Here is a 144179-nt window from a genome sequence, read left to right as displayed (position 1 = left end):
TAAAATAAAACCAAAATTAAATATACTAAAATATATTTTGTGAGAATCCTTGCGATTAAAGAAAATTTTGCAGGCCATAGCAAATTGATGCAATCTTTACTGGTGACATTTATTTTGGACTCGTTTATCCTGAGGATTCATATTAATCATCTCAACAGGATTGCAGCTACATGCTGGGCTGTGTATTTGGAGTGTGCCAAACCATGGATCTTCATTTATGTACTTGTAAGAATAAATAATACCGTTAAACAAAAATCCTTAAAAAAATTACTCACAGATTAAAGGACAATGAATAGAGTATGTTACAAAAGTAGGTGAGAGATGAAGAACTATGAGTCTGGTTAACTGAAACACACCTTAATGTAGTCAGGAAAAAAAAAGACATTATATGATTTTTCTATATTTATTATTTTCTACCTTTTGCTTTATATTGTTGGCTTGCCTTTTTCTGTACACAAAGCTAAAATAAATTGAGCATAGGACCCTGCATGTTAGTTTAATATAATCAAGTGTAATCTTACTTTTATGCCAGTGGCTCCAGAGGGCATCTGTGCCAGGTCGTACACCAAGTTAGACTTTTCTGATTGAACATAAGTGTCTGAGAAAGCCCTGCCATGGAAGCGCTTGAAGCCCTGCACTGTGTTTTTACAGTTAGTCACCACCTGGAAACAAGAGCAAGAGAGGACAAAATCAGACATGACATTTCAAGATGTGCATTACACATAATACAAATCTGAGCTTTCATATCTAGTCATTATCTTTTCAGAAATAAATTCAAAATAAATAAATCAGATGTGGATAACACAGTGACTGTATTGACTTGCCTGGCTCTTTGCAGCAGCTCCAGTTGAACGATTTCGTGGTCCAAATGAAACAAAAGACCTGGAAAGAACATTGGTACAATGTTAGGGAAGAAAAAGCTAAAAGCTGAATCTAATGTGATCTAAATTAAGACAGACTTAGACATGTGACTACATGATGTCATCATATCAATACATTTCTGGCAATTCAGCCATTCCCATTTCAAACTACACAGAGAATTTTAAGGGTCTGCTGTCTACAAATGCACTGATCACAATGCTAGTGTCGGGTATTGGTGAGATACTCCATGGGTGTACTTGTTGTGACAGTACAGAGCATGATACCAAATCAAATTTGACATTATCTCAGGGGGAGAAGCTGGTTTTGGCCATACTGGTGCGTTGTCACAGATGTGTACCATAACAACCAGAGAGAAATACTTTATCCTACTTATTTATGGGAATTCTGATATCTTTAAGGTTTATATTTAAAATTTCTGGTATCAATTGCACAGAAACAAAGTTCTTACTGATGCTGTTCTAAAAATCTGAATCTGACACAGTAAAAGAAGCTAACTTGGGTGTAGGTGCAATGTCACCATGGTGAACTGAATTCGCCTAAGACGACTTAATACGCCTCATTTATGAAAATTCCCAAAATTTTCTAGACTAATATTTAAAGGACGGTCGCAGGATGACCCATTTAATATAACACAATGAACCACTCTGTCCCAAAAAAAATACTCCAAAAATCAGTACACTATGATTACGCCTTTTACAATAAATACAATTCAAACTTAAATGATTTGATTGTTTCTGAATAATATAGTAAAAGTACCAAAAATTCATTAATTTCATCTGCACTATGATTCTAAAAACCTAATATTAGGGATCCTCAACCCTGGTCTTTAAGGGCCGATGTCCTGTCAGGTATAAAAGTTTCCCTGCTGCAGCACACCTGACTCAAATCAGTGGGTAACAAGCAGACTTTTGCAGACCTTCAGGCAGTGGGCTAAGTCTCATTCAGGCGTGTTTCAGCAGGGAAACCTCTAAATCCTGCTGGACACGAGCTCTCAAGGACCAGGATTGGGATCCCCCTCCTTAAATGTTTAACTCATTTTAAGCATCTTCCAATCTATAGCACAAAGTGCACTAAACAAAGCACAAATGGGACTAAATTACACTGAATAGGCAGGAATACAATATAAAACTTTAATAATAGTTACATACATCAAATGTTGATTAATTTGTTAGATTTTTAAAGTTCTTAAATGATAATTTAAAATAAAGTCTGAAATTCTTCATACAAACCACATGCAATGCCTCATGTATTGCAGAGCTAAGTATACGTTTTGTAATATGTTGTGCGTTTTTCAGTGGCGATACTTCCCTACTACACTGAGAAACCACGTTTGTAATATGCACTTGGAAAAAAACTAATAAAGAATGAACTTCACACTACAGTACAATTTAATTTAAATAATGCATTTATAATATTTAATAAAACAAGACTTCAAGAAAAGTTAAAATGTGTGACAGAATCAGACACCTCCCCAAATGTTACAATGCACTTATTACTTGTAATATATCCAGTTTACCACAGATTACTCTTACAACCCTATGTATGTATGTATGTATGTATAACCATGTCGAAAGAATAATTAACACTTTAAATGAAGAATTGATTTAAAGGGAAAAAAAACACTGTAGCAGCTCAACTTAAACAACATTAATTGAAATTATACGATGCCGAATATGTAAAAAAAAAAAAAGATAGATTTAATAACAAATTAAAGTAGTTTTTGCCCCTGAAAGTAACGTGAAAGTCTTGAAGGTTTGCTAGAATATTCCAACGACAGCTCACGCGTTGTCGTCATCCTATAGAACATAACGCAAGACGCTTATTTTGTCACACGGGGCACACCGGTTGGTCGGAGTTTAAGTCTTCTCCAGATGTACAGTACAAATGTAGCACGAAAAATGAAACACACCCCGCCCAGCCATCTAGTCCGGGTGACCAAAGTATACTTTCAAACCGAGAAGAAAGAGAAGAAAAAAAAAAGGAAGGAAGGAAGAAAAGAAAAAAAAAAGCTTAGCCGGCTGGCTAACCTACCGGCGCTCAGTGACTGAAAGAGATCTGTAAATTAAAGATGAATTCTAGATAATTCCATCTTTGCCGCCAATGTAAAAATAAACGTTTCGCCGGCCCATACGTACCAAAAACAGTTTGGTTTGCCACATAATAAAATAAGCACAAGAGTGTGAGTTCTGCTAGCAGCTGCTAGTCATTGAAACTGCATTGAAACGTGCAGTATCGTGACTACAGTGAGGCAACAATTACAAAGTGATATGTCTCGCCTAAACAGGCATTATTCCACAAGATCAAAAGCTGCAACATGTAGTTTTGTCTACTTACGGTGTACATCTGTCGCTGTACTCGTTGGCGATTGTCTCAATTCCTCCTGCTCGAGCTACAGCTACATAGCAGCTTTGAAAGCCCAAGTCAAATCCCACAACTGACATCTTCTGCGCTACGTCTGCCTTTAATCTTTAAGAATATCTACAATGTAACTTCAGAAAGTAATGTAAAAAATATATAGTAACAAATAAATTAAGTGAAATTCGTGTAAAGTTGTGGTACGCTACGTTAAGTAGAGACTCTTGTTATCATAATCCACAGCGCTTACTGAGACCGGTGTCTGTGATCTGTGCTGGCAGGTTGGCTGCAGCAAAGTGGTCTTACTGAGTTCTCGCAGGATCCCCAGAACTATCGCGAGATTTAAATTGTTCCAGATATCTCTGGACTTTTCTATGACGGTTCTCGATTTCTTGAGCTTTTTGGAGAAAAAGCCTGAATCTTCTGCAGACGTTCTCATACTTTATAGCTAAGAATTTGCTATATATGCCACGAAAGGAAATAAACAATTTATACACTTGAAGAACACTTGAGGAAAACAGCAAGCGGATCACACACACACATACATATGTGTGTATATATATATATATATATATATATATATATATATATATATATATATATATATATACACACACACACACATATGTATGTGTGTGTGTGTGTAAATATATCTATCTATATATATATAGATAGATATATTTACACACACACACACACACACATATGTGTGTGTATATATATATATATATATATATATATATATATATATATATATATATATATATATATGTATGTATATATATATATATATGTATATATATATATATATTGTTAATACTATAGTATTTTCATTTTATTATTTTAATAAATGCACACTTAACCGACACTAGCAACCCGCAACATTGAAACCATACGGTCTATTGTTGAAACCATAGACATCATGAATGCATGTACATATGATGTCTACGGTTGAAATCTAAACTGTTTATAGAAGTATGGGTCTATGGTTGAAACCTAAAACTTCTTCACTGATAAACATTGAACTACTATCTTCTTAAAAAACTCTAACCAAATCTTGCCCGCTCTTCATACAATAGATTTTTTTTTCACAAGCTTCTGTTTTAAAACTAAATTTAGATAAATGTGAATTGATGAGTCTGCATGAGTGTGATTTCTCCTCTCTGTATAGTTTTACTGTTAAAAAAGAAACTTGCTACCTTGGAATCTGGATCTCAAAGAACTCAAACACCTCAGAAGAAAGTAATACGACAAAAAACACTGTGAAATGTAAAAGATCACTTAACATGTGGCTAACTAGAAATTTAACTATATTTGATATAACACTTCTCGCCAAAACTGAGACCCTTGCTAAACTAATTTATTCCACATCCCCATAACCAGTATCCACCAAAACAATTTAAGAAATCAATAAAATAAACTTTAACTTCATTTGGAAGAATAAACATCACTACTTAAAAAAAGCTGATCTGGTTAAAACTTATGAAGAAGGAGGAATTAAAAGCCATAGATTTTGAAATTATAAATGGTGTTTTAAAACTAAAATGGCTGCAATCCTTTATAAAGAATGGGAACCAGATCTTGTTTGTGATTCCCTCACTTGTGTTTAACCAGGTGGGGGGGCATTGACTTTATTTTAAAATGTGACTTTGACATACCTAAGCTTCCAAATAAACTCTCTGCCATCCGCTAACAGACCCTGCTGTTCTGGAAATTTTAAGCATAATATCAGTCTGCATAACATCCCATTTTGGAACAAAAGTTATTTTAAGCCAAAGGAAATCTATGTTTTTGGCAGATTGGATGGAAAAAGACATATGGTTTATAAGACATTGAATAGATGGAAATGCTAACATAATGGATCTAAATGACTTTAATGGAAAATATAACATAAGCTGTGACACAAATACCTTCAACCAAGTAATATGTAGGATTCCTTTACAGCTTTTACACATGTGTCAATACAGTGTGGGGACTCTCATAGATCCTTCACTGAGAAACCTAATTATAAAAGAAGTCAGCTTCTTGGATGATAAATGCACAAACTATTTTTTGAGGAATTATTTGAGCAGTTATCTGTACCCAGGGAAAACCAAATCATCCTTCACCCTGAAAGAACATAGGAGAAACATTTGTTCCATTCGAACCAAATTTCAATTTCCTCCCAAATATAAAAAGATACACTTCAAATGCATTTATGGAATTTACCCCTCAAATGATTTAACAAACACCAGGTTTAAGATAGAAGTTGACAACTATCATTTATGTAATACTCAGAAGGAAACAACAGAACATCTGTTTTTCAGTTGCCCCCATGTTAACCCCATCTGGCAGTCACTGGCTGACCGTCTGAAATCCAAATCCATAAGCATAGAAAAAGATAAATTTTCATACATTAATGTACAGCTAGGTTTGCTCACAAAGAAAAAGAAATTAGAGTTTTTAATTAACAACTTAATTATCATTACAAAGTACTACATTCAAAAGTGTCGTTCTAGTAAAACCCCTACAGTATTTAATGCTTTAATAAGGGAAGTGACTTTGTTTAAGAAATGTATTACAAAAATGTCAAACTGTCCTCAGGCACAAAGATTGAAGGAACTGATAAACAAATATGATTTATTTTAGTCCTCAGTGGACTTTATTCGATTTAAGCGCTTTGCATTGTTTTGTCCCCTATAAGCTGCACTTACTGATTATTATTTTATTTATTTATTTGTTTATTTATTTATTTATTAACTTTTATTCTTGTTCTTTTCTGCATGATTTTATTTCATGTGTTTGTTCATTTTCATTTCCATTTTTATTTTTTACATCTTCTTTTATGTATGTGTAGTTATATTTTGTTACATTCAGTGCATTGGAAATTTTGTTAATTTGTTCATCAGAACGGTGATTATTCAATGTTTGACTCTCAGGCAAGGAAAAGTTAAACTTAAGTTCTTCTTCCAACCTCCTGTAGTGCTGGCAGTGAGGTCTCATCATCACACAGAGTATGCACAGCCTCTTTTAGACAATCTTTGCCACCATAGCCTTTCCTTCTTCTGGAAGGAAGCATTGACGCTTTGGACTCTTGGGGTCCAAATCATAAACGATACCGGAACCTGATTCAGACTACATATTGTTAATTGCAAGAAGATAAGGGTTACTTAGTTCAACCTCCTAACAACTACTCTTTAGCACATGACAGTTCTGTGTAAAGGCCCTGAATAATGCATTTTCTTTTTTTTCTGTCTCTTTCACATGCACTTTTTCAGAAAATGCTACTTTCTTTAAAAACAAAAAAAACAAACAAAAAAACAACAACAAAAAAACAACAAAAAAACAAACAAACAAACAAACAAACAAACAAAAAAACATCGACCGTGTATTAAAGCTGATAACACGAAGGCAACAGCCAGGGGGTGGTAGATGCGCTTTCAAGCTGTCCTGCAAACCTCCAAAAACAGCCGAGGAAGAAGAACATGGCGACTCCAATGCACAGACTTATAGCCAGGAGACAAGCGTGAGTATTACACAGCAAATTTCATTTATAAAAAGGTAGCATTCGATTTAATAAGTTGATCAACATTGTAAAGCTTGAAATGTGGAAGTGTGCTGTAACTCCAAGACGTCTGAACGTGATTGTAAACGCAGTCAAGTCGCGTCAGGAGCCCGATGCTCATATAGTCTGAGTTGACAAAGCAAGACGTCGTGAACACGTATGTTTGGATTTCATTAAATAAATCAAGAAAATTGGTCTGGGAGATTTAAAAGTGAAATTCAAACTACAAATAAATATAAATTCTCCGGATAAGAAGACATTACGGTTAATGGTTGTTTTGCGGAGGAGAGTTAGATGACGCCTACTTGGTTGTCCTGCTTTTAAACATGCACGATACGGAGCTTTCATGGGCTTTTTCATTAAATTTCATGGACAAGTGTGTATGGGCTTTGACTGGTAGCCTGCAATTATATGGTTATCTGTGTTCATTTGCATCTTTAAATAATAATTTCAACTTTTTGTTTTTTATTTGTGAATTTGTTCAACATTTAATTGTATGAAACGTGCTATAGAAAATAAGTTTGATGTTATTTATTAATTTACAAATTATGGACTACTGCAGTTCACTTCCAGAGACGAAGAAGGTGAATCTTTGCAAAAAACTTCTAGTACAAAGCATTACAAAAGAAGCTGGGAACCTTTCATGACATTCACACGTTTCAAACATAAAACCTTAAAAAGCTAAATACATCAAGTTATGCAAAATGCAATAAAATACAAAAACAAACAAACAAACATAAGGGGCCAATTTAGTAGAAGGATCATTGGGAGTAGCAGTGTTAACAAAGATAAGGTGTGAGTTTGGATCTGAAGACTAGAAGTGAATCAAATTTGTGGAGTTTAGGGGGAAGTGAGTATCATAATTGGGGAGCAAAGCTACTGAAAGCTTTCCCTCCCATGGAGGTGAGATGTGAATATGGTACAGTGAGACAAGGGGAGGCAAAAGGATCTCAGGGCAAAAAAGAGATCTCGTCACAATAAAAGCAACAGTTGCAACAGCCAAGGGAAAAACAGAGAATAATCACTAAATACATATCTGTATTGAATGTTAAAGGTGTTGTAGTTTCTAAAATGTTGGTATTTATTCAGCTTTGTAGCACTGTTTATGTGTGCTGCCTTACATCCCATCTGAAAATGACTCTTTTAATGCTAGACATAGTTGCTTAAACAATATTCCTGAGTGCATTGCAGTCACATTAGCTATGTAAGGTCCTGCATGTTTGCAACTTTATTTTCTAAAACTAAGTTCTGATGAAAAATGCAGCATTTTGGAACCGCGCGAGACTGTACCTGCAGCAGTTTAGATTTATCATCTTCATATCATTGTTTATTATTTGAAAGTCTCATGCTAATTTTTTCTTGTGCATACAGGGAGGCAAACAAACAAAATGTACGTTGCCAGAAGTGTTTAGAGATGGGCCACTGGACCTACGAGTGCACAGGGAAACGGAAGTATGTGCACAGACCATCAAGAACAGTTGAGATGAAAAAGAAACTAAAGGAGGTTGAAAACAAACCTCTCAGTATTACAGGGTAAGATTTCTTCAGCTGATTCACTTTTGACACAGATGTTTTATTTTTTCTTTCTTAAAATACCTCCGTTGTCACCTTTCTTAAAGATTTTAGCTCTTTTCTTACGATAAGAACTTCAGAGGTGCTCTCCTCCCAATACGAAGCAAAGCTGCTGTTCAAACTTTTTCCACCTTGCTGTAAACTTCAGCAGATTTCCTCTTCAGCGTCTTTGTGTGCTCATAAGAAAGGCATTTTCTTACTCTAATACGCACCAGCCACTTGTGTTTGATTCATAAAAAGTAGCAGGATGTTATTATCATTTTTTCAAAAAAGATATGTATTAGTTGTGCAAAAAGAAGGAATCCTGTTTGTCTTGCTGCACTAAGCTCTTCAACTTTCAGTTAAATGCGTTGGAAGGATTTTCTCATGGTTCCGTAATAATGAAAAATCTAATTCTCAGAACAAATGAAAGTGACCTAAACTACATTGACTGAATATTTATGAAAAATCATCTAATCTTAACAGACTGAATCTGGATCGACAGAATGACACAAAGTTGGTTGGGTAAAATAAATGTGTTTATTTGTATGTTTCAGTAGCAAAATTTGTGGTAATGTGGCAGAAGAAACTGCAGTTTATTTTACTTTTGATTGCAAATCTTTTGGCTGCATAATGTACAGTTAAACAAGTTTCATATATACCCTGTTTGCACATTTCCTGAGTTTTGGTCTTTTTTTCGTTTGTTAGTTGTTTTTGTTTTTTTTTAATGTTAATGTTACAAACTAGTAGATAAAATTCTGAAAATCTGTCATGTTTAAATTTGTCATTTGACATTAAAGCATTACATTTCTTTCTTTTTTTTCCTCATTTTTTTAAAATAAAAATATCTTTCTTTACAGATCAGAAGATGAAGTTTCCAGTGAGAAGAAATTGAAAAAGAAGTAAGTAGTAAATCAATAATAGAATGAATGAAAGACACTTTATTCATCCTCGAGGAGAAATTCCAGATTGATTTGTTGGCATAAACAGAATTAAATAAGCTTTTAAGTTTGAGATTGTTTCTTGACCACAGCTGCTTCATTTCTAACAAGTAAAAAAAAAAAAACCTAATAAGAATTTAGCACTTATCTCATTGGCTGAGAAAGACGCCAAAAGACGCTTTGTAAACGGACTCTGAGTGGGCACCCAGAATCGTCCCTCCATATCTGTATTCTCAGAAATAATACTCTGTGTATCCTATAAAATGAACCAAAATACTCCAAAGGGCTGGCAGTATGGGGTTCTCTGCTGTAACAATGGCTGGCAGCTAATGAGTTAAATGTATCATGTTAATGTGTTACATATCAGCTTGCTGACTGCTGTATTAGACTGTACTGTGAACTAGACAGTCTCCCACATGTTGGCTTTTGTCATATCCGTTAAAGGAACACGTTTTATATGTAGTTTGTTTTAAAAGTTTTTTATTTTTAAAAAATTTTTTTTTTTATTCTTTTGATCAAAATGGTTGCAACATCCAGGCTTGATTGGAGCGTTTTAGATGAGAAAAAGGTCATCCATTGTGTTTTAGTATCACAAAACCTCTGTGTGTGTTTATTAGTATCTAAAGGAAATGCACTCATTTTTTTCATGTCTGAATCCATAAAACCAACAGTCAAATTAGGTTTGTAGATATAAAGTATGACAGCACCACATGAGGAATTACATTTGAAGTTTCTAAAACAAATGAGACAAAAAGCAAAAGCATTGGCTTGTGGCAAATGTTTTTTTCTCTAGTTTTTTTTTTTCCCCAGTTTATTAATCATTCCTGAGCCACTTTATTAGGTACACCTTGCTTGTGCTGGGTTGGACCCTCTTTTGCTTTTAGAGCCATCATAATTCTTGATGCCATAGATTCTACAAGATGTGTTGCTCCACATTGACCTGAAGCATCACACAGATTTGTTCGCTACACCATCCATGACGAGAATCTCCTGTTCCATCCCAAAGGTGGTCTGTTGGATTGAGATCTGGTGACTGTGGAGGCTGTTGGAGTACAGTGATCTTATTAACATACTGGGAATTATCTGCGCTTTGAGATATGCTGGTAGTAGCCATCAGAAGATATCATTAAGGGATAGACATGGTCAGCAACATTGCTTGGGTAGACTGGCATTTAACTGTTGCTGAATAGGTACTGAGGGGCTCAGGATGTGACAGGAGGCCTCTGGCATCTGATGTGTTCTCGTGCTACTGTAGCCCGTCTCCTTCAAGGTTTGGCATTCTATATGCCTAAATGCAACGGGGTGCTGTCATGTGATGAGCTGATTAACTGTTTGTATGAAAAAGCAATTGAATGGGTGTACTTACTAACGTAACCATTGTGTGCATATGATCACTTTTGCTGCATAGCTTTTGTTTTTAAGCTGTTGTGAAATAAAACTAATGTAAACATTGTGGATGTGAGATTCAACAGTGCCCTCTAGTGGAGAATTTTGACAGCTGCATGCTTGCACATGTGTGGTTAGAATATTACTGCGCTGGTAATAATTTCAGTACTTCCTTCATAAGGTCACAGTTTAACTTCACAGATGTACTTTTTTATTATTATTCTTACTTCTTTTTAAAATATTTATGCATTCTGTTATTGGTCAGATCTCTAATTTGTCTTTTTTTTAAAAAATTATACTTCTTAATGTATTTCTCTTTGCTCTTTTAAGGTAAGATAACAATATTGAATATCTGTTTTTAAGATTTAAATGTTTTCAGAGTAGATCATTTTTAACAGATTAATTTGACTTAAACAAGTTTCACAAATCTTTTTTTTATGCTCTTCAAGCACTTTCAGTAAAAGAAACCTGAAACGGAAACAGCTAAATAAAACATTCATCAAATGAGATGTTTTTTCATCTACAAAGATGCCTTCTGGTTGGAAATGTTATGTGACATTTGCAGAGAGTCATTGCGTCACTTGATGTAAAACCTTGCCGCTGCTGTAGCCCAAACCGATCAGACAAAGCAGTTTTTCACCTCCAGCTTGTACCCGATTGGCTGAAGATTTCACAGCCACCCCTGACATGTGACACACTTATATTCTCAGAACTTCAGATGTATTATCTCTTGGGATTATCTGTCCCAAATGGACTATAATTTGTTTCATCCTCCCCTTCTAGCTGCTCTTTTTTTTCTGTTTTCAGCAACGCAGCTGGAGAAATGATTTAGTTTAAGAATTAGCAAGCTGTTCTTGGAAAACCAATAATACCTGTGAGGATCACATCTTTGTATTATTATTATTATTATTATTATTATTGTTTTATTTTCAGCCTGGTGAAGATTAGTCAGTAATCAAAAAGCTAATGTACTCAATAAACAGAAAATGTGACCTGTAAATGTTTTCCTGAGCTCTGCAACGCATGTATAGTCTGACTTGCAGTGTGTCCTTTGCAGTTCAGCAGGCTCACTGAAATCCATCATAAATGCACTTTGTGGCGGTCTTCTGAGCAAAAAAACATCCCAACTCCTTTCACCTTTTACTTTTTTCTGTCTGTCTGTTCAAAACGTGTCATTAAACTGATGTTCTTTGGCATTTGGAACAGTTGCCATCAGACAGATGAATCACAGGCTGGTGACTGTGGAGAAATGTGAAATGTGATATTTCTACCTATATTTTGCTCCTTGCTTGTAATAGACACAAATCCCTGTTAGGTAAAACTAATTTGACAGCAAAAGTCTGTTCAACATCTAAATACTGATAAGAAGAGCGCATGTGCATGACGTGTTCCCAATTCTTTTATTTTGAGTGAAGCTGCCTTTTGAAGCATCACAGATGTTGTCACTTATGATGTTGTTAAACAGACCATGACAAACTAAAGAAAGTATTAAACAGTTTCTAGTCGCTGCACATCTTATCATCATCTTTCCTTTTGTTGGGCACCACCACAGTAGCTGTTACAGCCCATGTCACATGCCTGTAAGCCCAACAGGTACAACATGAGACCTTCACGTTCCCCCTCTGTCTCTTGCTCCCAGGGTGAAAGACTCCAGCGACAGCAGCAGCGACTCTTCCAGTGACTCATCAGACAGCAGCGAGTCCTCCAGCTCTTCTTCAGATGACAGCGACAGCAGCGGTGACAGCGACGACGACAACAGCTCTTCCTCATCTTCCTCTTCCTCCTCCTCCTCTTCATCCTCAGACAGCTCAGACTCAGGAAGCAGCAGTGATTCCGATCAAGGACCACCAAGGAAGAAAAAGAAGAAATAAACATGCTGGCTTGAGTGTTTTCTGTTTTGTTTTTTTCTGAATAAAACATTTGGAACCCAACAGGACAGAGGAGCAGGTTGGTTGATCATGGACTAGAAGAGGAAATGTGATATTTTGTTTTGTTTTAACCCTTTTCTCTGTTGCTCTTATTACTGTGACATCTGCTCAAGTTTGTATTTTTACTGAGAGAATAAACTTTAAGTATATGAAAAAATTAAGGAAATGGTTTCAGTTGAATCTTGTAAATTTCTACTTTTTCTATTTTAGTTCATCTGTTCAGTCCACAGCCTTTAAAACATCAAAAATGTAAAACTTCTAGCAGAAAATGTAACGTTTTAAAAGAATGACAAATAGTTTTGTTATAACGACACTTGCTTAACAAACTTGGCTTGTTTTTGTTTATTTCCTTTATAAAGGTTTGGATTTGTAAAAACTGGATAATCTATTTGAATTTGACAAAATAACTAATGGTGATTTTTTTTTTTTTTTTTCTCGAGAGGGGGGGCTGTTTATCTTACAGTGTCAGTCAGTGTTGGTGGGCATTCTTACATCTTATGGGATAATATATTTAGCTTATGCTGAGCAGTTTTTTTTTAGTCATTTAAAGTTGGGTTAGAGGAGCAGTTTGAGCCTGAAAGGTTACTGGCTGGTTTCCATAACCATCAGGGTGAAATGGGGTCCTGTAACCAGCACTGTCCCAGTCTACTCTAAACTGAAAAGCTCATCAGCGAGGGGCCTAATCTCAGTTACTTCCACAGCTGCCTGCCATGAGTGCTTGGGTACAACTGATGGTTCATAATTAAAGGTCAAATGATGCATATTTTGCATAATAAAGACTTGTTTTACACAAAATAAAGACATTTTAATTATGACAGTGTGTTGATTTTTCTAGGGGAAAATTTTATTCGCTTTCCACAGAAAACCCAAAGAATTCACGTCAATCATGTATCAAGAAGTTAGAAATTTGTGTTTGGCCTTTTAACCCACTGCCTGAAATGTGTATGGATAATTTCTGGTTACAACTCTTAAAAAACTTTTAAACTGAAACGTATAATTTGGTTCACTTGAATGCGCAGATAATTACACCAATTTTCTACCGATAAATGATTGTAACAGACTAGGAGAAAATATTTTGTGTGTAACTAAATACATGTGTAACATTCTCTTCACTCCACAAAGTTGTTGAAAACATAACTCCGCAGTCTACGTTGGAAAAGACACATTAGCATTGAACAGCAGGGAACAATGACACACACTGATCTCCCATGATTTTCTCTTGAACGTCAAGAATGAGCTAGCTTTGCGTCACCGAAGTGCTGCATTCTGATTCAGTGGGAATTATTTATTTATTTATATTTTTTAACTAGCCAGGACTTTAATGTTAGCAGACCGTAAATATATTTATAATATTGGGTGCGTTTAATGTTTTTCTTCTTGTTATTTTTTTTCATTACATACTATTTAGAAATCGAATCTGTCTGCTATTATATTTTATTTTCAACCATATTGTATGAAAAAAAACAACAACCTTAAAATCAATCAGTAATGTATTAGAAAAAAGTTCATGGCCTGCATGGATAATAAAAAAGGATCAAAATAGTATGAAAACAAATGTTAAAGTGTTTTTTATTGCCATGTTTTCAAAATGTTCTTTATCCACCCGTCAAAACTGGTTATGTACCATGTTTGACATATTTCCGACGGACTGTGAAGGCATCTCCGCTTGCTACCATCCATGCATCCAGTCCTGTCTGTGGTACCTGCTTAACTTAGCTAGCAGTCATACCTATCAGTCACTTATGTTCAGGAGTAATAAAATGAACGTGAGGGGAAATGATTGCATTTTATTTTCCACTCGATGTACAGCTGTGTTTTAAGGAAATTATGAAGAACGGCCATTTGTTTTTTGTATTTTAGCTGTTAAAGCGTTTTGCTGAGTCCATTTTGCGTGAAACTGGAAGTGGAAAAGACAAAGAGAAAAGAGCTTTCCAATAGCTAGAATGGTTTGGGCCTAAAAAGAAGACAAGAGGTGAGGAAGCTGAATATTACGAAATACATTATGTAAATAGTAACTGTAATTGGAAATTGTCTGACATTTTTGGTGAATGTTAATTACTGTTTCCGCAAAAGAGAAAAGGCTCCGTAGCTAGCTAGCCTAGCCTAGCCTCTGAACGCTGCTAGCAGGTTTGCTTAAAGATGCAGGTACTCCGGTAGATAGCACGTTAGCCTTCTGCTAAAGACAGGATTAGACAGTGTAGTTTACTTTGAGTGTTGGGAAAGTCTGAATATTTAAAGCCTGATCATGCTCAATGTCACTTTTATTCACGTACAGTCTTTTCGTTGTGGGAATGTGAAGGGACATCGCAGTATCGGTGATCTAGTTTTTGTTCCTGTAATGTTCACGAACAGGTCATGACGTACGATGTTTGTGTTTTTGTTGACCATAGTTGACATATATTTACTGTTTATAAATTAGTACCGTGTCGTAAAATCAGAAGCCAAACTGTAATGTTATGTGCATGTTTTAAGTATTCTTTTCTTTGTGATTTTATGTGTTTATATAACTGTACAAGTTCCGGAAAATACACTTTAGTTTAGCTTAAAACTGGATAATTCGAGCAATTATCTATGTTGTTTGTTGTTTGCAACACATTGTAACTAATCCTAAACCCCTGCTAGCCTTCGCACGGTGACGAGGGGCAACTTTGGGTTTGTTTTTCTGTACCGTCACAATGTATCCTGTACATATTACATTACATTGGTCTCAGTGCCACGACTTTAAGTACTTATTGTTTGCTTCATAATTGAGAATGTATGGGAACGCAGGGCAAAAGTGTTCTTTACCAAAGGGACAGCTGATATCCTTTTCTAGGAAGCCATTTTACATGCCATAGTTGGGGGAAGGGCCAGAAAATGCATCATAATTCTACTGTCCCTTTTAATAGCTGGTAAATCATACATTCAGATGTATATCAGTGAAGACAAATGAACTTCGACAGAGCTACTTAGGGGTTTATCTTGGTTGACACTTCATCCTGGGGTAGCACTGAGGTCATGAACTCCTTTATGGCAGGTAGCTGTGAACTTGCACAGCGAATGTAATCTGCTGGTGGATGCAGTTAGACTGTGCTTGTTTATGAGGTGTACTGTTAATGGAAGTGAGTGTTGAGGCAAGACATTTTTATTTTGATGCTGAAATGTTTAAGTCAGAAAATACCTCCCAACTCTTGGATGAGGGATTAAAGCCAGAGGCTCAATGCACTGTCAGCGACACTAAGACATTACTTTGGAAAGGAAGTTGGCAAGTAAAAATGCTGTACTTTATACGCTATGTACGCTCAGCCTGAGTAAGTAACAGGAATAACAGATGTAAGAGAAATTGAATCGTCTCAGATTTAATTGAATCATACATAGATTTGTAGAAGTGAGCCATAATATGTGTCTTATGTGGATATTTGACCTTTTGTGGCCCAGAGGACAAATTAACCACATAGTTGATTGTCACATATTTTTAATATACTTGAATAATCAGTGGCAAAGCAGCTTAAAGCAAATTGACCTTTCCAAATGTTGTGCAAAGGTGAACTGTATTGCAGAAGCTCCTTTAAACTATAGAGATACTTTGGTGGCTAACAAAGCATAAGTATTTAAAATTAACTAGCATTTACCTTTACATTATATAATATCTAAAAATGCATGTTGCTTTCAATGAAGATGTCAAGGAGTGAGACAGAGCAGAGGCATGTGACTGCATAATAGCTAGGTGTTGTAGTTTGTATGAGGCTAACCACAGACAAATGAGTCAAGATGGATTTGTCCAAAATGATAGTTTTATTTGTATATTTTAATATCAATAAAACACAGTTAAAATGAATTGGTAATATCTACTGTGCTCCCTGTGAGACAACTTTCTGTGAAATCCGCTCGACTTCCTGTTGAAGTTTGCCCTGAGGCTATAGTTTAACTGTTTCCTCTTTTGCCAAGGCAAAGGGCACATGCGCTGCAAGATGTTTTTGTGACTTGTTTGTCCGTTCTACACAGACCAGAGGGTATATGTTTTCTTTGGCTTTGTCATATTACATGTCACAGCGGGTTTACTTTGCAGTTGTACTACAGTGTGGTTTTATCGACTGGATATTTTGGAAATGAGCAATGCCAAGCATCAGGCAGTTTAACAACTAATTACTCAAGAATGTACGTCAGTATGACTAAGATTGAGAAGTTTAGTCTGAATCAACAAAAGGCACAAGATTACATTTTTATCTTTGCTTCTTAAATTAGTCTCTTTTTGATGAGTGAACTGAATTTAATGATTAAAATCAAAGTGACTGCAGTATCCAGTATTGTTAAGATGCTACTGCTTTTCACCATTATCTTTGAAAATGCTCACTGTGTCCACAGCTACAGAGTGGGGCTTTATAATCAAATATTATTCACTTTACAGAGAATAGCTTGTCTGGAAGTTGCTTTAGTGTTTTTTCCAAAGTCTGCCTGTTTGATTCGTCAGAATCTAATCAGACATCTGCAGCTCTTTTTTTTTTTTTTTTGTTTTTTTTTTTGTCTCCCAGTACTGTTGCTCACACAGCAGAAAAATATGCCTCTCACTATGTCCTTACCTCATGCTTCTGTTCTGTTCTGTTCTTCTGCTCTTGTTCTGTAGGAGGAGAGTTAAGCTCTCATGTGGTTATAAAGTCCTGTGAAGGTGAAACTCATTAGGGCCATTTAATTTCACAGAGCTGGCACATGTCTGCACTGTGTGGTACTTTGTGCTTGTTTAGAAACAGCACAATAACAGCCTCTGACATACTCTTTTGCAGCAGTAAGATGTCTCACAAACAGTAATGGGATTCATTGGGCGCATTATCGTTCCTGATCTGGTTAAACACTTTGCAGGATGTTAGTACCAGTAAAAAGCCAACAGAGTGAGATGGATGTAGCTTTGTTGGCAATATGAATTTATGTTGTTCATGGTCACCACCTTTGTGATTCATGAACATATTTTGCAGTCTGTATTGTGCAAAGGTTTGAATCATCATCAGAAGAAGTTTGAATATGCTCAAGTAAAGAGTTAAAATCCAATATGTGGCAAGCTAACATGGGGTTTCTTTAATCAATTTTTTGTGTTATCTTTATTTAATTTTACAATTAAAGTTTCCAAATGTATGTACATGAATTAGTTGGGGTATATTGCAAAGTCAATATATCACCCTCACATCCGATGCTTACCGTATTTACCAATCACGTTCATTTGCAACACAAAATACTTTATAGTATTTTAAATCAACAAGCTTAAGAATGGATTGTAAATAAACTTCGCTTTGTGTGCACAGTGAGGGGTTTGATGATGCAGGTTCTTTGGCAAAATAATTAAACAGTGTGTTACCCAAATCAAAGCCACAAGCGAGAGTATTATAAGCTCACTTTGTTCACATAGCAGACCTACCGAGAAAAATTTAGTTCTCAAGGATTTGGTTTACAGACATGATCCAGTTTTAAGAGAATATCATTCTTAATTTAGTGGCAGTCTAAAAACCTAAGAAAACAGGTCCTATAAATCTTTTTGTAGTCATCTTGTTGACATGGCGATGCTCTCTCTTTGATATTTTCAGCATAATGTTCTGTACAGAGGTGGCAACTCCTGGTCCAGAAAGTAAAAGTCCTGCCATGGTTTTGGATCTACCTGTAGATTTAGAACAGGTGTTTTCACTAACAGGCTCGTTTACCCGGAAAATAAACTCTGCTCATTAAATTCAGCTCGTTTGGTGACTGGTCGGAACAGCTGCCGGACAGGACTTTTACTTTCTGGGCTAGGTATTGCCACCTCTGGTACTGTGGAACATTTTCTTTTTTATTTTAGCCAAAGACTTTTGTATTCAAACAAATTTGCTGGATTTCATATGGCGGAACCTCCTCAAATAAATGTGATTAAATAAGATTGAATTCACATCAGGATAGTTTGCTAGACTCGGTCTGATTGGGGACTTGGCTCAATTGTAAGGGGGTGTATCCATGCAGACTGAGATCCCATTCACGCTGCGCTTTGGTCAAACGGACCAAAGCTGTATCCCCTTTCCCACCAAAGGTAGAGCTGCACTGGTGTTTGTCAAAAGAGAGGACAAGACCCATGTGAAGAAGAAAACTGTTGCGAGTTGAGCATAGAGCACAAAACTATCGTTGTTCTGGGTTTTTTATTTTGTCTTGTGCTGCAGAAATACACTGCAACAATGGACGCAGTATGAGCAACAGATGAGGCAAGGGGCTCTGATTGCGATTGCTATGTATTTACCCACAATGCAATGCTACGTCAAAAGCAGGAAGCAACTTTTTTTTTTTTTTTTTGTCCACTTCCTGTATTTGACCTGCTTGAAATGGACAGAGACCTGCGTTTGTAGGTGGACCGAGTGTGCTTCTTTGGTCTAAATCAGAACTTGTTAGGCACGTTCACAGCTCCCTGAACAAAGTGGACTTTCCAAGCAAACGTACTTGGATTTGAATCAAAAAGGCTGATGTGTATGTGCCCTTATTGCACAACAATCTTGGTCCTGATTGCTACATGTTAGAAACTCCTGGTTCAGATGTTCAGCTTCTGCTGAGCTGAGGCATTGCAGGCAGTCAGTTCAAATTATTAAAACCTGCCTGCATAAAAGATGTCAGCAGTTGTTTAGAGTACATGCCAATCATTACTTCAGTTCTCTTGTTTTGATATGGTAATGTGAGCTCTGTTGAAGGCACAGAGAAATATTAAAGGTTTGATCGCTGAAGCAAGAGCTAAAGAAAGTTAATTTTCACTTGGCCTCTCCTAAGACTGATAAATGAAAGACAAAAGAAAACACAAGATCATTCAGGTTTTGCCTGTTGTTTGAGGGTATGAGCCTTTTATTTTGAACCAGAAATAGGTTTTATAGATGCAAATTAGTTTTTAAAGAGATTTTCAGATATTGTTATGGAGAAAAGTCACTGCATTACAAAACCAACAACAACATACCCCACATTATCTGCAGACAGTTTCTCCAATATTATATTTTTTTTAACTTGGCTTCATGTAGTCATGGCAGCAGTCCTCTCCAAACAGCTGCTTATATAGGAAGGTTTACAGCATTTGAATGGATGCTCCCTCTGGAATTCCTGCAGTCAGCAGGTTTGCTTCAAAAGCACGATGGGTGGTGGCACTGTCTGCCCGTTTGTAACCTCTTACGCTTTTTAACCCATTTTGCATGAGATGTGAGAAACCAACAGTGATGGACTATTGTTTTGTTCAATTTATATAATAAACCCACATTATCCTTTCTGTGGGGATATCTAAAGTGTTTTTATAAGTGTGGTCTGCATAAGATTAACATCATTTAGTCCATCAGTCACTGGACACATTAAGTTTCTTGTGGCTTCATTCAGAGGACCATCCTCTGAACAAATCAACAAGACTGCACTATGCATCAACGGAGGTTTAACACTAAAGTCCTTATAGAACCTGTCTAAAGATAATGTGGGGTATGTTGCAAATTTAAAAAGAAACAAACAAAAAAAAGAAACAAACAACAAAGTCCTTACAAAACCTGACTACTATTAAAAAAAAAAAAACATTGAAAAAAACTTAATGTCTTATGGAAAAAAAATCTTCATGTAAAGTTCAATTCTTCAATGCCACAACAATTCCAAGCTATCACATTTAGTTGCCATTTTAATAGTTCACTAGATTATTTAGATATTTAAGATAAAACCCACAAACATTTATCACCTACCCTTTGAAATGGAAGTTAGGGTATGGAGACATTCGGTTGTTTTTAAAATGCAAACGTTATCGCTAGATGTTAAAGATTTGTAAACACTATTTGTAAACCGTAATAGAGATGTCTAAATTAAAAGCAAAAATTTCCAGCTTTAAAATTTCTTAAACATACTGAAACATGTGAAACCTGCTGAATTTAAGGTTTAGTTTGGATGAGAAAATACAGCAAAAACAAAACCTTTTTAAATTTGGTTTGGTTTAGAGTGGACAGATTTGCAATTTTAGATGCAGATTTAGTCATCTTTTTTATACAGACTCTGCTGGCAGTTTCAAACATATAAATAAGTTAATCAAATCTTAAACTCAAGCTTTGATATCACAGTAAACCTGTAGATGTGAAAGTATGAAGTGACCTGACATTGTCGGTTTTCGCACCAGTTGTGTGTCCTTGCGACATGTGGTGAAGCCACATTTTCAGCATGTGTCATTGTCATATGTAGCTGATGAAAATGTGCCATTTTTGTTCAAACCAGCAGGCCAGAATCCTGTGCACTGTTTCTTTAACAGGCTTCACGAGTGCTTTGCCTTGTGCTTGGGGCAGAATGGGGGAGGGAGGGACATTGTTGATGGAACTACGAGCTCTGATTGGCTGGTTCTAGCTGAGGGCAGTGACATCACATGGAGGAGAAGTCCTGTGGTGTAAGATAACATCTCCTTTTATGGGAGGAGGTGGACAGTGCCATTTTCAGAGAGAGGTGAGATTTATTTCTCTGTCACAGATCTCTTTTCCTCTTATTCTGCTTGTAGATGTTGGCCTGTAAGGCAGTTTTATTTGATTAATGTTATAAATGTAATTTAAAGCTTATGTGTGATCACTCTTTGAAGGTGTATTTTTAACTCATCTTCAGTCTTCGTAATTGAAGGTGTAATTAGACAAATACAGTTTAAAGATACAAAGATGTATTAGAGCTGATAATTGTTCATAAGTAATACTACTCTGTGATCATTTCTAAACCTAATTAACTTAGATAAAAATATTTCTAAATTGCAGCTTTTTTAATTGGACCACATTACATTTAGTTACTATTCTGTCCCAATTAAGGACAAAATACTTGACATTCATGGACACCTTTTTTCTTTATTTTAACACAAAACATATGCATATACCCAGCCTCTTTTCAGTTTGCTTGTTCTGCATTCAGGTATTAACATGAGAACAGGAAAACACAAACAAAACTCTGCCTCTAGACCTCACCTAGCATTGTGATCTCCCCCGCTGTTAGCTGACATGGTATCTCCCAAGAACAAGCAGTTACCTCCCCTCCCTAAGTCAGATTTGTCTCCACTCCAAGGAAATGCACAGTACCTTCGAGTTGAGTAAAGAAACTGCAGATACACTCTTTCGGCTGGATGCCCACGGTTTAGTTTTTTTGTTTGTTTTCAAAAAGAGAGGTAAAAGGGATCAGGTTGAATCCCGTGGAGGAGACTGGTGCATAAGTTTAAGGCTGACAAGTCATGATGAGAATACTTCAGAATCCTTGGGAGATCCTCTGAACCCTCCTCCCCTCCTCCTTCCAATGTTTCAGTGGTTGGGGCCATGGCCTCTCAGTCAGGGTAAGAAATGCACAACTAGTCGGCTGCTTTACTTAAACTCTTGACATCTATTGGGAGTAAACTTATTAAATAAATGTATCCAAGTCTGAGCAGCTTTTTGGAAGAACTTGTGTAATAGTTGTGTCAGTGTCACAGAGGCCCAGTCGTGTTTTCATGGTGCTGAGATAACTATCAGCTCTTTTTTTCTCTCTCTCTCTCTCTCTTTTTAGCTTGTGTTTAAGACATGGCCTTGCTGTAATGTTTGTTTTTTTTGTTTTGTTTTTTTTTTTTTGTTAGAAAGAGATGAGCGAGCTGATTGGTTTAGGTTCAAAGTAATCAGCCTTCTAAACTCTGGAGACTTTGACCTTTTCAGCGTGTGTTGAATAACTACAGTAAAAGTGGCTGCCCATTACACAGTGATAGTAATACTGTTATAACTTTATATGTGAGGTAATTTCCATTGACATGTTTTTACAAACTTTAAAGCAGTTTAGAAAGTCCAACTTTGTATTTTAATGTTAGATAAGTCCACAAAGTCTGAGGCCTTGGATGGAAGGCTTGGTGAAATAAGCAGTCAAAACTCTTGATCTTACTCTGTAACTAAATGTTGAGATTGTGGGAATCATTTATTACTTGGCTTTTAAAATGGAAATTTAGATATAAGTAATATTTGCTTGTTCTGTGGAGTCATGAGAAAGATTGGACAAACCAGTCACAACCATTAATTTGGCATGATAGACAGATTATTTTTCTGTTATTACTTATGGCTGTAGCCCTGCTTTTTTTTTTTTTTTTTTTAAGTTTTTTAATTTTTTTTTTTAACACAGTAGCTTTTATCTCCAATTTTGTAAACTGGATGCATGTTTATGCCTGGAAAACTGCATCATATACTTAAATGCAGATAGTTTGGATTGATAATTGACATGGTAAAGAAATTAACACAGGTTCATCTCAATCTTTTTGTTCTGTCTTCAATTTGGATACGTGGAATACTTTGCTTATCCAAACCAAAAGTATAATTATTTTTTTTGTTGATGCAGAGAACTTGAGTCTCCATTGGATTCCCCCCGTTTCCACTTTTCAGAGCACTTTTTCTTTTGACAGACTGCTGGCTCATATATGAGGATTTATTGTGCAACACATTTCTGCTACAACTGGTGAAAAGCCTTTAGATCTGTTTTACACATCTGTATTACATTGTAACAATCACACCCCTCCACCCAACCTTTAAAAGCGTATATGTTAGGTCAGTTTAATGGGCAGAATAGATTTGAATTGTGTTTACAAAGGATCTTCGGCTGCGGCATTTGATTAACATTGTGCTAACGGTGGATCATTGACACATGCAGCCCACTCCCAACAAGCATTAACAAGCTCGTTTACCATTACATGTGTTACTACAGCTTTCTAAGGCACCACTGCTACATCATGAATTTTCATTACTTGTCTGACCAGTAGAGCATTTTCTGAGCTTTTTCTCCAGCCACATACAACATTTATAGCATGAAAGACCCTCAAATGATAGCTGGTTGTCAGCTATGTGGTAAAGCCAACAAAATAACTATCATTAAACAGAATTTACTGGAATGCAGCTTTAATAAATCATCTTCGCTGTTAGCCGTAGCAGGAACTTTATGGCTGTACAAGGCAATCAGTCCTCAGTTCAGTAGTGGTAGGCTTGTCATTATGGAAAGTGTTATTAAGATTTAGGCTTGTGTTGTCTACGTTTGGTTCTTAGCAGTGCTCCGAGTTAGTCCAGAGGTAATAAAAGAGGGGTTTTGTAATACGTTGAGTCTAGAAAACAGGAATTTCTTCTATTCTTTACTCCTCCACTGATAAAGCTATACATAATTGCACATTTATTTACATTTTTTGTCACTTTTTAAGCTTTGTTTTAAACATGTCTTATCTGTGTATGGATTCCATTTTTATTATAAATAACAATAACTAATGATTGGTTAGCAATGGTGATCATTAAAGATTTAGTTAAAAGATTGTTGAAAAAGTGAAATATTGACTCACTTGTAAATTTTACAATCAATAAAACCTCACGAGGTTGTTGTGTAATGTTTGTAAAGATTAGTTCACAAAACATGAATTGCTTCTTAGTTTTTCTTGCAAGATTTTTTTTCTGGTACTGCAATAAAGTTTCATGTCAGACTTATTTGAATACAGAAACTCAGTTTCAGATGTATACTTTTTGTTTGCCTGTCACATCTCTAGTTTGACTTCCTGGACTCAGTCTTTTAGTTGTAGAGTAATTTTTCCATCTGTTTGTTGTCTCTTTTTAAGTTAGAAAACACCCATGTAAGATCTGTTTATAATCTAGGAGGGGGTCTGGGTGGTTGCAGCCTAATCACACTCTGTCAACAGCCTTGAAATCATTGTTGTCACTGGCTGAGTTAGAAGCTGTCGACTTGTACTTAAACTGGGAGGCGACATACCTGAGTGACAGTTTGTATGTTTCTATTTTCAAAGCTCTGTAGCTGTTTTCTCTTAAAAAATGTAGAAAGTAGGGTCAGGGATTCTTTACCCTGGCGATACCTAGTGATGCTAGCTTTCTGCCCAAATGCTCTTCAATGTTTTGAATGTTTAAAATGTTGCAATAAATGAAGCTTTACATTTTTATATTAACACCCTTTACTTGTTTCCAAAAACAGGAACAAACAGTTTTATTACATGTTATGGTGGTATTTTCCTGTTCTATATTGGTACAGTGGTTCACTAGCAGTGAGATTTCTCATTGAATCTCCTTTTACTTTTATGTTTATCTGTGTTACAAAGTGTGTTTCTAAAATGTAGCATGTCGTTCACCCGTAGTTGATAAATATGATGACACTGTACAGTTTTCAGTCTGTTTTCTAAATATTGTGGTCTACAAAAACCCCTAGACTTTGGTTTATTTAAATATGGCCGTCAGTACTTTCAGCTCTAGTGCAAAATTACATGGGCCATCTGTACAAGTGGATTATTTGCAGTATAAGTAGGCTACTGCTTTCTGTCTAGACTCACCTAAGCTTATTAGAGGCTACTTTCTCTGCAGGTCATCTCACTTATTCCCCTGTTTATGATGTGGGTTTCACCTTTGATTGTCCCTTTCTTAGTTTACCAAAATAACAGAAGTTACTTCATTCAAATCAAATACTATATAATGATACTTTGATTGAATTTTTTTTTCTGAATGAGTGTTTATACAACTTTCACCTTCAAGCCAATGTTTTGTTTTCAGAGACTAAACTTAAGTTGAATTCTTTCAGTCTCTCTTTCAAAGTCCTGCCTCTTAAAAATTCTCTCTGTTGTTCAGTAGTGACATAAGAAGCCTGTTTATTGTTTTGTTTTTTCTGCTTATATTTGTGTTGACAGCAACATGAACCGTGAGGACCGGAATGTGCTCCGAATGAAAGAAAGAGAAAGGAGAAATCAAGAAATCCAGCAGGGAGGAGGAGAGGCCTTTCCAGCTAATTCCCCCCTCTTCCCTGAACCCTACAAAGTTGTAAGTTTGTTTATAATGCATTCATGGTTAGCATGCAGTTGATCACTCAGTTTGGAGGAATTTGCAGCAGTGGCAGGTAATGAGGACTTCTGCTGCTGCCGGAGGCCTTCGTATCTATGCAATGGATTTGTCAAGTCAGGATCTTGCATCATTGTTTTGTTTACAGATTGTTTGATAAAACACTAAAGGAATTATGTTTTTTTTTCCTGCCCCCCAATATAAGTCTGAAAAGATGTCATGTATGTAAAGGGATAATTAATTGGCTGCAATGTGTGCAGCACAGAGCTTGTACTGGCGTTAATTGTTATCAGATAAGGCAGTAATAAGACCTTATTTGTAGTTTGAATTAAAGTCAGCTGTCAGATAATCAGTAATTGCCTAACTGCGCAGAAATAAAACACAGCTTACAACTCCAGCCCTTTATCAGCCGTTTCATCACACAGCTGTTGCAGGTAAATGGCACACTGTGTTTATGCTGCACTTCCTCCTGTGTATTTTCTATATGCTCACAGATGTAGATGTAGGCCAGCGTGCTCCTGCCAACCAGCGTAATTGTAAAGAGGATTTGAATTCTCCGTACTGGTCTAATCTTTGCCACTAACCAGATTTGAGCTGTGGCATCTCTCCTTAGCTAGAGCTAGCCATCAAAAAGACAATAAGGAATGTGTCCTGACAGGTTGGGAATAGAAAAGCCAACAGAGGTGAGTGATGAGTGTTAATGCGTGTGTGTTTTGAGCCATAACAAAGTGGGAAATAGAAGTTGACATGAAAGACAAAAACGTCCTTGACCTTTACTGGTTAAAGAGGCGTTTTCTCAAAATACTTTACTCCTCATGTTTGCTGTTCTGTTCTTGGAAACTTTAATATGCTGCATTCTGTGTAGCAAAAGTGAAAAAAGGGTCATTTTTATTGCCCCTTTGGCTTTCTGCACTTTTAATCTCTTTTCTATGGCTTGTGTGATTCTTATGTAAGCTTTAGTTTGATATCTCCCCCCTCTGCCATGCTTCACTAAGTAAAAGTTTACAGTTTTCTGCATTAAAGCTATGTGTGCATACAGCTGCAGCTGTGGCCTCCCAAATGTAGACCAGCACAGCAGTAACATTTTTATGGTGCAGCGTTTATATGTTTGCTCATCCAAACAGAATGATGATGGTTCATCTATGAAGTTGTACATTGTGTCTTGATGCTCATAAGTTTTGTGTTTTATTTATTCAAATCAGAGATCTCTTCGTGTTATTTTGCAAGTTCTTCCAATGATGTTGTACGAAGATCCCATATGATCCCAGACAAAATATGGACTGATATATTAACAATGACATTCCAGTTTGAATTTGAACTGCATCTTAATAACAACAAGGATTAGGAAAATGAGCATTTATTGTTAGGGAATTATGGGGGAAATGTGTTTTATTCTCTATATTTTCCTGTTGTGGAGTTGTGATGATTGAATGTTGGAAAATTGAGTTCATGGCTGGCAGAGAATTGCTGCTGCAGGACTGGGAATTTTTTAGAAACCAAAATGTGAGCAGTGTTGCTTCCTGCCAGTCGTGGAGGTAAAGTTTTTGGACTTCCACACTGAGGCAGGCACTTGGCATTTCTGCCGTTTGAAAACTGAAAGCTTTAATTAAACTATTATCTGAAAGGGTGTGGTTTGTACTTCAGTATGATTAATGTAGTACAATGTAATCCCTATATGTTATATGTGAATAGTAGTTATGGTATTGTGCAACTCTGAATTTGCTAAATAGTGCAGTGTGGTGCTGTCGTGTCTCAAACATCTAAAACTGTTTTAGATATTTCCAGTTAAGATCAGTCACTTTTTTTTTTTAAATTCTGCATTGTTTTTCTCTTTATCCACTGACTTAGTAGTACATGCCATATGTCAGTTTATCCCTTTGAAAAATAGTTTAATAAGCTGTACATGTAGTGTTTCTGATGCACAAAACAAAACATGTTACTTGTGTTCACAAGACAAAGTGAAACCAACAACCTAGAGAGAAAATGAGTGACATTATTCTCCTCCAGCTGCACACATGGGAACTGGCCTGTGCTAGCAGGAGGTAGTAGACTGCACGTTATGACCAAGCTGGTTACATTTCCTGCTGCAGATAACGGCTCGTGTTTCCTCACCCTCAGTGTGAATATGTCAAACAAAACAAAGTTGCAAGTCTGCATGTGAAACTGGAGACTGCGTACAGACCTTTTTCACACAAGTTGGCTGGAACTCATGGCCAAAAAGTGATTGATTAACCTTTGTAGGGGGACTGAGAGGTCTTATCTTAGTTCGCTGATGAGTTTGGACTCATCTGGACTCGGCTTGTACAAACTAACTTTGGCTGATGGGGCCTCTTGCTATATTTTTGTCAGTTTTCTTTTGGTTTAATTCGTCTGAATCGTAAACTGGTGACACATCAGATTATGAATATCATCATTCACTTTTGTTAAATGAAAATAGTAATTTACGTTGTCTCATAAGTAGTGATTCTCTGTATAAATCAGGGGTGTCAAAATCCGGTCCTCGAGGGCCGGTATCCGGCAGGTTTTAGTTGTTTCCCTCTTTCAACACAGCTGATTCAAATCAAATGGACCCAGCAGCTTCTTGTCAACCTAATTATGAACTTGTGAGTTGTGTTGGAGCATGGAGACAACAAAAACCTGCAGGATACCGGCCCTCGAGGACTGGAGTTTGACACCTGTGGTATAAATGTTCCCATTTTTCCCGATTTCCTTGGATCTGATGGGAATTCAAATGTTTATCCTCTCCTTTTCTCTGCTTCCCACCCTATTTGTTGCTTGATATTATATTTCCTTTATTTTTCCTCCTCTGACTCTTTGTTCTGTATTTTACTCCTCTTCTCACTTTAGGTCAGCAAGGAAGATAAACTGTCCAGCCGTATTCAGAGCATGCTGGGCAATTACGACGAGATGAAAGAGCCTATTGGTGACACACTTCCGAAGCTTGGGGGTAAACCTTCTAACAGCTCGTCTTCTTCTGAGGATAAATCAGGCCCACCTTTGTTTGGTGGGGAACAGCGTGGTGTTGGTAATGGTGGTGGCAGCCAGAGCAGCAAGTGGACTCCTGTTGGCCCCGCAGCAGGGGGATCTTCATCCCAGTCACAGAAACGCTCAGGGCTCCAGGGGGGACACAGCAGCCAGAGGAGCAACGGTGGTAGTAGCAGCAGCAGCAGTAACAGCGGCCAAAGAGGTGAGGTGCGGGAAAAGAAATCAAGTAAACACAGTGGAGGATCAGAACACTCAAAGTCACACACGTCAAGTCCAGCAAAGAGCTCTCTGAGTTCCTCAAGCAGCCACTCCCGAAGCTCCTTGTCCGCTGAGCAGCATCACAGCAAGGAGCGCTACCGCTCTAAGTCTCCCCGCGACAGGGAAGCCAACTGGGACTCGCCCTCACGGGTACACACTTCCTTTCCTAGCGGACAGCACTCAAGTCAGACCTTTCCTCCATCTCTGATGAGTAAGCCGGGATCCATGCAGCAAAAGCCCACAGCTTATGTGCGGCCTATGGATGGCCAGGAAACTGCAGAACCCAAGAACTCGCAAGCGGACAATTACAGTGGACAGTCACACAGCAGCACCGTGGGAGAGGTGAAGTCTAACGGCAAAGCTTCACTTTCCAAACTCAAGATCCCCTCTCAGCCTGTAGAGGTAAGCCTCAATCTGCTGGACTCCAGTCTCTTTCTGTCTTTAGTTTGAACTTTTGAATTTATTTTTCTATCTAAAGGCTTTAAGGTCTACCAACATCAGTTGGACCCATGTTATTGGCTCTGTCAAGGAAGCTAGGTTTTTGCCCATGTTGATGTTTTGTTTTTTTTGTCAGTTTATGCAACTTTATGCAAAAACTAGAGGGTGGATTTTTGTGATTTTTTTTTTTTTTTTTTTTTTGTTTTTTGTTTGCAATGGGTCTTAGTCTAATGAGCGATCTGGAAGAAATTGGGGACACAAATTATTTAAAGGATTCTTAACTGCAAGATACAGAAATTGTGTAATGTTACATTATTAATACGCAACATCATTCTACTCGTATATCCAAATGGTATTGGAAATGTATAAGAGGTAGGTTATACCTCTCACATGTTGGTTGTCATTTGGTTTGCAGACAATCCCCAAACTTTATGGTAGGGGTCACTCTGTAGCCACACCTACTACAACATAGAGAAACACTTCAAAAAGTGCATGTCAGAAATAGTTGAAACGTAGAATTTATAGACTTGCAGGGAAAGGACCACTTATGTTTCAAGCATTCATTATGTTCTTAGTGACGTCATAGCTATATTAAATAACTTCACACCATGTTACACATGTTCTGAATGAACTCCCAGTTCTCATCAAATGCCTATAAGATGACTCACTGTACTCAAAATGGAAGCCACCCCTCACCTGCTGTACTGAGATCATGTTGTTTATGAACACATCTGCTAAGCATAACATTTCTGTCTGCAGGGATCTGGTGATGCTAACTGTGTTGATGAAATTCTAAAGGTAGGTATATGTATGGATTTTTATAAATATGCCAGACCATCAGCTCATCATGAGTATTCAGGGAAAAGTTTTTTGGATGGAAACGTTTAAAGAGAGATTTCATATTACTCACACCCCTCAGCTAATCTGCACATTTTCCCCCTTTGTGTGATTTTTTTTTTTTCCTGTTTTTTTTTTCCATTTTTACATTCAGGAAATGACTCAGTCGTGGCCTCCTCCGCTGACAGCCATCCACACTCCCTGCAAAACAGAGCCCTCCAAGTTTCCATTCCCTACTAAGGTCAGCTTTGCACCAGTCTTGACTTTAAGGATTTTGTATTGCGATGAATTAATAAGACTTTATTATTCATTTATTGCCTTTACACGGTTTGAAAAAACAACCTTGTGTAACACACGTGCTTCTCAGAGAAATTTCATTTTTGGGGGAGAATTTTGACTATGATGATAAGGCGCCCAATACAGATTTTAGCTTTAATCATTTTGAAGTGAATTTGTTGTTTATTTTATCTTGCGTAGACATAAATGGGAAAAAAATCAATATTTGTTATCTGTTTTTATGTTTTGGCAGATAGTTTTTATGATTGCAGAAGAAAGAGTTGAACAGATTCATAAAAAATTAACTTTTTTTTTCTTTATTCACCTCAGGATAATCACGCTTTTCCAAGTGGACACAGTGAGTATTGCAATTGAAACCTGCAATTGATTGTAAATACTGTTTAATTATGCTTGCATGTGACTTTTTATGTCTGCGTGTTTTAGAGCGAGGCAGTTCATCAAAAAGTTCCAGTAGCCACCAACCTAAAGACTGCAATGACCCTGCGTAAGTAATGTTTATTTATGTCTTTTCTTTACATCTATTTACAACAGATAGTACCAAAACAAATGTATTTGGGTTTAGAAATCTGAATGAAGCCCTGTAGCTTCAGACATTAGCAGTAAATGAAATACAAAGATTTAATAATGTTTAATTCCTGTATTTCAGTATGCTGAAGGAAGATTTAATGATCAGCAGCAGTGAAGACAGCGATGGTGAACAAGAATCAAAGAATGTCTCCAGGAACACATCAGCAAGGTAAAACCCAGAACATGGAAAGTTAATTAGAGGGATATTTTTTTTAATGACGTTTTTTGCCACATATGGCAGACAAGTTTGACTCTTATTTATGTTTTAAACTGACAGTGGATTTTTAGTGCCATTTATTAAAGGAAGTGTTTCTGTAAAGTTTCTTATCTTCAAAGATAAGGTAGTAGTGCAGGTAGTGCAGACCAGCAATGTCACACACAATAACAATGATACCAGAATCATAAATTAAGTTGAACTATTTTATTTTATTTCATTTTTAATAAGACTTCATGTCAACTGATTGTTCATTTTATACATTCTTGGAAAATTGTGGTTTATAGAAAATCACTTGATGTAACTATTGAAAATACTTCATATCCTTTTGAAGGTTCAGAGATTTGCTCATCATTTTAAAGGTGAAAAGTGTGTAATTGTGAGCAACAGTTAATACAAAGACAGTCATGCAATTGATTTTATATATATATATATATATATATATATATATATATATATATATATATATATATATATATATATATATAATATAGCTATGAATGTTTCTGTAAATGTGATAGCTGCAGATGTCCTGTACGCATTGTGCACAGATTTAATAAATAAAAAAAAAAATTACTTTAATGTCTAACAACAGCAATAACAGTGAAGCAGCAGAGCAATCGAGGGAGGACTCGAGCAGCCACAGCGGTTCAGAGAGCAGCTCGGGCTCCGACAGCGAGAGCGAAAGCAGCACAACGGACAGCGAAGCCAATGAGCAACCGCGACCCACCTCTCCTGAAGTAATCCTTTAACAATACTCTGAGGACTTTATCAGCTAGTTATCACAGTGAGCAAAATTGCTGCTCGCTGTTTTGATCTTTATCGAGTTAAAGATATCTACCTTTTCTGATAAACATTTTTTTTTTTTAAAGCAACTTTTAACTCTTGATTCTTTCCCCCTTCAGCCTGAACAACCTATGGCCAACAAGTGGCAGCTGGACAACTGGTTCAAGAAGACCAAGCAGTTTTCCCCTGCATCCCCAGTGGATAACAACAACGCTCCACCCAAGTGCAAGAAAGAAGGGCGAGATAACAGCTCAGGGCGTGGCTATAGTAGCCAGGGAGGGGGCTCAAAAGACTCAGCTGCACCACCTCCAAGTAGGGACCTACGAGCACCCCAAAAGGGTGCAGAGAGTGGGCGTGGTAGGCAAAAATCTCCAGCACAGAGTGACGGCGGGACAACTACTCGAATCCGGGAGGGTAAAAAGCAGCCTAAAAAATCAGAAAAGCCTCCAGTGGTGGAGGAACCAAAGGGAGGTCTAAAAGTGGAGAGTGAGCCCGCTCCAGAGATACCTCCACACCGACCCAAAGCCGCCACTAAGGGTTCACGTAAACCAAGCATAAAAAAAGAAACCAAATCATCTCCAAGGCCCACTGCACCCACTATCACCACCACTACAGATAAACGCAAGACCAAGGCCCCCACAAAGACACCCCAGTCTCGTGAATTTGTTGATACAGACTCTTCATCATCAGACTCTGAGGGAAATGACAGCATCCCGTCCTCATCCCAGACACCCAAGTACTCAGATAGCATCAGGACCCCCGTGTGCGTCTTCTCTCCAATGGAAGAGAAGGAGTTGTTGTCCCCACTTAGTGACCCTGAAGAGCGATACCCTTCAAGGCAGCCTCAGCAGCAAGTTCTACTTGTCAAAATAGGTTAGTTCAAGCTAGCTCACAAGTCTCACCGTTTTCTGTTTCACACTTGTGTGTTTCTTTAGTTTGGACTAAATCAAACCATACCCTTCCACTGTTCCTCTGGTTTCTTGTAGATCTTAGCTTGTTGTCTAGGATCCCTGGACGATCGTACAAGGATCCTGCTGACATAAAAGTGGAGAGGGAAGACTCTCTAGACAGAGACAGCAAAGAGTTCAGCAAGCAGAACAAGGCCAAGAGGAAACACAAGGTTAACACAGTTTTAATTTTTTTCTTTTTTCTGTTGATGCCATTTCTTCTGAGTTTAGTTTTTCTTCTAAATAGAGAAAATGAGTGTTTTACTCTGTTGGTCGGCCTTTATTCCCAGAAAACAAACTGTTGGAATAACCGACAACTAGATTTCCATTAAAGCAAGAAAGTAGATTTAAGCCAAGGAACATCTGATTACATTTTAGAGATTCACATCTGAATTCATGCCATTAGCTAATTCTCCACCCCTTTGATCAAATAGAGAGAGAGAATTAATACCAAAATGGCAGGATATCACAGACTATAACCAAAATATCACTATTGTACTCAGCAGGGGTTAAATAGTCTTTAGAGAATTAAAAAGCACACAACAAATTATTCTGTGTTCCCTCTGTTTCTATTCTTGCTAATTTTCTTTTTCTTTTTAAATCTTCAGAACGATGAAGAAGGCACAAAGCCGGAGAGTAAGCGTTTCAAGCCAGAGAATAAGTCTCATCATAAAAGCAGCAGTAAAGAGTAAGTTTTCCACCTTTTTTTTCTTTTCTGAGTAATGATTAGCACATCGTTGGCTTTTTAGGCACAAAAGCAGTTTTTCATTTCACTGAGGGAAAACAAAGCTTTCCCAGATGTCTTAACAACTCACAACATAAACCCAGTGGCCTCTGTGGAAAATTGTAAAGCCAAAGCACAAGAGGTTGTTAATTACACCACAGCCTCTTCAAGCTGCACCTGTTAACCTTCATTCTAAGGCTCTGCTATGTTCTTTGTTGTGGATTATTCAGATTGTTAATATTTAATCTTTCAGTGATAATATTTTTATCTTAAGAGAAAAGATCAATTTAAATGATGAAGTATGTGTTTAATGCCCTTGTGATCGATATCCCACAGGTCTAAGAGGTCTTTGGAGAAGAAAGAGGAGTCTGTCCCATCTCCCTCCATGTCTGGGCTTCAGCGGACACCAAAGGCAGAGCATCTGAGTCGGAAGAGGACAGTCAGTCAGTCCTCCACGTCTCTGTCAAGCGGGACTGGAAGTGGGAAAGAGGGGAGCCGCAGCACAAAGGGCAGCTCCACCTCCAAGCGTGGGAAAGTAGATGACAAGGGATGCAGCACACGCGATGGCAAGGTGGGTGCAAGTAACCCTGATGGCAGACTGAATACCAAGCAAGCGCTGTGCATGCTGAGAAGTGACTGCACTCATTCATGTTTTCACGTTGGTTTCCTTAAAGAGCTAAAATGTTAAAGTGACTTGTTCTTGTAGTCTCTACAAGATCAGTGATTTGTGGGAGTTTACCTACTTTTCCATCATCGCTCTGTGGATCAGGGTGCGCTTTCAAGAAATAACCAAATCAAGTTTTCGTCCTGTTTTTGTAGCTGAATTTTATTGCTCTATTTTAGGTCTGTTTTTAGATTTAGAGAAACATTTACAGAACGTAGTAAATTTGCTCGCGATTTCAGTCTTCACTCTATTTTTTATTTATTTATTTATTTATTCTTCTTACTAAAATCTGTCTTTCTTGCCGTCTCCCCAGGAGAAATCCTCAAAGAGCTGTGATAACCAGCTGGCTGTGCCGCCTCTCTCGACTGACGGTTCCAAAAGATCCAAGCTTGTGTTTGAGGACAGGTAAGAGGAGCTCTTTCCACTGTGGATAACCCCACAGCGGGACACTAAAAAGAACTGCAGTGGGGATCTAGAGTTGCCTTTGATGCACGAAGCTGTAGGAGGTTGGGAAGGTCATGAATAGATGTGGCTGCATGCCAGAAAGATTATGTAAATTTCCATTTTAAAAGGCTCGCTGCTGGGACTCTGTGTCCTTTTCATGCTGATGTAAAGAAACATTGAACTGCTTCTTTTTCTTTGTCCTTTGTTTCAAGTTTTTGATTTGACTTGGAAGAAGACATGCTTAACAAGTTTAAAGAGTGATGATTGTGTTTAGAGGATATTTATGTAAATGTAAAAGCTGAGCCTTGTCGGTGGACTGTAATGTTTCTGGTAAAGTGGCTTTTATCTGTGGTTTAGAGAAGTAAGCAAATTGATTTGACCTGCAAATAATTTTGTTTCAGGGTTCATTCAGCCGACCACTACTTACAGGAAGCCAAGAAATTAAAGCACAATGCAGATGCACTGGTAAGAGCAACACGTAGCCGGTGTAAAAGATGTTTCTGTGTCAGTTTGCATTGAGTTGGTAAAAAGACTGGACTGTTTTATGTGAAACAACAAACTAGTTTTAATGCTGGTGCATTTGTTGCATTGATTTGGGATTTTTGCCAAAACTCTGTCATAAGAGCCTGTTTTCCCGCATCTTTGCTCTTAGTTTTTTATTTAACCTTATGCTTTTGTTAGTTGTCACTGTAAGATAAACACCTATTAACCTCTGGCTGTATTTAACTGCTTGCCTTGTATGCTTAAGTATTTAATGACTAAATGTGAAACCAATATCACAAACTATAACTGTCGGATTATAATGCTAGTTATACAAATAAACATTATAATCCAATACATTTCATCTTAAACAGAAAATTATCACTTATTATGAAACTTATATTTTAGCCTTGAGCCATGTGCCAAAGCCTAAGCTGCATTTAAGGTGTGATTGTAATCCTGTTTCACTTATCTTGAAACCAAAAACCTTGTCAATTTATTGCCATTTGAAGCATTTTAGCCTAGCAGCTATGTAAAAGTGAAGGAGAAATAGTCATGCTGTTTCTTTTTACAGGTGGATCGTTTTGACAAGGCAGTTTTCTACCTGGATGCTGTGGTGTCATTCATCGAATGTGGCAACGCTCTGGAGAAAAGTGCCCAGGAAGCCAAGTCACCCTTCCCAATGTATGCTGAAACGGTGGAGCTTATCAAGTAAGGACAAACATGAATGCACCCGATCACTGTCACAGAAATCAAATTTAACAAGAAATTAGCAGATTTTTTACACATTAAGCGTGTCAGTAGGACTAGAGTATTGTTAGCAGTTCCAGTGCATTCTGGATAATTAAGCAGTCATGTTGTGACATGGAAGAAGGTCGTTGTGTAATGCTGCTTTTACTAGATAAGCAGTTTGTGAAAATGTAATCATTACCTAACAAAATGAGTTGTTTTAATAACTTGGGTGAACTTTGGTTCTGCCTCTGTCTGCCTTCAGATACACTATGAAGTTAAAAAGCTACATGGCTCCAGATGCCACTTCAGCAGACAAAAGGCTTGCTGTGCTTTGGTAAGTACGCTGACTGACACCACGTGATTGTGCTCTGTTTGATGTGGTAGAGCTGTTTTGTCCTTAACCTCCTACAGCAGTCATACGTGGCTATTGCTAAACCAGACTGTTTGTTTTAAAGAGTTTTGTTTTGTTTTTGGTTTTTTTCCTGCCAAACATATCTGGTCTTTACTGTTTTCTTTTGCAATATCCTGATCAATATTATCGCTCTCTCTTTCTAGCCTCCGATGCCAGTCTCTCCTCTATCTGCGGTTGTTCAAGTTAAGGAAAGATAGCGCTCTAAAGTACTCAAAAACACTCACTGAACACTTAAAGGTACTTTTATTGAGTAAAATCTGAAATTAAAGTCTTCAAACTTAATGTGAAGTGAAGGGGGAAAAAGAAGATCAATGTGTGCAGTTGTCATCTGTGAATGTGCTGCTTGTTTCCTCTCAGTGTGCATAATGTGTGTTTCCCTGATGTTGTCTGACAGAATTCTCTGAGTAACACCCAGGCTCCCTCTCCTGGAATGGGAAAGTAAGTCTTCTTTTGTTGTTTGAAGAGTGAAAGCCAGTCTGTAGTTAAGGAATGTTTTATGTTGAGGAATAATATGACAAAGTAGTGTGATTAATACAAAGTTAAGAACCTCTTTAAGTACATTTCCCACCATATTAACACAAAATGTCTTCTTTTTTTTCTGTACCTTGTAACATTTTGCACACATTAAACCCATAACCGTGTCCGTTGATGTATTTCCACAAACAGCAAGGCAGCAGGAATGCCCTCTCCGGTGTCGCCCAAGCTGTCACCAGGCACAGGAGGTGGCTATTCATCGGTCAGCAGCACCACCAACGCCAGCTCGTCTGTGACTATACCTCAGCGTATCCACCAGATGGCTGCCAGCTACGTTCAGGTCACCTCCAACTTCCTGTATGCCACAGAGATCTGGGATCAGACGGAGCAACTGTCCAAGGAGCAGAAAGGTAAAATAACTGGCAGAGAGATGACTCCTCCAGATGTTTATGACTCATCACTTTATTTTTCCTTTCACCTAGAGTTAAAATCTGTGCTGAAATTCAGATTGGATGAATTAAACATTTTGCAACCATGTCTGTTGCAACTGCAGCATTTTCACTGAGTTTAAAACAGTTTCCACTCTGGTAAACTCTTTAGGCAGATATGTAAACTAGGGCTGGGCGATATATTGAATATACTCGATATATTGTTGCTAGTCCCCTGTGCGAATATAGAAAATGCCTATATTCGTCATATTCGAGTATCCTGTTGTCACGCAGTTGTTTTTAGCTGTGGGCGGGGTTTTCTCCCTCCTCCTCGACTCTGCACCGCTTTGCACAGAGAGTTAAAGCAAACGCACCTAGTTACATACATAACGTGAGCTACGTGCTACGTCATGAGAGGCAGCTTGTAGCCACTTTCTCGCTAAATTTGGCGACTTTTTGTGAAAAGCGACTAGCGACAAATCTAGCAACTTTTACAGGAGTTATTGGAGACTTTCCTGCTGTTTTGGCGACTGACTTTAAAGCGCATATTGTAAAGTTATTGTCAGAACGAGAGTCTCTCCCCGTCCTAAAGCACTCAGTCGCTCCGACTGCAGCTGCAGCCAGTCAGAGGAGCAGAGAGGACACCTGCACGACTCCACCTACAGTCACAATGAACAGCCAAATCCGCCACTGATCCCGCTCTGGATTACAGAGTGGGATGTAAATTGCAAAGTTTTTCACGTCACACAAAAATAATTCATTATATTTGATTACATTCACAACCTGTCACTTACACAATTAAAAACTGGCTGAAGCCATTTATTGGAGACGATACGAGGACATTTTGCCTGTATTATAAGACTGATTTCTACGCTAAACTCTGCGATTAAAAAAAAAAAAAAAAAAATACACGACAACTCAAAATCGTATCCATAAAGCAAAGCCTTATAATAGTTCATCATTTGAAAAGTCCCCCCCTAGAGCACATATTTTCATACGTTGCATTTATTACATCATGCAAAGTCACTTTATTTTGTTTTAAAATGACATGTTTCTACCACTGCTTTAACTGTTCAATAAATGCGGTTTTGATCAGTTTGCTTCCTTACAATTTCATCCTTTTGGCATGAATGTTTAAAATCGGCATATCTTAATGCAGTATGAACAATTATGTTTTAATGGAGACACAAAATAATCTTACTGATGTGATTGTAAGAACCAAAGCATTAATTCAAGGCTAAGGTAAATATCAAGATATATATCGTATATCGTGACATGGCATAAAAATATCGGGATATTATTAAAAGGTCATATTGCCCAGCCCTAATGTAAACAGAACAATGCTTGATTTTGAAATGAGCATGTGCAGCTTGTCTCTTTTTCTAGTTTCTAGAGATTTCTAGTTTCTTCTGGGAGAGAAACTAAAAAAAATCTCTACAACATGACACTCACTTTGCAACAAGTCTTTTTAAGGATCAATAATTCATCACATGTCTTGTATTTGAGAGTTTTGACCATGTTTCACCCTTGTATGCAATGCGCTTACTCAGGATGCACCAATACCAGTATCGGCTCAATATCAAGTGTGTGTACTTGTACTTGGTATAAATAAAAGTGTACTGATACCACAACCGATACCACACTGGTTAAGCTAGCGCAGTTGTGTTTGACATACTTTGGACATGTTTTAAAAGAAATAAATGCCTTGAATGTTAAAATGTGACATTTTTTGTTACACTCAAACAGTGATCCTCACTGTTAACTCAACAAGAGCCCCGCACTCAATATATTAAGACAAGACGAGAGCCGCCACCCCATAAAAGAAGCCTTCCCACGCTACGTGTCCTGCTACGTTGCCAAATCAGTGACATTCAGCTTTTTAGCAAGGAATAGTTATCCTATATATTACACGGAGTAATGACATTCTTATGCAACAGTATACGGTGAAAATACAATAATGCCTCTGGATTGTGGGTGTTTCTTTTTCAATATATATTCTGAGCTACCGACGGAGCAGCTCTTTGGAGGAGTTTGGTGCAGCTGAAATCAGCCAAAACTGGCAACTCTGACAGGGTCAGTTCGGGTCGTTACGACAGCAAAGTTTCTTCAAGGAGCCTGCAGCTCTTGTTTGTGGAGAGAACTGCACCGTTGAGGATCATTATGTCTTGTTTAGAAAGCATTTCAGAAAGCCAGTGGCTGCTTCACAAGCCGCAAGTCAAGAGTCAGTGATACGCATGCAATGAGGAACACTACACTAAAAGCTAGATCTTTGTTTCAAAACCCCACGTGTATTTAGATCAAATTTGCCAAATCAAAATAAAACTTGTTGAAATTTTTAGCTCTGTAATATTATATTTGTATTGGTGAGATAACTTCAGAAAGGATGGGTAATTTATTAAAACCTAATAAAATCTTACACAATTATAACAGCAATAATAACCATTTACATAATAATGTTCACATGAACAGATTTGGTATCGGCAGATATTCAAATTTAAGATATCGGTATCTGATCGGAACTGCCAATCCCTAGTGTTTATATCAACTTTATATGGAGTAAATGGTCTAATAAAAAAAACATAAACAAAAAAATCTCAGAGATGCACCAAGAACACTGAATAAGCCAGAAGTTGCCTCTTCTTAAATAATATTTTAACATCTAAAGCAGTTTATCATTTGACTGGAACTTTTTTCTTATTAACAGTATTCCAAGTGTGACTTTCTGATAATTGATAGTTCAGTAAATAACTAGTCGTCTTTGATTTTCCAGACTTCTTCTCAGAGTTGGACAAAGTGATGGGTCCTCTGATCTTCAACACCAGCAGCATGACAGAACTGGTGCGTTACACCCGACAGGGGCTCCACTGGCTGCGTCTGGATGCTAAACCTGTTCCCTAACGAGGACCAGCTGCCTGCATGCTGCTTCACCCCCCCACACCTGAGCCTTTCCTTCTTAGCAGCCTGTGCTCAAACACACACATGCACACACCCTCAAAGCAAACAAACACAGCAGTCACATACTTTACGCACACACACATACACAAACCTCTGGTCCTCCATGTATGCTTACATGTGATGAACTCCTCAGACATATCTCCAACACTGTGTCCATTTTCTGCACCAGCTTGCCAAAAACACTGAGCAACTAAGGACAATGTCCCACCTTCGCCTGCACCACACAGGGAGACGCATCCAAACTGCAATGGAAAGAGCTTCTAGCCTAGCTTCATGTATTGGCATTCTAAAAATCTTGAAAGGCCATGTTTTTAATCATTCTGGCATAAAAATGCTGGGTGAATTCTGATATGAATACACTAAAACTGGGGTTTGGTTTGTAGGCTACTTTGGCTTTGAACTTTTTATTTAACTTTGTTTCACCAAAGTACCTCCCAGTAACACCAAAGGTGCTTTAAAATGAAGGTTTCTCTTTATCATTTTCGTGCCTTGTATGTGAGCTACAGGAAAACGGTCACCAATAATATCTTGATAAATTATTTTTCTTTGCTTTTTTTTTTTTTTTTTTAATTTATTTTTTGCTTTTATATAGCAACAGTTATCATATATATTTAATCATTTAGCAGTTACTGGAAGCTGGCATTGCAGTTTCAAATCCCTCTCAACTTCTCTTAAAACAAAGATAGTGTTGATCATCCCTTAATAAAGCTACCATGTGGATTTACCTCTCTTCGAAGTCTCAGAGATCTCAGATGATGCCCGCACGAAGGGCTATTCTGCACAGCGGATTTATACTTCCGACACAAATTATTTATAAATTTTATTTTAGAAGTTATGTTGATCATTGCATTTGTTTTTAACATTAAAATTTGATTTAGAATTTTATTAGCCTTCTTTCAAAGGAAATCTAGATGAGTTTTTCTGGTTTTAAACATTGCTTTACCCCCTTTATTGTCCAGCAGGGGTGATGAGTCTCCTGGCCTTAATGTGAGATTTTCGCCTTTTTAAAGCTTTAGGACTCAGCCACTATTCAATGTTTTCACACTGTGTATACATTGTTCTAGAAATTTCCTCAAGCAAGTGTCTTCTCCACACAGTGTTATTCTTTTCTTGATCACTTTTGTCAATAGTATATTTTTCTAAGGAACAGCAGGGACTGTCATGAGTATTGAAGATTGTGTCCACATTTACTTTGCAGTTATTTACGTTGCAGTATCACAAAAAAGCTGGGCCAGAGTTTCCTCTAATTTGGCTTAATGAAGCAAATTTTATGTAATTATTGTTTAGAGAAATGAACTTGTCGGTGTTGGAGATTAGCAGTGTTGCATTTATATGACAGAGTTTTAAACCTATAAGAAATATATTGACCGATTATAGATTCTATTTATATAAGAAGCAGTTTCTGCTTTGTTTTTCTGTCTTCTAACCAAGCAAATGCAAAATTCAAGATTGCAACAGGGGTTAATAAAAAGAAATATTTGTAATGTAATTATTCCAATTTAACTTTAAAGCTGAAATCATGTTTGTCTTACCAGAAAGTAGATAGTAAATAAGATGGAGTTGCATCGAGTTAACAGCTGCTTTCCAGATACGGTGGTCAGAAGAACTGTCCTTGTTAAATATTACTAACCTATGTCTTACCAGAATATGCTGGACATAGATGCGAAGCCTGGACTGAATAGTTTTTGCATCAAGCGTTTTAACTGGACAATAAAGTAACAAAAAGTTTAGGACGTAACTTAAACTTTCTGGTTCTTTCTTGTGTACACACCATAAATACAAATCAATGTTCAGACTATTTTTTCCTGATTCTTGCATTTTTGTTTTTCTTTAACTGGCTCCCTGGCTTTTATTTCAAGAGGGGAGACTGTTATTTTTTTCTGACACTTGGAGAAGATGAAGTATTATTTTAATCTATGCAGTTTTTTTTATTGACAAAGTTATTTGTTTCCGTAAAGGGAAAAAAAAAAAACATTTTTAGGCTTGGGATGATCTCATTTCCTCCTCCATTTTATTTTCTGCCTCAGTGAGAAACCTGTTTAGCCTTCAGCTTTTGCTACTTTGTGTACTTGTTTTAGTATACAATTGTGTATATAGATCTTTTTTTCTCTTTATTAAATAATCAAAAAAGATGGCTTGAAGCCATTTTGTACTTTGAAGCTGGAGGCAGCTTTTCTCATACAAATTCCTCTGTGGGTTTTGCCAGCCCAGTCAATGTCTTCATACACTGGTACACTTTGTAAGTTGATGTCAGCACCTCGTGTTCCCTGTCAAGTATAAAAGGAAAAAAAAAATTAGCATTAGAAAAATTTTTAACGGTTTGCTACTCACAACTTATTTATTTTTCTGCCCCTTTGCTTTATTTTCCTTTTTTCTATTTAGCCTTTTTAAGAGCACCATTTTATGAAATAGGATTATGTAAATGTATTGGGAATTGTTCATGATGAGATTTCATTGTAAGTAGTAATTAATATTAATTCTAACTTGAACGAATCCAGGGTAAGATAAGTTTTTTGACATTCATTAGGACGATGTTAACACTTGCATGTTTCTATTTAAATACAATTGTATAAATTGTAAATATAACATTTCTTTAGGGGTGAATTTCTACTACAGGTTGACATTTTTATTAAATTTTAAAAACATGCTGTAAATATATTGTGAGATACTTTATGCACATTTTCTCCTCCATCTGGGCTTTTTTGTCCTCTTCCTCCCCTAAGTTGTTACAGACAACATCTCTCTCACTGTATATCAAGATGACTTCTCAGTCCTTTTCTTATGTGCTTGTATACTTTTGTCTTCTTCTGTCTCATAGTATCATGGTTGCCACATAATCATTAATGTCTCTTAATCCAAGTGCGAATATTTTGTCCTCTGTATTTGATATGGAGCTGTGTATTTCATTAAGTGTATATTGTTGAGATCATGAGATGGATGGATGGATGGCATGCACAGTCTGTTGTCTGTCTCTTCCTTGGAGACGTGTATTTACTATGTGTCCCTTTTTGAACAATTGGTCCAATTTGTCTTTTGAAACAGAGGTATTTCTCCACACTTCAGAACAGTTGTAGCAGTTTATACAGTATGTTGTATAACACCTTTTTCTAAACGTCATCTCCAAAGTGAGACCGGCAGCATACACTATGTACAATAATCTAAATTGGACTAGTTTTCAGAGATGATAGAGATACTATATATGATGGATGCAATATGATTCAAGGTACTCATCGAGTTTGATCTTCAAACTTAGGTTATGTAATTTAAAGGCATTCTTGTGAAGTGAGTATTAATTGTGACTAATGAGAGTCTGTCCTGAATATTCTTTGTATTTTGCCGTATTGAGAATAAAATATATATGAATATGTTTAAGGGAGTGTTGCTTATTTTTTGTTTTCATGACAATTTTACAAAACTGCTGCATATTACATTTCTGACAGAAGATGTAAATGTATAGGACTTAGTTTAAAAAAAAAAAAACAAAAAAAAACAACTCTATATGGAATATTTAATTGAAACACAGCAAAACCCAGACTGCAATTTTTTTTTAACCTTTTTTTTTTTTCCCTCAAACAGAATTTAAGTAACCATCTAATTATGATGTTCAAAAATGGACAAATCGCCAAAAAAAAAAAAAAAAAAGCTTGAATACTAAAGAATTAGTGAAAATTAAAACATCTATTAGATCTGTAAGCTGATATGTAAATATAAACCGCTTAATTTGCACTAGCTGCATAAACTTGATTATTTATACAATGTAAAAAATAGCATATTGTGAATATAAACCTGCAATCAAACTGGTACCATATTTAGCAGTTAGCATTTACAATAAATGGCTCCAGCAGGTATTAGGTACCATTATATGTACTTAAGTAATGCAATTGTAAGCATCATTGTTGCTAGTTCAGTGGACCAATCTAAAGGGAAAAAAAAGACACAATCCTGGATATAGAATCAGATGCATTGTGAGAGATAAATGTAGCTATTAAGGTAAATTAAACAGTTCAACTTCTGGAATGTGAATACTCCCTACTTAACTTTGCTGAGGTGCATTTTGTGCATAAACTTAAACCTTAGTCTGTGCGTTTCTCAGTGACAAAATTGCCACCAAGTGGTCATAAGTTGCTATTGTCATTCAGTTCATTTGTGCTTAGTTACCACTGAACTAGATTGTTTCATTTGCTGTGATTATGGCTGGCAGGGGAGCCATTTATTAAAATGAACAATGTAATAGTCACAACTTTGACAGGGCAGGAGCATGGATTGAAAAATAGGTGTGTGTTTCACAGTCTCAACAGGGATATTTTAAGGCTTCCCAAAGCTTAACAGTTAATCATAATTAAGTAAGGTTTAAAGATTGGACTGATGGTATAAAAATAGAGAAAAATGTAAGACAAAGGAAGAAATATTTATTACCTTTGACAAAAAAAAAAAATAGCAGTTTTCAAGGAAAACTGATCCTGTATTAAATATAGTTATGTCACATTTTATGTGCCTAAAAGCTCCATTTTAAAATGTGTTCAGATTGAGGTTTATTGTAACATCATGACAGGATAACATGATTAGCCCTGTTTACATTTAGTTCAGAACATTGTGAATTATTCAAATAATTTTGCCTCACTTATGTTTATTAAAGCGTTCTGTTAATCTTTTGTGCATGCAACCACAAAACTATTCAAAGTAGTTTATGTAGCTTTGCATTGCAGAGCTTCTTACAAACGATAAGCTCCTTTCAATCCACAATGTGCTGCCCTAAAACTTTAACTCCTCTGTAGACTAAAGTTTTTGCCATTCATTACCACATCTCAAACATCACTTTTCTTATTTTTCATGGCTGCTTTATTTTAAAAATCAGTTTTACTTTCCACTGTGGATGAGACAAAACATCCAGAAAGCACATACATGCAGCTTGTGGTCGTTTTGTGCCTCTGTTAGGCCCCTTTGCCAGAAATTACAAATCATTTTCTTTCTAGGATTCTCTTTTTTATGTCTAATCTACTATTAAAATTTAGAAATTATGTTTTTTTTTTCTTACTGATCTGATCATATAATTGTCTCTTTTTAACTCTTTTTGGCAATTTTTTCTGTACTTTTCAGCATTTCTTCGGGGTTGTTTTACAGCGTTCATTGGTATTCTGTCATCTCTCTGTAGGTGTTTGGATTTTCTATTTAAAAGTCAATTAAAAAAAACATTTTCATATAGCCTCTGTAGGATCTTTGTAATATTTTGGTACAGTAATCTGTCTTTTTTTTTTTTTTGGATATTCCGTAACAACTTGGTTCTTTATTGCCATTTAAATCTTTTCTGACAATTTGGTGGCTCTACTTAGAGCTTCGTTATCTGCCAATTTGTGTATTTTTCTTTTATATATTTCAAGTTTACAACCTGCCTTCCCCCTCCGACTCAATGGTCGTCTGTTATCACTATATGTAAACACTTTGGATATTTACTGCCTGAACTCGACTGATATTTCTCCTTTGTTGTTTTCAATAACACACAAAATCTCTCACTTATCACTTTTAGCTCCTCTACATCCTCTCGGTGAACTTACGATAATCAAAACAATATGGGGGGAAATTCTTGTTTTCACTGTTCCGCCATTAAAATGAATTGACCAATAAGATGTCGGGCTTATCAGACTGCCCGCCTCCCGCAGCATCTGATTGGTCTACTCGGTCCTCCGTTACCTTTTATCCGCTTCTGTCCCTTGGGAATAAGGTAAGCTACCAGCAGGGAGAGGAAAAGGAAAGCTCATTACCAAACGATGCCAGACGCACCAGTCAACTACAAAAAGTGACCTGTTCGTATAACAGTGCATGGTGTTTTTTTTTCTCCCTTCCACTGTTACTGACTCGGGAAAAGGAAACCATTCAGAAGGAAACGAGGAGTGGAAAATTGCGAATTGAACGGGAATGGCCAGGTACGTGAAGTATACTCAGACAGCAGCAGCAGGTGCGTTTAGTTTCACCCTGGCTGCTCAGTTTCGGTTGTCAACACTCAACCGTTTGGTTAATGTTTATTATGAGATCAGGCAATAAGAAGTTTTATTAAAACGAAGGATAACTCTTAAAATAAACTTTAAACATGTAGTTTTTAAATCTGTAGTTTGTGGAAAAATAGAATGTCCTTGAAAGAGCTACAAGTGATGTCAGTTCATTAATGTTGGGATTTGATTAAAAAAACACTCTTTGTTTGTGCTAGTATCCTTTCTCATTTAGTATTTATGTGTTATTTTATATTTTATAGTTCTAATTATTATTTTAGGTCTTTTAAATTAGTTTTTTTCGTATTTTTTATGATACTTATTGATTAAAATATCCGGTTACAGTAAAAATCATTCTTTGCCTCCATTTTTAATTATTCATGGTTTAGAACTGCAGGACAAAGAGCAAGATGTTAGATGTTACTTTAGATATAATGACGGGATGGATGAATGGCAGACCTAACTACTGTTATCACTACACATAATTGTTGTTGTCTTAGTGTGTGTTGCACACAACTTGACAGAACTATGAAACCTACAGAAAACTGTCCTTGACTAACCTCATTTCCATCCCCTAAACCGATACCTGGCTCTAAATTATGCACTGGAATGGCTTTTTACCAAATGAGTGGACTATATTTTATTTAAAGTGGGGACAAAAGACAGGGTTGCTCAGGGGGAAACCAGACACTGGTGTTTTGTGCTGTGACAGAATCTGATGCACTCATGCAGTGCGTTGGTCGGATGGTGGGTGCTGGGGGAGCACACTGGACTCTCTGTGTGCTGCTACTGCTGTTGCTGGATGCCATACTGGGGCCACTGACCCAGCCTTAGTTTGTTTCACCCACATGATGTGACCCAGAGGCTGCACAGAGACCCTTGCCCAAAAGTTAATGCAGGCAAGACGTTTATGTAGGTGTCATGCTTACATATAGACACAAACGCATAAGTAAGGCAAAAGATATCAAAAGGCCACACATAAACACTCAGTTGCTTTTAGTGCCATATAAAGTAACATTGACTTGACAGAAGCCAAACCATTAAAGCCAACGGCAACACACACATTTGGAAATATCATACAGGTGGTAGTGTACACAAAAGCCTGAGAAGGTGGTTCTTTTGTGTGTACGAGAAGATTAAAGAAGAAAGAAAGCCGGAAACAAAAGATGGAAGTAAATAGAAGGACAAGCCTATAAAATATAAAGGTCATAAGGGCCATACTGGGTGCTGAAACGTGACCTATTTCATCATCCTTATTTTGTTTTGCCATCCTTCTTTCTCTAAGAAAACAAAGAGACCAGAAAAGAAACAAAACAAAACAAAAAAAAACGTGTGTGATCCAGTCAGCAGATTTATCTTCAGACTTAAAAGAAAAAATGTTGTCGGACGCATCAGTGTTTTTAGTGTCTGGTTTTGACATTTATGTTTACATTCTTTGTGTGACCTTCCTACACAAACCACTTCAACCAGGATGAACCAACGAGTCTGCATGGGATCAGTCTTGACTGGTGAATTTTTTTCAGCACAGACAAATCTGCAGGCAGAAGCAAAACACACATTAAAACTTTTAAAATTTGAATAAATTAAACTACTGCTGTAATAAAATCATCATCACTCCGTAAGACATTACTTTGACTTTTACTGAAGGTGTCAGATAATGGAGTAGGATGTAGCAGGAAAGTGTCGAGGTTAACACCTCACTGGTTTCTGTTGTTTTCCCCTTATTGTTCCCACTTGCCAGTAATGGATTTGCGACCTTGTGTAATTTAGTCTCTTCTTTTGTACCTGCATGATGTGAGACTTTCGCCAGCATTATTTTCAGGAAGGAGTCTTCCTTCACTGAGGAAAGAACAGAAATAATGCATGACTCATGCTGAAAGATGAGGAATTAACTGACTTTGCTTTTACATGTGAAGTGATTGAATCAGATGAACTGTTTTCAGGTAAAGCATTAATCAGATTAAGTGTAAGATTGTGATGAACTACTGTTGGTCTGTGGTGCTTCTATTGAGATAAAAATTGGGGACAGTGATGTATTTATCTAAATTAAAATGATTGACATTGTGTGTTTTTGATCAGGTTAAAGGCCACTTTTACTGTGGTGCTTTTTTTTTTTTTTTTTTTTTACACCATGTTTAATATTAACTTGTTTGGTGGTAATGGCTCAGGAGGTGGAGCTGGTTGCCCACTGGAGGTTGGCAGTTTGAGTCCCCCATGATTCAGCCATGAGGGGTACAAACCAGTGCTCTCTGGTCCTTAGTCCATATTAATGTAGAGGTTGCATCAGGAAAAAGGTGCGAATTCGGATTCGCTGTGGTGACCCCTAGAGAAAGGGACAAAGCCGAAAGGGAAGGAGGAAGTGCGTCTGTTGGATAAAAAAATATCTCAACCTTTAAAAATAGGAACGACCGACCAACTTAGTCAAATGTGAGCAAGTGTGAAAATGGCGTTATCTTCTTAGCAAGGTCATGTTCAGCTTTCCTATGAGAAAACTGAGTTATGTATCTACTGACAATATGGCCTCACACAGACACAGTTACAATGTAATATTTAGAGTACAGTCTATTCACAGCGCAGCATATTACAAACAAAACAATTATCATTATGAAACCATGATCTTTATTTTTCTCTAGCAGTGTCCAAACCTGTAAGTAATTTTAGGGTGACTGAATGTTTTCCCAGTGCTAATCAGATATGCAAATGAAGCTGCTAATTGGGAATCTTAAAATGTGCAGACTAACTATGAGCAATGGTGAATCATTTCAAGTACGGTGACATGTCCTGCACTTTGACCAGCACGTTGTTTAATGCATGCGCTCACTACTTCCTCCTTGCATGACTGACATTCCACACATCGTGGGGGTCCGCAGTTTGCTGATTTTAAAAAAAGAAAAACAACAAAAAAAACCCCCCCAAAAAAACAGGTTTTCAAGAAACATAATCTCAACTCCATCCACTAAACTTGAGCCTCTCCAGTCTTTCTTTCCAAACTCTTTTGTCTTGTTTCCTGTCTACAGGCAACGGCTTATTTTCCCCTCTTTTTCCTCTACCTGGGCTTGACCACTCACTTGTCTGTAATTGTGATCTATTGTTGGATCCTCCCTCTTTTGTCCAAGGAGTGGAAAGGTCTATTAAAGTCCTGTACACCAGATAGACATAGAGGAGAAAAATGGCCACCACAACTTATCACCAGTTAATACAAGACCCCCTGAGGACAGGCTGGAGAGTATGTGTCTGTCCTCTGATTCTCTGCCACACCTACTCTATTGTATGGCCTTATAAGACCCTCATTGTCATATGGCCGGGTCATATGACATGCAGGTAGTGCATGTGTCTGGATAATCTGCTTGTATAAGACTTCCTGCCTCTCTTTCCTACTTTTCTGTTTGCATTGTTGCGATACCTAAACCCTCCCAAATGTTGGACATAATGCTTATTATTTCTCAAAAGATGTTCAGTTAAACTTTCTTCTAAATTAAACCTGCAAAAATACTTAATGGTATATAATGGTCATACTTTTTTTTTTTTTTTTTTCAATCCTATGTGATTGTTTTTTCTTTGCATCCCAGACTGAAAGTTATTTTTCAGGCATTATTTAGTTTGAATAAGTTGCTCTAAAACCCCATCGTTTTCTTTTTCCAATGAACAAGGAAAAAATGTGTTGTAATATTTGTCAGAAATTCATTGAAGTGTTACGAAATACGCATTTGACAACAGCAACGCACAAAAATGGTTTGACAACTGTAAAAAAAAAAAATTTTTTCTCAAATTTAAAAATTAATTTCTTGTTTTTTTTCTAATAATTTCGCAAAGGCATAAAACTATTGACAGGAGCTGAAAAACTGTAATTCTATCCACATCAATCCTTGAGAAACAAATGGAGAAGTCTGTGGTGAAGTTTATTAAGTTTGGGTTTGTGTGCGCAGTGCACCACCGTCTCACATTGTGTCAGCAGGTCTTGGGTTTCATAGTCCCTAATGAAAAGGCGTGGGTGAGGGGTTGTCACTGAGACTTGAACTGGGCACGAACACATTAATATGGCTGTGATGTTAACTAATAAAATAGGCATTTACAGCTGTCTGACATGGCTGGAAGTTAAGCCTTCATGTCTCTTTATGTGTGTGTGTGTGTGTGTGTGCATCTAGTCTGAGCTGTAATGGCTTTAGCACCTGGAGTGTGAGTCAGTTCTGAGGATAACAAGAAAGTCTGATTAATTTAGGACTCAAATGTATAGCCTGATTGCTTGAATATAGGATTATTGATAATTATTAAGATGATTGAGATGATTATATCTCATTTTAATGATCTTCGTAAAACAAAAACAGTAAAAAGAGGAAAACTTTATTTAGAGTACAAAATGACAACAGGCGTTTCTTTTCTCTTACACACAGTCATAGTCTGAAGGTATTTGGGTTTTAAATTAAGCAATTATTCATCTTTCCTGCCAGACCAGTGTTTCCACACCTGACCACCACACACTAGTTTTTTTTTTTTTTCTGCATGGTTACAAAGTCCAAAGTGTGTTGCACTGTTTTCTGTTGAAGTTTAATCTTTTTCTTTTTCTAAACAGTCTTAACCCCCCTCTCCTCCTCCTCCAATCCCCCTCTCCGTGTGCCCAGAGGTAGAAAACCTGCACTCCCAGCAGTAAAAAGAAAAAAGAAAAGAGCCCATTGTGATCAGCTGGCCAAAATGAACCACAATGGCAGACGTGGTGCTGGAAATCACTTGACTCTAGAGGTTGATGATCAGTCCTATTGGGTTACTGTACAAGTTTCAAAAGTAGGACAATTAAAAGTTAACACCAAGTAATTCAGGCTTCAGGACAATGGGAGACGTACATACCACCGGAGGTGTATATAGGAGTGTGTAATTATCACACATTAGACATGCATTTGTTCTTTCAATAGAGATTAGACATGAGATCTGCTATTAAGTGGAAAGTAATTTGTTAAAAAAAAAAAAAAATAGCGCCAAAATTAGCTCCATTAGAAAAAGGAACACACCAAGTTGAACATAATGTCAAAGACCTTAGGTTTATCAGTGCTTAAAAAAAGCTCAATAATCATGGTTTACACATTTTAGTGGTACTGTGATCAGTGTGTCAGCATGGAAAAGTCCAGTAAAGCACGCAGAGATCTCAGCTTTTTAAAAGTTTAAAGCCTCTGGTGTTGTTATGCCACATTATTAAATCAAATTTACTCTGCGTTGAAGCATGACGTGCAGAAAGAGAGTGTGATGATCAGCAGTGAGACGGTAAATATTCATCAGATACTTGACTCAGACTTTCTCTTCTCCTTCAAACAGCCCAAACTTCAACTGGTTTATTGTTATGATGGGCAATAACAAAAGATCTGTCATAACATGCGTTCACTGATCAGGATTTATCATGTGTAAGGTGCTTTAAATTCTGACATTAAACTAGATTAGCCTCCTTTCCTCGTCACAGGGAAGACATTTCATCAGGTTTGCACATTAACTTAAAAGCTCATGCGTTCATAAACGGCTGGTTTTGCAAAACTGGATATCTTTAGATGCTATCGAGCCACGTGTTATTTTAAGTGCCCTGGGCTTTTTTTTTCCCGTATCAAATTATGCTTCAAAGGGTGGAAAGTCTTATTTGTGGTCCAAGTTTAAAAGTTTATCAGCTGCTTGCCCAGCTGATATATATTTCCCTGGTGTTTCAATATCCGTAGTTAGTTTAAGCAGAGTAAATTCTTAGGACAGATGATAACTAGAATAAGACATGAAGTGATGTGCAGTCGCCTTCTGTGATACTTTAAAGCCGGCACTCCTGGTGTGGTTTGCAGCGATGTTTCATCACTTTCACTCCAAGTTGCCATAAGGAAATGAGGAGCAGCCTCCTTTCACGTACCATAAATACTGAAACACGTCTCTCTCTTCAGGAAAGTATTCAGTACTCCCCTCACCAAGCCAGCATTGGTCTCTGTGGGAGGAATGAGTGGGAGACAGGAGTATAGATAAAGAGGGAAATTGATTTAATTCTTGGATTTGGAGGAATGATGATTGCAGGAAGGCAGCTGAGATCTTTTTTTTTTTTTTAAGATTTATCATCATTTTTAATCAGTCTTCACTAAAAAAAATGTAAAAAAACAAGGAAATAGTTTGCTTGAAACAGAATCACATAATCATAATATTAGGTGAAGTAACTACAAAGAAGTTGAATTTTATGTACATAAAGGATATATATTTATTTAGTTTTGTTCCACTCACACCTTCATGGCCTCAGGACACCTTCAATGCATTTTAAGAAGCACCAGATTTATCAGTTGATCAATTTAATCAGCGTACTTTTAACCTGGGGTCTTAAGCGGGTCTCATCAGCTTCAGCTAGCAGGCTAATGAACCCACTGTATTAAAATGTAGGATCATGCACCAAGATCTAGAATATAAACAGACTCTATTATAATATTTTAAGTGTGTGTGGAGAATATAATGGTATGGAGAGTGTTCTGACTGCGATCTGCTGCTGACTTCACTGTCAGCCATGTTTGGGGGCAGAGGGGGATGTGAATGTTAACTGTTGGCCCTCACACAGTCCCAGGTTGTTTTGCAATTCAAATTTCTGGTAAAACACCAAGCAAACATTTCCCTGTTGTCCTGAAGCTGCTGCTCTAAAAGTGCAGCGTGTCATGTATCTGCACTGTCCTTTTTTACGCTTATTAACGTAACCTGGCAGGTAAAATCATTTAGATTAGAGGCATGTCTGTGACTTTTAACATGTCAAATTAGATAAAGCACCTTTTAATTCCTTTATGCATCTTTGTTTTCTGATGTTTCTTGTTAGTTTTCTTTATATGGAAAGACATACTTATATGGACATTACATATAAATTGGAAATGTGGGGATGTTTGCCTCCTCATGAAAAGATCTCAGTTTTTGATTGACAGCCTGACAATCCTCCAGACTGCTGCAGCGTGCAGATTGTAGCCGTGAGGTAAAATTTTTACAGTTCAGTGTGTAGTGTAAGTATTCCAACAAAATCAGCTTGTATTACTTTTTTGTGTCCCACATATGTCCTTTCATTGCTTATAATTGCCTCATATTAGATATGTCCTGGGGAGTAGTAAGGCCAGGCAAGGAATGTGGTTGTCCTGGAGCTCCACAGCTCATTTAGCGCTGTAACCTGATTTCAGCCAATCCAGGAGGTCAGACAATTACGAGAAGGGAAAACACCCACTCCTAATAATGTCGTCTAAGTGTCTCAAAGGGAATCGGATAGTGTGTTGATGTGGAGATTTGGGATTTGTGTGGTTTAAGAGGGAGAGGGGAAAAAATGTTTTATTCTCCTGAAACTGTCTTATCTAAGTAACCCAAGGCTACGCTAAAAGTGCATCCACCTGTTCCCAGTAAATGGATGAAATGGTTATCTGAAGAGGTGCTTTAACCCACCGCTATTGGTAACACTAGCAATTCATGCGTTCATAATTGGTGCTTAGGCATCACTGCCACATAAGTAAGCTGGCACCTCTCCCCTTGCATATTCCTCCTACTACAGGATTAAATATTTGATATCATTATATAATAGGCATTGAACTAAATCTTTGTCCTCATGATATAACAAATCTCCACAACAGACTTTTCTTTTCTTCTTCCTGGATGTGCCAAGAAAACTTGGCAAAATGGCAAAAATAAAAAGCTGTGTTAAGTTGCATGGATGAGAAAAGGAGACATATCCTGAGAAATATTTCCTTTTACATCACCCATCAACAGGTTGCCACATTTCTCTGCTGAATGTGATCCTGTGGGTTTATCATTCCCAACGACTGTCCTGCTTGCAGGTTGTCTTTCTTCTACCAGGAAGTGTCCTGTAGATTTTTGTCTTATCGGGTATCCTTGCCAACTGCTGTGATCATTTCACAGGCAAAAGTCTCATTCTCTTTTACAAGTTAGATTTGAGTACGTCCATAGGTTTAAGAATACATACACTTTTATCTTGGAGAAACTGTGTGAGAAGAACTCAAAGGGGTTTGGTGTTTTGAGTCTGTGTGTGTATGTGTGTGTGAACAAGTCGTGGAATTTACTGGTGCCATTGCATAACTGCCTAACATATAACTAAATAGTTTCAGAGGCCCTGAGGTGTGGATGTGTTGGGTAAACCGTAAATAAGTAAGCAAATAGGGGAAGTTTTAATCTTTGAAAAGCATTTGAATATTTGGATTTAAGTAGTCAAATAGAAGGCCGTGTACTGATTATAAGAGCCTGTTTCCGTTTCCTGCTCTACCTGCCCCAACTGCTTATCAAACACATTCCACGTGTTTCGGCCAAACATCCAAACTACCAGAGATAGCACATGGGTGCCATGTCGCCATAAAGTGTCAGGTGTTTGGCCTGCTGATAGATCCTGTCACAGGGCAGAGAGTATATTGCTTTATTTTACGGTCTTTCCAGAGTTCGATGGTGAAATTTGACAGGTGTGTCGTAAAACAAGCCTCATATTGCTGCTTTCTGGAGATAAAGAAATGTGAGGTATGCAGATGAAAAGTGTCTGGTAATGTGTTATATAATAAGAAGAACTTCTTAGGGGTTTAAATTGAAAAGTTTATGAGAAATGAGTTTGTCATTGTGAAGTTGCTGTCAATTGTTTCTTCCAAACATCTCCAAATGAAGAAAAACAAACTTAAAATGTAATCATGCTAGAAGGTTGAGATGGACTGAAATGCTTCTGTTGTAAATGATGAGAGCTTTTTATTAACTGTTATAAAGTTAACAGGTCGGGCCAACCAGGCCTCAACGTGCCACTCTGCAACAGGGTGTGGTAAGTCTGTTGGGGCCTTTTCTGTCCCAAGTTTTACCTGCTTCAGTGTATTCTGTAAGCACAACAGTACATTAGCTGCAAAAGAGTTGTATCTGACTATTTTAGTAGCTTCCAATTTGTCTGCCTGCTGTAGGACTTGTACATCTTGATTGCAAGACATGTGGTGAAGCGCCGAAAGTTTCATTTAAAAGTTTTGTTTCCTTTTTAAGTCTCTTTGAAATTTGTTGTTGGAGTATTTTCTGCATTTCCGTATTAATTCTTCTCAAACGTAAACAATAGAACGCGGTTTCCACAAAGCCCAGTTGTCTCTCATTAGTATGGGTGTTGAATCGAATGGGGGGGGAAAAAAAAAAAAAATCATTTATTGCTTCACAATTTTAAAATCAATATTTTGTTTAAAAAAAAAAAAAAAATTCCCAAATGAAAAATAATCCGTTATAAATGTTTTTGTCATTTTCATTGTTCTTGAAAAAGGAGTGTCAAAAAGTTATTTGTACATGTCGCAATTTAAATAAAATCGACCCTAATAATTTTTCAGTTCTTTCTAGCTTAAAGAAGAATGAAGTTACTTGGGAAATTAGCACTTTCTGTTATTCTTGTGTAATGATTATGAATCGAAAATCTGTTTGAATCAAGAATCAATTCTGAATCGAATTGTCCCCCCAAAAATCGGAATCGAATTGAATTGGGAGTTGTTATGAGATTCACATCCCTACTGAATAGTAATCTCAAATGTCATGAGAAAGTTCTTAAATTAGACATTTTCCTGCATGTTCTGATTTATTCTATTCTATTCTATTCTATTCCATTCTACAGTCATTTAGCTCACGCTTTTATCCAAAGCGACTTACATATGAGTGAAAACAACACAAGCACAAAAATCAAACAGTAGAGGACATCGTAGGAAGGTGTGAGTTCTCCAACTTTCTGGCAAATATAGCTAAACTAAGTGTGGAAGTCCTCCTTGAAGAGCTGAGACTTCAGCTTGCTCTTAAAAGTAGACAAGTTCCATGGAGACGTTCATGGGGAATGCTCAATGTAATCCTGACTTTTTCCAGAGTTGCACACTTCACACAGGGAGGTGGTCTGCTGGAGAGGTGAAAGAACACTAAATCTACAGAGCACACAAGATTGGACATGATGCAAAACACTACAATGACCAAATGAGACCCGTTTTTTATATAAATGCTAAGTGTTTCTGAACAAATCTATACAGTTGTGCTCATATTTATTCATACCCTTTCATTAAAGAAGGAAAAAAACAGCTGCCTGTAAAATAAGATGAAATTCCAAAGTAATAATAAATTAAAAAAATTATGAAAATCATTACTTTATTTTCTAATTCTGGTTCAATATAAATATTTTTTTAAAAAGCAAACAAATAAGTTAATTCATTGCATATTACATCACTCATTACATCACTAATATTTTGTCGAACCATCCTTTAATGTTTCCACGACAGTCAGGTGTTTTCTGTTCCTCTCAGTCAGACTTCTGCACCTGTTGACAGGTATTTTGTCCCACTGTTCAACAGAAAAGTGCTCTAATTTGTCCAGGACCAATTTGTTTGTTTGTTTGTTTTTTTTCTCTTTCTTCAACTCAATTAACTGAAAAAACAGTGTCATATATTACTAAATTATATTTTTGCTAATTTTTAGTTATTCCTTTTTTTTTAAAGTCTCCAGTTATTTGAGTGACTGTTGTAAATTCAGCCTTTTCTTTAATGAGAGGGTATGAATACATATGAGCACAACTGTATATCAGATAGCGAATGGAAAGCATCAAATGGATCAGCAGAGGAGAAATGAAGCAGCCACACACGCTGAGTCACAGTAGATGCTTCAGACTATTAGCTGCACTAATTTTCCAGAAATCATGAAACTCTAAAATGCTTTTTAAATTGTCTTAAAAAAAAAAAAGAAGTACTTTTTGTAATAGCTGGCCCAGATACTGGCATGTCGTTGATTAATAGAGCAAAGCTGTTAAAACACCTAAACCTTAATTAAGATTTCATTGTGACCTTTAATTGAATTATTTCTCTCGTGGTCCTTCTTACAGTTTGATCAAACTGTGCATTTTGCTGCAGTTTTCAAGTGGCAGTTCAGGCCCTTTTTCTTGACATAGGAGATACTGTGAGAGTAATTAGTGATTGTTTGTCATGGGAACAATACATGTTCTGTCATGTCACTGTCTTTTTTTTTTCTTTTCTTTTTTTTTTCTCCTTCGCAATAAACTTCATGTTCTCCTGGTGAAGTCACTCTGTATCATGGCTGTCACAGTACTGGCTGAGGGGCCTCCATGGGTGAATTCCTGCTTGTGTTGTGTGTCTGTGGTCAGCTGGTCAGAGAACAGCTCATTATGCAGCAGGACAGAGATGGTCACTGAAGCCTGGCAGGGTTGGGATGACACTGAGATAACTAGTGCAGCTCTCTGTTACACAGTGGCCAGTAGGGATGTGATATGTCACACTGTTACAGTATTTATTTATTGCAGTAAAATGTTTGGTTTTCAACACAAAAAAAAGCTTACACCTATGGTCACCTATGGTCATGAGCTGTGGGTCGTGACAGAAAGAACGAGATCTCGTATACAGGCGGCTGAAATGAGTTTCCTCCGCAGGGTGGCCGGGCTCTCCCTTAGAGATAGGGTGAGGAGCTCAGTCATCCGGGAGGGGCTCAGAGTAGAGCCGCTGCTCCTTCGCATCGAGAGGAACCAGTTGAGGTGGCTCGGGCATCTGGTTAGGATGCCTCCTGGACGCCTCCCTGGTGAGGTGTTCCAGGCACGTCCCTCGGGGAGGAGACCCCGGGGAAGACCCAGGACACGCTGGAGGGATTACATCTCTTGGCTGGCCTGGGAACGCCTCGGGATCCCCCCCGCAGAGTTGGCAAATGTGGCTGGGGAGAGGGAAGTCTGGGCTTCCCTGCTTAGGCTGCTGCCCCCGCGACCCGACCCCGGATAAGCGGCAGAAGATGGATGGATGGATGGATGGCATTCCTTGCTAAAAAGCTGAATGTTACTGATTTGGCAACGTAGCAGGATACGTTGCCTAGTAACGCTTTGTTTGGGGGCGGCGGCGGCGGCGGCTCTCTGCTGAATGCGGCTCTTGTCGCATTAACACTGACTATTACTGCCCTATGACAACGTCCTCTAGCTTTATTTATTAAATAAAACCATGCCATATCTCTACTGAATCTGCCATCATTCAAACTGACCGGAAGGAAAGCGCCGCCTCCCTCCTCTCTTTTCCGCCACGTTTGCTGCTCGCTCCAGACACACAAGTGGCAGGAGCGTTGGGAGCGTTTTGGGAGTCGGACACAAAAGTGTCAGTTTAGTGACCAGCGTCAAGCGTTCATTTGGTCTGAACACACCGTAAGGAATGCTTATTGATCCATGAAGAAGTTCTGGTCAGTCCTCCACAGAACAAATCTGCATGTTGCATTAAAAAAAAAAAAAAGCAAGAGTAACGGCACGTTGAAGTCATTTGATGCAGTTTCAAGTTCAGTTCCTTTTTCCGTGTTCTCCTCATCTTTTCATTTCGCATCTAGAGTTTGACCCGGGTCAGCTTGTTCTCAGATTTTGACACAAATACCCAAGAATAAAACAGATATACTTCAAAAATAATGAATTCGCAAAAAAACTTTTTTTTTTTTTTTTTTTTTAAACTAAAAAATGCAGCTATACATAAAAACACCCACACACAAATGAAATTTAGTGGCCCGCAGCTGTGGGCTATTCTAGTGCAGAGAAATTCCTACAGTATCCAGTTAAACTCACCATGACCAGATCATATTGCAAACCCCCCTGGGGGGTCTTTTAATACAAAAGTAATAGTCTTTACAGAGGTCTGTTGAAAGTAATAAGTTTGTCATTTGCAGAGGCCTGTGCTCATTTCCAAGTGGAACGCAGCGCTGTGTTAATAGTTTACCAAACACAATACAGAGGAATTTTTCCTTAAGAGTCTTATTCGTTGGTTCTTATTGATCTTGCTGCATTTTGTTGCTTCGGACATTAAACAATCATTATTACAAGTCCTAAAGAGTTGTTGCCGGTTTTCAAACACAAAGGAATCAAGTTTAGCATAGATTCAGTATTCAGAGTTGCAAACATGTTTTTTTTCAACCTTTGGTAAAAACGTCAACTTCAAACAAAGCAGACTAAAGGTTGATATTGTCAAGTAAGTATTTAGGCCAGATCAGGGCAGGAATGCAGAGCTTATTAGAGTGTGACAGCTTGTCTTGGTCAGCTAAAGATTTTAGACGTTGATGTGAGCACTGCCCAGCAACGCAGCCACAGTTTCTCTTCCTTGAACACATACTGTTGACACAGTTAAATCTGTCTTTTTTTTTGTTGTCTGTTTGACATACACACATACAGGAGCAGAAACACTGCAGGTGTCGGTGCCTTTTCCTTTCCCGCTACCAGAAGCGTTGCTCTGTCAGTGCGCCGCGCCACGCCACTTCCAGCTTTTCAAAACTGGCTTCCTGTCTGTTTCTGTTTGATCGAGGACAATAGAAATGATGTCTTTTTAGATCCTGTAGGAGGCTTAATGCCAGATGGAGAGTCGTAGTCATACATTTGTATATTTGTGGTGCTCCTACAAGTTTCGTGCTTTCATATTTGAAACAATAGTGGGCGAAGGACTATGTGTGCTGTACATTGAGTTACAGAACTTGTTGTATGTTTACATCAGCTTACTCAGTTGAATTTGCCTACAGTGGGTCCTCAGTGGTTGTAATTGCTTTGTCAAATTTAACCAGAGTTCTAAGTGGCAACACTTCATTGGACAATGGCTAAGGGAACTTCTTTTATCTCTGAAGTGTTTTACTGTATGTTGTATGGTTGTAATTTTATTTTATAGGCAAAAGTGAACGAGAAACAAACATATGAACTCTTAAAGTAGACAAAACTCCCTTGTAGTTCCACCTAAATCAGGTGCTACAAGCAACACAGTGACTCACAAGAGGAAAACAATAGCAGCCAGATTGCTACCTAGTTAATATAATGGCTTAGGGTTTTATAAAGGCCATCCTAGGTGGGGCAAAAGGTTATTGGAACAATTGTGATCCAATAGAGAAAGTTGCTTAAGTCCCTTCTGTTGTAAACGGACACGGAGCTTGTTAACGCCGTTTTTTTTTTTTTGTTTTTTTTTTTGTTGTTGGTCAGCTGCTCCTTGAGGTAAATTTCTGTCATGTCTACTTTCTGTGTTTGAATTTTCCTCAGAAAAAGTGAAAATTTTCTGCTGTTGGAAGACTGACTTACATTCGAGTTTATTGATTTTTGACAGATTTTTTTTATAATCAACAAAAAAATCTTTTATAATCAACAATTTAAAATAAGTTTTGACTTTATTATGCAACTTCATCAAGCTGCAGAGAAAATAGAGAATCATAGGATATCCCAAATGCACCTCAATATTTCCCCTTCACAAGTATAACATATTGATTTCATTGGTAATTGTTCTACCTTCATCAACTACATTACATGTCATCAAGAGTCTGCAGCACCAGGTGGTGCTTCCGCTGATTCTGGGTAAATTAAATCCCTTTTCATGCTCAGAAACATTGCGCACAGGTTAGCTATGTCTAACTGCCTATCTCTGGCCTAAGTGAAAGGAAACATTTCTCCTTGGTCCAATTAGTTCCACACACTCAGGTCCAGAGTGTCATTGTCCATTTCAGCAGAGGCTCTACTTCTGAGAGGTCTGGTGGTCCAGTCTCGTGGCTGCATTGCAGGGTCATGCTGGAACTCATAATCAGCAATAAAAGGCTCACATGCATGCACAAAAAAAAAAGAAAAGAATTTAACGCCCCCTCCCATCTAGAGGTCTAGAGAGGCTTGTCCTGCCAGACTAGCCTCAATCTCCTTTCCACTATGATGTAGCGCTTGTTGCCAGGCAGAAAGTGATCATATTTTCACCTTAACGCTCTATTATACACTCTGTACCTTTTACCTTTCTTACAAATGAAATCAACCACCATTAACTAATCTGCTATCATCAGGTGAATCCAGGCACAGCCAACAGCACATCATGGATGCAGCTCTTTGCTTCACTTTGTCCGACGCTGTGCAAACGGTAACAAAAAACTCTGCAGAGCCGAGCACTAGTGCTGCCAGCCTCAATAGAAAACAATAGTGAAAGCAACAAGAGGCTTTGTCTGACACTAAACAATCACATAAGATTTTTGAAAGCTGACATTGTTGTAGAGAGTGAGTTTAAAGCGTGTGACAGACTGATCAGTGTCCAGGTTGAAGGCTGTGGTTCATGCATTTCCTCACCATCTTGTAGTTTGAATGGAATATTTTCAGCTTGCCATATTTGTCAGTGTTGCTGTAAAAAGAAACCAGTCAATACAATCTTTATTCTACAAGAATTAAGTGCGAAGTTCATAAAATAGATGATGATTTTTATTTTTAAAATGATATGTGAATGGATTTCTCTGCAGTTTTTAGATAAGTTGTGTAACTTTTCAGATCATTGACAAAGGTCAACAATACAGGAGGAAACTAAGGGAAAAATTAAATCAGTGTGACCGGGTGATAACTGGTCTTATGACTTTTTTTTTTCTTCTTCTTTGGGGTGGAGGCTGGGAGGTCATCCATAACACCCACTCGCCCTACCAGCATTACCCAACCCCCCCCCCCCCCCCCCCCCCCCCCCCCCCCCTCTCCGTCCTCCCTCCTGCCTTGGCTAGTCTCCATGTGCCGGGCTCAGGGCCTTGGGAATGAATGGCACCCCGGCTCTGCTTCGTCTTTGAAGCCAGCCAGGAATGCGAGGCCTCTTTTTTTTCTCCCCTCTCTCTGTTGTTCAGGCAGTCGGCAGCACTAGCAGCTATCTGCAGCAGTGAAATATTCCCTCCGCTGCGCTCATTGTGCATCGGAGAGCCGGACGTCATCGGCTGGCCAATCAGTGGCTCCCACTAGGCAGCTTCAGGTCCCAGTGGGGGGAGAAGGGACCCACTAGAAGTCTTCCCTCTAATATCTAGCTCCCCTAGTTACTTGGTCTGGTCACTCTTTAGAAGAAGAGCAATGTTCTGAACGAGAAATAAGGACGGAAATGTTCAGGCTGAAGCACATTCAAGATGAAATGTAGGAGACGTGTTTCTTTTTTAGATGGGAATCAGGAAAGTCAGTCACTTAGACTCAAAGATTGGGTGAGTTTTTCTTTTGCTTTTCTATAACAAATGTAGAAAAAAAAACTTTCAATCAAGTCTGCAAGTAGCTGATCTCTTGACTAGTTCCCCATCTACCTTGCTGTAGTAAGTTTAACTATTCTTCCACCTTGTCGTCAGCTTTTCCGCTGTCCTTGTTAACTACATTGTCTCTTGTTGTTGTGATTTGCGTGTGAGAGTATTTGTCTGGGCCGGTCACCCTCTGCTTCACCCTCCCTCTCTGCTTTGCTTCTCTGTACATTTTGTCACTGCTTGTCCCCTCCATCACTTCCACTTGAGTGGTCCTCTGTTTGGGACCCTCGGAAGAGCGAGGAGGGCTGAAAACTACACACACACAAAGAGACACGCTGCAGATCAGAAGGCCCTTCATAAATACACAGAATCCCCCTTAATACTGTAGTTTGAAAGGCTTTTGGGGTGGGTGGGTTTTGTGAGTATGCAAAACGACCACCTAGTTTCATCGTTGCTGCAGGTTTCTCAGCTCAGCATACTTGGGGAAAAAAGGGAAATAAATGTTGCTTCTTGGAGCTGATTGGAGGGGAACTAGAACAACATTTGGTGGGTAAAATCAATGTTTCATGATGCGAGTACAATCTCTTGAAGTTGCCATCAGTCATAAGGCCTAACTTTGGTACTACAGAGTCATTGTTTCCTAACCAGTTGACTCGTCTCTGTTTTAGGAACAACATTTACCTTTTCGCATGCATGACAAGTATGCAGCTTCAAATGGGATGGCTGTCAGGGAAAAGTATGCAGGTCATGGGGGAGTCCTATCATTAGAGTCTTAAAGCTATCATTAACTTGAAGGAGCTGCTTTGAGTACCCACAATGGTTTATAGTTTTTAGCATAGCTAATGATGACAGAAGGTTTCGACATGTTACATAATTGCAGGAATTTAATCCCTGGCTAGTTATTAAATTCATTGTCTTTAAACTCAATGATGAACTTTATCAGTTTTTCACAGGAATCCAGAAAATGAAACTTGCGTGGTGATGAGGTTCATTGGTTTAACGTTTTAAAACAGTCTGAAGGAGTTCACAGAGCAGAGAGTCCTCAGTGGCTGCTGAACTGGAGGTTTGAGATGTTTTCCTGTTCCAACACACCTGATTCATTGTGCAGACCATGAATACAAGCTGTTTGATCAGTATAGTCTATACTCTTTTGGAGCTGGGAAACATCTAAAAATATGCAGGACAAAAGTTTTTGAAGACCAGAGTTACCCATCCCTGGCAGAGAAGGTATAATTGTTGCAAATTCAGTTAGAAAGGCCAAAACTCAACACACCTTCATCCACTGATTCTCCTCACATTTGTGACCAAACATCAAGTTGAAACGCTTTAGTTTCCAAATTGTTTGTTGGAGCATACATCTGTCATTGGCATAGCAGCAACTTAACATGTATTTAATAGTTTACAGCATGCATATGACAACTATCTCATGGATTTTACAACAGGAGCAGCTATGTAGCTTATGCTCCAAGAAATACAAGAAAGGTCTGTGATTATGTTTTTTTGGAAAGGTTAGGCTTAGATATCTTACTAAGTTTAACCATTATATAGATAAATAAATATGACTTCTGTTGAAGGATGATAAAATGAGTGCTTGTGGGGAAAGGATGCTTATGAGATGCATTTAGAAAGACATTTGAACAAATTATATTGAGGAAATATTTGTCCAACAAATAACAAGGGGATAAGCTGGACCTGTTATTACATTCCACGTTGCTGTATTGCAATGTATTCTACTTATGTCACATGCCTAATCCACAGATATTTCATATGGAATTACTGGCATTTTTTCTGTGCTGGAGCATGTGCCACAAACCTCAAGGCTCTTAATTAGAGGTCTTACTAATGCAAAACGGCACACAGCCTCCTTCAGCAGGTGGTTAATATTGCTGACCTACAAAACCAAGCTGCTGTGTGCGTTCCTTTCAAATATTAACATCCAGCCTTCATAGCATCAAAAGTACTTCAGTACTTTCAAATTCACTATGAAGTGTTAAGATGGACTAATATACAGTACTTTACACAGTTTCAAGGCCATTATAATGTTTAGGCTGATTCAGGTTTATGATTTTTTTTTTTATTTTTTATGGTGACTTATTTTTGCTGGCACCTCACTGCGTTCCAGCAGATAGCACTTGGCCAAAACTGCAATCTCTTTCTTTCTGCTCTGCAGAGTAAATGAAGTTTGAATATTTTTCTTCAAAGAGGAAGTGAGTGCCGTTCGTCTAGAGGTCATGTCAGGCTGAGCGTTGAGCACAAACATTTGTGTTTGTGTTAGATTTTTAGTCGGGCATGTCACCATTTGTAGATATTCAGCCAAATTATCACCCTCTTAAGCAGTCATTTGCCCCAGATGTGATGACCGAAGCTGATTCCTGAGTTAAGATGTCAAGCTGATAACTGATCTCTGCTTTGTTTGTCTCCCCCCCCCCCCAGGAGCAGTTTGTTCAAGAGGCTTTGAAGGAGTTGGGACAATGACCTAATTAGCAGCAAGCGTAACAGACAACCTGGTGCAAATGTGTTGGTCATAATTTCCCCGGTTTCAGCCATAAGGAGGACACATGCATCAGCGCACACACAAGTACACCATATCTACAAACCCTGCCCCCCTCCCTCCTGCCGTTTGCCCCAGTCCTCCATGGATTCCTACAGCTTCCACTTTGAGAGAATGAGCAACGTGGACCTGCATCCTCTGAGCCTGCCTGTCAGCCGGCTTTCCCCAGCCAAGTCCAACAGCAGCATTGTCGAACAACTCGCCCACCATCAACACGGCAAAGGAGACTCTGCTTACAGCTCCTTCTCTGGTGGGTCCACTGCCCCAGACTACCCCTCTTCTTTCCTTCCAGACGACCTGCATTCCAGCTCCTTCAATCACTATGATCTCAAGTATGTAAATCCAACCCAGGTACTGCAATCTGACTCAAAAACCATGGACCAGCTCTATCGCTCTGTTGAAGCCATTTCACAGCAATATCACAACAACCCTAATGTAAACCTCCATAGTTACAATGCCAACCACAGTTTCCACGCCAGTAACAAGGCACTGAAACAAGAGGCCCATTTGGGAGCTCCATCCCACAACGCTCACCATTCTGTCCGTCCTCCTCCAGTCCCAGCACGCCTTGATAGCTTCATAGCCACTAAAAACTTGGAGAACAGCAGAGGGCACCATCATAGTACTGAATGTCAACCCCAGCAGCCCAGAGCCCACAATCGTATTCATCCCCGTGGTCTCAGTTCCCCAAAACCTGAGATAAGTAACGCAGGCATTGCCAACTCAAGCTTCAATTCTGAGCCGGTCTACTCTGTATGGAGAGGGACTCAGCATCAGCCAGCTCAGGCCCAGCATCCACCAAGCTCCAGGCCCCAACTCCAGTCCCACGATCAGACCAGATCAAACCCAGAATACCTTTTTATCACAGATAACAAAGTTGTCTCTGAGCAGCACAGATCGGCAACCGTCCTAAGCCGATCACCTCCCAAAAGCACAAGCCAGTCCAAGCACCAGGCACCCAAACAACTCCAGAGCAGTGGCGGCTATAACGGCGACCATTATGGCAAACCCAATAGCAGCCATTTTGAAAGTCGGTGCAAAAAAACACTCTCCGCTCACGATCAGCTCAGTTCAGAGCCAACGCAAGCAACTAGTCACTGGAGCGCTGCTCAAAGTTTCGTCAGCAGCAGCATTCAGCATAAAGGCCAGTTCTACTTTGTCACCGGAGTGTGTAGGCTGTCTGAATCTGGCTTAAGGACACACTCTGCATCTATCAGTGGGTCTGAGGCTGGACGTGAGATCCCCACTACGTTAGAGATGCACCGGCTGAGAGAAAAACAGAGGTGCCACAGCACGATGGATAATTTATTTCAACCTCTTCAGGAGAGTTCTCGCTCTTCCAGCGGTACAATCCCAGACGACGGGGAGTCTTTCACTTCTGCGCTCCAGGAAATGGAGAGCCCGGACCAGGAGAACCACAGACCACCCCTCATGTTGAGCCATTCTGCTCAAATCCTCGATGACGCTGAAGAAAACGACCCGATGCGAGAGATCGGCCGCCACACTGCTAACAATCCTATATTCTACTGTGGACCTGATAGAAACTGCCCACCGCATCCAACCCTTAACAAACTTGACGTCACCTCGCCGATGAGCAATGAGCAGCCCAACCACAACAAGAGAGACGATCAGACAAGGAAAGGGAAGCGGCAGCCGCTGGGGGATGTCGCCAGTGAGAAGATAAACAAAGAAACAACCCCACTTCTGTATCATCTCACTGGAGCCAACTGGACAGCGCTACAGCCTCAGAAGGACCCTGGTTTCAGTATGAAAGGCAAGGAAGCAGTTCTGCACAAAACAAGCCAAGAAGACGTGGCTGTAAGTGATGATAGAACTCCACAAGGCGAGACGTGCAAGAGCGAGAGAAGGGAAGATGGCGCTGTCGCCTGCAACACACTAGATGATTCGTTTAAGAAGTACTACAAAGAGAAGCTGAAGGATGCCCAGTGTAAAGTCCTGAGGGAGACATCGTTTAAAAGGAGGGACCTGCAGCTGTCCTTGCCGCTCTGCATCCGACAGAAACCTGAGCTGAGGCCTGTGGGGATTCACTGTTTCTCCTCTTCGCAGGACTCCGAAACTTCCACCGACACGCTCACTCCTTCCGTGACCTCCGAGGAGACCGAGAAGGGGAGCATAAAGGACAAAGGCAGAGAGGATCGCAAGGTGGATAAAGAGACTGAAAAGGAAAACGGGAGGCCAACGAATGTGGCGCAGCCGCAGGTGGCGCGCGTCGGAGCCAGGAAGAGGCTGACCGCGGAGCAGAAAAAAATGTGCTACTCTGAACCGGAGAAGCTCAACCAGCTCGGCGGTGCCCCGCACCACTCTGCTTGTCGCTCCTTTGGCAATGAAAGTGACAGCCTGTTTGGAGTCGAATGTGAAGGAGAGGGCCAGCAAGGAGAGTCGGGGCTAGTTGCAGCACGGAGGAGGATGTTCGAGACGAGAGGTCGAGCTCTGTCGGCACCCAGCCCATTGAAGACCAATTTAAAGCATCTGCAACACAAGGCCCTGGTGGAGTACATGGAGCGCAAGACTGGCCAAAAAGTGGCTGAACCTCAGCAGCAACTGCCTCAGCTACCACCTCCGCCTAGACAGAGGCACTCTCTGGGGGAGAAACCATTTGACTGGGGTCCTCGACCTTTATCCGGGAGCCACGAAGGTAAAAATACAAAGAAAAAGCAGCATAGACCCCACTCAGCCGGCCGCATCCTGGATTCCCCCAGCAGCTCCATCAGGTGCAAAACAGAATCAGACATTAACAAAATTTCTGTTTTTCATATTTGTGAGATTCAATCAAGCATTTTAAATATTGTTTTCCCATCTCCACATAACAGGTATGCCCAGTTCTTCTCAGCACAGTCCTGCTCAGGCCACTATGCCGGCCAGCAGAATCCATCCAGGCTGAGGGAAAGTCACGGTCCATCTCAGGGAAAGTCTGCTTCAGTGGAAAGTCTCCTGGACCAGCCAGAGCCACCCAGTTTCTTCAGGAACCGATCCACATCGATACCACACACATTTCAGGTAAACACGGTTAGCTTGAGCCTTTTCTCTTTTCCTGAATGCTTCCATTGAAAACCTATTTTACCTGTTCAAGGTAAACTTCCTTTCACAGTATAAAAAAACGTACTTTCCAGTAGTGAAAACTCAAAGATCAAAACTTGGATTCCAGATTTAGACATGTCTTCTGAGTTTTCCTTTGCTTTCTTTGGGGCGGCAGACACATGACTGTGAAGACGAGCTACCACCAGTTAACACTGACGCCATGGAAACCCAGAGGTATGTACCGGTGCTGCCGACAAATTGGGGCATTTTCATTAGATTTTAGGTCAGCTGAGTATTAGGTTGGTGATGTGTGAGCTTTGGTGCAGACCATAAATCTCAACTTTATGCACTGTGGCTTTGGAAAGTCAACACCCACCTGCTCCTGCTACCCAGCATTCCTTTTAAAAGATTTATGCAGAGACCCTAGAAGGAGAAAAATAGAGGAGATGGTTTGTTTCTCCAACTTGGGCTGTTTTCCTCCTTGAATCTTTGTGTGAATGACGTATATGAGCTCTCTTAGTTTACATTCAAAATCAACTGGATATTTTTTTATCTACATATATATTTACAGATTACATCTGAACATTAAATTTGCAATTTCAGCACACAGAAGAACGCCGCAGAGGAATCCACTGTGAAGCCAGCTGCTGAGGGCCAACAGCTTGTCCGCGTGGTCGCACAGAGAGGGAAGTCCATGGAAGAGCTGGGAACGTCGAAGTTAACTAAACTGTCAGCGCTGAGTAAGAGCTCTGAGCAGCTGGATCAGACGTGGAGGCATTCGGCTGGACCGAGGGGACCGGAAAGAGACGAGAAGAGTGCTTTATACTTTGCAGAACTAAGAGAAGCCCAGCGGCTGGAAAGAGGGAGGAAGAAGCAAACGGGAAAAGAACCGGAGACTGTCAATCCGAAGAACACTCAGGAACAGACTCAAAGCCAAACCCAGAAAACAACCCCTGTGAAGCAGAGCTCCGAGTCAGGGGAGGATGCAGGAGAGAAGAGTTCTAGTACATCCAACTCCCCGACCTCCAACTCCTCTTCACGGGCCAGAAACCACTCTGCTTCTCCTGGAGCTCACCCTGCCATCACAGATGAGCTCAGGTCCGGTAGAACACCGTGTGAGACTTCTTCCAACCCACCTTCCCCCAAAGGTCAAGAGATCACCGAGAGGGAGATCAGCTCCACCTTGTCCACACCCACTCAGACAAAGCTTCCTTGTGAAAGCGCATCTTTCTCCAGGTAAGAGTTGACAACGTGAACGTGACGCTTGTTTCTCTGATTTGTCTTCACACACCGCCATCTTCTTGATTAGATACTTCAGTGGGTTTTATTTATTTTTTTTGTTTTTCCTCACCAGACCTGCGACTTCTCCTTCTGTGGCTGGATCAGAGAAGGAGCAAACGCCAGATGAGTCGAGCAGCGATTCTCAACTGCCTGATTCAACCCATGAAGTGTCTTTGAGCTGTGGCGTTACCACCGATCCTTCGCTGTGGATTCTCCCACAACAAGAAGAGGTCAAACAGCAGGACCACCCTTCGTTGCTGACAGATGACGTTTTCCACGAGTCCACCAGCTCAGTTTCTCCCAAGCAGACAAGCGAAGCCTCTGCGTCTCCCTCCACGTCCGTCTCCGACGCGGACGTCGGTCAGCAGGTGGACGAGCTGAAAGATCCAGAAATTGACTCTGAGAAGGTGGGAGAAGAGGAGGAGATGGAGGAGAGGGGAACGCCTGAGGGAGAGACTGAGAGCGTGGAGAGACCCGTTGAGAAACCTCAGTGGGAGGAGCTGGTGGAGGCAGTGGTCAAAGCTGACCAGTCACTGGCGAGGGTGCTGTACCCGCTGGCCAATCGCAAGACGGCGCTGATGCTGATGGAACAGCTGCTGTCGGAGGACACGCTGCTGATGGAGGAGCACTATAAGAAGAAACAGGAGCAGAAAGGAGCTGCAGAAGGGTAAATGTTGCCACCATAGCAGAGAAACCATGTTATTGTCTCAGTTTGAGGAAACATCTCACATTTAGGAAAAATAAATGCTGTAAAATAATCAAATTTGGCATCAAATTAGAAGATGTGCAGTAATTACAGCTGAAAATAATCATTTTAAAGAGCGTGGAATTAAGGGTGTAGACACGCAAAGTTAAAGGTGGATTTGTAGTTGAATGTGTTTCCATGAAACGTGACACTGGTTTCTGATGTCTTCAGACCTGAGCTCCTCTGGTGCTGCGTTACATTTTGTTACATCACACACACACAGACACACCTGGCTATTTGCTTACTGCTGCACACGCACTCACATGTCTGCTTGGTAAGCAGATACGCGGAGAATGTGCACTTGTTTTTCAGAGTTTTGTTATATCTAAACACCCTTAGGGCCTCACTCAGAGTCCGCTCCAGCTTAATATTACTTTACACAGTCCAGCTGAAGGAAGGGAAACTCAAGAACTTGTCTTATATCGCAATAACAGTAATCGTTGAAGCCTTTACATAAAAATGTTTCTCTTTGTAGCACTGAAACGAGCGAAGGAACTGAACCATCTGCTCTCCTTCCTGCTTCCGAAAGCCAGAGATCTCAGTGTTCAGACCTGCAATGCAAAGCTGACGTCACTGAGAAGAAGGTAAATCATGGTTTATGCAAATGATCGGTGGCTTTTGTCTGAAGTGTTGTCTCTCAAATAACTACTGCTTCAGTCATTTTAAACAACATGTAACAGACAAGTCAACACCAGTTTCATCCATTACAGAAATAACACAAGTCAACTCCCTCTTTTTATGAATATTAAACACCCAGCAGTAGATCAGGGCTGTGATTAGGCCGTTGTAGATGACCAGTCCATCGCATTCAGCTTTTAATGAGGGAAAATTTTGCAGTCGTCCATATGCTCCCAAAAATAACCTCTGTCATGCTGTAGTAAAATAAGAAAGAAAAAAACAGAGCAGCAGAACATAAAGCTGAGCTGCACAATTTCAACTCATTTTGATTTCTCTCCCAAAGAAACGGCTGATTGCATGTTGATGCCATCTGAATGCTATTTGGCCTTAAGTAGACCCATTTGAAGCAGAGATGTGTCTTATCACATACTGTGCTGTCTGCCTCTTATCACTGCCTCCCACTCATCTAATGTTTGGCTTAGCTAAAGTACCCCCCCCCCCCCCCCCCCATCCCTTTTCCAAGCAGTCTTTCTCCTCTTACAGTAGAACTCCCCTTCATGATGGTCTGATGCTGTCAAAATATATTTTATGTCTTTCATCTGCTTTCTGTCCACTTGGCCTGATTTGGTTAGATTTCCTCCTAACACATTTCCTCATCTGGTTGGCAGCGTTTGCTGGTGTCATATATCGAGGAGCGTTTGCGTTCACTGGAAGAGTCCCGTAGCGCCCTTCAGATGGAGGTCCAGGAGAACGTGGCCTGCGGGGAGGCGCTGGCCGTGCTGGTCCGTGAGCGCTGTCTGCCAGTGGAGCTGGAGCGGTACAATCTCTTCATAGGAGACCTGGAGAGGGTGGTGAGCCTGCTGCTGTGCCTCTCTGCTCGGCTGGCGAGGGTGCAGAATGCCCTGAGCACCGTGGATCAGCACACAGATGCTGAAGAAAAGGTGGGGGGGGGTGCAGAAAGTTTGGTTTGCGTTTGTTTGTTTGTTGTGAGAAGACATGCTGCGCTGATGTAAATAACCTATCAACTCTCCAAACTCTAAAGATTTGCCAAAATCCAGAGATTGATTTTACATGTTTGTTTTCTGATTTATTGATTTAAATGATTATTTGTTCATTTATATTTCCCATTGTGTGAATAATTAAAATGCCAAAGCTTCAAATCAGTACAAATATCTACACATTTATCTGATGAAAAACTTAAAATATATCCTCATATCATACCAATAATGAGGGTTAAAGATAAACTAAATCAAACAAGACTTGATAAGAATCTGTTATATTGCTTTAATGCACATTCCTCTCTTTTCTCAGCTAATGTTGTTTACACACACACACACACACATACACACTAAAGCAATCAAAACATACCACCGCCGAGCACCGCTGGGGATTGCTACTTCATGTAACCTCACGGACGTCATGACTTGCGGCTGCTCATCCAGAGCTCCTGGCTAAAAGATGACCATTAGTTAGAAGATCTTGGCAACTCCCGTGCTCCCAGCTACACTCCAGCTTTGTTTACATTAGTACAGCAAACACACCACTGCAGAGAAGTTGAAGGACAACCATTAAAGAGTCAAGGTTTCTCCCTGTGTGGAATGTCTGTTTTTTCTTTTTCCATTAATTGCTCTTTTTTTTTTTTTTAATCTTATCTGTGTTTGTGCCAAATATTTAAGCAGACATTTAAAAGTGATTTTTGATGCATTTGATACCTAAATCGTTTAATACATTGAGGAGACATGATGTAAATTTCCTTGTGAGCGTTCAGATATGATTTCTTACAAAGCATTTACTGTAAAACTAAATTAAAATTAAACATTTGCAAATCAGGAGTTTAGTCAGATGCTCTGTATGTGCTTCACTCTTCCCTGAAAGTCCTGTTTTATTGCTGCTCTAAGTATTTTCTGCATCAGTTTATGTTTGCATGGATGCATTAGATTTCCAGATTTATCCTTGAAAGAGCTCTTTGTTACTTTGTCCATCAGTTAAAGCGTGATGACTGAGCGCGCTGCATACAGAGGGCTTGTTACAGGCTCATTTGTTTTCTTGCTGTTATCAGCAACACTGGTATTTACACTGACTCACTGAAACTCCAGCCCAGTTTCGATGACATTTGTACCTACCCTGCCCTCTGTTGACATAAGAATACACTACAGCTTCTGTACTGTGGGTGGAACATGATGGTGCAGCTCTTACTGCTCTCTGCTTCTCACTGTCCTCTATAAAACACATAAACTGATGCTGAAAATGCCTGGAGAATCATGGAAAAGGTGATTCTAAACACAAGTTTGTGACTTTTTTTTTGTCTTATAAAAAAAGCTAATCATGCTAGTCATATAATGATGTAATGATCTTTTTTTTTTTTTTTTTTTTAATCTTCTGTCTCCACACAGGAATCTCTGGACAGTCGCCACCGTCTGTTGTGCAAACAGAGGGAGGACGCCAAAGACCTGAAGGATAATCTGGACCGCAGAGAGAACCTGGTGTCCACCTTCCTGTCGCGGCAGCTGTCCGCCAAGCAGCTGCAGGACTACCGCCGCTTCGTCCAGACCAAGGCCTCGTTGCTCATCAGGCAGAAGGATCTGGAGGAGAAGCAGAAGCTGGGAGAGGAACAGCTGGAGGCCCTTTCCAGTAGCATGAATCTGTGAGAGGAGGAGAAAACGCTTTCCGTTTTCAGGATCACTTGTTCAAAAAGAGGGGTTTTTTTTGTTTTTGGTTTTTTTTTTTTTAGCTGTGCTTTTCAGGTTGGTTTGCCTGATTGAGCTCAGGCTGATCACTCTCAACTTTTGCACCCAATCATTTTTCACACAACTAGAGGAGGTCTACGCTTTCTGCTTGCCGCCCATGTATACAGGCAGAAAATGAGGTGAGCAACAACTGATGTGCTGAGAACTCCTTCCGCCCAACACCATCTGCATAATCAGCATCATGCATGAAGATATTATGTTTTATTTCACTTTGAACAGATTTGAACTGTTTATGTGTGCCTTGATATCACCATATCTGTTGAAGATTTTATACTAGAGCTGCTGTGCAGAAACTTTTAGCAATCCAGAAAAAAGTCGTTCACTTTTCACGAAGATGTTAGTCCTACAGCCCTCTTCCTGCACCTGTGAAAACCTTCTATAAGCTTTAAAGATTGTATCAGAGCAGCGAGGAGGCCTCAGTAGCCTGACAGAGGTTGCTGTTCTGTATCATGCCAGTAAAGTGTACAGTAGATGTAGAAGATTTAATCTTTTTTTTTTTTTTTCTTCTACTGGTCTTATTTTTAAATGTCTTTAAATTGAGGCACTAAAAACCAAAAAAAAAAGAAAAAAAAGGTGAATGGATAAAACAGCACTTTGTAAAGAAACATAAATGCACATTTCCTTAAATCCCATTTAAAATCATTTTGAACGAAAGCCTTACTCCATCCGTTTAAAGAATATTTCTTTGTTACTATTCGTTACATCATTCATTTCAAATCAGGAATGTCGTATTTTTAAGGTACACGAGCACATAATATGTGTAGCCGTAGTTCTCCAGTTAATTTTATACTTCTTGTTATTGAGTCCTGATGATTTCATGCTGGAATTCATACGGAGGTGCTACACCTCTCTCAAGCAGATTATCTATAAGCAACAATTATATTGCTGAGTATTCCCTCCCCCTCCACATCCTTTTCTTGCAAATATGACACGTGATATACTTGAAACACTTTTATCATCCCTTTAGACACATGAGCGTAAAACCCCTTAGGTTTATGTCCGTTTACACAAAAGTCTCACGGTAAAAAAAGCTTTTCTTGGAAATATACACTTGAATAATTAACACCCGCCTAAACAAACACAGATCTCTTTAAGCATTAATATTTCTTGGTAGATTTTATCATTTTTATTAATTTTCTTTCAATCAGAAACTTGTTCAATACCAGATGTGTGTCTGTGTGTGTTGAGGATCACAAACGTCTTGTTGTTTTTGTCGAGGTTCGTTTTAGTGTTTAACAGGAGAAGAAGCCCCCCCTCCCTCCCCTGATGTTTATGTCGGCTTTACAAAACTCCTGTGAAGCTGGAAAATAATGAAATTATTGTCCCTCAGGAAAATGATGGCTGTTGACTGAATTCTGGGATGTTTAAGTGAAAGAGAACGGAAACAGCATCATCTGGAGCCTCCACAGATTAAAAAAAAAAAAAAAAAAAATAGCTGATTTACTTGGACATTTCAGACGAGGACAAACAAAGAAGGTTAACGGTCCTTCTACCTTCAGATATCTTCTTTTCCTGCAGCATTCCTGAAACATTTCTGGGAGAATTTTGACTCCATATGTCTCAGTTTACTAAACAAACAAATATGCTTGTTGTGGCCTTTGTGCTGACGCAGGGCTGAAGGGCTGGAAAGACTCGTGTTGTTTCTGCAGCCTGCTGGAATTCCTGAAGTATGCAACAACAAAAAAAAAAAGACCAACAATGAGGACAAAAAGAAGACATGGAACGAAAATGAGGAAAAAAGTTTCCAAAAAGGAGCAGCACATGGATACGTTTTTATTTTAGCTCTTGTTACTGTATTTAACAGCTCCCTTCCTCCTCTCTGTCAATCAAAGCAGTGTTTGAAGTCGCATTAAGGGGGATTTTATTTCAAACATTGGAGACGGGTGTCATTGATATGAACACAACTTGTGTTAGTACTGGGAAGGAAGAACTTTAAGGAAGGAGTTTAACAGTGATGCAGACATGTTTATAAATCCACTTTCCATGCTATTTTCACACCCATTTATTTTCTTGAGTTACTGTTTTGTGCCTGTTTGAGGATTGAAGTTCCTTGTTTGTAATATTGTGAATAAATTAAGCTCTCACTGTCTGCCTGCTGAACCTTATTTCCCTTTTTTTTTGTTTCACTGAAAACACCTCACAGGTGCAAATATGTCTTGTGTCTGTGTTTTTATTTATGTTTGCTGTTGTAAGATCAGCACTTCACAACATCCTTTCATTGAAGTTTTCCTCAGCAGATGAAACTTTCCAGGTTTGCTCTTTCCAAACAGAGCTCACTTCTGCCCTCTGCAGGAAAGGCTTTTACTTTCAGGAACAAGCTGGGAACTAAAACCGAATATTTCTGTCTTGAAGCTTCTTCATGTCGGTGGAAAAATGCTTCCAACCAAACATAAATCTGTGTTTATTATTAAAATAATTTTTTTCATTTTTTGAGAGTTTAAAGAATTAAAGGACTAAGTTTTATAAAGTTGCACAGTCAATCATGTCTCCTACCAGTACCTTGTATAAGTTTAACTGGTGTTTATCAAGGATGTTGCTTCTAGAATAAGAACAGCTACTGCATTTCACATGGTTCATATGGGTTTGTGGTATTTCTGACTAAACTGATAGTGTGAGCGTGAGTGGTTGTTTGTCTCTGTGTGGCCCTGCGATGGACTGGCGAGCTGTCCAGGGTGTACCCTGTCCTTCGCCCAAAGGCTGCTGGGACAGGCTCCAGCTTCCTTCAGCAACCCTTCAGGATAATGAATGAATGAAATTCCTGATTCTCTTTCCCATGAGGAAACTAGATAAATATGTCCAATGTCCTGGTATTTGTTCAACATTGTGTTTCCACTTGTCATCGGTTGCATATGGCGTTAACACTGTGGCTGGAGGTGCCATGCTCCACTTATGCATATTAGCCTTTATAATTTTATGTTTGCTTTATTTATTTAATTTTGTGCAGATAAACGGACAACATGTCAGCTGGCTTGAATCTGTCCAAAGGTGGAAAAGTAATACTAACCAACAGACCTGACTTGTTTAAGCTGTTTCTGCTTATGTTCAGGCTAAACAATAAGAAACGCTTAGATGATGAACTGTTTTGAATGAGTTGTGGTTTCTGTTTCCCTCTGCTTCCTTTCATCCGCTGACTCCAGCTCTGCCTCTAACTTCATGGTGTTTTTACATGGATATCTTTAGCACTTACAACTAGTATTTTATTGAAATATCGGCAATTACTTAAGGGGGAAAAAAGTTGTTTTCTGGTTGGCAGCAGAGAAAATTCCAGGTGGACAGTAAAAGCACTTACATTACCATCCATTGTTAAGCTATTTTTTAAACACACACCCAGACACACACACGCACAAGTCAAAGATTTCTCAATGCAGTCTTTGTCAGACACCAATTGTGTTCAGATTTAACGTTAGAAAAGATTGTGTAAGGTGATTATGCATCAGTCAAACAAGATACAACCTGTTGCTGTGTGAGAAAAGCATAATGGGTGATAACTACTGTGTCTTTCGGTCTTTAGGATACCAAGAAATAGATAATGGAAAAAACAAAGAATCCACTCTAGGACAATAAAAACAGGGTGCTGTTTATAACTCCTTATGTTAAAATGACCGTTCCTGGAAGTCAGGGGTGTTTTTTTTTTATGAAGACTGGTGACTCAGCAGTGGCAGAGCTGGACTTTAATACACGGGGTGGTGGGAGGGTGGGCAAGACTTTTTCAAGTGGGCCATATATGAGGAAAGAAACTTGTGTTCTTCTCCAAAACACACCCACATAGACGATGGTTATAACTGGTCACAGAAGAGAGATATAAATAAAACAATGTTAGGTTAATAATCTGGATCAAGTAGAAATATTTAAACATTTATAATGCATACTTGCGTTTGCAAGATCAACAAGGCCCATAGAAAAGGTTTGTTGTTGGGAGATGAAATGTTTAATGGCTCACTGTCAGGTAGCAGTGTTAGCCTTGGTCCTGTGTGGCTACCTCCACATTTGGGGCTGTTAGAGCTGCTGATATTGGTTTCTAGGGTCTGTTTCAGCCTGATCTCTATCTGTCCTCTTTACAAAAAAATGTCTGCCTTTCTCTTCATTCTTATATCTTCATATACAAAATCAGACTGATTACATGATATATTTCTCCCATAGACCGTATAAAAAAAATACAGTTTTTATATAGTCTATGATTTCTCCACATTTTCATGGTCCTGCGCACAACTAGCAGCCTTGCTAGCCTCCTGTTTGGATTATATTGTTCTAGCTTAGGTAGCAATAAGTTATTTGGCTATTGAGGTATTGTTTGAGCATCTTTACAGTTTATTTTCAGCCACAGTGTGAAATCTTGACTGAGTTGATGCGTAGTCCCCAAATACACTCACTGAGAACTAAATATGACGCGCTTTCCCACATGGTCATGAAGCTAATCTTGTATCATACTAGCACTGGTTTGTAACAAGGTATCGTCCACCATCTCATGGGCTCAGCTGTGCTCTCCGTGAATCGCAGGACCAGCAGCAGAAAAACTGGTTGCTTAATATTAAAAGTTGGCGGTAGAGTGGAAGAAAGTGAGGACGTTCAGTCTCTCAGCAACCCTTGCATGTGACAACTCTGCTTCTTGCTCGGAACTGGGGCCATTTAAACGTCTGAAGTTGTTGTCATGACAACCATTGGCAGCTACGAAACTTCAGTAAGTTTTTATCTGTCAGTAACCTGCAGGGACAACACCATCACTCACATTGTTAATTTATACACTATCCTAACCGCTTTAGTCCGATGAAGGGTTGCGGGGAAGCTGAAACCTAGCCCTGCAGTCTTTGGGCGAAAGGCAGGGTACACCCTGAACAGCTCGCCAGTCCATCACAGGGACACACAGAGACAAACCACCACTCACGCTCACTCCTGTGGACAATTTAGAGCAACCAATTAACCTAACATGGTGGGAGGAAGCTGGAGTACCCGGATATAACCCACGTATACACAGGGAGAACATGCAAACACCACACCCAATCGAGGATCGAACCAGCAACCTTCTATGTCACCCTGCAGCCCACTCGCTGTCATGAGGTGGGTACTGAGGTGTAGACCCAAACGCAGAGACAAGAGCCTGGGATGCAGGATCCAGACTGTTTTAATCCCATCAGAAGAACTCAGGAAGCTAACACAACGAGCCAGCGAACTGAACTGAAACAAAGGGCTACAAATACCTGGAAGCCAAACAAGAAACAGGTGTAGTAAATTAACCTAACGAGATCAGGTGAAAAACTATGAACAGAAACAAAAAGGCTACACAGAAAACTGAACAGGAAACTACAAAATAAAACAGGAACCTGGAACACGAAAAACCTCACATCATAGCACTCACATTGTATTAGTATTTTGATATGTCTAAAAAAAAAAAACAAAAAAACAAAAAAACAACAAACAGTGAACATTGGAATGATCAGTGGAATGATTAGTTTCATAGTGTTCCTTTGTTATAAGATTTGGATCATATTTAGTTTATAATCACTTATTTGTGAATTGGCTACATAAGTACAGTATTATATATACAGTATTACACTGACCTTAAAACACAACTGTACATATTATATTGAGAATGTGTTATGTAAATGTGGAACATCTGATATCTCTGCAGTGGCATTTAAAAATAGAATAAAAACACACCATGTAGTCCACCTCGCATAAAGGATGGATCCATTTTGACAAATTATTATCAGAGCCCTTTTTTTTTCTTATTTTTTCCCTCTCAAGGTAAGGATGTAACATGGTTTAACTGATCAGAACTGCCGCTCAAGCTTTCAGCCCCTGAAACAGAAACAGAAAGTTGCATGTGCAGAAAGCCTCTGCCTTCTGTACATGCGCTCAACACCAAAATGTCAAAGCTGTATTTGTGGAGGACACACCCATACACCCAGCCTACCCTTTTGTTGTTGTGCTACTAGTGTCAGCTGTTGCTGTAAAATACGTTGATAGGATCATTTATACTGTTGAATCACCGTACCTTCATTCATTTATTAGAAGTTTGATTTTTGCATGTCTATGACATTATTTTTAAGACCTTACTTCAGTTGGTTTAAAGTTTGTTAATCAACAAATAATAATGATCTTTAAACTACATTAAAGGATTTTTTAAAATGGATAATCTTTAAATGAACTAATTTTGACAGACGAACACAGAAATTCAGCCTGCAGGTGCATGTTTTGACAAGGTAGCGCTTTTTGACAGAAAACCAGATTGCAGACAGTCTGTCTTTTAGTCCTACATGTTTGTGATACACCACTGCATGCGGCCGCAGAGCACTACAGGAGTCAGACAGTTTAATGGCGAGCTTTAACTATGTTTTTGAGAAGACTGAATTTATATTTATTAACAATCTTTTATGTGAATGCTGTGAGAAGCTTTTAGTGTGACTTACAGATGATGTATTTTTAGTAGTATAGTTTAAGGACAAAAGTTAAGGAGAAGGGTGGGGGAAGGTTGTGAAGTAGAGGGGCAACTGCCCCCCTCACCTCCCTGTAGATCAGCCCCTGGGCCCCAGATCAGTGACTCCATAGCTCAGATTTCAAACTGAACTCTGAACTCTCTGCCTGCAGGAATGTCAATTCACCTGGAGTCAGCCTCCAACACCTGCCAGTCATTACGCAACCCTGCTATAAAGATTAATAAAGACACGCTGTTGAGACACATTGCTAAATTACAGGTATTACTCAGCAAGCTCTGGTCTTTCTTTATCATCAGTTGAAAAAAAAATACTCCATACCTTCCTGACTGGATTTAGTTTTACTCTATTTGGTACACCTGGTACCATAAAGTCTTCTTTTATTAAGTCTATAAACATGTGTGTATGTGTGTGTAGTTTTTCTAAACACTGCCATGGAGTCCTTTGCTCAGGTATATAATTTCACAGTTGATGCATATTTAAATATTTTACACACATAACTGAAAGAAAGTGAAGAAAAGAAGGTTTTTTTTGTTGAATACTTTGCAAACTGACACAATACTTTGCGTCTGTGTTTTTTCTTCTTTTAAGTTGTGATTTTATATCTAATTGTGTTCAGACTGTCTTGTATTTGAGTTGCTCTTTTTTAGGGTTTGGTCTTTTTTGTGCCTTGTATCTCCTGGCTGCCACCCCTTTGTGTCTTGTTCTACCTATTTATGCCACAAAAGATAGCAGTGCAATAAATGCTTTTCCATGACTCGTAATGGGACAAGCCCGAGTGTTTTATTGAGGACTGCATTTGACTGAAAGGAAGTTCTGCTTTTGTGCTGTTTTACAACTGACCGGCACACGCAGGTGCAGACGTGGAATACAGCAGTCACTAACATACCTGAGCTTAGCGCCATATGCACAAGATTTTGTTTTCATATCACAACTCATATTAACTTCAACAGCAACATTGCACATATAACAAAATCCTTACCACATTAAAGAACGTCATCTTTAATTTCAAACCACTTATAACATTATTTTATGTGTTGCAACTTTTGCATCTGTTTGCATAACTGTTCAAAAGACAACAAATTACACAACAAACATTTAAATATGTATTTTGAATGTTTTATGGAAATTCTGATGAGAAAAGACTTGTTAAGGAAGCTACATATCAAATCTGGCCAGACACGAAAGTACGCTTGTGTCTCGCCTGAACGCTCACACTTCCAAATAGTCACCTAATAAGATGTAGAAATGATGCTGTATGATTGGCTGCTGCTTCTATCAGCACTTATTTATTGTTGTTAGAACTTTTTGCGAACAGAAAAGAGCATGTGTTTAATAAAAACCTGGAGATGAAGCATCGTCTGGACAGTGACAATGGAGGCTGCTGAGAGAGGGACATTATCAAGCACAGAGCGAGGACAGACAAACAGCGGGGGAATGATGGAACGATGCTGACGACATACCTCTGTTTCCTCCCCTCTGGCTCTCTTCTCCTCTGCTGCGACTTGCCTTCATGCTGTTCAGCCACACAGAGCTGGTGATGCCGTTAACACACACTTTTAGACACTTTTCAGACACACATACTCATCCTATCCTCCGTCAGCTGCTCATCAAACTGAATCACAGCTGTCTCAACAAGCCATGGCAAAGATCCATCCAGCCGAGGATGGATCTTTGCCATGTTCCAGAGATGTTCTGGCATGCAGATACACCTAAAGGATTTATGGTACACCTGCAAATACCTTCATAAAAAACACAACTTTTTTTTTTTTTTTTTTAAGATTTAATGTGCTTCAGAAAAATCATGTGTTTTGTGTCCTCTCAGAGGATTCATTTACTGGTTATCTTATTTTACTTTTTTCCCTTATCAGTCTTCTTTAGTTGTCACAATGGACTGGATTCACAGCCCAGTCATATCCTTACATGTTTAGTCTGGAAATGCTTTCCCTGTGCTTATCTCTTACTCGGCAGTGAGAATGCAGAAGGCAACAAGTTGAGTCTTGATCTCATTGAATCTGACAGATTTGTTTTTCGATCTTACATTAACATCTTGGAGTTTGACTCTCACATCAAATAAAAATGATAAACATTCTCTAAAATGCATGAAAATTTTGAAATTTACAATAATTGTAAAGTCACTTTAATCAAATAAAATCATTTCCTATAGACACTCCTGCAGGACTGTAAGGATTATTTAGCTTCCATGTGAAGGTTGTGCAGCTAAAATATTCTTTAAATAGTAAAATAACACTCATTTAAACTATAGTAGCTCATTTCTATCTGCTCTGTGAAGTATGAACGAAGCAGAAAGAAAAGATTTGACGGCTAAAATCAAAGTTTGTCTAATATTTAATCATATTTTCCTCATAAAAACAAGTTAAGTTTTGCCTTCACTTAAAAACATCTGATGCAAGTCGATGTCTGAAGCCGCCATCTTCCTGCTCATCAGCAGAGTCATGGTTCAGGGAGTACAGTTCTGGCCTCTGCTTGTGCTTCTTCTTGTGGCCCATCAAGGTTGGCTGGAAGAGACGGCTTATTGAATGGAAGCCTTTGGAAACATCTGGTAACAAGTCCAGCTCCTCTCTCTCAGGTCGGACCCTTTCCTGAGGCTGCTGAGGTTTGCGTTCTCCCAGCATCTCCCGTACAGTCCGAGATATGCCTTTGTGCAGATAGTGGTGAGCCCTCTTTCCACTGTTGTCCCTCACGCTGTGATCGGCGCCGTACTCTCCCACCAGCATGGCCATGATGTACTCCTGGTCATGCAGCGCAGCAATGTGTAAAGGAGTATATCCTCCATGTGCTTTCACATTAATATCAACGTCATGTCCTCCTTGCTTGGATATGTCCATAATCTTCACCAGCATTTCAGTGTTTCCACACTTGGCTGCCCAGTGCAGAGCAGTGAACCCTGACATGAAGTCTTTTTTCTTCGCCAGCTTGTTGTCTCTGAGCAGCAGGCCGTGAACCTGGTTCCAGTGGCCGGTGGCGCACTTCACCAACCACTGATGCTCTGCCTCGTCCAGAGAAACCAAGGAGGGGATCCTTGAATCTCTGGATTCCTCCAACACCTTGGTGCTCCTCACCGCCCTCCTCAACTGAGGCGAGCTACTCCCGGAGGAGGTCTCCACTGGAGGCAGCCTCCTCTTGTTCCTGAAGGCATCTAGTTTTGGACTTTGAGGAGACTGATCCGGGTTGTTCTTCAGCTTGCGGATCTCGATCCTGGTGGAGCTAGGAGGAATTCTCAGAGGCAAGCCATACGGCTTGCTCTGCAAGGAGCCGGCCTCATTTGTTAACACTCCTTCTCCTCTGATGGGACACTTATCTTCACATGGGGCTTCCATATTTATATCAAAGTTAATCATCCTTTTAACTTGCACGCCTCCATATTTGCTCCTGTGCAGTGCCTGCTGTATTGGAGAAATGAATTCTGCAGGATCTTCATTGCCATGACTTTCCTCCTCCTGGTCAGCTTGAGAAACAGCAGCCCCTTTCCCTCCTGTATCTGTGGAGCTTTCCGTCTTGTCCTGCTCACCTGACAGCGCCATCTCTCCATTTTCATCCTTGCCTACGTGGCTCCCAGATCCTCCCAGGAGATGTTGATAATGCTTCTTCAGGATGACATATCGGACACCGTCGATGTCTCTGACAACAGCAACGCTGTTCACAAAAGTCTTGAAAACTTCTCTGTTTCGCTCCTTCTCCGCGGGATCCACGCAGTCCACCAAACCTTTGAACTTCACCACCAAGTCGGACCTGGTGGCTTTGCCCCCCTCCGCAATCAGGAAATCCAGGATAGATTGTTGCGTTAGAGACATCATTAAAAGTCAAGTTCATAAAGTAAAGCGACTTTGTGACCCTGTTTGCTTTGCTTCTGGGGACAGTACAGTCGCATTTACCTGGTTGCTGCTGCTCTACACTCCTCCCTCTTCTACCTGCAGGAGTCTCTTTCCGGGGACGTGGATGCTATTTGAATAATATATGCAGATATTTTACTGTAAGCAAAGTATCTGAAAGTTAAAGCCTATTTTTCCCTTTAATCGGGGGTTCAGGCTTAGCTGTGTATTAGCCTGCTGCTTGAGTGTTAATCTAAACTAAAATAAAGCACAATTAGTAAAAAAAAAAAAAAAAAACAACCCAAAAAACAGTCAGTGATATTTTTTATTAATTAGCTATTTTTTTTAAACTTAAGAATAATTAAAGGGTTTAATCACAGCTGCACTGACACTATAACTTATAATCTTTAATTGATAACTAGATTAAGTTGCATCAAGTATAATTTTTTTTTTCGCATTATAACACTTGGCACAGCCGTCACTTCAGGTGTGGTTTTTCTTTTGTTTTTAAAAAAATTTTTTTTATTTTACTTTTGCATTAAGGAAGCATTCGGATTTAAGGATGGGCTGGCTGATTTAAGAATAACCTTCTGGCCCTTGATTCTGTTTCAGACCATACATTTATATGTAACCTGTAGAAGAAAAATAATTTAAATACTATGATAAAGGTATTGTTTTATTTTACCCACAATTTTTCTGTCAATAGAACCTGAAATGGAAACTTCATTCTTAAAATTCTACCGTAATGCTGCAAATACAAACATTTACACAAAGGTTTTTTTTTTTTTAATGACTTTTGTTTATTATGTAGCAGCAATGAAGTCAGTTTAAAGCTTCGAAAAAACAATGCAATCTTTACATGGCACATAGATTGCGATACAAAAGCACCAGTATTGTAAAAATTACAAACAACAATTTAATACATTTTCCATGATCCTCTGATTGGCTGAGTCTTCTTCTAGTAAAGCCATCTGACCTCATTCATGAATTAAAATATTAATATTGGCCTACTTAAAAAAAAAAAGCCGCCGCCTATATTATTCCGATAACTACATATTTTATCGACTCCTTCTCTGACGCATATTTCTGGTCTCCTGCTGTCGCTGCTGGCTCCTGTCTTGGCTTGCAGTGTGTGCAGCGTGACATTCCTGAACTGAATGGGAATTGCTGAGAAGAAGTGGCCATATTGGACGGTTTGTCGTACGAGCAAAGATAATAACTTAGTTCAAGATAGTTCACCTGCTAATTTTACGTGAACGTTTACATTAGTCGCTATTGTTACGCTTCCTCTTAGGCTAATTTCTAAGCTTTGCTTTGGATTAAATCATTATAAAATTGTACGTAAACGGTGGGAAACTAAAAATACTAAGCTAACTTAAAAAGAAAATTTAAAGCTAATTAAAAAAAAGGCAATTTAAAATGTCAGACTTTTCTAAATCGTGATGCATCTTATAACATATAACACAGCTGTACTTGTTCTTAACTACATACGTATGTAAATTAAGTTATATCGCCTGAATGTAAGGGATAAATCTTTAGTAAAGTAAAAAGAGTTGTAATGGGCTCTTACCCACTTCCACCCAAACCGGAAGCGAAGCAGCCTAGCTCCACGAAGCGTAAACAAAGTAACAGGGACTCATCTTGTCGTACAGCTAGTAGCCTCCTCCCAGCTCAGCTACCAACTCCTCTCCGCCTCGTGTCCCTCTCTGTCCATATCTGTCAGCTCGCCTCAGTTAGTTTAGCAGGCTAGTACAGAGAGACGAGGGCTGCTCCCTTTCGCCTCTGCTCAGTCTGCTGCTCAGCTCGCCGACACAGATAATTCCCGACCATGGCTGCAACAGACGTGGACGTGTTTTCGGTAAGGAAATACCACGGAGCCCCTTGTTTGCTCCAGTCTCGTAAAAACTGAGAATAGTAGAAATGCAACCACTTGGTTGTGATCAGTAGAAGTGTGTATGTGTTTGTGCTTGCGCTAGCTGGCTTGTGTGGGTATGAAGCTAAGCCTCCCCCGCTTTTGAAACCTGTACCCTCAGCTCTGTCTAGATGGTGGAAGTGATTTCTGTTGTGGTTACTGGGTTTCTCCCCGTGAAGACAAATGAACCCATTGCTAACTGGTTTTTATGTCGAGCTTCGCATTGTCTCTTGATTTAGTTGCGTTTCTGCCCATGCACGCGAGTCTGGACATATGGGTGAAGCGTATGGCACCAGTAATTGTTCTCTTTATAAGAAGTACCTGCTGTTCCACACACACACACACACACACACACACACACACACACACACACACACACACACACACACTGAGTCCACATAAGCTTCACTTACCGAAGTTTTCATATTATGTAGTAATATAATGATAAACTACCAGGGTAGGTCAGGCAACCTAAAACGATATTCAGTCAACAAATGCACAATAAATGTTAGTTTAGGTGTTCAGTATTATAGATGTATGAAAATGCATTTTAAGCTGAATACTTAATAAATGACTTATTGCAAGTTACTAAGTCATTGGACACAATTGCAAAGTTTAGAGTTTAGTTCGAGTCTGTTTCAGTGTAAAATAAAAAGCTTCTTTTTTTGTATTAAGTTTCAGACTGCTGAATATGTTTGCATTGTAACAGTCAAATCCAAATCTGCAATATGCAAACTATAATCTTATTAAACTTCAAAATGAATCTGATCTCTGTTTTTTTTTTTTTTAAACATATGAACTGTGCTGTATTACTTCTCAAGCTACATACTACTTAGCAGTGTTTCTCTTATGAGACTATTTTCTACAATTTAATTTAAAACATCTGCTTTAGGGACATAAAATTACACCCATGATTAACTTTTTTGACCCAAATTTGTATATTTGCATTCAAAAGTGTCATTTTAACACCCTTTCAGATGATCTTGGACAACATTTTTGCATAGTGTGTAACAGTAGGCGTGGCATACATTCAAATTATTGAGAAATGCATCATGCTTTTTTTTTTTTTTTTGTAACAAGTGAAACGTGTTTTCTAACAGGTTTGACTTAGTGGAAGCAGTGAAATAGGACCATGCAGTCTAAAGAAAACTCCAACATTATTGTGTCATAATGATCACGTGGGAAACTATGTTAGAATGTAGAGGCAAATAGACAGGAGGGGATTTAAAAAAAAGGGTGATTAACTTTTTGGCCGATGCTTGAAAAGGTCCTTGAATTGGACAGTAAGCAGCACGGAGATGTAGGGATAAAGAGATTAAGAACACACTCTGGGCCACTCCTACTACTTACTGGTGCAACACGTCTTCACAGAAAGGAAAGGATCCAATGCTGCACACTTGGCATCCTTGATTTTAGGCTCTTTTCCAGCCGGCTGTACAGGTAGAAAATGATATTGCAGACTGGCGATTCTCTAAATGTCTGTTTTGAATACAAAAGGAGAGGACCGATTAGTGAGAAAAATGCAGAGAATGCAGTGAAACAGGCCAGTGTTGGCGGCAACACAGACTTCCTGTCTAACTTTGTGAACTAAGTGAGAGCACATTGGACAAATGGTCATGCTCGCCTGGATGTTTGTGTAAAGGAAACGCTGTTAATTATGTGCAGTCATTGATAGAGATGTGTGGTTGGTTAGATTGTGGGTCCCCATCGATCCTACTCAGTGGAGACTGTAGCTTTGGGGTGACTTTTTTTTAGGCCGGATGCACATGAGGTGATCAATGCAGCCAACTGCATGGCCACTTAAATTGTTTTAAATCCCTGATTGTGTCAAGAATGAGTAGCATAAAAGGGTAGCGTTAATGAATTTTATATATATATATATATATATATATATATATATATTAATTATAGTTATGCAATGAAATGCCCTGCAACATATTTAGCGTGTATGATGCTTACTGACCCTAAAGACTTTTGCCTCCTTCCTGAGTCCTGCATGCATAAAATTAAATTAGCTTCATGCAGCGCTCAAAGCCAAAAGACTAGGAGTGAAGAATGGCTTACACTTTAACATAATGTGCGTTGTCTTCATGCTATGTATTCAGATTAGATGCATTTTGTCACCATTGGTTGATTTTAAAACATTTCTTAGGACAAGCAGGAATATGCCTTCGGTGCTGTTTGAGTCAAATTCTGTAGATCATGTTTGCTGACTTTACTGTGTGATCTGTGTTGTTCGTCGCATATAGAATGTACAGTCTAGAGCTGCCTTGAGGCAAGCTTGTCAACCCCAGTAACATAGATAGATCATGACAGCCCAGCTGCAGCTTTCACGGTGATGAGTCGATATCAATCCAAAGAATAGGTCAGAGTTTCACAGGATTGTGCATTTTGGCTGAAAAATGTCTCCAGGTAAGGATGAGAAAACTGAAATATTTCCAGGCAGGATCTGATCATTTTTACATTTTAGTGTAACCTGATTACATTAAAATAAAAAAGTTAGATGAGTATTTGTAGTTCACATTGTGCAGCTGTTGGACAGGATGGAGTGGAAACTGCTGACAGTTCCATGACCTCACAATGTGATCCTGGTTGCACTCAGTAAATCTATCAGCATAGCATGGGCTCTGCAACTCAAAGTGTCATCATTTAAATACTTGTTTCATTTAGTGGAGATTTGTTCTAACTATAGTTGTGGACAGTAAAAAGGCTGCATGCTGTTGCATGTTTCCCCACAGCCTTAAACCACACGGCTGTTGGCATTCTTCTCCATGACCCTGAGGTGTATTTGATTATTTAAATCAAGTTAATCTCCAACTTGTCAACCCAGACTTGATCTAACTAAACCTGCCACGGTGGAAAACAAGAGAAATAATAATAATAATGATGATGATAATAAGTAAATAATAATAAGTTAATAATAGCCCTTAAAAGAACATTTGAAAATGTGCAAATTCACTTATTTTGGTATCGGTTGAACAGTTGTAAGGAAGCTTAAAATAAAAGTGAGCTTATTGTTTTAAGTTTAAATTGCAGGATACATGACATGTACCATCAGTCCCTCTATTATTTTCACTGTTTAACGCTTCTTTTTTTTTTTCCTTCAAGTTGTCATCGGTGTGTGAATCATGCTTGTCCTCTTAATGCTGTCTTTCCTGTTGGCGTTCCATGACATACTTTACTCTAATGGAGATTGAAAAGGAAATGCCTTTAGCATGTTTGACGGCAACATCATCATATGTGGAAGTACAGCTAACTAGTTCAAGGCCAAGTGATAAAAGTCAGGTGCTGCGCGTCTGCCTCATAAAACGGTTTGTGCCTCTTCTTGTTGGTGTTTTTTAAGATTTTTCTGTTTTCCTTTTGGGCATAGATGAATGATGAGGAAATAACGTGGCCCCACAGCTGATGTGCGTGACTGACGGATGAGAGGGCGAGTGAATGAATTTGATGAGATAATAAACAGCATGGAACTGGTTTCGATCTCTGTGCTTGTAGATTCCCGATGGCCCACCTCATGTCAGAATCTCAGCTGTCAATATGTTGTTGTTACAACATGACTGCCAGCACAAGTGGCTGCAGGAGGATGGTAGTGTACAAGGCCAAAACATGTATATGGGGTCAGACAATCAGGGCCGGATTAAAAGTGCACAGGCCCCTGGGCCCAGAGTGTTCCATGGGCCCCCTTCCCCACCGCAACATTGTGAAAATTGGGAATGATGCACTGTGAAACGACATTTCTAACATCTCTCAGCCAGTGGTACGAATAGCAACACACTGGACACTGTGGTGTAACTGTCTGGCTTTTATATACATTTTATTTTATGTCCAAACTGCTTGTGTTTTCCCTATGTGGGCCCCTGGGCCCGTGCCTAAAATGCCCATTGGATAATCCGGCCTTGCAGACGTTACAGTATTTCTGAATTATTGTAACCAAGTAGATTTCTTTGCTGTCTATTTTCACGATATGCGGTAAGACCGAGCCTCCTGACTGGTATTAAAAGTGTCAGTCCACATGGTACATCATGTCAACATGTGGGCGTTTAAAAGGAAAGCCAGCTGCACATTTGGAAGTCAACACAACAGTAGTTGATCAGGAAGCACTGGTCAGCAGTCTCCTCATCTAAAACGTATTGGTGTTGACTTGTTTTTGAAGTTGAAGATGTCACATGGTACTCTCAACAAATATTAAGCCGATAGAAGTGCGTGGCGTGTCCAGAGGCCCACAAACTGACATCTGCACATTCCTGACTCACAGCACAGTGCAATAACTCATCCTTTTAAAAGCCAGTATAGTACACAGGGCTTGCTCGTCATAAAACCTATTTCATTTTTAGATTTGAGACCACAGACGTTTCATTTCAGTTTCTGGATGTGACCATTTTAGTTAGTTAGCTTCAGCAGCTTGACTCCAACTATGATCACATCTTATACTGATGTCAGTTTAGTTTAATAGTTCATGGTCTAGTTTAGTTTCCCAAATCATTTTTTACTTAGATGATTTGTAAAACTTTCTGCAGCTTTTCTTTGAATTCAACTGGTCATTATCCAGCTTGGTAAGCGTTCACACTGATTAGCTAAAGGTCATACTCCCAACTCCCAGCTACGTGGAGTTCTAATCATAGTTGCTTTATGTGGGAATGTTTACGCCTTAGCTGAGCTTTTTATTATCCTATTGTAATTTTGGCAGCATTTTGCAACACACAATGCTTTAATATGTATATGCAAGGCTCCCCAAGTTGGTGAAGAACAGGATAGTTGAAGAAAAATAAGCCTTTTTTTTTCTTTTTTGGTGACAGGAATCTATAATAGTTCTGTGCTCTGATCAGTATGGATTGTGGAATTAAGATTTTTGACAAGCCACATGTAAAAGGTATAATAGGTTCAGTTATTTATTGTAGTGTGTTCAGGAATATGATTTGAGCAGCCTACATGTAACTCATGTAAACACCATAATCAGAATTTGATGACATTGAGATGCATGTTGCAACTCTGTCAGATATTTTCTGATATCTAGTGCTTCTATTCATTGATTCATCGAGGAAAAGAAAAGCAAAAGCTTAAAATTTTAAACCTTTTCATTGGTTTGAAAAATAATTTTCCTTTATTTCCAATAGACTTTTCATTTAACATGTAGTTCTAAATAATATGGATGAAAACAGAAGATTAAAAATAGGAGGGAAATTACATAAAATGTTGTGTATCAGCGGATTTAATTAACATTTAATGTGACAACGTTTAAGACAAACCGGTGCTATGAAAAGAGCTACTTAAGATACAGTTAAATGTTTCAAGCTTCACCCAGGTGTTTTTCTTTCCAAACACACACAATACAAAAAGAACAAGCTGCAGCAGTGTGTGTGTGTGTCAGTCTGGGAAGTTGCTGCTGTCTGTGAATTGGATGCTAAGTGATGCAGATCCAAGCTACAACCTGAAGTCAGAGACAAGTGGATGGAAGCAGCAGACGAGAAGGGAGCTGAAAAGAGGGTCGAAACGTTGTCAGAGGCTGATTAGAGAATCTCAGGTCACAACGGGGTCGATTTCCAGGATCTCTGTGGGTTTTTCCAAATAGGTACATGAAAAATATCTTTATTAGGCCACTATTTGTTCCATATTGTTTGTTGTGCTTTGCATACTTATTGGACCTTGTAGAAAGCCTGTCCAAACGTGTTTGGAGGCTTGCAAGGCTGCTGGCAGTATTGTAATGTTTGAAACACTTATGTCCATTGATGTCCAATGACTAAACTTTGACCACTTGATATATAGAGATATAGAGATATATATATTATATATATATATATATATATATATATATATATATATATATATTAGATAGAGAGAGAGAGAGAGATTTTATATATGTATATATAATATACACAAATGCAGCACCTGTCATTTGACATTTAAGAAGAATCTTTTACATTTGCAGTAGTTATTTATGTCCACTAAGCTATTGCTGTGAGACCAAGTGGGACTGGAAGCACAATACCATAGCTCAGACAGCTAAACTGAATTGGAAAATCAATTTTTGAGAAATGTATGTGCAATATACCTCCAAATGTCTTTTGAGAATGTTTTTCTTTGCTGTTCAGCTAACCACAAGCACGCACTAGCATTGTGCAGCTAGCCTGTGTTGTTTGCGCCTCATTTCACTTTGAGCCACCTGGGCCCCTCAGTGCAGCCATTTCCTGTTGGTCTGGCGATACAGTGGCCTGGGAACTATGTTGTCTCTTCACCCCTGGGACATGCTAATTAGAAGCTTTTCATACCTGTCATACTTTCATTGCTGCGCTTCTCTTCCTTTGAACGAGCATCAGAGAGCGGACAGACAGAAGCCTCATTATTTCACTACGTGGTCTCATCTGATGGCTCGACATCCTGTGTTTTGCTGGTGTTGCTTTCTGGTCTTGAGGTGTAAACGTGTTCAGGAGTAAAAAAAAAAGGCAGACTCCTTTCTTTTAGCTTTGTGGTGCACAGTTGAAGTAATGCAGCTGGTTTTGGGCACTTTTATTTGCAGAAGAAAACGGTATAATGCATTATGAAATCAGTGTTCGCTAATAGTTGCCTGCTCGGTGAGCTGACTCTGCATTTTTAGCAGTTTTTTTAAAAACTCAAACAGCCACAGGCGTCACAGTATTTGAATCAGTTTACTTAAAAATCATAAGTTTTAAATAGCTGTAATGCCATCTGAAAGTTAATATTCTTTCATCGAAGCTACATTGTGATGAAGGATTTTAGCCATAGATGAGGATTTTATCTGCGTTGCCATAGCTTTAAAAGATCTTAGTAATTCTGCCAGCAGTCAGTCCCACACACACACTTACACCCTGTCAGTCAAATCAGAGCTGCGTGTGCAGTTCTGTCTGTCTGATTCGAAACAATATCGTTGTTGGTTGGGTCTGCATGCTCGCATTAGTAGCTCTCACTACAAACCCATCACTGTCTCCCATTCATACATAGATTACGTGTCGATCTGGTTCAGTGTAGGTCAACCCAGAGTCATGTTGTTAGTCAGAATACTTGTTGTCCTTCTGAAATGGAGAGTTATTCTTTTGTGGTTTGGTGAATTCAGAGAAATTTCCAACAGAGCGAAGGGTAGAAGGTTATTGAACTTTTGTTTGAAAGGCTTTTTATGGCATAAAGCTGATTCTGTAATTTGGTGCATGCTTCTCTTGAGGCTAAATGTTTATTGAATAGGCAAAGTAAACTTCTAGGGAAGTTAGATGCATTCGGAGGAAGGAAAAAGCATCAGTTGAGCCCATAAGCGTTGCTGATTCCAACTGATTTGTCCAGTTTTGTTGGTACATATAACATGGGCAAAAAAAAAGCTTGTATAATTAGTCAACTTCCTCTATTTAAAACCCAGCTCAGGAATCTAAAATCATTGCTTCAATTTCCTTTTAGACATGATACTGAAGCCCACACCCTCCTCCTTCAGGAATCTCTTCCTAGTATCTCTACAAGCTTTAGTCAGGAAGCGAAATACCGCAGGGAAGCATTAATGTTGTTAAACAAGCTTTTAGTTTACAGTGAATAACAAAGAACAGCAGCTGCCTCTTTCTCATCGCTGTAAACTAAACACTCTGAAGCATCAGTTCACAAATGATTTTGTCTGAAGTGACTTGCAGTAAGTGTGTGTGTGTGTGTGTGTGTGTGTGTGTGTGTGTACCCTGGGAACAAGAGAAATATCTCAGGCTAATTTATCAGAATCCAAGACTCTTATATTTTAGATAGTGTGTGTTACTACGACAGCTCGGCACCGTGTTGCCTCTCTTAGCTCATGTCAGATTATTCCAGCTATGTAGCCTGACAAATTGAGCCCTATTTTATTTAGTTTTCCTCTGAAAATGACACAGACAGTCCATCTTTTATCATGCTGTTCTGTCAGGATAATATTTGATCTGCTGCACACTCAGAGCGAGTCTCAACCTCTCTGCTCAGTACGGTCGGGTTGCATTTAGCTGAGCTATAGTCTCAGACTGCCTGCGTTGGGTGACATCAGCCTCAAAGTATGTAGTCCATCCAGACCGAGCCAGATGAGATCGCATGGCTCCATTCATCTCAAGGTGCCGTCTGCTCCTCTCCTCCACGGTTTTATCTGTAAACTTCAGTTCAGATCAGACTCAACGGTAAAGCAACTTGCAGCAGATTTTTGTGCCCCCCTCCTCCTTTTGTTTGTTATTTATTAGTAAGTTTTTCTGAAAATGCAAGTTTTTTTGTGGTGTTTTAAATTGGCAGCAGTGGTTTCTTGACAGGTTTGCATTGTGAAAAGGGACTTAATTGGTTTTGTTCTCCATCGTTTCCTCACATTTTTTGCTTTAATGACTGTGGCTTTACACTAAACTTGCATATTTCAAATTTGTAGCTGGCTTTTACTTCAGTTGAGCATTTTAATTTCCCGTCCTCCATACATGTTAAATCACTGACTAAAGTCCTTTTGGGTTGGTTTGGGGTAATTGCACCCATTTAAGTCTTTTTTCTTTTTTTTTTTTTCCTCTCCCCCTCTCAAACATCTTTTAGTCCCTCATGCTTGTGAAGGATTATTCTTTAAGCTTATCCTCACTGCAGGGCCTGATTACTGAACACATTATGTATGTAGCTGATGGCTTTTACATGTGCAGAATGAACAGAGGACCTTTGATGTTTACTTGCATAGGAATGTGAGTGTGTTTTCCTACCTCTGACTAATGTCTTTGCCATGTGCCCCCCCCCCCCCCCCCCCCCGACACACACGCACACCCATGCCCCAGTATTTTTTAATGATTTGCTTTATTTCACTTAGAATGAAGAGAAGCGGAGCCTCAGCTTGGGCGGCCATGTTGGATTTGACAGCCTTCCTGACCAGCTGGTCAGTAAATCGGTCACACAGGGTTTTTGTTTCAACATTCTGTGTGTAGGTGAGTAATAAACTTTTTTTGTGTGCATTATTTACACTGTATAAAGTCTTGTAATCTACAAAAATGATTATTGTGTACCTATTGTCCAGCATTCACATGAAAGCGATAAAGATTGCCTTGCACTTTTTTTTTTTTTCTTTTTCCCTTACCTACATCTGAAAATGACAAAGTAGTTTGAGTTTGTTGCCTCTGCTCATGCACAGGGGAGACCGGTATTGGAAAATCAACATTAATGAACACACTCTTCAATACCATGTTTGAGAATGAAGAGGCGAGTCATTACCAGAACGGTGTGTATCTGCGACCGCGAACATACGATCTGCAAGAAAGCAACGTCCACCTCAAACTAACCATCGTCGACACCGTCGGCTTCGGTGACCAGATCAACAAAGAGGACAGGTAATCTTGGTGAAATAGTGAACATTAATAGGCTGATTGTTCATCTCTACTTTTATTTAAACTGGAAAAAGGTTTGTTTATTATTCTGAGTCAAACTCTCATCAACTGGCTCTGATGAGAGCACACATAAATAATATGATTCTTTGCTCATCAGGAAACTTGTAAACACAGAATATCTATTTTCCTGTCAGCCTTTTTAATGTTCATACATTCTATATATTAAATTGCAACATCTTAATGTCACTCATGTTGCCATTGGCTACAAAAGAGATGTACAATTTCTCTCCCAAATCTTCCAGTTTGCCTGTCTGTGGTGAATGGAAAAGGGAGGGTGGTGAAAAATAGAGGGAGTTGTTTATTTTTAATTTATTTTTTTTATTTTATTTTATTTTATTTTTTAAATGTTCAGCTGTGGAATGAGGCCGACTTGCCGTGGCCGAGCCAGCAAGTTGCTCTCTCACGGCCTTTGATAGTAGCTTTCGCCGCAGGCTGTTTAAACCAACATGCTGAAGGACGGACCCTGCAGCAGACAGTAAACGCACACTGAGAGAGAGCTTCAAAAGGGTCAGAGTTTGTGCATTCCCCAGAGAAGATAGAAGATGGCTGCGAAGGTAGAGGACAGATGACTGTAAACATGGTGCTAGCTCAGGGAATGCCAGATATTTTTTTTCTAAATTTTTTTCCCCCTTCTGACCAGGAAAAGGTCACTGACGCGCGACACCCTACTGCTGAAAGTGGACGAGGACGTTTAGTTTTCACTGTTAGATTGACATGATGGGAGAAAATGAATTTCTAGTGGGGAAGGGTCACACCAGGAATTGGATAGGGACTTTAAAGGCAGAGCATGTAAGATTTCAAGACAATTCTTTCCACCACCAGGTGGCAAACACCAGGTCGTGAGCAAAACCACAAAACTGCTACCTCCACAAACGACCACAGGTTGGCAGTAATGAGCAAAACTCACCCCTCACCCCTCCTCCTTGCCAGCTCCAATGAGGGCAGGAATCGCTTGTGAGCTGTAGCTCAGAGCCACTCTGCAATAAATGCGCTTATACTCACCCTACTGGTGGAAAAAAAGTATTTTTTTTACTGGTCAGAAAACATTCAAGGTCTTTGTCATTAATTGAACTTGTAATTTAATAATGCATCAAATGTGGACAGACTGGAACCTATGTTGAAAAAACTAATTATGATTGTAGTTATTTTTTTTAGTTAATTTATTTTGAAAATATTGAAAGTCTTACATACTCTACCTTTAAGCAAAGTTTTTTTTTTTTTTTTTTTTGTTATTACAGGTTTCATACATTACTGGTTTTAAAATGACTGTTCTGTTGCTTGTGTAAAACAAAATCTGAAACAAACCCTTAACCTTAAACTAAGAGTGATCAGTTCTGCATTTAAAGCCACGATTGTGCATCTCTGCTGTCACACTTTGTTATTTATGAACACACAAAGTGACAGCCTTATGTCAAATGTTAGTTTCTTCATCAGAACTCTGCAAATGGCCATTTTAGACAGATTTATGTCTAAGTGTGCTGCTAAAAGAAAAGTTTTACTTTAGAGTTTTTACAACCATTTGCTTTTGAATCTCAATAATTGGAACTGACGACAGATTCCTCGTCGAGGCTGAGATGGTTGTCTGGGGTCTGAATACACAACTTAACATAAACATGCAGCTATGAAATCTGCAGCTAAGGATGTGTATTGTCGTCTTTACACAAAACTTTTGTCGAGCAAAGGCGAAAAACTTGAACTAGGTTTGTATGAGGGATGGGACAAAGATGCTCTTTTAGCTGTTTTTGTGGGTTAAATTTACAAAGAAGAGCTTCCAGAAAACAAACTGCATCATTTAACATTTTGTAACATTTTCCTTTAAAGGTGGAGTATATTTTCAAAATAAATTAACTACAATCATAATTAGATAGTTTTTTTTGAACATGTAGTTTCCAGTCTGTCCATATTTGATGCGTTATTAAATTACAAGTTTAATTAATGACAAATGACAAAAAGCACTTTTTTTTTTTTTAGTGGTAGGCAAACATTTAAGAAGGGTCTAATTATGATTGTAGTTATTTTTTTAGTTAATCTATTTTGAAAATGTTGAAAATCTTACATACTACACCTTTAAAGTCAGAAGTGATTAGCAAACAGTTTTGGATTTAAAACATCCTCTCTAATTTTTCTTTCCTTTCTTTGTAAAACTACGCTTCTGTGGAGATTACTGTGCGTTTTAATAAATAACAATATGCAATCTGCAAGGAGGAAAGCTGTTTTTCAGAATGCGAAAAAATAATTGCAGCCATGTAATTGATAAGGATGGATGATGTGTTTAGTGCAGGAAATCTGTTAGCTTTAATAAATGTGCACTGACTCATGTTTGGATTGGCCTGTTTATGCAGGTCGTATATCATATTACAGATAATGGAGAAAATGTTCAGTGTTTTGCTCCACATGGAGATTTCTCAAGAGAAAAATTCTGTTAAATTGGTTTCTTTCATGCTTCATTTTCCTGGGAGAACAGGGTGTGCTTTTTTTTTTTTTTTGTAGTTTCTGTCATTAGTTTCAGCCGGACTTTAGTAGGCTGAACACACATTTCATACACAGCTAAGCTGTACAAGTCTAAGCTGAAATCTTGGCAACAAACCGGATCATATAGTAACTGAAAACATAACTGCCTCGGTTTGTTCCCCTCGAGACGGGCCCACATCTCCTTTTTATATTTATCACAAATGCATGAATGCGAAGACAAATATTTTGCTTTACATGCAGACATAAATCTTATTGTTTTTGTCCCTCTCCGTAGCTACAAGCCCATCGTCGACTACATTGACACTCAGTTTGAAAACTATCTCCAGGAAGAGCTGAAGATCAAGCGCTCGCTGTTTAACTACCATGACACGAGGATCCACATTTGTCTATATTTTATTGCCCCAACTGGACACTCCCTCAAGTCCCTGGACCTCGTCACTATGAAAAAGCTGGACAGCAAGGTACGCACCAGTGACACACTCACACACTTGCCCTCTGGCCAAACCACACTGACTCCCAGCAGCCCATTGTGTGGAAGATATCTGATGCTGAAATCCAACCTGCTTTTCACTGTGACCTGTGTGGATTTCAGTGAAATGTCAGGATCTCTGCTGGGTGTGGATCCTTTGTTTCCAGGGAACGGAGCTAAAAGCAAAATCACCCAGTGAATGTGTATGTTTCCATTTCACGTTAAAGGGCTTCTGGAAGTGCTCTCGTTTAGTTGTTTCCTTATATAAAAATAAATCCCATTTTAGTTTAATTTAATTCAACTTTATTTGTATAGCGCCACTTCACAACAATGTTGTCACTGGAAACTTTACATACACATCATTTTAAGCCAATTCATACATAGTCTATAATAGAAACCAACTGATTGTATCGAGTCATGACTTCGATCCAATCCTCCATCCTGAGCATGCACAAGGCGACAGTGGGAAGGAAAAAACTTCCTTTTAACAGTAAGAAAACCTTCAGTAGAACCCGGCTCAAGGAGGGCAGCCATCTGCCTCGATTGGTTGGGGTGGAGACGAGAGGAAAGACAGAACGTGTACAGCTGCACTTATTCAGAAAGACCTGCGGAAAAAAGGAGAAATAAGTTAGAGATGGCAATATTGTCATATATATTTATACATTAATATATTAGAGAAATTGAGCGAGGTACATCTCTGAATCAGGTGACGTCCCCATTGCTACATAAGTAATAAATGGCTAGACTACCTATAACTATAAGAGTAAAGAGCATAACCTGGATAGTTAGTTGTAACTGTCTTGGTTGTTATGGCAGATCTGCCTTCTATGAAGGTTTTTTTTTTAACACCACCAAGTCAACAAATTTTTTTTGCATATTTGCAACTGCAAATGTTTGATTTGCTGTGTAGCGAAAGCAAGCCAAGCGCTTCTCATCAATCCAGCACAAATTTCTTTAGGATTTAGTTTATAAATACGTCCTCGTCAGGCTCGTTCCATTTAGGCAGATTTGACGTGCTTGCAAGTCAATAAACAGTACTGTCGAATGCCAGTCGATATTTACTCTCAGTAACGTATTGATTTGTGGCTTTTTCATAGCTCTTATGCGAGCATTCCTACACATTATTGGTTTGTGTATCCCATGTTTTCCCATGTGCTGCTTAGTGTTTTCACCGGAGATGCATTCCCTAGCCTCTCCTCAGTTTGACATTTGATACAAAAAAAAATATCAACGCTGTAGTACTTGTAGTGCCAAAGAAGAGATTGTTAAACAGTGTGGTGTTAGATTTTTCCCTTTTATTAAAATCCAGGTTTCAGAGGGCCGAAGCATATTTAAAATACATGTTTAGAAAGAAATAATGGCAGGTAGGAAAGTGGGGAACACATGAAATTGAATCTGTAAGTCCTAAAAAGGTGGGGGTTTTTTTCAAGCCTTTAAGACAAAACTACATGACTTTGTGTGTGAGGATTTGTACAAATCTACATTAAGTAACAGCACTGTGTGATTCAGTAATTGAATCTTTGTTACACCATCAAATCGATCCGCTGCTTCCCGCCCCAGAGGGTTTTGTCTGCTGCCGCTACAGCAGTGTTTAGTGTGTATAACTGCCGATAGCGCTGCTGTAGAAATAAGAGCCCTCGTTCTGTTTGTTTCTGTTCATGCAACAATGATAAATCCAGAAAAAAACAGATGGCAATCTTGTGGCTGAAACCTGCTGCCTGACTTCTGCCAACTATCAACACATTGCTGCACCTGTCTGCCAAATGTCTCCTGATGCTGTTTCACATGGCCAACGCTCCCTGTCAGAGATTTTTATGAAGAGTTTTATATTATTTAGCCTTTTTAAAAAATTTTTATTATTGCATTTTACAATTAGGTAACTACTCCATATGAGAAGCTAGACTGCTCTTCTAAACTGAAAGCAAACCTACACAAATTTCAGAGAAATTTATTGTATCGGTAGTGACCATAAAGCTTCTACTGTGTCTTTACCAGCCAATAGAGTGATCAAAACCTGGCACACTGCGTTTGCCAGCAGCCTCCTGACACTGTCCAAAACACCACAGGATGTAAAGCCAAATCTTGAGTTTAATGCTTGAAAATCAGACATTTTCCTTTACCTGAGCTTTGCTTTTTTTTCTTTCTATTTTTGTATATGAGCAACAACAAAGGAGTCAACATTAGTTACATTTATTTCTAACGCAAGAACTGCTTTTCCTTTTGATATATATATATATATATATATATATATATATATATATATATTAAAAAAAAAAAAAAAAACACCTCCAAAAGTAGCTCAACAATAGCTGTAAGAAACATTTTAGTTCCTCACAAGCCTCACAAAGTGCTTCAGGTTTAAAATGACAATAATGTTAGATAGGGAGCACCACTCTGACTTCAGTGGCTCTGTCCTGCCAGTGTTTCCAGTAAGTGCAGTACAGTGGTGTTTTACTGTGTAATCTCAGACCAAGCCAGCACTCAGAGACAAAACTGGGATATTCTCAGCTGCAAATAATGATCAGCTTTTGTAAATTTGGTGATTTTACTCTTTCTGGGTTGTAAATAAGTGCAGAATGAACTCAGAGAATATCCTAAAAGTCTATCCATCCTCTTTCACTTATTCAACTCGGGGTCACAGGGATGCTGGGGCCCTGTTTTTGGTTCAATAAACTCAGCCCAGTCAAGTGTCTGTAAAATTAAATCATTAGGTATTCTGAATATTATTCATTATTCATTTAAGTTAATGTTACTGATTTTTTTGTATGTAAAAAAAAAAAATTAAAAAAAATTCCATAAGTAATTTTTAAAATAATTTTGTTGTAGTCCAAAACTAAATTAATGTCCGATATAACCCTCCAGCTGTCGGCTGTCTTCATGCATGTTTTTGCATCACCACTACAGACGAGGGCTGTGATGATATGCTTTTGCCCCAATTCAATTCGATTCTGATTTTCTTTGGGTGCCGATTTGATTTGAATTGCGTCTCAATTCTTTGATATTTCTAATTTTTGTAGATTTAAAAACAAAAAAATTGTATAAAACTTTTTTTGCTCACCATTTTTGTTGATTTCAATTAGGAAAAAACAACCCAGTAACCAGACCATCATTCTGCTGCTATAAGGCCCAAGTAGACAAGTAAACGATCAATAAAAACAATTAAAATGACAAAACTTTTATAATAGATTATTTTTATTTATTTGGAAAAAAAAAAAAAAAAGATTTTAAAATTGTGAAGCAAAAAATCCCGATATCCAATTTTTCGAGTAGATTCTCCCACCCTTACTACAGACTGTCGTCAACACTGATCATTTCTGGCTTTTTTCCATACGTTTTACATTTTGGCAACCTTGAAAACATTTTATTGCCACGGAAGCCATTTTAGAATTAGTTTTCTTTGTGGTGTGAAATTAAAGTCCTCATAATCGTATTTTACAGTGTCAGCATGTGGTGATTCACATGATTATTATTCACACTTGAACACAAAGAAGAACAAGTTTAATCTGGAAAATAAAGATAAAAAAGCAGACGTCTTTTGTCCATCAGAGGAGCAAACAGGGAATCCGACCAGTACCAGCTTTTCCTGTCAAACATTAACAATGACGTTGTTCTTGTAAACAGATACAAAGAAACCATCAATGAGTGTTTTTCTTTATTTTTACAGGATTAAAGCAGGAAGTGAACATATGGAGCAGAGGTGTCCACATCTGGTTCTGGAGGGCCATAATCCTGCAGGTTTTCCATGTACTGCTGCTCCAACACACCTGAATCAGATGAATCAGTCATATTGCAGAACTTTATTGTCTGTTGGATGCATTAAATGGGAACCAGGTGTGTTGGAACAGGGATGCATATAAAAACCTGCAGGACAGCAGCTCTCAAGGACCAACATGGGACACCCCTGATGTAGAGGATTTAGTTTATCATGTGACATGATTAATACATCCTGCTAAATAATGAAATGTGAAATTTGTACAGTAATCATTCATGTTGTGTGATTGAGGTGAGAGGTTCAAGTTGTGAAATTTTAGTTGTGACTTCTATTTTGTTTGTCATTATACCTTTATTAAAGCAGGCACTACACACTCACACACATTCACACACACACACACACACACACACACACACACACACACACACCTTACCGGGCAGCTATTTATTGAGCTTTATACACATAAATCGGTAGCTGAGGGATAAGATTTCAGATGACATGCAAAATATTTAATAAGTTCAGCTTGTCACATGAGCAGCATCTGAGTTTCTGAGAATCTCACGAATTCTTAATTTTCATTGAGTGTTCAATGTGAGAGCTTCTTGCATGTAGCTACAGCTGGTGGTCCTAGTTGTTCACAACAAACAGAACTATTTTGGAGCTCTTTGGTCAGCTGGGAAAACTCATCTGTGGGAAGTAAACACACATTTCTGTCCACTTCGTCCTCATTGGCTACGTCCAACCCGCTAACCTCCATCTGCTTCAGTGGACAAACAAGGCTGTTGTGCCCGGCCTTGTGATTAGAAAACAGGGTTTATTAAGGGTTAAACACGACGCTGGCTGCCCTGCTGCAGATTAATGATCCAGTAAAGTGTGATGAGGTTGTAATTTGACTCTTAATCAACACTGGCATTTGCTCTGAGGCACCGTGTGGAATTGACGAGTGAATCTGTGGGAGTCCTTCCCATCGTCCCAGTTAGTGATTTGGGTAAAGCAGCTGTATGGAGGAATGCAGACAAACTGTGTGTTTATATCTGCACATCTGTTGCTGATTGTAGATGGAGCCTGGTTTATTTTCATAATCGCAGTTTGTTTTCTGGATGTGTTGGAGTTCTGACTGAACTCTCACTGTTCGGCTTTGCTGAATTGACTCTTGTCACACTTTAATGGTCATTTTGAGTGTGAATTTCTTTTAAAACTAACTTTGTTTTGACTCTGTATTTATGACCTGATGATAAATCTGTCATCTATAATTCTCTAGAAGCATTCAGTTGATATGTGCATTTTCTCTAAGAGCCTCATCCATAAGCTATATTCTGTTGGTATTGATCATCGTGAGACAGGATGAGGCACGTTACTAACTTTTGAACAGCTTTCAGTACCTCCTGTCTTTTTCTTCCCATCGTTCTTTAGGTCAACATAATTCCCATCATCGCCAAAGCAGACACAATCTCCAAGAGCGAGCTCCATAAGTTCAAAATAAAGATTATGAGTGAACTCGTGAGCAACGGCGTCCAGATATATCAGTTCCCGACAGACGATGAAGCCGTCAGTGAGATCAATGCCTCCATGAACGTAAGTCAAACCGACATTGTTACCCTAAAAGTCTATCTGTCCTCCTTCACTTAATCCAACTCAGGGTCACAGGGTCATGCTGGAGCCCTGTCAGGTAGAGAGAGGCAGGGTGGTTCATCACAGTATCCTAGCAACCTACAGAGACAAACAAGACAACCACCCTCTTATCCGCACACTCCCTCCTTTCTTTGACATTAAGCCACACAGTGGACTTCTAGCCACCCCACCATGCAGTCCAACCTGAACAGTGTCATGTAGATGATGCCCTGTTCTTAAATTACATGTTGAAAAAATGTGTAGAGTTCTTTTAAAATACAGTTTGTAAAGGTATGTATGTCTTCTGACTTTATATTTATAGAACCACATGTGTTACACATCTGGTAACGGCAGCGTGTTTACAATATTTTCTTTGCTGTTAACACATGATCCAAAGTCATTTCCCTTTGCAGTCATTGATTTGCTTCTGTATTCGGGAGGAGAAATGCCAAAAATGTGCAAATGCATGCTTGTTGTTGTATGTGTTGCCCAGAGAGAAAAATAATAACAGTTTTACATAGATTTACACATGATTTACACATGATTTGTCTTTTCTTTTTATATTAAAGAGTGCAAAAAATTGTGTAAACTTGTAAGCGGTACAGACGTTTAACTTCAGTCTTTATATTGCCGTTTTGCATGTTTCTACTGTTTATCTGAAGAAATGGCTTTTTAGTAGACATGCTACTAAAACCTGATTGTGTAAATAATAACACAAGGAAACAAACAAGTGACTTTTAGCTTAGTGTCCTTATTTTTCACAAGAGGCAACCGAAAAAAGCATTTTATTCAGATTATTAGCCTGATAATTTTCTTTTTATAACTAGAATGTGTACTCATCAGACATACACCGCCTCATGTACAAATGTACAAACAGGACTGTATGTAATTCTCTCTGGCACTGTTCTGGTCCAGTATCCTGATGTATTCATAGTGGTATCAGTGCCCACTCTCTGCAGTTTGTTCCCTCAGAGTCAAGCAGCTAGCTGCTTTTGTCTTGCAATTTTGAGGCATTGTATCGAGCCTGTTTTCCACATGACTCATTACTGTCAGCTGTAATGAGGCGTAGTAGCTCTCAGAGCAATAATAAAAATGCTTTTAATCACATAAAGAAGAAAGGCCTCCCAGCTCCTTCTGAGGCAGCTGTTGCACATAAAACAGCTTCAGTTCATCCAATGCAAACTTCTCTGTGATGTGGGCTTCTTGTGGAAGATGAGCGGGCCTACAAACATGGTCAAATAACTTTAATTTAACGTTTAATAGTTTGTTGTCTTAGATTTTAGTAACAAGTTTGTGAAGTGAACTTACAAGTGTTTTACAGGGCTGCGAGGAATGAAGAAAGCAGGAAATGAAAAACTTTTAACTTTCCAGGGGAAGGACAGGAAGAAGCCCTCCGGTTACAACTTTTCACCTTTTTAACACCCGTGACGTCTTTTCCTGTGCAGGCTCATCTGCCGTTTGCTGTGGTCGGAAGCGTAGAAGAGGTCAAAGTGGGTAACAAAACGGTGAGGGCCAGACAGTACCCCTGGGGTGTTGTACAAGGTAAGAACTGCCCATGAGAAAGTCAGTCGTGATGTGTGAGTGTACATTGCGCATGTAAAGGACCAACTTTTTTCTTTTCTTCAGTATTGCTACACAGTGATGAGCCTTAAGCCTGATGTGTATTATTGTATTCCGGTAAAAACCAGTTAGGAAAGACGTGTTTATTGTAAATCGGTGGATGCTGGTACACTTAAGGAGAAGTATCAGGAATACAGTTTCCTGTTTGGTGAATTATTGAAGTGAAAATAAAGAACAAGATGTAGGGAAGGGAGTTGTGTTCACAAAAACAGCTCTGTCAGCAGTGGAAACTGGTCTTTAAGGCTCCTGTGACATGACTCATACAAACTGCTGTTTTTAGACGTCTCTACGTGTAAATCAATGGTCTAAACAGCTTAGAAGTATTGTCTCCCCCCCCCCCCAAAGATGGACGAAAATAATATGCTTTAACAATTTATTAAATGCCTTGAGATGATGAATGATTATTTGAATTTATTTATTATTATTTATTGTTATTGAATTTCCCTTTAGGGATTAATAAAGTATTTTTCATTTCATTTTATTATTGTATTTTAATAGGAACATGACTTTATCATATGTTTAGCCTCTTCTCATGTGTTGTGGATGCTTTGCCATTTTAACATCCAACCGAAGCAGCCAGTTTGTACTGGAACGGCACACTCATACAGGAAAGTGCAAACCTTTTTGGACCATTGACGATTTCCTTGCAATTTTTTTTTTCAGAAAAAATTGCAGAAATTGTGTTTGTCATAAAAACTGAAATCAGTCAGTCAGTCATGATCCAAACCTCTTAATCCAATGATGGGTTGCTGGAGCCTATCCCAGCAGGCTTTGGGCGAAAGGCAGGGTACACCCTGGACAGCTCGCCAGTCCATCGCAGGGTAAAAACTGAAAATGTAAAATGAAATGGCGAGTCCTGAATGTTGTGAAGGACATGCCTTTGACAACGTTTCACTCAGCAGCCGAGCATCTTTCTGTAGTGAGAGATGTTTCTGCTTGTGGCAGTGTGACGACTACGCCCCCACTGTTCGTCTGTTTTATTTATACACACCCTGTTAATGCTGCAAGTGTGACTTCCTGAGGAGCGACACTGAAATGAAGGACGAGTGGATAAATGAGTCTTCTGTGGGGTTTCCAGAGAGCGTCTGTGTTTACTTGCGACGTGCATATAACTGTAGCCGTTCTTATTCACGTGCAGTAAATCTCTCCTGTTACGTGTGCGTCGATGTGTGTATTGGACGCACGCCTGTGTGTATCGATTGTGTTTCCCGTGGAGACGTCGCCTCTCGTGTCAGCTTTCTTGGGAGTTTTGTTCCCACAGCTCATTCCACTGTTTGTCAGCGGTGGTAAACAGTTTAATTCAATAATGTGACACAGAGATGTGCTGTGAGCATGTTACTGCTCACGTGGGAGTTATCCTCCCAGACAAGCTGCCTCCCTCCCCCACTTCCTTCCTCCCTCGCCCCCCTGGTTTACTGCTCTCTCTTTCCTCTCCCCATTATCCACTGACCACTCTCATTCCCCAATCCTCAGAGGACTTTCTGGTTATTTATGAAGCCTGCTGGGCGTCTCCGAGGGTCCACATACTTCAGGAGTCATTATGAAGTAACCAAGCAGTCCTGTGACTTTTTAATGTCTTCTGCAAACTGTTATCTCTGCTTTATGTTTCCCTACTTAAGAGGCTGGTTTTATGATTTTCCTTTAAAGCTCTGGTTGATAGGTGGCTTACAGTAAAAGATGGATGCTGATGAGACAAGATGGTTGTCATGACAACACGACAAACACAGCAGCAGTGATATTAAACATGTCTTATCGAACAGGTTTCTAATATTAAGTGCTTTAAACTGATATTTGTCCACAACAACATTATAGTGTGTTGAAGATTACGTCTATGTGTTTATACATAATATATAAATGGAATTGACGAGGTAATCGGCTCCCAGTACGAGTTACTAAACTTGCATTTATAATTAATGTTCAGTGGTTTTAATCTAAAGTTTATCTCTAAAAGGATGATTAGTGTAGATGAGAAGCGGCATCTAATTGCACACTGCAGTGAAATGATTCTGTTCGTCCCAGAACCGAGATCTGCCTCTGAAGCACTTTTTGGATTTTGTTGTTTTGGATCGAATTATCTAATCAACATTATCCGTCTCTGCCGAGTAACTAATGTCTGTAGTGATGAGTCAGGGGCCTCTTCCTCACTGATGGCTCTTCATTCCTTCAGTCAGTCAGTCAGTCAACACTTCTTGTCCAAGCATCTGAAGATTGGATGGGAGGAGGAAGACAAACGTCTGCTTTACAGTTTGCACTTGACTGAAAGGAGAGCCTCAGTCAGTGGAAATGGTTTGTACATGCCAGATGTCATGTGGACGGGTTATGGTAACCTCTTAAAGAGCACATGAGAAATTTCCATCTGCTTGGCAGGATGACAGAGGAGGAACTGTGCTCTGACAATAAGAGTAATTGAAGGGGAGGCTCAGTGAGAGTGTGCTTATCTCCCCTCAGGATCTCATGGCTCTGTTATCTCTAAAACCCCTGACATCTGTGACACACTGCAGAACCCTGGTGTTTAGTCTCTGAAGCCGACTGTGTGTTTGTTCTGTTGTAAAAACATGGAGCAGGAGGTGTTTGTATGCGAGCACAGATGCCATTCTGGACTAACATTACATTTGATTCTCAAGTGTTTTTCATTTCATGGAAATTTCTTTGGCTTCTGCTGTGAGAAAACGATGCAAAATTAAAACTGTATTTTCTGCTATTATAGATATGGTGAATTAACACTCTTATCTTATTGTTATGTTATTGATTAACTTAATTCATGACTAATATTTGGACGATCACACACAACATAGTAGCAGATTAACAGCCAAGGACAGATGGATCTGTTTTTTTTTTTTTTGTTATTTTGTTGTTTTTTTTTTGCTTCCATTTTCTGGTTTTGCCTTTTCTTCAATGTTTGTGTTTCCATGTTGGTGTATTCTGTCTGTGTGTCAGCAGATCTGTGCTTTTGAAGGTTCAGCACTGCAGTAAGTCACAGCACTGGCCCTCATTCAGCCCTCAGCAGGGGGGCCAGCACAGAGAGTTATTAGATGCCAAATGAGCAGCAGTCTCAGTAGTCTAGATGCAGCCTCTGAGCTATTAGTTCTTTTTTTAACCTACCGGTATTTTTTTTTCCCCTTCTTCTAATATTGCTTGATTAGTCAGAAATTTGAGCAAAAATGCAAATGATTCACACAGTCCCCGTCCTGACCGTCACGTTTTTCCTTTTATTTTATTTAAATTTGGGTTTGTGAAGCATTGACACGCTTTGTCTGAGCGTGTTCAGGAAACGCTCCGGTGTTTTGTTAATCAGGCACTAAAACCGTTGGTTTTTCATTTAAGTATGTTAAACCTCTGCATAAGACTTTATTAATCCCACTATGGAAGACTTTTTGCATCACTACTGCTCCATTAGAGAGTAGTGCTGTGACAATATGCTTTTGTCCTGATTCGATTACGATTTTTCTTTGATGCTGATTCGATTTAAATTGCGATTCTCACAATTCTTCGATATTGCTGATTTTGGTAAGTTAAAAATGAAAAAACATGTAGAAAACTTTTTTTACTCGTCATTTTTCTTAATTTCAATGAGGAAAAAAAACAACACAGTGGCCAGACAATCATTCTGCTGCTATAATGCCCATGAAGACAAGTAAAAAGATCAATAAAAACAATAAAAATGGCAAAAAATTTTTTTTATTAAGGATGATTTTTCTTTATTTGAAAAATAAAATCTATTTTAAAATTGTGATGCAAAAAATCCTGATATTCGATTTTTCCATTCGATATTCCCACCCCTACCAGAGAGTAGGACAAATATGAAATATAAATATTGAATACAGTAAAATAAAAACGCTCTATACCACAGTAACTGGTAGTCTATGTTACAGCATACACAGTATGTATTATGGAGGATTGGTTATAATAATATACAAACAGGTAATAACTTTATGTATTGGCAAACAACACATACATATATCTACATATGCATATTAATTCATACATGCATATATACATATATATATATGTGTATGTATATGTATGTATATATGTATGTGTATATATATATATATATATATATATATATATATATATATATATATATATATATATATATATATATATATCCTGTAGACAAATATACATAACTACGTACACACATACTAGGAGCAGTGGTTAACTATTGAGCTCTGCAGGCTGTCTTTTCATTTTCTGCCAATAAATCTAAAAGGATGGTTAAGCCTTTTGAATGTCACCGCGGTGCTTTATATTTTTAGAGCTTGCAGCTGATGGTGGTATTTAAATACAACATGGATCCCATTTTACATCATTGTCTCGGTATTTGTAGTATTAACTCTAAAGGCCTTGTGTGTTTAGTTTGCACATCCCCTGTAGATTCCAGTGTGTTCATAAGGCATCAAAATCCATCTGTTCAGCTTTGTGTTGGCTTAAATTTCTTAAACGGCTCACGATAGGTTTGGCACGTTTGCAGATGGGTTTGCATGTGAGAGCGTTAGCGATTGGTGTCTACCTGAGCTGTCCACCTGGTTGGAGATGAAGAACTTCTATTTTTAATACAGAGTATAGTATAGTTTATTTTCCCCAAGAGGTTTGAAAAATTCCCAAAAAAAGTAGATTAAATAGTTTTGTAGTTTTCCATTTTTCCATGCAGGTCCTTAAGACATCATCAGGCTGTTTAAACAAGTGGAGAAAACTGGTGGAAATGTTAAGTTTAATAGAAGACCATCATTTTTCCTTGATGAGAGGAGTGCAGAATCTGAGCCAGCAGAAGACTGAAAAGCACTTTTTTTTTTTTTTTTGCTCCACAATGTTCTCCTGCATCCACAGGCAGTGGTCATGGTTATAAAAGGTTTTCGTATCATTTAACAGACTTTTGGGAGAGGTTACACACACAAGCCAAAGTGGGATTATTATGACTTTTCACAGAGTTTCAGTTCACAACATCTGCACTGCATGCTGCGGTTTCAGGAGTAATTTTATCATTGGCTGACTTCTATGCAAAACTTGCTAAATGTATGCGGGAACTTGGATGAATAATTTTTCTACTTGTCAGTTCCTTACAGTATATACTTCATACTTCAGAAAGCACGATCACGGAACGTCCAGGTTATGTAATTAAACTGTTTTATATGCCTTTAATCCCTTTTTTTTTTTTTTTTTTCAAAGTTATTTTAAATTGTCTGAGCAATATTAGAAGAATTGTATTGGAAAAAAAGAGAGGAAAAAGGTCATTTCCAGAGCAGACCATATTGTTATTCTGGACTGAGGTGACCCATGAGTAAAGGCTCCAGTCGAATGGAGATGCTGCCCACAGCAGCAGCGTCGGTCTGTCAGGCACGCCACACTTCCTGCCCTTTCTCCTCCACGTCATTTCACTGTGAGACCCCCTCAGATATGAAGCCGTGTTCTAGTTTAAAAACCGTGCATGAAGAGTACAGTCTGTGTGAGAGATGCAGCAGATTTCTACGATGATGATGTGTACATACCAGATATGAACTCTCTCGTGTGTATTATGCAGAGTGTTTGACATTCCTGTAGAGTTGTGGTTTGATTTCATGCTTTTGAGAGAATGTCAGTGAAAAATAGTACCAGATGTGTTAAAATAAGTCTGATGCGGTGAAAAAATGAGACTCATCATTGAGTGACATGCTTGTAACTCTGGTTTTAATTAAAACGTTTTCAATACACAATCAAAGTTTTGGTTTGGAGCAATCTGGACTTTTCCTTTTTTAATTATTATGTTTTTGTTATTTTTCCCACCCTTAGTTGAAAATGAGAGCCACTGTGACTTTGTGAAACTCAGAGAGATGTTGATCAGAGTCAACATGGAGGATCTGAGAGAGCAGACACACGCCCGTCATTACGAGCTGTACCGACGCTGTAAGCTGGAAGAGATGGGCTTCAAAGACACAGACCCTGACAGTCAGCCGTTCAGGTAAACAGAGTGGAAATGTAACTGTGGAACATGTGTCCTTCCTGAGGTGTCTTCAGTGGTCAGTAGACAAGCGTGCAAGAAATGCAACAAACTGCACAGTTACTCAACTGTTGAGGGGAAAGTCTTTGTAACTTAATGACAATAGCCTTTTTATGTTTGTTTCTTCTCACTTTATCCTTTTTGTCGTCCCTTCCCTGCAGCCTTCAGGAGACCTACGAAGCCAAGAGGAAAGAGTTTTTAGGGGACCTGCAGCGCAAAGAGGAGGAAATGCGGCAAATGTTTGTGAACAAAGTCAAAGAAACTGAAGCAGAACTTAAAGAAAAGGAGAGAGAGGTCAGTCTGAACAAATTATGAGAACATGATAGGATTGATTTTTAAATGCCTGTTATGTTTTATATGTCATTACTGCAACTTCAGAGGGGTTGCTTGTGAAGCTTTTTAATGGTTTGGCAGCACATCAGCAAAGACTGCAGTAGGTCAGTATGCTACTGCACGCTTCAGCTGTTCTGGCAACATAAATAATCTGATAGCGCTCTTTTCTGTGCTCCAACTCTTCAGCAGGTCTTTGAAATTTGATTTGTAGATCTGTAAGGCTGGGGGAAAAAGACAGAGGGAGTGATACTTACAAAAAAAAAAGAAAGAAAACCACCTTAGCCTCGGTTCGGCTGGAGATGGTCTCCATCTGTCTGGTTGACAAAACAATCAATACATAACGATAAATCATGACCTTTCAGCATGTCTGAAGTGAATTTGAACATGTTTGAAGTTTCAGTAAGTTAATTTTACCTCATTAAATTCTACTTAATTTTATCTTACCTTCGCCGCTTTGCATTTACAACTAACTGTTTAACTTGAGCGTCTGTTTAATCAGTAAAGCTGCTTTAGGGCAGATTCTTCTGTAATGCAGTTAATGCAGATGTCAAGTCTCACTATCCTGTTTGTCCGACAAAACCGAGGCGAAAGTTGCAGCAACTATTAAAAGATGAGTTGTTGACTGTAAGATTGAGAGCTGGGTGAGGTTGTTGTTTTAGCACAGCTGTCATTGAGGAGGTAGAAACGTTTTCAGCATCAGTTTGTGTGCACTGTTGGTCAGTGTGGAAAAGGCAAAGCAATGGCGGGTGCAACAAGGGATCTTTATCTGCTTTTACAGCTTATATTCTTAAAGACAGGGAAAAAGGTGTTTTCCCAACATGTACAGACTGGTGTGCATTGTAATCTTACAACTGCCATCCATCTATTTTCTAGAAATGCCTATATGCAAGGTCGCCGGGGACTGAAGCTCATCCTGCCTCACAAAAGGAACGTTTGTGGGGTATACTGGCTTAGATCACCCACCCCACAAATTCCAGTGAATTATAAACTAGTTCCTGTAACTACATAGCCTCTGATTTCATCCGTGCCACAGCTTGTGCTGGAGAATTCATCAGCTGCTGGTTATGATGAGTAAATTATTAAAGACAAGGGGATGACTGAGCAGATGGTTTATGAACAGTAACAGTTTTTCTTCATGTAGGACAAACTACCTCCCACTAGTTATCAGTTCTGCTCATGTTTAGATTATTATTAGGTGGTGGTCACAGGAATAAAGGTTTGGGAAAACGTATTGTAAGAGTGGCACTGACTATAAAAGCCCTCTTCTAGCTGTAGAGACCGAGCATATAGTTGAGGCATGCTTCCAAAATCCACTGAGAGTCCATGACTTGTTTCTTTGTTCTTTACTAAATCTTTTCAACGTTACAGGAAAGGATAAAAAGAATATACAAAAAAATAAAGGTACTCCTTATGAGTAAATACACTTAAACATGGTCAAAGACTAGTGTGCTCCCTGGGTTCCACAGGAGGAATTAATAAAAAAAGAAAAAAAAGAAAAAAGAAACTGAAGCTTCATGGATGGCTTGTTAAACCAGAACCAATCAAAGTCTTCAATTAAGCTTGTTAAAGCCCCAAACTTTCTCATAATTAAACCAACAATTTACCAACAATATTAACTAAATGGCTCTAACACGTATATTTAGTCGAATCAACTCTGTTTGAATCGACACTGAAGTCTGTAGTCGATGCTTCCCAGTGACTGATGGCATTTGCAGCAACTGCTCTCTAATGTTTACGCCCCCCCCTTTCTTCTTCTCGTCCTCTTGTCCTTCCATCACCACCATCTCTCTTCAGCTTCATGACAAGTTTGAGCAGCTGAAGCGGATGCACCAGGAGGAGAAGAGGAAGGTGGAGGAGAAGCGGAGAGAACTGGAGGAGGAGATGAACGCCTTCAACAGGAAGAAGGTGGCAGCTGAGACGCTGTCTTTATCTCAGCCTCCCAAGAAAGACAAGGACAAGAAAAAGTAAGGCTGTCTCTCCATCTGTCAGCCTACCCATTCTTCTTTCCATAACAGGACACTGCGTTTTCTAACCCCACACCTTTCTTTAACCCGCTTTCCTCCCATTGTGTGCCTTCAGTCTTAAAATGCTTGTCCTGCTAGTCTTGACCCTTCTTGTTTAGCTAAATTTACTAATAAGCAGAAGGCGGGCATTCTGCCACGTCCGGTGGTCAAGTGTCGCATTAATGAGCTTTAAGGGGAGTGCGCTGCACTGTTGTCAACTTATCTCTAACACGCAGGAATGTCAGCTTTTTCTAAGGACCTGGCATGCGTTAAGGAAACGTCCTCCCTTTTTGTCCTGCCCAAGCTCAACATTTCCTGTGCTTTCACTCTTTCCCTTTGCTACGCTCTGATTGTTCAGGTTACTCAGGGACAAGACGATAAATTCTCTCTATGAGGCAGGAAAAATGCTTTTAAATTGGTGACACAGCTCAGAAAAAGGCGAAATTCATCTAAATCAAGGATTAGGGTGGGTTTTTTTTTGTTTTTTGTTTTTTACAGTTCATATTTTGACTTGGTGACTTTTTATTTCAGATGGATGATGTGATTGCATCTAACATCACTGAGTATCCAACAGCGCTGTTTGCTTTTATTTGATAAAAAAAAAAAAAATCTTGCTTTATACTCAAGATTTTCAGACACAATTGGAGAGACTTCCAACTGGTTACAGCAAAGAAATCCAATGTGTCCAAAAGCTTTCCACATCAGCAGAGAGCTGCTTGTGAAGGTGCCACCTCTGCAAAGTCATTTGTGATTGGTCTGGACAAAGCCCAGAGGAAATCCGGTTGGAACGGGAGGCCTCGCCAGATACATTGTGTCAGAGAAAATAAAACGTGAGCTCTCTGACTCATCTGGCTTCCACATTTGCATTTAAAGGAACCGTCAAATCCTCATGTATGGACAAACCTGTACACTGTGGATCAGAGCTTTTTTTATGTGTCCCTCCCCCTGAGAACAAAGCCAGCAGCGCACCTTAACGTTCCCCTAAGTGGAAAGTAGCAGCTTTTCTGCTTTTAGCGAGTTAATTGTTCATGTTTTATTGAGAATGACTGAAGTGAACGTAACGGCTGCCACAGAGTTGGACCGCACGCGTTAACTTTTAAATCTATTCAGTGAGGTCTGCAAAGTGAAAAATCAGGCTCCTGGCTCCATCTTGTGGCTGTTCGTACACAGGGCTGTGAGAAACTGATCTTCCATTTTGTGGATTTAACTCACTTTCCTCAGCTCTTCAGTTTGATCTACATGTGACACGCGTCGCACTCCGGAGGTTTATTATAGCTTACCCACGCCGCCACTGGCTTTCACTGTCCCTTCAGCCTCTCTGTGCTTCAATTTTTGTAGAGTTTAAGTCTTTAATTTGCTATTTCAGTAAATTAGTTGTTCATCAATTCACTTTATTTTGTTCATTTCTTTCCCCCATTGTTTTTCAGTTAATTTAAGGGCGCAGCACACCCATCCACACACGACCATGGATTTGTCCTTCATCACCATAGCAACGACATCTGGTTATTTTTGTTGTTTTTTTTGTTTGTCTTTTTGACATTCCATCATGACATTGTGCACATGGACCAAAGACACTGAGGATGATGATTGTGAAGCCACAGGAGAGGAAAGAGTGAAAGATGGTGAGAGATAAAGAGGAAAAATATTCACTTTCCACCAGTGGCCATCTCATCAAGTCAGGATCTTTCTATGTTGTTTTGGACACTTTTTTATATATATATATATATATATATATATATATATATATATATATATATATATATATATATATATATATATATATATATAAAAATATGTATGTATGTATGCATTTTGTTTTCAAAGTTGTGATTTAAATATTTCCTGATTTTCTTTTCTTTTTTCTTTTTTTTTTTTCTTTTTTTGTGTTCTTGTATTTTTCCATCAACTATCCACACAGATGAGTCATTAAAAACCCTTCGAACATTTTGACCTCTTGGTACTAAAGTGCAACACCCAGGCATGATATATATTAAAGAAAATGTATAATATACTCCATTTTTATAGGACTGCCATTCAAGTTGAAGACGTTACTGAAATTTAGGCTCATTTAGGTTTTTCTTTTGTGAATATGTGACCTATTGGAAACATTGTGATGTGTTCAAGTTTTTTGCAAACATGAGAATTTAGCTTGGTAGAAAAAAAAAAAAAATCCATGTATAGATTGAGTCCAAGTAATACATTTAAATAGCCATATGTCAAGCAATAACAAAGTACCTGTACACTGCATAACGTGCATCTACAAAGGTACTGACAACCTAAAATGTAGTCTGAAGTCTTAAAAACCTATGCAATATTCTGGTGCTGTTACTCATTAATGTATATGAATATTTTCTAGAGCTTCTTAAGCTTAATATGCAAAATGTACTAGATTTGAACTATATTATTATAAGAAGCCCAAATGATGGTGAACCATGTCTGTTATTGATTGAACATTATTGTAAGCCATGAGTGATCGTCATTTGGTGCTATGACAACGGACTCGCAAACACGAAGCCAGTAAATGCAGGATTCAGGAAAAGGTTGAAGCCTCAGCTCGCTGTCGATGAGTTTACACTCGCACATGGAGAAGAGAGCAGCTGTATTTACTGTCTGTTGTTGGAAATAAATGTAAACCATCTCCCTGACTTCTTCTCTGCCCTGGTTTGTTTGTGTTTACCCCGAAGGGAGATGATGGGGCAACGCAGGCAGGTGAAGATGCACTTGAAGACTATGCTCGCTTTAGAGGCTGTCGGTGTCTTGTTGAAGCCGAACAGCTGTCAGCTTGAGATGCAGCATTTCCTGTTTAGTGGTTTCCAAGGAGCCGCGTGATGTTTGTTAGCATACAGTCTTACTGTGACGACTGCAGCGAGGAGTGGTATGTGAATGGGAACACCGTGGAAAGAAGTGTATGACTTTTGGTATGCTTGTGGTGTACTTGCACAGTAATTTTTTCAAGAAAAAAAGTATTCTGATAAAAATTGGAGCACTTATCCAAAAATCTCTGATTTGTCCTTGACTAAACGGTGTAAAAATAATCCATTATGGACAATTCCACCTGCTGTTTCAGTGCAACATTAACTGATCTTCCTATCTGTTTTGGAATATCCAACCCTTCTGTCGTCAGCATTACTAGTTACTACTTTTCACTACAAACGAAGCATCATTACACCTCGCTGCATCTGCAGGCCTCCACTCAAATGGGTTACTGTTACATACCATGGCTGTAAATGCAACACACAAGATTAGGAACATTAACAATGTCTGTATGCAATATGAGTGTCAAACAGTTAAGATCTAAGTTGCAGAAATTTTTCAGGGAAGAAAATTCTCACTTAAAGCATTAAATCAGAATGAATTCTAATTTGTGATCCTGAATTTCACATCTAAAATGTTCTTTTAAATGTTACTTCAATTGTGGTTCTTAGATCCATAACTCACAGCTAAAATATTAAAGGTAGAGTATGTAAGATTTTCAAAATAAATTAACTAAAAAAAATAATTACAATCATAATTTTTTTTTTTTAAACATGTAGGTTCCAGTCTGTCCATATTTGATGCATTATTAAATTACAAGTTTAATTAATGACAAAGACCCTTCTTGAATGTTTTCTGACCAGTTAAAAAAAAAAAAAAAAAAAGTACTTTTTTCCACCAGTAGGGGGAGTATAAGCCCATTTAATGAAGAGCGGCTCTGAGCTACAGTTCACAAGCGATTCCTGCCCTCATTGGAGCTGGCAAGGAGGAGGGGTGAGGGGTGAGTTTTGCTCATTACTGCCAACCTGCGGTGGTTTGTGGAGGTAGCAGTTTTGTGGTTTTGCTAACGACCTGGTGTTTGCCACCTGGTGGTGGAAAGAATCGCCCTGCAATCTTACATAGTCTGCCTTTAAGTAACTAGTATACCCTCGCCCATGTCAATTAATTTGGTAGCAATTGTGTTAATGATCAGTTTCTTGGTCAGTAAAACCTCAGAAGACTTTAAAGTTGATTAAAATGTAATGGTTTAAAATGTATCCAAAAGCAGTTTAGAACCACATAAGTTTATTTGTTGTTTTTGTTTTTCCATGTTGTGTATGTGTGTGATTAGTAGAAAACAGACAGGAAGTTGTGGTGCAGTCATTAACATCTTCTCTTCTGTTTCCTATAAAAGGCTCCAGCAGGACGATTATTATTCTGTCCAGCTCCTGCAGGGCTCACTACATCCCATCCAGCAGCACAATATGTTCAGGACGTTCTGTTCAGAGCTGTGTGTTAATCACTCTACTGGTGTTTACTGCTGGGATGTGTGTTCAGGGTTCACTGAGTTAAAACTGGTTGGTGTGGTTAATCATAAGCAAAGTGGACCATTTTGTTGAACTTTGTGGCCAAATAAACTCAAACCATTCATGAGATGGACTTATTGAAACCTGAAGTTTTTACGGAGAAGCTCATTTTATAAGCCCTAATTAGCTTAATAGTCAGAAATTGCGTGTAATTAAAGAAAAGGCTTGTTGATACAATTGTATGAAATCTCTCCATTTAAATATACTCAATATACAGGAGAAGACGGAGTGTTTTCTGACTGATGTCTACACTGGTTTGGCAACATGGTCAGTAACTGGAATGACTGATTTAGCACAGCTTAGAGTGGTAAAGCACTGTTCTCCTGCTCAAACCTTGATGGAATTTCATGCAAGAGTCATTAGAAGAAAACACGTGAAACTCACTTTGGAAATATGAAAAAAACAAAAAACAAACCCTGTCTCACAAACCTAATGTGTTTTAGAAAGAAGTTATGGTAGAACATTTTAGCTTTGATGAACAAATCGAGTTTAAAAAGACAATTGTGGAATTGAGTTTGTGTAAAAACATTAAAAATATTTTCTCTAACCACTGAATTCAGTTCGGTTGGTCATACTTTTGTGTTGCAACTAGCTTTTCACAGTTGTAGGAGAAATTAGACTCACATAGACACAATACCAACTAATTCAGGTAAAAATACTGTTTCATAAACTAAGATAAAAAAAGATTTTAGCCTCTGTTATGATTCTTCACACTTAAAAAATTACAGTGGGATACTTTGAAAGACACAAGTGAAGGAACACTGACCTTTAAAAATGTCATCTTAAAAGAAATTTGCATGGAAGAGGAAACAAGAGTCTGCAAGAAAATGGGTTAAAAGAAAAAAACTTTTTGCATGCTATTGTACATGGACTCATTTTCTGTTTGTGGCTTTTCATTGTGAACTTCCTTTTTATTCTTAGCAAATTCAATAAAAAAAAAATTTAAAAAATCCTGATCATTCTAAACTTAACTAAAATGGATAAATACAATTATTTTTGCTGTTTAGGTGCATATTGATGTCCTGTTTTCATTTTACCTTTGAGCGCGTTTTTTTTAAACTTAGAATTTTTATTTCTTTCTCAGCAGATCAATTACACAGTCATACATCATTGATTGTTGACTGTGTAATTGACAATGTAGGTTCTAAGGGGGGAAAAAAAAAACATAATACATTTAAATCTCAGCATTAGAATATACTCTAAGTGGTTTTAGCATCACCAAGCCACTCTAAAAGGCAGATCAGGTTTGGGTGGAAAGGCGAAGCAGCATAGACCAAAACATCCATTACTATTTTCATATAAATGAAGCTTCCACAAGACCCCATCTCAGTCTAAATGTAGATTTTTGGAGTCTAAACAGACCTTTGGAGCATTTATGATGGGAATTTTAAACGTCAGTCCCTGATAACCACAGTCCTGCAGCATTCAGGTGCCTCTTCCTCCTGCATATTTATTTCAAATGGATCTGTAAAATTATGAACAACGACCCTTTAATACAGAGATCTCAGACTCTGGTCGGCGATGGCCACTGTCCTGCAAGTTCAATTTAATTAAACTTTATTTATATAGCGTCAAATCACGGCAATGGGGGTTTAAAGAGAGATAAAGAAAAAAAGAAAGCTCAGTGTATCAGGAAATGTCCCTCAGCAGTCTAAACCTATAGCAGCATAACTAAGGGATGCTAACCATCCCTAGCTATAGGACTTATCAAAAAGATACGTCTTCAGCCTAGTCTTAAAGGTGGGGAGGGTGTCTGCTTCCCTAACACTAACTGGGAGCTTATTCCATAAGAGAGGGGCCTGATAACCAAAGGCTCTGCCTCCTGCTCGGCTCTTTGAGACTCTAGGAACCACAAGTAAGCCTGCAGTCTGCGAACGAAGTACTCTGCTTGGTATATAAGGAACTATGAGGTCATCCAAATTTTAGATGTTTCTCTGCACCAATCCTTTTAATTTGGATGAAATGGATCCAACAGCTTAATTTTGACATAACTTTTTCATTTGAGTCAGGTGTGAAGGAAGGGAACAAACTAAAGGACAGAGACCCTCAAAGACCTGCGTTTGAGACCGCCGTTATGTCTTCTGTGGAAATTTAACTTGTGAGTTAGAAAGATGAAAACCTGCTCAAACTGTTTACATCTTTATGGCTGTAAAATCCTTGCAGACACCATGCATCAAATACACCTTATTCCAGTGCAGGCTCACAGGGGAAGTGGAGCCCATCCCAGTGCCGTGCTCCAGTCCATTGGTTGTCAAACTGGATTTCATGAGATGATTTCAGGTCACCAGATCATTTATCGAATAAATTTGGGATTTTCAACAAGATGGTAAAAATTAAACCATTACTGCAGAGAAATTTGTAAAATTACCTTAATTTTTTTTTTTTTTAAAAAACGCATAAACAGTCTGTACACGTGGCACATTAAAAATCTGAATTTGCAATCATCACCACGGGAGAAGCTGATTGTAGCTTGGCACCGTAATACAACAGTGAACCACCAAAAATGACTTCATCCTTTTGATTGAGCACCTTAGTTTTCCAGCCTTACATTTAGAGAATGTGTGTGACATGACCCATTTCACATATCACACAATTAATCACCCAGTTAAGTTTGTGGCAGTCACAAACAACAAACGCTTGTTATCTTGGCACTCATTGGTTCAAAAAAAGTTTAAAAAAAGCAGTGCTGTCATCTATAGCAAACATTGAAAATGACACCAGAAAAACGACACGTCAGGCTTTCAGACTTTTGAAGTCATAGCTTTATTTTTGTGGTAGACAAAACAGAGATATAGCTGCCCCTGTATCTCAAGGAAAACCGAGGAATGAAATGATTCAAACTTACACATTGGTCACTGTGCAGCTTGGTCCAGCTTATCTTTGTTAAAAAAAAAACAAAAACACAAAACAAACTGACAGTAACAAGTTCACATGAGACGATATTGCTCAGACCGTCTGTCCATTGTCTTTGGGCTTCAGCCATTTGGCAGGGTTGCTTACAGCCCTCCGGACATCTTATCAGTCAACTTTAAACACCTCATTAGTATTTTAGTTGACTGTAATGAGGCAGAACAGAGCACATGGTGATCTTTACAAAACAAATAAAACAGGATGTTTTTGTTTTTATCCCAAACTTTAATCTCACATTTTGTGCTCTTATACAGAATGTTAAGATACTGGAAATAGAATGAGGTTGATTAGGTCAAAAACTTTCTTTTATTCTACTCTAGTGTTGAACTACCTGCCAAAAGGTGCTTTTTTTTTTTTATATGTAACAGGTGCATTAAGTCAACACAATGACAATTTTTTTTTTTTGCTTCATTAAGTTATGAAAGTAAAGCTTTAAATGAAATGTAGCTATTGTAAATAAAATGGTATATAGAAAAACAAATTTAGTAACAAGATAAAAAAGGCTGAAAAAATATTTGCAACAAAAAAAAAACCATGTACTCTTCTCAAAGTGCATTGTGGCTCTGGGGGTAGGGGGTGGCTGAGCACAAAGACACCTCACAGCAAAGTCAAATATATAAAAACACAAACACTTCTGTCCTCAACCACTCTTAAAAATAAACCAACTGTTGGACGCCAACTTAATGAAAGCTTTTGCAGCTGATATGAAAGACAGGTTGACTAAGAACCTAAACAGACTCATAACTTCACGGAAAATAAACATTCACATCTCGTTTCAGCTGGGCTCAGTGACTCCCCAACGTTTCTCACAACACAACTTATCTGCATGTTGCTCCTCAACCTGCGCAGGACAGGACGAGCGCACAGAAAGGACTAAACTCGCTCTAAAACTTGGCAACATCTGGAGCCTGTCGCACATCCAGCTGCAGCTTTGTGAAGAATCTAGTTGACAGCAGGGTGCAGCGGCGGGCACGGTGAGACCCCTTTCTGCTGGGAGTCAAACAAACCTCCGAAATCTCCCGCCTTCGCCTCTGCGTCCGTTTCCTCGTTGTACAAGCGTCTAAAACCGTCATAATATTCATCCAAATCCCCTTGCTCGCCGCTGCCTCGGCCCCTCCTGGTCACCCTGAGGTGCTGCGAGGGGCTCCAGGCTTGTTGCTGCTGCATCTGGGCGCTGTCGAAGATGTAGACGGCGTTGGTTGGCAGACTGAGCTCCATGCTGTGTAGGTACTCGTCCACAATCTCTTTGCAGTGGATGAACTCGGCACTGTCGACCTGGGAGAGGCAAGACGACTTGTTCATAAACAGTATGAATGGATAAAATGACTTAAACTCACTTAGAAGACTGTTTATTCATCACGGTGGTTGGAAATGTAGAAGAAACCAAACTACTATGATTAAGAACTATAATTGCTCAGTTTTTTTGTTTAGTTACACACTGAGGAAGGCATAGGCTGATATGCGTTGGTGTGTTTTTATGATTCTTGCCCATTTTTAATAAAGGCTTTTTATTCAACCCACTTTGAGAGCCAGGACTTTCTCCATCTGTTGGATTCAGTCCTTTCTCCATACTATGATTAAGAGTTGTTTTGTGTTTTTGCGCAGGAAAGCACATACGTTTATTTGAATATGTCGCCATGTCTTAAGTAGATATCTAATATTTAAATTCATGAAAACAAAAAACCAAAACTGATTGTTAAAGAATTAAAAAGAATAAAGCTGAAGTTTAGTCCTCCAGCAGGCCCATGCATTTCCCTTACTTGTGCTTTCTTCAGCAGATCGGTGAAGACGGAGAACCAGTCGGGGGTCAGCGCTTCCAGCTCCAAAGTGATGATGGCCAAGGCCAACGTGGAACCCTTGAACTGCCAAAGCTGGTGGCAGGCCATACAGTGCTGCACCTGCCTGGTCCACAACGCTACCTGGAAGCCCGATGGCCTCTTCTGATGCCCCGGCTCGACAGGGAGCGCGTTGGGGTCCGTCACTGGGTTGGCGCCGGAGCCCGGACCGATGGAGGGAATGAGGTGTGGGTGGCCAGAGACGAGCAGGGCGTGGAACTAGACGAATAGGGAAATAAGGAGGAATGAGGCCAAAACGTTAACATAATGATGTCATTGTTGTCGCATCATCCGTCTGTCCATCAATCACTCCTCGTCTCTACTTTAACATTCATATCAAACACGTGCAGTTCAACATACATTTCATCGAATTTCACTCATCCATACAGGACAGCTTAGTTTTTTTTCTGAAAATGACAAGAGGTCCAGATGAGAAGCTCCAACTCTGTCTCATTGTAATCGTGTTTTGTATTGTATGTGCAGTGATTTTCAGAAACCATCAACCTCAGTGGGGCCTCAGTATAAAAAAAAAAAAAAAAAAAAAAAAAAAAAAAAAGTTTAATTTTTTAGTCAAACGGTAATGATAGACATCCACCTAAAGTTTGTCAAATCTTCCCTGAAGCTGACAGCTTCTGGTTTACATGAAGATACTGACAAGTGGCAGGTGGAAAAAAAAAAGAAAAAATTGCTATCATTGAATTTTCAACATTATGCATTTCCTTCATTCCTTCTTAACGCGTTGAATTCTTGTGCATTTGTTGTGCAATACAAATAAGCCATGGATCAGAACCGGAAGGAAAATTGCACTGGGAGGTAGATTCAGCAAAGTGAAGCTCAAGTCAGTCATTCCACAAACAAACATTACTTTAAAACTTCCCAGAATCTCCCCGTGTTGGAGGAAATGCAGACGTGTGGGTCATGTAGCAGAAAGAAGAGTTTCTTCAGATTTGACGAGCATCCGCAGCATCACACTGCTGATTATACCCCTCAGAGCTTCACTCGGAAGAGAACAGGGAGGCGTAACGATGCTCGATCTGTAAATCCTCTTATTTATTCTTATCAAAGTGTCATGGTGGGGAGTCTGTGACAAATTGCTGTTTTGTAGATAAAAGAGAAATACTTTATTCAACATTTAAAAAAGGAAATGCAAAGTCATTTCTCCAGAACAGGTGGAATGTAAATGTGAGATATCTACAGCATAGTACAAAGTATTTATTTGATATATAATTATTTAAATATAAAAAAAGAAATGTATTTATTTTATTATTGTTTATACTCTTAAATTATGTTTTTGTTTTTTATTTTATTTTAAAAGTCTTGGATTTTGTACCTAAAGTGAAATGCTAGGACAATAATAGATTAATAATATTAACTCTGCACTCCTACGACACAAGTACCAGTCTATCCAGTATCCGGCAACGGAGAGGGAAAGAAAGTGCCATATGTCTTATTTTAATCGAGGCTTTTGGTGGTTTGTGGCTTTAAGAAAAGAAGAAAGCGTGTCATTCACCGTTGATCTCAGCATTACAACTAAATGTAGTGCCATCATTAATTGACTGAGGGGGAATGTAGTATATACACGAGAGTGAAAAAACACATCAGCTTTGAACTAAATGTTATGATTCTTGAACTTGAAATTGAACTTGTGTTACGTATTTGTAAAAGTGAACAACGGGCTGCCTTCATAAGGCTCACTTCATGTTTTACTTAAACAGCAGGATGCAGTTTGCAGATGAACGTCAGACACAGAAAATGCAAGTCACCTGCCTCCTGTATCGTCATGTGATCTGAACCTCAGCCTTAAAGTTACAGCTCAGTCATTTTCACAGAACTGTAGTTATAACAAGATCCTGTACTTCAGCTGAATGATTTCAGGCAACCTGCACAGGAATCAGGGATTCCTCTGATATCACTGCATCCTGACTTTATAAGCATTATGAATGCAGCCCTGAGCCCAAGAGCATGCACGTACCCTAAATTGTCTGTTAGCAGTTCAGTCGGCGATAAAGGCATTTATGAATCATGCTAGAGTGCAAAGATCTGAGTTACAAAGCAAGATGTTTCAGAACAAACGCCGTTTAACTTCAGGACCAGACTCAACAATCAAAAGGAGGTCCACATTTCTTGCTGTTCGAGGACCTACAGCAAATACAGTTAAATGAAACACCCGCACTGATGGCAGCAGGGTTTACGGTCCACACTAAGGCTGCAGATAGAAGTGCCTTGGCCTGATATGCAACATGCATGTTCATTTGCTGGCAGCTTGCAAATGCAGTCTTGCGTTGTTGGAAGAATCTCACGGGGCTTCATTTGCTGATTTTTTTTTTTTTTTTTTAAAACTTGGCAAGATACAATTTGCTCGTCCTCTATGAGAAGCTACAAGTCACATAAGTTAGTGTAAAAGTTGGCAGTTCAACGCAGGTTTTCCTCCATCTGTCTGATTGGATCTAAAGACAGCTAAAGTTTTCAATTATATTAATATTTTTGCTTATAAAAAATTGACTGCCCAACGTCGCCACGTATTTTACTGTTCTGAACCCAACGATTTTAGTTCAGTGTGGGTACCAAAACAAAAGGAAAGCTCAGTTCTCCACGTAAAAAGTTAACACTGAACACTTTATGATTAAAAAAGACAACTGCATCATTGTGATGCATTAGAAAACCAAATGCAATCAGACTCTTTGATTTTACTTTTGTTTTAAAAAGTGCTTTTTATCCGTTCCCAGCTGCAATTATTAAAAGTGGAAGGACATGTCATCCAGACGTGAACGGTGTTTGTAATAATTGTGGGCACAGTGAGTAATAAATGCACAATCTTGTCTTGGACCAATGCTTTTGTGTGAGGGGGCAGAGGGACGTGTGAGGGTTTGTATTCACCATCTTAATGTAAGCATGATGGTTTATAATGTGTGCTTTTTGTACTGATAGTGTTTTTATGCAAGACCAGGACCTGGTTTCGTAGCCCGTCCAGATCACTTTGAAATGTTTGGGTCCAGTAGTAAAAAAAAAAATTATTAAAAATAAAAAACAAAAAAAAACAACAAAAAAAAAAAAAATTCTGTTTGCCTGTTTATCTGCTGATCTCTAACTTACAATGTGAATGAAGTCGACTGGTGTTGCTGTGTACAAGTCCCACTGCAGCTTGTCAAGAATAATCCTCTCCATGCGAAGAATCTCCGCTGCTGAAAAACTGCATCCACTCTGCACCACCAGGTCTTTAACAGAACCAATAACCTGTTTCAGTACAGACACAAACAAAATTGAAATAAACATCCTGTTTTCAAAATGTATTCAAGTGAACAGTCTTCTTTTTCTTGCCTTTTCTTTTAAAAAAAAAAAAAAAAAAAAGAGAGAAGGTACCTCATCTTCCTCATTGATTTTGGCAGCAAGGACCAGCGAGGTCAAAGCAATGCATTTCAGGTATTTAGGTTGAGCCTGAGAAGAAAAACGCTTATTTAGTTTTTTGAGAACCTGAAAGAACCATATGAGGGAATAATTAAAATCAATGATCAGCCTCAGAACATTTAAGAGATTCAGTTTGTGGTTTACTTCAAGCTGGAGACAAAAGATGAAATTACTCATAACAGTAACTTTTTCTGCTCTTTTAGAAAATGATAAAGTATAACTTGAGAGCAATATCTAATGTGATCGACCTTGACAGTGGACAGCAGACGGTTAAGGACACACACTCCCAGTGCAAAGGTCTCTGGACAGAAGTGAAACACCCTGCTCATTTCTCTGAGCCAAACGATCATTTGCTCATGTTGGGATGAAGAGATGTCAGCGCCCTGTGGGGTTAAAGGGAAACTGGTGGTTATTTAACACATATAACATATTATCGGTGTGTGTGTCAGAGACAGAGAGAGGTAAAAGTCAAAGTTAATGCCTTGCTATTATGAAAAACAAAACAACCAAAAGAAACCCCAAAAACCTCCAAATACCACTCCTGGTTTCAGACAGAATCTCCAGCACTGTTACTAAATCACTGCAATTTACTCATATTAAAAACAAAAAAAAAAAAAACCAAACAAACAAAAAAACTCGTTGCACTTTTAATTTAAGTGGAATTCAGAAATATACGTCCACTTATGGCTCACCTGAAGGCATCCATTCTTGAAGACTGGTACCTTCCAGAGTCGAGCCTCCCTGACCAGAGCAGCCTCCAGTAGGCCGACCAGCCGCCGGCTGTCTGCAGCTTCTGGGTTCTTCATGGCCGCCACAGCAGAGACCAGGCTTCACCCAGGGCACACACACCTGGTGGATGCATGCATACATGGAGGGAGAAGGTCACAAAGAAATCTGATGTGTAACAAATAACGCACCCATGAAAATACCCAAATCTTTCCTTATGATACCAGAAATCTTCACACTTCCGCATTTAAAAAAATGTTGATTTTTGATATTCCAGTGAGGTCTTTCTTTTTAGGAGATAAAACTAAATAAAGATTTCATCCGTTTCTGCCTAAAAGAACATCTGAAATACATTAACTTCTGCTTAAACAAGTCAATTTTATCCACAATTCGGTGTTTTGTTAAGACGACAGATTGCTTTCTCTGATGAAAAAAAAAAAAAAAGAGTGCAGGAAATAAACTGCGCGTTCACTTTCAGCAAAAACAGCGCCATTTTCAGACTTTGCAGGCAGACAACGCAACACTATAAAACTAGGTAATGCAAAACTTTAAAAGGTAATTATATTGAGACTTTGTTCAAATCTGCAGTGAATGCAACACAAGATCCAGGCGGGATAATGAGCTGCAGCTGCTGCAGCCTCCAGCAGTTGTTCCTGCACACAAAAGCACTTTCCTTCCAGCTACTTAAAAAAAAAGAAAAAAAGTCTTACCTCTTCAATTTTAAAGGCTGTGGATACCTTCGACGGCAGGTGCATTTATACGGCTTAATGAAAATCAGTCCATGTTCACCGAGAGATGCAAATAAACAAACACAACGATGCTATTTGGCAAAACAATCTCGGAACGGAACGAGTTTCGCAAGACATATAAGGAAAGCAGCCGCATTATATGTTATATATACACGGAATAAAATGGCACAACTTAAAAAAAAATCAAGTATTTAACAAAGCAAAGTAAAAAAAAAAAAAAAAAAAAAAAAGGAGCGCAAAGAAAGCAGGCAGGACGCGTAGATCAGGCAGGATTGAGGGCAGGCTGTTTTGAACGAGGCTGGCTCCGCCCATTTGTGACGTCAGTCCGTACTGAACTGTGTTAGTGTGTCAGACGTGCAGGAACACACAAACAAAATGGTCGAGCTCACACTGCTAAATGGAAGATTTCCACTGTCTGTGTGTGTGTTATCAGAATGTGTTTGTTCAGATGCTGAAACGAGTTGCTCTGTGAATGAATCCTGCTGCATGCGTCACCTCATGCACGTGCTGTCTTGTCAGTGCGCGTTCAAATACTGACATTTGATTCAAATTGATCATTTCTGCATGATTTCTCAGTTCCCAGCCCCTACTCATCTCTGAAGAGATGCACTAGCCTTTTAAATATGCCTTTCTTTTGCCTGACATTTTCCCTCTTTGAGACTGACTGTTTATGAAAAAGAAAAAGAAAAAAACCTGGAAATGTGAGGTCCCAAAGGCTGACCTACATTCTATTATGCTGTCTTCTGATGTGATTGATATGTAAATAAGTTGAATGAATATATTTAACTCCTAATGGTTGTTCCAATAAAAGAGCCGATGTTCTATAAAAATGTACTCTCCTGCCAAAACATCCTATAAAAAGCTTATTTTAAGTTAAAACATTACCACATTCACTCAATTAAATGTTTTATGCTATGAAAAAAAAAGAGTTTAAAGATAATTAATGCACATAGGCATGGTCTAAAGAACTTACGTAAAATATAAATCATGAAATATATTTACAAAAACAAAATAGGAATCATCCACAGTGTAACCCGTCCCATTAAAATGTGCTCCTTTAAATGCTTTTTGATGATATACTTTTATAATAGCTTTATTTAATTTCTATAAAACTATAGAAATTCATTAATAACATTCATATATTATCAGTTCACTGAATGGAGGTGTAGATGTTCTTCAAACATGGGTGCAGCAGGACGAGTGTAGCAAGGATTTATTTGTGTTCCCCTAACAGTATATGAAATGAGAGTTTTGTGTTGTGCGTGGCACTAAAAGCCTAGGTAAGATGTGCGATATGTGAGTGACTGGTATGTGCAGTGTTGGGTCCAATTTTAATTGGAAAGGTCACCAGGTAGATAGTGGCAGATATGCAAAGTTTTGAAAAGGACAAGCCAGGGTAGTTTAGTTTTAGGGGCTTAATATACCACCTATACTGCTGGTGTTCTTCTTTTTTTCTTTAGTAATCATAGACTTAACCAAAAGCTAAGCACCTGTGTTTTTACCATGATAATGCTTTTTTCCTCAGTTGTAAAATGTTTTGTAGACTGTTTGAGTTTTAAGGAGAACAACACTGAAATGTAATTTTCCCATTACTAGAACACAGTGAAAAATCAATGTGTGCAAGTGTAAAAAGCACAGGGACTATATAGAAGTATGTATTGTAGGACTGCAGGATGCCAGATCAGGGCACCCAACCTACAAATAAACTGCACAGTTGTGGGCCCAAAGTTTACAGTTTGTTATTAAATGAAGGGAGGCATGATAAACTGCATGAGGCATTTGCATCATTTGTACACGTATGGTGAATCACGGTGTCTGACCCAATTTAAAGAACAAAATGTGAGAACAACTCTGATATAAATGTTATCTTTGCAGTGTTACTGTACAGATACTAACTGTGCAAAACCACAATGCACAGAATCAAGGACAGAGTACAGAGAAATTAAATGTCATCAGATTGTATGACAGGCCCAAGTACTTTTTTTTTATGCATCAAAAGAGCATATAAATATAGTACATATTTCTTACTTTCAACATTTTCTGCATTGATAGACCTGAAATATTGTGTGTAATATATATCTATATCTATCTACCTATCTCTCTCTCTCTCAAATGCCAAAAAAAAAAACAGCACACCAACTCTTAAACCTTTCTTGAAAGATGATTTTATTTTTCAAACATTATCTATCTAGCATGGACAACAACATGTTTTTTGGTTGTTAATTTCCAGTGGTCTGTAACAATATTGGTCCACTTAAGAACCTACAAATTTTTACAAATAAGTATCAGCAAAGTATGGACATTTTTAACATTTTTAACTGCTCCACGACACCTTTCTCAAATAAATGAGTCACTTTGTAGAACCAGGTATGTTGGAGTTGGAAAATATCTAAAATCTGCAGGACTGTGGAACTTGAATACAAGATTTTTCCACCACAGATATGGATGGAAAAAACAAAAAAAAAAAACCAAACAAACAAATAACTGGTCTTTTTGTTCTTCAGATCTCTGTCCACACACACACACACACACACACACACACACACACACACACAGAGGCTGACATGGTTTACAGAGGTAGTGATCAACCTCTTTTCTGTCAGACTCTCTGCAGGTTCTGCAACTGAAGGCTCTACAAAACATTATCAGTCAGCTGGTGGTCATAGCATGGCTCTGCAAGGACAGCCAATTTCTGAGTTTAGTTTTTACTATTCCCATCTGATTGAGCACTCGTGACTGGCAAGGACAAAACAGGCAGAAAAGCCTTTGCAAGTTATTGAAACAGATTGATATAATCTGCATCTTTGAGCTTCCAAATCTCACTCCACAAGCTCAGTGATTTTTTTCTCATTCCATTTACTAAGATGGATGATACTCCATTAGAGGGGAAAATCCTGTCTACCTCTGCAGGGTAATAACCTGGAGCTTTGCTAGTTTTCCCATTTCTTAAAGGCTCATATTGTGCTTTAAAGTTTTCATGACTTTGAAAACTTACATGTGCAGCAACAGTTCCATGTCGTGTTGGTGAGATGTCATGGCGTGTTGTGGAAGAAGGACCCAAACTAAGTGTTACTAAACAAAAGGAAAATGAACATAAGCTTTAATTCAAAACTAAATTAGGAAGTAAATTGAAGAGGATAGACAGGACAAAGAACTAAATCAAAGTGAACACAGAACAAAACAGCAGAACTTGAACAAGCCAAAACCAACATCATAAAATCCAGTTTAACAGCAAACCCCCTAACTAACCCAAACTCACTGACCATGACATGGAGAAAGATGTAACAGCTGTCATTAGACATTATTTTTTATCACGCAGACATAAGGTAGAGCTGCCTTAAAGGTAGAGTATGTAAGATTTTCAATTTTTTCAAAATAAATTAACTAAAAAAATAACTACAATCATTAGTTTTTTAAACATGTAGGTTCCAGTCTGTCCATATTTGATGCATTATTAAATTACAAGTTTAATTAATGACAAAGACCCTCCTTGAATGTTTTCTGACCAGTAAAAAAAAAGTACTTTTTTTCCCACCAGTAGGGGGAGAATAAGCCCATTTTTTGGAGAGTGGCTCTGAGCTACAGCTCACAAGCGATTCCTGCCCTCATTGGAGCTGGCAAGGAGGAGGGGTGAGGGGTGAGTTTTGCTCATTACTGCCAACCTGTGGTCGTTTGTGGAGGTAGCAGTTTTGTGGTTTTGCTCACGACCTGGTGTTTGCCACCTGGTGGTGGAAAGAATCACCTTGAAATCTTACATAGTCTGCCTTTAAATTAAAAAATGTGGGTTTTGGACTGATCTGTCCATCTATTGGCCCTTTGAGTACATCAGCATTTGCCAGTGGATTCACCACCCCACTGCCATCTGCTCTCCCTCAAAATGGAGGGCCTTTTGTTACTGATTTATGTAAACCAGTAAAAATACATTTTACTTGCTTATTAGCATGCCTGAAGCTCGCCAAATAAACCAGTACTGATTTTATAAAGACATATACAAAAGGTTATAAGGATCATGTATAGATTATAAAACCTCAGCCATTTAAACGTTCCCTGCACTTGTTGACTGAAAAGAAGCCTTAACTTCCTCCACTGGACCAACACACAGAAACTACAGGTTTAACGGAGAAACAACATGCGGCACACAAGGTTTTCTCGCCACGGTCAATATTCTCATACAAGAGTTTATGGGTCTTCCTGTGCTGTGAAGTCACTCAAAACCAGTTAAAAGTCTCTTGTACAGAATACTTCAGACTATAAGGATAGTGTCATTGAAAGCATGACTTGCAGAGTGGCACACACAGTGAATGACAACCAGATCTTTGATGCCATACTCCATTATGACTGATGGACCTCCATCATAGGAGTTTGTCTTCTGCTTCTCGAGGAGAGCCACAACAGCACAGGTTGCAGACCTGGCATCTCTACCTTCCAACTCTACAAACTCAAGAAAGGCAGACACAGTTGTTTACCCCTTTCGAGGTTGTTCTGCGTGGTTTGGTTGATATGGTTTGGCGATGTCCAGGAATGAATATGTACAAATGTAGTCATGTTCCATGTCCAGCATGGTATACCTCATGCCAACCAACAGCACAGTTGGAGACAGGATAGGTGCTGCTGCACAGAAGACGCACAGAGGTGTGTAAGTACTGATCTGGTCTTAGTAATACCTGTGTGAGCAAGCCTGTACCTGCTCCAGTGTGCATCATCCACAATATTAACAGAAGTCTTTTCATGTATTTCTGATGCTGTCAGCCAGGGATCACAGGACTGAACCTCTGCTGCAGCAAGAAGGGACGCCCCCCCCCGAAGTGCTTTGGTATTAACGCCACTGTCTGGTCCGACCACAGTCACACTATTGCTGTAGACACAGAAAAAGCACTAAGGCACTCTCTGTACAAAAAAGGACAGTCCACCCACACACAAGGTGTGTCAACATCCCTGTTCACTCATCTGTTTATTGCAATGCTTCATCTCTTTCGGCCCATCAGGAATCCCTCCAGCGTCATTCCAATCCATGAATCCATGCTGGCTGCTCACTCCTGCTGAAATCACCTCCTTTGGTGCAGGCTAAACTCCTTGAGCCACCATTGCTGGATGAGTCCTTTCGCCACATGTGCAGTCCTTTCTGTCTCTTCTTCTACTGTCTTTTTACCTCTGCCACACCTGTTCTCTTCTATCCAAACACCCACTGCCAATCCCATGGCAAGGGAGGGAGATGTAAGCAATTGATTTATCTATTCAAATCAATACTTGCCCTTTTTTTAGACACATTTCGATCAGCTGTTACTGTGAGAGCTGCTCCAGCTTTTTCAAAACATTATGTCTGTGAATTAAACTAAAAATTTATTTTCTCACAAAGGATGCTGCAGACCTTCTCATTTGTGTTGTGCTTGTACTGATGTTAAAAAAATATTTCTATATCAAATTATTTTAAAGACTTAATTTAATTGACATGATGAAACATTTGAGAACCCTTTACTTTTTAACAAGTCAAAAATGATCATGTTCCTCTCAGTGTTTTATTAGTTCTCTTTAAGGACCTCACATGACTGAGCTGTGTACTTCTTGACTGCATGCTCTGTTCTTATCTCCAATGCACAAACAGTTAATAACATATCATTAATGTGGGTATGTGCTTGATAAAAATATACCTCTGCATATGTTTGCTTGGTTGTGTGCATCAATGACAAGAGCAAGACAAGCTTCTATTTTTATGCTGTGTCAGGGAGAAAGAACACCTAAGTTGGAGAAAAGGAAAACCCTGGACTCTGGGTTTGTACAGCTTTCCCCCTGTTTGTGTTGGTCATTTATAAACTTTTGGTTTATTGTGTGCCTTATTCTGGTTATTCCTGTGTCTCCTAGTGTGTCTAAAAGTAATAATAATAAAAATAATTGCAGAAACTGCTGTATCTCTGAGCTCATGGTTTGATTGTTTTGCTAATAGCAGTCAGTTTGCTTGCATTTGGTTTGCTCTAAAAATTTCTACCAGGGCCAGTTTGGAACACAGTGTCCAGCTATTTTTAATGAAAACAAGCCAAACAAGTAAAGACAAACATCCTTTTGGATGTGTATGATCAGTTTGTAACCTACTTATTTAAATGTATAAACTGTACATATGATAGTAATACATGCTCACATTTGTGATGTGATTTATTGTGTCAAATTTCTGCAAAGCAACCATGTTAAAAAAAAAAGAAAAATTATAAAACAAAAAAACAACACCAAAAAAGAAAAAACAAGTGCTTTTGTTAAAAAAAAAAAAAACAGGCTAATGCTGACTTTAAACCTAGCAGTTGTTTGTTTGTTTGTTTTTTTTTTTTTTTTTTTGGCATTTGTATTAGCAATGAGTGGACTGTACACAATAAATGTATACATTTTGAATGTTCTAAAAGTCAACCTTTGGGTTTTGAATGTATTACATAGAATTTTCAAATCGTTTCTTTTAGAAGTTGGACAGAACAAGTTTTTGGTTTTCTTTTGATGTGCTTATCAATTAATTGTTTTAGACAAAATACATTATAAATCCCCCACAAATTTTTAGAAAAAGCACAAATAATATTAAAAAAAAATCTGTGCTTTGCTACAAAATCTGACAATTTTCTCAACATTTGATGTGACATTCTAAAACTTAACAATATTTAAATAATAACTGAGAAAACAAATGAATAAAACATACCAAAATATTTATTAGTAATGACAAACTGTAAGGTAAAATCAAATAAAGTTAAATATTTTGAACACATATCTTCTGTAACAGACACTTTATTAGCTTATCGTGTGAAATTCAGAATTCGAGTCCATAAATATGCACTTATAATGTTTAAATATGAAACATAAATATGTCCCATAGAAATGCATATAAAATGATGTAGATCAATGCAGTATGTTCACAGAAAACCAAGTGGGACTGGTTGTACAAGAGATGAAAACACTTACAAAGCCTCAGGGGTATGCTGATTTCAGCTTCTTGGATACACAGTGAGAAACTCAGAGGGAGACTCTGCATGTTGAGCTTGATGTTTCAGTGATGGTTGAAGTTCGGTCTGCTCTGATCAAGAATTTACAGTGTGCCTCAGACCCCCTGCATCTTCACTCATAGTGAAAGAATGTTGAACATCACGCTGTAAATTAATGTTGGCTTTGAACCAACTCTGTCCTGTCAGGAATGCTTTGTGCACTCAGCTGAACACATTATGTTCCCAAAGTCCCATCTGATCTCTTGGCTTTGATCAGTGCCTGTCAGGGCAAACCAAAATGACTTTCTACGTCTTATCCCTTTAAAAAAAAAAAAAAAAAATCTTTTGGGCCCATTTGGAGCACTGTTGCCTCTACATTGCTATTCACACAGAGCTCCTGAAATCTTTAGGAATTCACAAACATAGTACACACCCCATGAGAAAATGCGGCATATGAAAAATATATTTCCAATCTTCTGGGATTATATTCTAAATATATATTCTAGCTTTAGCATTAGCTTTAAGCTTAAACATTCTTAAAAAAAAAAAAACTTTATCTAAAAGTATGACTATTTGTCTGATGCAGAGGACATTTGAAATAACAAATGAAAAGCCAGATGCTGGGAAGCCTTTGCAGTAGTTCAGTTAATCATGTGTTGTTGATACATGCTGAAAACTTTTTCCCACTTAATATTGCATTTTAAATATAATTTTTAAATCAACTTGAGGTTTTACAGTACAGTAATGAAGGAAACTGGCACTGAAAAAACTGGCTGCCCATGTTGGCTTTTAAACTTCTACATGTCAGCAGTCATGTTTATTATGTGCAAAAGGTCTTCAATCAGGTTACATTTCTAAACAGTGTGATGTTTCCATCGACCCCGAGTATGATGTGTTTTTACATGCATTGCACGTTTAATGGAAATGACTGATTTTAAAATGTGAAGTCTTACCAATTTTCTTTTTTTCCCCAGTAACTTTAAGTTCTTTTAAAATCTCAAGCATTGTAACTGGTGGAGCAGCAGCAGCCAAGGAGCTACAGAGGTGGGCTTTAAGCTCGAGGACCTGGGTTTTAGTCTGAATTCAGGGCCTGGCAGAGTTGAAGGGCTGAGAGGGCGAACCACTGTGTGCTCCTGAGCAAGACCCCTAACCATACACACACACACACACACACACACACACACACACACACACACACACACACACACACACACACACACACACACACACACACACACACACACACACACACACACAACACTGTTAACCCACAGTCGAGTATATACACACATTTAATCTGAGTCAGCTATGTGGACCTGATGCAGACACTGTAAGAGTAGCATGAGGATAATTTTCTACCTGAATTTCAGAATATGTATTTTAATGCATGTCAGTCTGACTGATTGCCATAACAGCCTCAAAAACACAGATACACTTTCTGTTAACTTCTAACATGGAATTTATTAGAGCAGATGATCAGAAACAAGGTTTTTTTTATTTTTTTTATAAAATGATCAGCATATTATTGACCTTTTGCTAAAGAAATGTAGTTAGAGTTGATAAGACATTCTGTGGTTGTGCAGTAGAAACAGAGATGGAATTAATTTAGCATTTTCACAGACGTATGCATGCACATACGTTGAATAAGGTGGTAGTTTATTGTTTTATCTAAAGCTGCACCACCAGCGTAGCCTTTACAAATGACCTATGTTGCTGTATTTTCATAAATACACAGCAACCCAGATGCAATCATGGCCTATTATATTTCTGACCTGATCTTACAGGAAAACATGAAATAAGCATAAAGGGGGTATGGCTTTTGTGTAATACGGTTGCACTAATCCAAGTTCTAAACAAGAGACTTTTGATCTCTGTGTCGCTCTCTACATTCTTTTTTCTATCTTTTTTTCTTTTTTTTTTTTTTTTATCAGCTCAGCACTAAGGTGATTTCTGCATTATTTTCAATGAATAAATATCTGGCCTTTTCACAGGCCATGCCACATTTCACTGTAATAATGAAGCCAGAGAAGAAGCATGTTACCTTCCAACACATCAGAAGCTATGCTTATTTAACACATCTAAGATTGGTTTGTACAATTTAGAAGGATTCATCATTGAACAATGCATTATTACATGTTAATAGGGTAAACAGAAAGAAATTGGATGGCATGAAGGGACAGCAAAAGGAAGAAAGTCTAAACACATTATTTTAATGAACTACCGAGTTCTTAGAGGTTTTTATAAACAGTTAAAGATAATATTTACTGATTTATTTGATGTGATGTCCAAAATTCATCACAACTCCTACATCACATAATCAGTCCATAAAAACCAAAATCATTCACTCAACACTGAGTCAAACAGATGCTATAAATCCTGCATTTAAGATGCGTTGTCTCTTTAAAAACTCGCCATACCTTCCAAATTCTTGAGCTCAGTCTGATTAAATTTTAGAACAAGTTATTATTTAATTAAGTCTAAACAAAATTAATAGATGAATCACTTTGATCAAAATGTTCATTTTTAATCCATTTGCTGTCTTGTGCTTTTTGGCTAATAAATGCACCCAGCAAAAGACTAGCTTATAAGTTATGGGCAGGCTTTGTTACAGTTTTTCTGAATTTGCTCATAATTAAACAAATAGTTACAAAGAATTCATGACAACACAAATATGATATAAGAGAAGTGATATGATTCCGTGTTGAGATTTAACCTAGATGCCTACTGTTTTGATTGGAAAATCAACAAATCAGTAATGACTGGTTTTCAATATTATTACAAAAAGATAAAAAAGAAACCTGGTAAACGAAGTCTTAACCTGCTCAGTTTTTGTCCACTGATACTGCAACATGTCTGAGTCTTATTAAAAAAAAAAACAATAAACACTGCACTGCCTGCACTGTATGCCCACATACAGGAAAATGATCACACAGATTGGAAGATGGTTGCTATAAAATAGACTTGGTTGAGTATTTTGAACTTAACTACTGAAGAGGACAAACAGGAAGCTGGCTATTAAAAAGTTGATAGAGACGCTGATTAGCTCATATCCTGCCAGGCTGACTTTAAAATGCTCATCAGATCTTGATGCTATTACTATTAACCACAGGATGGAGCCAGAGTCCAGACCATGGATGTTGCTCAGTCATGTTTTCTTCAACGTTAAGATCCCTGTCACATACAGCGAAGAATGTGAACTTTTCACCAGTTCTCTGCTCGTTTAAAAATACATACTCCTGTCTGTCTTTGTTCCTCCTCCCGGAGCATCCTTCTGTGCTTGTCTCTCAGATGACAGATTTCACCTCTGTCTGCCTTGAAAGGCTTTAGCGCGTAATTTCCAGAGGGATAGGCTTCACATTGTTGAAGATGAAAGAAAGTGCTGAAGAGGTGAGTGGAGGAAGAGTAGCCCTGAGCCTGACCATTATCACTAAGTCAGTGTGGAATAGCACAAAAGCAGGATGCTCCTTTCTACCTGCTTTCATAAAGGTTGCACGTTCAAGGTGGAAAACATCAAGATAATAACACAATGGCAAACTCAATCATTGTCATGTTCTGCTTTAAATGAGAGGAGGCTTTATCCTGCAAAGTCAAAGTTTCTGATATGACTAAATGGATGGAGATTTAGGAGAGAGGTTACATCACCAGGATATGTCTTATCAAAATCCAAAGCACAGCAGGGTTTAAATTAAAATGAAATCTCATGCCATTTTGGTTCTTCTCATGAAAAACAAGAAAATATCTGAGGTGGAGTCACAGTTTGTCATGTCTACAATAAGGCTCATGCAAAGTTGTTACTGGTTCCCTCAGTGGCATTTAAACTAAAAATCTCTGCCTGCTGTACAGGCAGAATCGCAGGTTCTCAGTGCGTGACCTTGCATATATTCTCTAGTCTTTTCTCTGATTGCCTTCAAAGAGCCCTCACTGGCTTCTTATTTCAGATCTGCGTAATAGCTACATTCTTTAGCTTGTAGATATAACATATTAGACATGAAAAACTGTGAAATATGCCTCTCAGAGATCACTGCTCTGGAATCAAAGGGGCAGCGAGCATGATGCTGTACTTGACTTAGTCAGTAGGGGGCAGTGTGGGTTCGCTGGAGTGCTCTGCTGTTTTCAATAAGAGGATATTGAACAAAGCTCTCTTGAGTACAAAGACAGGAAAATATTATATAATAAAATCATCTTGGAAGCAGAGCAGCAGCAGCCGCCGAAGAATTTCTGGAAACTCAATATCTTTCATTGTCTGAGTTAGAGTTTCTATCTCCAATTCTTGTGTTGCCTTTTGCCTTTCAGCTTAATATTAAAACTATCTTGATGTTGCAAAACCTTTTCATTTTTTTATGGTTACAAAGTTTCGTTTTTTTTTCTGTCTCTCTGTTGTCATTTCCTCCTGTAATCAGAGTGCAGGTGTTTTTCCATCCTTTTCTGGTTGTAGGCTTGTTTTTAGTCCTAGTGCACGCCATCTGCTTATTCAGTTTGACAGCAGAGACACAATTAAAGCAGTTTATATATCTTTATTTATCTTTTCAGAAATACACACTATCACAGTTAGGAATTTTTCCTTATTCCAGTGGATCCAGTTCAGTTTCTCACTGGTTGCATCACACATGGAGCTTTTTTTTTTTTTTTTTTTACCCCCACTAAAAAAACCTGTTAACTCTGAAATTAAATTCTAATCACTATTCTCATGCATAAAATGGAATAAGCAAATTTCCATTTAAATCACTTCTCTGTTGTATAGCACCTTAGGTGAAGAATTAAATTTAGGCCTAATCAGTATTGAGTGCAGGTTTACTTCAGGCATTAAACAAATTAAAATTTATGGTGTAAGATTGCTTCGGCGAAACCACCCACTGTATAATAATCATTATTGCAAAAGTAATTGTTCACCACAGTACATATCATTATGGAAGTTATACCTGTGAGGGTATTCTGCACTTTTATCCTATGTTCACTGCAGATTAAAAGTAGAAATTCAACTCATTATGGAAATTATTAGCAGTTTTACAACCCACCCTGAACAATACAGTTGTGTTGTCTAAATGGCCCATAATGGCTCATTCATAATATATATCAATTCTGCTGCAATGCAAGTTCTCCTTTATAAAATCAGCTCTACATCCGTGGTGAAGAATACCTTCTGATCTAATTTCGCCCAGGTGAAGGAGGAGTTGCAGCTGCTGATTTTTCACGCTGCACAGCAAACCCCTCCAACTGTTTCTCATCTCGCTTTGCCTCATTATCTTATATAAGCAGCCAACTGCACTCATTTGAAAGGCTGAAAATGTGAGATGCTGCGACTCTGAAGATGAGATTTTGGTCAAGTAAGCGATGCAGCTTATTGCATAGATATGTTCATCTGGTTTTCAATAGTTTTAGGATGCATTTAATGATATTACTTCTGTAGTTTCAGTTCATGAGTTCTAATAACCTTAAATAGAATTTTTCAACCTTCCTACAGCATAAAGTTTGCATCTGTCTATACCAGCAATGGAGGCTGGAGCCTGTCTATGTTGCCACAAGGATCCTAAACAGGTCACCAGATGGTTTCATCACTGGGTCAAAACTTCAGCTGTCTAAGTTGAGATATACAATAGTATGCAAACAATTAGTCAAGATTTACATTATATTGACTGTGGGATAATGGATGTGAAGTTCAGATCTGGAAGATTAAGCAATATATATTTTTAAATACAAAACCTCTTGTAGAAAATCCTAAAAAGCAAATAAAAAACACTGTTTTGTCTGTAGAAAGTTAGACAAACTGTGAAGAGATGGTGGTCTGTGCAGCAACTTCACAATTATGACTGTTGTGAAAGTTTCATAAGAAAGAAACATTTCCATCCAGAACCCATTAGTCAGTTTCAGCTGTTGGCAGGTGAAAATCAGGTTGCTATTTAAAAGTGTGTGGCTTGGATTTGAGACTTGATCTGGGCTTCTTCCACTAAGTGGCGCGGAGATCATTTCCCTGGTTGTAAGAAAGAAAGGTATGATTCAACACAGCGATTCGTAAAGGAAGTCATCACAGTGATTTAAGGATGAAAAGCAGATGATTGACTTAAAGATACCTAAAAAAACAGATATAAAAGATTTCAGTCTTGAACAAAACAAAACTGCACATCAATTTGTCATATAATAGCAGCACAAACAATACTGAAGATTCCCACAAAACAAGGAGCTGTCATGCTTGAAGAACTGAATATGAGCTGAAAGAGTATTGGCTGGACACACAAAGCATTTATAAGATGGGATATTTGCTAAAGCAGGAGTTATTATAGTATACTCACAATGTAGGATGCCCAAATGTTTGCCTCAAGTTCTTTTCCTTTTTTAAAAATTTTTTAGAAAAATGTATTCTTGCATTAACATTTGAAAGAAATTTCTTTATCTTAACGGTCCCATTCATTCATTCATTATCTTAACTGCTTAGTCCAATGAAGGGTTGCAGGGAAGCTGGAGCCTATCCCAGCTGTGTTTGGGCAAAAGGCAGAGTGCACCCTGGATAGCTCACCAGTCCATCCCAGGGCCACACACACACACACACACACTCACTCCTATGAGCAATTTAGAGTAGCCAATTAATCTAACATGCATGTCTTTGGACAGCGGGAGGAAGTAACCTGAGAGGACCCATGCATACACGGGGAGAACATGCAAACGCCACACAGAAAGGCCACTCTCCAAGCCTTTCTGCCGTGAGGCCACAGTGCTAACCACTACGCCACCGTGCAGCCTAACGGTCCCATATTATGAAAAATTCAATTCCTAAAGGTTTTCTAACATTCATAAATGTCTCCATATTCTGTGTGTGAGGCCCAAAAATGAGAAACATCTGTCACTTCTATCGTTTGCTAGCTCTTATCAAAAGTGTGCTCAAACAGGTGATTCTGAGATTGTGTCTTTTGAGCCTCACAAGGTAAATAAACACTCCCCTTTGGGACTGTATGCTGCTACCTACCCAACCACCCGATGGGCACCAGCGAAAGGTCTTCTTCCCAAGAGGGAGGAGATGGGGACAGGCACCGCTTAGTAGAAGTCACTAGAGCCACTCTTGGAATGATTGAAATTACAGTTTTGAACATTTCAATTTTAGTCTTTGCTTTGAGTAATGCTGCATTCAGTGTCTTCAAATCACAGTATCAGCATTGTGTTCAAGATAAATCCCAATGGTTCTTTTTGTTGACACAGAAAACTGCCTTTTTATTGAACCAAAGTAAAATATTTTTTGTGGTGTCCCATGTTAAAGATCAGCAACTCAAAGTTTCCACTTCCCATCGATTGCAACATAAGGACAACTGTTATGTGTATGGATGTGATAAACAGACAGCTGTAAGTCACAGAGCAAAGCTTTAACATTAGACAAGCTTAATGGAGTTAATGGAGTGAGAATGTAAGAGCAGTGTTTTTATTGTCCCTCCTCCTGGTTGCTGTCAATGGTGCTTATAGCCAAAAAAATGTCCCATGCGCAAACAAAATTAAAAGAAACGTGTGAAATAGCACCTGAGAGCTACTATAGAAGGCATCAAATAAATAATTCACACTCACTTCCATTATGGTTCTCACTGTTTCTGTCCTGTAATCCTAACTTCATCTCCAGAACCCATCTTTTTAAACCACAGGCAGCTCTGCCGTCCAATTTAAAAACAATATCGACTCTTGATGAATAGAAAGAATATCCAACAGTCATACCGCACAATGCACAAGCATCCACCCACATACATTTTAAAGAATTGATCGGACAGCAAAGTCCTGCGGCTCCAATCTGAAAACCATGACAACCAACTGGTGATGTCACTGCTTCTTGGAGAACGACTGGCGGAGATGCATTGAAGACAGTTGCTATTGTGTAGGCGTAAGAAGATGCCAACCTTATAAAGCAAGCAGAATGTATGAAAAACAACAACAAAATTCAAGTGACTTAAAAAGTTTGGCTTTTCTCCTCAAAGGCATTAAACTGTGAGAGACACTTGAACGGCTGGTTTGTTAGGCTCACTTTATAATTAGACTTTGGGCTGCCACCATCAGTTCTCATCTCTATGGAGAGGAGAGCACCAGTCCTCATCACACCAACCTGCCTGGAAGGTGCTCATTAAAGAAAGGAAGGACATACACGCACACACAAATAGATCCGCACGAAGGAGTGCTTTCTGTTTTATTTACTCCAACAGCTCAAATAATTGTTTATCATTTCATTGTAAAATGAGGACAGGTTTGTTTAACAGCTGTGCGATAATGCCTGCCCGGCTAATCTGAGCGTGATGAGATGCAGGTTGTGAAGAGGAAAGTTAAACATCTTAATTATCAAGTTGAAGTCATTTTTGAGGATACTGACATTTGTTTTACTGTTCATTATCTACAAATGATGTCAAAGACGGAGCCAGTGCAAATGTTTCTGTAACAGTCAATCATACTTTGTTATTTCTGTCTTTCAATTTTAGGTAGAAATGCACAACAATATTAGTTAATTAAACAGAATTAGTTCCTGGTAGAGTAAATTTAGGCCATTTCCCTCACTGATTAAAAAACCACTAACACCTACTGGCATTTGGATCTGGCTTTTTTTGGGTGTGATGAAAAGTGTTTAATCAGCATTAAGTGCGCCATTAAATTATTTTGTTTTTAGCATTAATGAAGCTGACAACAGAACATACATGCTAATGAGGGTAAGTTACTGTCCGCAGGGCTGTAAGGGTAAGCATAGCTCCTTTTATTTGATTTTCATGGAAACAAGGGTTTACTGGATTCATATAGGACTATAAAACCTCACAGACAAGAATGATTCATTTTGAAGCTGCCAGCTCAGTTTGAGCCTTGTTAATGCAGGGCTGATGCCAATCATTCAATCAAAGATAATTTTGTCTAAAAAAAATACCCATTTTATTTTATTGTCATTTGGTTGACACTTTCATTCAAAGCAACTTACATGTAAGAAGGGATTAATTAACCATAGCAATTAAACTTAGAACACACATGTCTTTTGGGTGGGAAGATGCTTGAGTACCCAGAAAGAAACCCACACATGCACTGAGAGAACATACCAACTCCACATAGAAAGGCCACTGTTCAAACCTCCGGCAGTAAAAAGTGAAGCCTATGCAGAAGTGCATAAAACTGCAGTTCCCCCTTCATCCGCAAGTGGCTGGCTGCAAAACAGAGCAAATCCCCATAGACTCCGATGTTAAAAAGGCCAACTTCACGGCAGAAATAAACATGTTTACAGCCTGGTTCAAAAATCCATTTTCGGTTTATAGGTCAGGTTTATCTTCATGACAACTGTGGGGAGAGTGAATTTTTTTCAAACTCGCCCATTTAAAAGTAATTTAATCTCCGAGTTTGGCATATTTAGGGGCGGGTCCTTTTGATTGACAGGTACCGATCTCCGGCTTCAAGTCAGAAGAACGTAGAACAACCACGGTTTTTAGCCAGTTAATAACGTGACTTAGCTTTAGCCTGCTTACCTCTGTTAGCTGGTTAGCTCCTGTTATCTCTGGGTTAGCTTGGTTAGCTTTTAGCTACAGCAAGCTCGGAGTTCGCTCGATGTCAATCATCCGCCATGACGCTCACGGCTCCCCTCTCAGCTCCACCTCTTTGCCCATATTTGTATTTTCCGGGCGAGACGACACGCATGACGTTGCCAACATGGCGACGGTAGGAACCGCCCACCGAGCTTCAATTCAACTCTTCAGAAACCTATGGGTGACGTCACAGAGGCCGCGTCCATCTCTTCATATACAGTCTATGGTTCAAACCTCCCCACAGTTGAGGCTCAAACCAGTAACCTTCCTGTGGTGAGGCCACAGTGCTAACCGCTACTCCACTGCGCAGCCCACTCTAGTAAAAGGGACCATCATATTTCAGTCTGGCAGCTCGTCAAACAACCAGAATATATACAAAATGTGTCACTAGCATCATCTGGGCCATTTCGAGTAGTTTGGGTGTTAGTTAATAGATATAGTGGCAACATTACACAAGCTGCTTTTTGAGACTGTAGCTAGCTAGCAGACTCAACCTCGTAGAGAAACAACTTGACAGAGGTACCACATTGACTGAATGAGGGGGTCCGCATTTCTCACAGCTGGCCTCTCAGTTGTCAAATACCCTCTCCTCTGTTTAGATATAGGCTACGGTTTTTGGGTAACGCTTTTTATTCAAATTTGTAACTAAATTGATAAAGTATGTTTATTTCCATTGAAAAGCACCCCCCCCCAAATTTACCAACTCTTCAGAGGTATAGATGTTTAATAATAAAAAAAGTACAAATAATGTAAGTACAGTGAAACTGACACCTTACAAAAGGCCTCATCACCTGATCACAAAAAGCTGTTTTAAGCAGCAGCACTCAATCAGTTTCAGATGCCATTTGGCAGCGCTCATGTCCCCCAGAGACAGTTATTTCTGTTATGCAAGGAAGACAATAGAATTGTAGAATAAAAACATGCTTAAGGTCATATTTACAGGCGTGTAATGCGAGTAACGTGTGTTGTTATGTAGCCTGCAGACGCAGCTGTATTTAGTAACATAGGGTATATCTGTTCTGTCAGACGTATACAAGGCATGCGACTGAAAAATGCATCTTAAACGCCTCCCGTGGTTTTGTCAACATGTAACATTGGCTGTGCTGCAACAGCTTCGAGG

General features: G+C 38.8%; 7 protein-coding genes across 8 annotated transcripts in view; 4 read left to right on the top strand and 3 right to left on the bottom strand.

Moving 5' to 3' along the window:
- The window catches only part of hspa4a (heat shock protein 4a), a 14896-nt gene extending 11405 nt beyond the window's left edge, over nucleotides 1-3491 (bottom strand). Inside the window, exons 1-3 of the mRNA XM_079248286.1 lie at nucleotides 3217-3491; nucleotides 825-882; nucleotides 522-662 (exon numbers count right to left, since the gene is read on the bottom strand). Coding sequence (XP_079104412.1) covers nucleotides 522-662; nucleotides 825-882; nucleotides 3217-3323 — 306 coding nt within the window. The 5' untranslated portion in view covers nucleotides 3324-3491. The remainder of the gene's footprint in view (nucleotides 1-521; nucleotides 663-824; nucleotides 883-3216) is intronic.
- Nucleotides 3492-6696: 3205 nt separating this feature from the next.
- On the top strand, nucleotides 6697-13278 carry zcchc10 (zinc finger, CCHC domain containing 10). Its single transcript, XM_079247873.1, has 4 exons — nucleotides 6697-6742; nucleotides 8153-8314; nucleotides 9193-9234; nucleotides 12299-13278. Exons 1-4 carry the CDS (start codon nucleotides 6702-6704, stop codon nucleotides 12528-12530), a joined length of 477 nt encoding a protein of 158 aa, XP_079103999.1. The 5' UTR covers nucleotides 6697-6701; the 3' UTR covers nucleotides 12531-13278.
- A 1042-nt stretch (nucleotides 13279-14320) lies between these two features.
- Nucleotides 14321-43336, top strand: aff4 (AF4/FMR2 family, member 4). 2 transcript variants are annotated; one of them, XM_079247789.1, is made up of 21 exons: nucleotides 14321-14559; nucleotides 25213-25342; nucleotides 28208-29005; nucleotides 29801-29839; nucleotides 30033-30119; nucleotides 30485-30512; nucleotides 30599-30659; nucleotides 30822-30911; nucleotides 31552-31696; nucleotides 31862-32615; nucleotides 32729-32862; nucleotides 33298-33377; nucleotides 33750-33984; nucleotides 34391-34482; nucleotides 34923-34986; nucleotides 35576-35712; nucleotides 35996-36067; nucleotides 36289-36382; nucleotides 36540-36583; nucleotides 36812-37029; nucleotides 39818-43336. In XM_079247789.1, the coding sequence occupies exons 2-21, from the start codon at nucleotides 25217-25219 to the stop codon at nucleotides 39943-39945; spliced, it is 3426 nt and encodes a 1141-aa protein (XP_079103915.1). In that variant the 5' UTR covers nucleotides 14321-14559; nucleotides 25213-25216; the 3' UTR covers nucleotides 39946-43336. The 2 variants fall into 2 exon arrangements, with proteins under 2 accessions (XP_079103915.1, XP_079103914.1); XM_079247788.1 differs by lacking the exon at nucleotides 14321-14559 and adding an exon at nucleotides 21623-21870.
- Nucleotides 43337-64578: 21242 nt separating this feature from the next.
- On the top strand, nucleotides 64579-72825 carry shroom1 (shroom family member 1; the record flags this gene model as incomplete). Its single annotated transcript, XM_079247309.1, has 8 exons — nucleotides 64579-67226; nucleotides 67326-67512; nucleotides 67709-67767; nucleotides 68137-68769; nucleotides 68888-69481; nucleotides 70035-70143; nucleotides 70846-71118; nucleotides 72571-72825. 8 exons carry the CDS (start codon nucleotides 64579-64581, stop codon nucleotides 72823-72825), a joined length of 4758 nt encoding a protein of 1585 aa, XP_079103435.1.
- Nucleotides 72826-81745: 8920 nt separating this feature from the next.
- sowahaa (sosondowah ankyrin repeat domain family member Aa) lies at nucleotides 81746-83170 on the bottom strand (the record flags this gene model as incomplete). The annotated part of the gene is made up of 1 exon (XM_079247990.1): nucleotides 81746-83170. The coding sequence occupies one exon, from the start codon at nucleotides 83168-83170 to the stop codon at nucleotides 81746-81748; it is 1425 nt and encodes a 474-aa protein (XP_079104116.1).
- Nucleotides 83171-84911: 1741 nt separating this feature from the next.
- On the top strand, nucleotides 84912-114420 carry septin8a (septin 8a). Its single transcript, XM_079247919.1, has 10 exons — nucleotides 84912-85046; nucleotides 93880-93994; nucleotides 94198-94393; nucleotides 97197-97383; nucleotides 102517-102678; nucleotides 104160-104256; nucleotides 110104-110272; nucleotides 110473-110605; nucleotides 112439-112608; nucleotides 114075-114420. Exons 1-10 carry the CDS (start codon nucleotides 85017-85019, stop codon nucleotides 114076-114078), a joined length of 1263 nt encoding a protein of 420 aa, XP_079104045.1. The 5' UTR covers nucleotides 84912-85016; the 3' UTR covers nucleotides 114079-114420.
- A 5419-nt stretch (nucleotides 114421-119839) lies between these two features.
- Nucleotides 119840-125922, bottom strand: ccni2 (cyclin I family, member 2; the record flags this gene model as incomplete). Its single annotated transcript, XM_079247921.1, has 6 exons — nucleotides 119840-121151; nucleotides 121637-121930; nucleotides 124805-124945; nucleotides 125072-125146; nucleotides 125365-125499; nucleotides 125809-125922. 6 exons carry the CDS (start codon nucleotides 125920-125922, stop codon nucleotides 120819-120821), a joined length of 1092 nt encoding a protein of 363 aa, XP_079104047.1. The 3' UTR covers nucleotides 119840-120818.
- Nucleotides 125923-144179: the final 18257 nt, after the last annotated feature.

Source organism: Telmatherina bonti, assembly GCF_933228915.1.
Source record: "Telmatherina bonti genome assembly, chromosome: 10".
Classification (NCBI taxonomy): Eukaryota; Metazoa; Chordata; class Actinopteri; order Atheriniformes; family Telmatherinidae; genus Telmatherina; species Telmatherina bonti.
This window is presented reverse-complemented; position numbering and strand designations above follow the sequence as displayed.

Excerpts from the sequence above, each read along its gene's own strand:
- aff4 (XM_079247788.1), top strand. Across the intron at positions 36,068-36,288 it reads AAAAGGCTTGCTGTGCTTTG|CCTCCGATGCCAGTCTCTCC; the intron begins GTAAGTACGCTG and ends CTCTCTTTCTAG. Across the intron at positions 37,030-39,817 it reads ACTGTCCAAGGAGCAGAAAG|ACTTCTTCTCAGAGTTGGAC; the intron begins GTAAAATAACTG and ends TTGATTTTCCAG.
- zcchc10 (XM_079247873.1), top strand. The coding sequence starts at position 6,702 with ATGGCGACTCCAATGCACAGACTTATAGCCAGGAGACAAGC. Across the intron at positions 6,743-8,152 it reads CTTATAGCCAGGAGACAAGC|GGAGGCAAACAAACAAAATG; the intron begins GTGAGTATTACA and ends TTGTGCATACAG. Across the intron at positions 8,315-9,192 it reads AAACCTCTCAGTATTACAGG|ATCAGAAGATGAAGTTTCCA; the intron begins GTAAGATTTCTT and ends CTTTCTTTACAG.
- septin8a (XM_079247919.1), top strand. The coding sequence starts at position 85,017 with ATGGCTGCAACAGACGTGGACGTGTTTTCG. Across the intron at positions 85,047-93,879 it reads CAGACGTGGACGTGTTTTCG|AATGAAGAGAAGCGGAGCCT; the intron begins GTAAGGAAATAC and ends TATTTCACTTAG. Across the intron at positions 110,606-112,438 it reads TTAAAGAAAAGGAGAGAGAG|CTTCATGACAAGTTTGAGCA; the intron begins GTCAGTCTGAAC and ends ATCTCTCTTCAG.